This window comes from Zonotrichia leucophrys, chromosome Z (assembly GCF_028769735.1).
Source record: "Zonotrichia leucophrys gambelii isolate GWCS_2022_RI chromosome Z, RI_Zleu_2.0, whole genome shotgun sequence".
Taxonomy (NCBI): domain Eukaryota; kingdom Metazoa; phylum Chordata; class Aves; order Passeriformes; family Passerellidae; genus Zonotrichia; species Zonotrichia leucophrys.
In genome coordinates this window covers 69001868-69146046 of record NC_088200.1, presented here as the reverse complement: position 1 = coordinate 69146046, position 144179 = coordinate 69001868, and the positions used below count along the sequence as shown (strand labels likewise).

Sequence of the window (144179 nt, the reverse complement as noted above, 5' to 3'; positions counted from 1 at the left end):
TTGTACTGAGAGATAAGATAAAAATTTCCACTGATTTTTTGTTTGCATCTTATCTTCTCAGTTTATTTCCAGGTGCAAATGATAAATACGGCCCCAGTCTGTGACCTGGCTTCAATTAAATGGATGGTGTCATTAGCAGAAGTTTGTGCTGGATTTGCTAAATCTGAAGAGATATCTTTTCTCCCTTCTCATTTTGATGAGAAATGGCTCAATGAGCTGTTTCTCATTTTGTTTCTGTTTGCAAAGAGTGTGCGTGTTTGCCAGTAAGTTTCTATTTAAGTGCCTCGTGTCTAAATACGAAGTCTGAAAGGCATTCCTACAAATGACTTTTTACTTCTCATCACATTCATATAGTGCTAACAAGTTCTTAATTTTTTTTAAAGAATATTTCCCTACTTGAAAAAAGAAGAGTCACGTATTTGAGGCATTTAAAATAAAAGAAACTTGTACTTCAGGATGAATCCAAGTACAAATCATTTTCATGACCAGAGTTTACAGGACAAAGATTACAGAATGTACAAGATAATTTCAAATGTATTTTGTTCAGAAGCTTCTGTCCTGCTGTGTCAAACCTTTTCCCAGTGATGATAAGTTTGCAGCCTTCTGTTTTTTGTTATTTAAGGATTGTCCACCTGCCCCACTTCTCCTGTCTGACATGACCTGGAATTGTTTCCTGTGGAGCACTAGCTGAGTTGAATGCCTGACATTGCTAAAGAAAGACCTGTGATAAAGGATTGGTGGTGAGTAATCAGAGAGAGTCTTAAATGAACGAAAAAGGAATCAACCACAGGGAAGTAAAGTATGTGGAAAGCTGTCTACTCGAGGATAACAATGAGGTTTCTGATGTCAGTTTGTTCCTTGACTTTGGACAGGACAGTGTTGGGCCTGGGAATACCCCAGGGAAATGATTCTCCCATCTCCAGAGTAGAACATTATTAATTCTGCAATAAGAGTGAAGGAGCATTATTCTTTCACTTATCTGTACATTTCAAATAAGAAAATAGTGTAGCCTTTCCCTTTTGTCAAACATTTCTCAGCCCTTTGAATAGAGTGGGAAATTCTGAATTTCAAACAGCTACATCTATCAATGTAAACCCTCACTATCAGCAGATTAGCACATTTCTGGCTGCTTGCACAGCAGTGGTGTTTGCCACATTAAATTGAAGAGCTTTTATGTAAAAATTAGTATCTTATTATATTAAGATAAATAACCATGTAATCTTCTGTATATATGCTAAAATACCATGATTTTGGTGGCCAATCTTCCATAAAAACTAGAGATGCTTCTAACATAAGCATCTATTGTTGTACTGACAGGCATTGAAAAGAGCTACGTAAGAAACAGTGGGACCTATAGGCTTGCTTAGACTGTCTTGTCCTTCCTTTCCAGGCCTCAAAGGAGTCTTTGATGAGAAGGAACTGTGCTGATTCTCACCTGCTGAGGCAGTGATAATAAAGGATCCAGGTGGGAACAAATCTTTTTCCTTCATGATATTCACAGTGCATCCATCTAACCCACAGTGCATGTCTCTCAGACAAGCTTAGGAGAAAATAAGAGTTAAGAAGACTTACTGGAACATATAGTCCATTTTGCAGACAGTTATTTCTGTAATCCCTTTAAAAACATGATCAAGCTCCACATTTGAACTGGCTAGAAATTGTGATAAGAGCAACTTCCGGGATGCTTTCAGTTTCTCTTTTTGAGTTACATATCTTTTTCATATTTACAGTCTAAATATATTCACAGTCAATTTATTCTGCTCTTCTTCCCTCTCCCCTTGCCTGGTGGTTTAGATAAAACAGTGCTCTTGAGCTTTTCACTGATAATTCCCTGTAATCATTCCTTCTTTCACTGTTATTGATAATTGTGTAACTGTGAGGAGAACTATTCCTTCTGTAAGGAAGCTGTTAATGAATTGTGTTTTAAAAGTTCTGAGTACTTCCCAGAGGAATAGAAAAACTGCTTAAGATTCCGAGTGCTGTATTTATGCCATCAGAGCTGCAGTTGTTTGTGGTCGTGTTGCACCTCAGCTCCTAAGCAGAGTGTCTCAGAAGCTAACAAGGTTGTTGCCATGGTACTGGTGTTGGCACGCTGACATTTTCTGGAGGTGGTGGTGAAGTTGTCTCAAAGCAGCACTAGTCTCATCCTCTGACCTGAATGTCTACTGGAAGGCACCAGGTCATTCTGTGGGAAGCATCAACTTCCCAGCATCATCCAGAAGGAATATAGCTGTTCTGATATGAGCCTGCTCCTTGGCATGAACCAATGTATGTGAAAGCAATTGGTAAATTCTTTTCAGAAACACAATGTCCATCTGGCCTACAATGCTAAAACATCTGCTCTCATTCCTCCTCACTGTGGAAGACTGATAGGGATTTTCCTAAGACTGGAACTTCTGTGCTGCAGGTTTGAGGTGATGGTATTGTGTTTTAAAAGTTCTGTATGAAGTATTTCTGAAAGTGAAAAACCAAAGGGTGCAAAGTTTAAATATAATAAATCTAGGGACATATTAGTATTTCTTTCAGTATAAAATGGAAACTGTGAAGCTGTCCCTGCTGGTTTCTCTCTCAGCCTTGAGATTGTATTTGATTTTTTAATGGGACTATTGATAAAATTAGTTCTCTGCAGATTTTTCCTTATTCATTTTGATTTTGGTTGGTTTTTTGTTTGGGTTTTTTTTAGGGGGGGAGGGGCATTCCCCTCAGGCTGTGTTGTGACCTACTGAGTTTATAATTAGAGGCAAACTGAAATAGCACCACCAGAGAGTGCAGCAGTGATCTCACTAAAAAGTCAACATTTGCTAATAGAGAAAAACTGACGTTGAAAATGCCTTTAGGTGGAAATTCTTAACAAGCTGGCTTCACTATAATGATCACTTACACACCTATTAAGGTTGCATTTCTTTTTGAGAATTCATCAGTTTATTGTAAAAATGCTGAATAAAGGAGCCATTTATTTTCTAATGTGTCACTTAGAAGTGGGCTAAGATGCCATTGTCTGCTACGGAAGCAGCAAAATAAAAGGCTTATAAGTTCTGAACTCTTTTTGATACCACAATTAGTACTGCTGCAGTTTAACCACCAGTTAAGATGCCATAATTTACTACTGAAACAGAAAAGTGAAGGGTTTTTAAGCCATGAGCTTTTCTTCACACCACAACCACTATTGCTGCAGATTAACTATCTAATACCTATTTTAGGTTGGTTATTTGGCACACTGTTTTAAATAAATGAAAAAAAAAATCACTTAGGGCAGTGAGAAGGTTTAATGTAGACTTACTGCATTTAGAGTCTTTACAAAAAAGGAGAAGAGTTTTTCTTGGCTTCATGTTGGGCTGCAGATTTGAAGGCACCTGAAAGCCTTTCTGTGAGAATGACAAGCTATAATATCCAGCCTCCTTAGGTCGCTGGTTCAAGACATTGCTCTTAGGTATAAGTCTGCAATGCGCAGAATGGTTGGTTAAAACCAACTCAGAGTTTCAGACTAGGTTTACTAAAAGCGAAGAAACTCCTCTGAGCTGTTTGTAGTTCCATGAAAAATGGATGTAAGTCTTTATGGGACTGACTGTGGCTGCCAAACCCAGAAATGTATGCTCACTTAGAGCATATAAGCAGTGTATATATTCATAGAGGCTGAATTACACAGTATTTATCATGCTCCAAGCTGGATATCTGAATTGAGCACTTTGTGGGACAGAAACTTAATGGACTGGGGGAGAAGTTGTGCCACTTAATGGCACGTGGTCAAGATTACCAGGAAAACGCAGTGAACTAAGGGCTGGAATGAAAGATCAGTAAAAGAACAGGATTGCAGAGAAGAAATAACATCTGAGACAGCCTTGGAATTAAAGATTATTGGAGCAGACACAAGAAGACTGGAAGCACCAGGGGAGAGAAGGTATGCATTACAGAGAAAAACAGTGTGAAGGGAGCTACACAAACCTGGCTCTTACCTCCCTGATTCCTCATGCAGAGTGTTCTGTAGGAAAATATTCTGTTGTATGATTCAAGTCTATCAGGAAGTTATAGAATCACAGGACAGATTGGCTTGGAAGGGACCATTAAAGGTCATCTCATCCAAACATTCTGCCATGGGCAGGAACACCTACCACTAGACCAGGTTGCTCCATGGCCTGTCCAACTTGGTCTTGAACACTTCCAGGGATGGACATCCACACATTGCTCTCTGTGCAACCTGTTTCAGTGCCTAAGCATTCTCGTAATAAAAAATATATCTAATCTCAATCTACCCCCTTTCACCTGAACATCATAACTTATTGTCCTGTCTCTACAGGCATCAGTATAAGGTTTATATTCACTGTAATGTAAATCATCTTTATATACTGAAAGGCAGACCCAGAAGGTTTCCCCAGAGCCTTTTCTTGTCTAGGGTGAACAACTCCAACACTCTCAGCTTTGTAAGGGGGTTTCACCCTCTGATCATTTTAATGGACCTCCTCCGGACCTGAACACACAGGTCTACCTATTTTTTGTGTTTCCTAAATGGATGTCGTCTAGGTATCAAGAGTGAGGCAAGATTTGCCTTGTGGGAAGGAGATCACCAAAACCTCCAGTAACAATAATATTGTGCCTGAGTGAGTGGAACAAAGCGAGGTGAACTTCCAGAAAATAAAGCCAAATTTCTGTAACAGAAATTCTGTGAAAGTATCTGTCATATCACAGTAGAAGAAAGCAAGGAAAAAATCAGGTAAAATTTGTTTATCTGAAATGGGTTTATTTATTCTTTGTGTTGCAGAATAACCTCTATAATTCATTACATAGGAATAATAGAAATTCTAGGCTTTTCTTTCTAATTAACAAAATCTTTGTGGTGTAGTGCATAAATGACTCAAATATATGGGAAGACAGTTTTAAGAATATGAAAAGAGAGGTTTAGGTGATTAAAGTGACATACTGACATGCAGATACGAAAAATACTTCCTTTTTTTAATGAGTTTACACTAAACTCTCCATCTTAAAACTTTCATGGACTCAGAAGCTCAGCGTGGATGCAATCATCACTCTTTTTTAAAAATATAGAATTGACATTTAGTCAGAGTGTGTCTTAGAAATGTTTGTTTAATATGTAATACTTTGCCCAGTCTTTTCAAATTATTTGAAGTGTCAGGTACGTGTCGTACCTATTCAAAAAGTCTCAATTTTGGAAGAATTTTTTTTTTAAAAAATTTGTGTTAATTTTTGTTGCTTTTTTCTTCATTTTTTGCTTACTGTGGGTGATGTGTGGAAGACTGGGGAGTTTCTGCACTACTTTCATCTTGTTTTCTGTAGCCACTGACTAGCAGTAGTACCTTCCTCTAAGCAGGAGGCAGAAGAGGACTCTCTTACAGGTTAAGCACTTGGTTCCGTTTTCCATAGATCAAAGGAACCTTGAGGTAAATGCACGAAGTGTACCAGAATTTCCTCACTTCAGGATGGAAATGAATCTGTTTAATCTGCTTCCTGCAGATTCAAACTAGAGAGTTCAGCACTGGAATACACAATACAGTAGTTTGCGTAAGAAAATAAGGATTTTTAGGAAGGTACTGCTGTACATGTTCACCATGTCCCTTGTATCTGTTGTGCTTCTAGACCACAGCAGATTTCATTGAGAAATTTCCAAGGGGTAGATTTTTGCGATAATAGGGTTTTAGAGGGGTTGTTTTAGCAGATCAATAGAAATTGCTGAAGAAGTTATTTCTGTCACTGAGAATCCCATGTCTGTTGTGGACCAAATCAGCTCTACTATCGTGGGAAAAGGTAGTTTCTTCTCTGTCCACTTTCTTTTCCTTCTCTGTCCTCATATCACCCTAACTAGTCCCCTTCCCATACTGTAGGATCTCCCTGTGAGGCAGGGATCCAGCTCTGAGAGAGCTTCACTCTGAGACCAGGGTGTCTAGTCCAGACCATGGTCTGGGAGCCTGCTGTGCAGCTGATTCTGCTGTGACCTCCTCTCCCACTTTGTCACTCTTACAGCCTGCCCAAAACAAGCTATATCTCTGTCTGCTATTACTGTCGCCAGACCTGACAAATGAACTAGCTGGTGTCTGTTTATCATATGTAGGCTCTTCCCTCTCTTTCCAAAGGTGTTAAATATGAAAACAGTGTCAGTTTGAGTGCCTCTGAAAAGCCCAGGCATGCTGACCCTCAGTATTGCAAGCTTGCTGCCCACTCTGAAAGCACCTAAAGGGTGCAATCCCAGAAGCTTGTTTGGAGGACAACTCAGTTAACGCTTGCTCCTTAGGTAATTGAAAGGTTTCTCTCTTCCTGCTTGTATATATTTCTGACATAAAACTCCTCCAAAGCAGACTGCAAGGGCTGAAGTAGATGAGAGAAAGGACATTGTTTTGTGGAGACAAGAAGAGACCTCACAACTTTGTAAAAGTTGTAAAGCTGGTATGTTTATTACAGTGCTGGACCCATGCGGAGATTGCTCTCCTCAAAAGGCATGGGTACCTCTGAGAACTTCAGGTCTGCTGATATCTCTCTCTCAAATATATATGCATACAGTTTCACAATAGGTTCATACATATTTCTTTTTATGGTTTTCATGTGACTTTTACCACTAGTTCCTTTTTATCAGAAAGAATTCTGAGGTCAGGTTGACTTGCCCTTACAGCAGTCCCTGTCTCTCTCTATTGTCTTCTGTCCGCCTCCTTTATCTCTGTCCTTCACTGAAGTAACTTCACTGAGCTTAGGCCTTGCAATCTGGCTAAATAACTATGGTTTCTAACCACAGACTCAACTCAAAAATGTATATTTCACCTAAATTAAAATGGATTTCTATCCCGGAAAATTTTCACTTTGCCTCAGACATCACCTGAGTCTTGACTTCACCATGAATGAGTCTGGGCTCTGCATCAGCGTTATTGTGAGGCCTAGATGGGGTTTTTGTCAAGTAGCTGGCTGCACAGAAGGCTTGTCCTGCATAGCAGGACACCTGAGCACCATGGCTGGGACAGCAGAATGGTCCTGGGTGGTCCATGGGACCTCCACTGCTCCCACCAACCCTCCAGCCTACACCAAGTTGTGATGTTACTGCTCAGTCTCACCCAGATCTGATTTTGTTGTAACACAATTGGAGAATTGCTCTGGGATCGTTGGAAGAACATATAAAAATTGTCTTGGCAAACACCAAAAATGCACACAATCCCAAAGACAGAAGTAACACTGTGCGACTAAACAATGCATATAAATCAAATGACAAACATCTAAATTTTCAATAACCTGGAAATCAATACTGACTTTTTGCTATTAGAATTTCATCTCTTGCTATCATCATAAGACATTTTAATAACAAAAACAGGTCATACTGCTAACATTTGATATGAACAGTGGTGTTATTGTGAAGACTGACATTCATCTGAAAAGAAAACAGTTTCTTGCAAGACATTTCTTCCTTCATTTCCCACTCAAACAACTTTAATTTATATCTGAAACCCTGCAGTGTTAGCATAATCTGAAATCTCAAAAAATTTAGAGGAACTTTAGAAAGCTTGTCTTACTGCTTAGAATGCTTCCAAGTCAAAGTCTAGAGAACAATGTTAGGTTTTTTACTCTTTACTGTAGAAACCATTCCTTTCTATCACTTACATATTCTTTCAAAGTAATTAATTTTTCATACTGAATAAATTGCCAATTTTTGCGTGCACTGAAATACTTGAAAAGTGAAGGGAAGACAAAATCTGTTGGACAGGCTATAGAAATAAAAACCTATTTTAGAGACTTGTGTGCATCAGCATTTCAAAAACCATGTCTATGACGCACCATTGCACACTACAAATCAACAGTTATCACTGATAATCTTTTATTAGGCAATTTACATTTCAAAGGGTTGGTGATAATTTTTCATCTTCCCCTCATCCCACCCTTATATCCTTCACAGAAAAAAATTAAAGGACATTTATTTTGAAACAAAAGATAATGTGGCCCAGTTCTACTTTGAATAAGGCACTTCCATACAAGTGGTCAGATGGATAAAAATTTACTCTACAAACTAACAAAAAATATCTCTTAATCTTTTTTAAAAGTAGCTCTATTTTCATACTGTTTAGAGTCCTGGAAGCAACTGAATCTTTTGCTCCGGTGTGTTACATAATGTGTCAGAGAATATTAAATCTACACAAGTATTTCTGGTTGTGGGGCAGATTTTGATCTCATTTATTTTTACACTAGTGCATTCTACTCTTTGTGGAGTTTTCTCCAGCTTAAATTCTGTACCACATACCAGAAGTAAACTCTAAAACCTTCACAAAATCTGATTATATGTTACAGTGATGTCTTTTCTTCACACAGAGGGCTATGTTTAAAAAAGAATTTATGTTCTTAGCTTTCTTTAGAAGTCTCTAGGCCCAAAATTAGATATTCATAAGTTTTCTGCTCAGTTTCATCTTAGTCTGCAAGCTCCAAAGCCTTTACCATTCTTCAGCAGCTGAACTTTTCTGCAGACAGCATTCAGCAGCGTGTATCCCTCCTTTGGTTAAACACCTTTGGATGCTTCTTACATCAGTCTCTTCAAAAGCAATCATAAAGGAAGCTAGTAGCCTTCACCCACCAAGCAGCTCAGAGTGAATAATCTTTGGTTTACCTACAAAGTGGTTTGACCCCACACCTCCTACCATGCTGCTTTGTCTCCTAAATTACAATGTACTCTCTGGTAGGGCTGTTCTGGTTCATTCCTATGAAGCTGTTCCCCTCAATCCCCAGCCTACAGCAGATGCTCCATCTGCCTTAGAGTACCTTGGAGTGACTGTTGTGACAGCAGTTTTGTGTATGTGCATGCACGGGCACAGACTCCTTGGGCTTGGACAGGCGTCTGAGGTCCTTCCAAAGGATGTGCTCAAATTTCAACTAGCTGCTGGTATTCCTGCTTGTACTCTAGTTGATATTCCTTCTGTTTAGATCACAGTTAATTCAAAATTCCTTTTCTGAGGCTTCACTAGTAACTTCTTCTATTATAGTCTTTGCTAGTTTTCACTTAGCAGAATTACTTAGCAGTAAGAAGGCCCTTTGGCACTCTTCTTGTTGCTGTCAGACATGCCTTTGAGAAACTGAAGATGAGGTTTTGTTATGCTAGCTCTGAACATTAAAGGGTCAAAATAAAATGCCCCAAAAGACATGGAAAGAGAGACAGGTCACAAGAAGAGTTTTTGTGCTGGCTGCTGACAGCTTGGGCAGCTTTTGCTATGGTTTCTCTTGGTTGGATTTACCATCTGGCCTGTCCCTCCATTTTTCATCCTCTGAAGCGCTGTGGGTTCTTGTGCACTTGTGTCAGGTGGCACCATCTAACCTTGGCTCTGACTGAGTGGGAGACCTGTGGTGACCTTCTCTGGCTTACAGCTGTGACTCGTTACTTTGCTCCTCACGGGGCAGCTGTTGCTGCTTTAGCTGCTTCTCTCATTTCTCACCCACCAGACTGCTGGGCTGCTACTGTGAAACATGATAGACATTTCTCCTTGAACTTGTTCCTTACAAAGGAGCAAAGTAGCAACACACTGCCAGGTCGGATATGTGGATGTGACAATCTCCAGGCTGCAGGGCCAGGGTACTGAAGTATTTTATAGTCCATTCATGGCGTAGTAATGTCACAGCAAGTACCTCGCAGACACAGGACAATTCCATCTGCAGATTCAGCTCGTTTCATTCAGCGATTTCAAAATAATTTACATTTTAAATAGCAACTTAAAAGTGTTCATTTTCTTTAGAATGTAAAAATAGAACGGCTGATCCCTATGACAGTAATTATCATGATGGTGTGATGTTGTTGATACACAGATCATACAGCAGAAAATGAGGACCTACAGATTAAGGTGTCCAGTGGGAGAGTACAGGGCAGATGCGGTTCGAACCTTTTTATTTGGGCGGGTTCATTTGTTTGTTTGTTTGTTTTGCTTATAAGTAAATTATTTGCATTAGGACTAATCAAAAGGAAGCAGCTGTTCTGTGTCTGTGAACCAATTCTTAAATAGTATTGGAAAGTAACAGGAAAAGATAGCTGAATGATAAAACAGAGACATTTTAAGAAGTCATTATTTGATTTCTCAGGAAAAATTTGCTTAGGAAAAACTATTTAAACCAGAAATTATGTACTTGTTTCCACAGTTTGGAAGCTGAACTGTGTTGTTATTATTTAATACTCTCCCCTTATTTTCTGTGAGTGAGCCAATTCAAATTGCAACAGTCTCTAGTCAAAGGCTTGAATTGCACCAGGATAGGTAGCTGGGATGAGTTTCTCTGCTCATTTGAATCTATTTCAGAGCAAGCCACAGCATTTTCACTAGAACAATAGAGAGGCTAGAGAACAATGAGGACTTCTGATATCTATTGGCTTACAGAGAATCAGATGCTGAAGCAGATGTATGTGGCCCCTCAGTACCACTTCTTACTTCTTCTACAATTGAGAGGACGGTCAACAGTTTTCATTGCTTTGCCCATGTCCTTTCACTTTTTCTTTCCCTGGGGAAAGCTATGTGGGCCATCTTTCAGTCTATTCCTGCTGCTCCTTAGGCACCTTCTCCTGGAATCCATCAAATGAAATTAAGTCTGTCTACTGGGTGTCTTAATTGGGAAAAATTACAGTTGTTAACAAACTTGAAGCTACACTTCAAGTGACTGAAAACATGGCAACAAAAGATAGCTTAGTGTCCAACTTCTGCCTGGCTTAGGGGTGCAGCCACCCAGTGTTTGGCACCAGCCACACATAACACAGGTATTTTCCCTGTGCTGAAAAATTGCTATAGAATAACCTCAGGAAATGAGCAGATGCAACAAGCAGGAGAAAGGATATAAATCAATAGTGAAATAAAATTGGCTGGTAAAATAAGCAATGGTCAAAGCACACCATCTGCTTTTTTTTCAGAGCCTACAAATCACTAAGCAATGGCTGGAGTGTGTTTAAAAGCATTTGAGGGGGAAAAATTATGTTGCTGTGGTTCCTGAGCATATGTAAGAGAATGGATTTCAATTGTATCTGCATCTTTTCCAATAATTCACAGGATATTACAATTCAAGACTATTTTATTCAAAAGTATTTCTGTTTCTGAACCAAATTTTTGATGGCCAAAGCAGCAGCTATGTTTACAATTCAGAGGCACAGCTCTGCTGTCAAAGCTCCAGGAAAAGCATCTGTATTGGAAAAATTTCTATGAGGCAATGGCAATTTTTTTCTTGTCTGAAGGAGCATAACTCAAAACTGCTGCGAGTTGTGATTTTGCTGTTTTCTCAAAACACTTGGAAAATTTGCTACCTTTAAAAGGTGGTCGTATGTTAAATCAAAATGTTTGCTGAGAGCCACATCTTTCAAAATTCCTCCCCACAGGTGTAGTGTGCCTCTGCTTCTTCTGGCAGCTTCCCTGAAAGTAGAATTTGGAGTGCATAAAGAAACAGTACTCCCTTTTGCTAAAGAAATATTATCTTTTCTTCCTATGGCAAGATATTAGATATTATAAGAGGTACAATGAAGCACATCCCAAATATACTAATGGCCTATGACTTGAATGCAAAATACAACTCTCTAGTTCCATGTCACATACTTCAGGGAAATAAATTGTCATTCTTTTTATTGAGACCTGCCACATTATCAAAAGGGTACCAAAATCTACTGCATACAGTCTCTGTCTTATGTAATCCACTCTCTCTGAACTGTGTGCCTAGTGACAGATACAATTCCTCCTCCCAAACCCCACCTTGCCTTGAAGTTTTACATCAAGAACATCAGAAAATAGTAGTCTTGCCAAGTTGCTATTGTCACTAAGGACAAAACAATAGTATTGACCTTCTATTTTAAAATAGCATTGGTTTTGATTACTAGTAAACTTCTTTCTTTCATCTATTCCACTAAGTTACAAACAATAGAAACTAGAACCCAAATTAAATATGATTTCCTGCTGTTTCCCTCCTGACACTACAGGTACCTCTGAGATTAAGTGATTCTGCTCTTCATCTCCACCACTTGTCTCATACCCTCTTTTAGGTGTATTTCACCAGTTATGTGGGAAAAAGCTCACCTTGTTTTCTAATTTTCTAGGTTTTTCAAAATGTAAGAGTGTAATAGTCAAAATACTTGAAAGCTAGTACATATCCCATGGTCAGCATTGTAACACAGGGGAGCAGAAATATGCAGAAATACTAAAGAGTTAGGGATTTCAGCCCTGAAGGCCAAGGCATGTTATTAAAGCTTTGTCAAGCCCTAAATCTTCAGGCCAGATTATACTACATATTGCAGCTGACAACCATCAAGGGAGCAGTTCACAATTTGCCCCACCTGCTTTAGCAGTGTATGAACAAATATTTGGGCATCCAGTAATCTCTTGCAGGTTTTTTTCTTGTTTGGTAGGTTTTACTGATGAATTAGGTCTTGAGGGATCATCTGCTTATCAGTTTCCAAGTAGCTATCAGGTGTAATCTCTGGACAACCTGCTATTATGGCCCAAAGAACCCTGTATTCTATTGTTTCTGATGTGGTCAAGTGAGACACAAGAGCCTTACACTTCTGTTACCACTGATCATCATTCATTATAGAGTGTGCAGTTAAAACAAATACATATTTTCTTTCTTACACTTCCATATCTCACAAGGGCTACAGTCACATGCTTTACTATCATGTTTTATTGCAGCATACCTCTGATGGTGATTTGAGACTTTCAGGGGGAGTAAAAAAAAGGTCATTTATGTGGAGGCTATTCCAGATATTATAAAAATTTTGAGGCCATAAAAAGTGAAAAAAAATTCCAGTGATTTTTTTCCTCTATGATTCCTAAAATCTAGGACGTCTGTGAAGGGTAAACTTTTTCTTGGCTGTCTTGCAGGGAGTCTGAAACACTGAATTATATATACATACATATATATATATAACATTATATTTTACTACTATGTTAAATATATATAAATATATATATATTTAACATATATTTATTTTTGTTAATTTTATGAGTGAGGAGAAAATGTTTGTGGAGGGGAATGGCTTCTTTGCAATCTCTTTCCTAATGAATTGGAAAATCAAGGAAAAAAAGTGTTTGAGTCCTGGCTTTCTTTTTTCCTCCTGAAAATATGTGGGACAATTTGCCCTCTGAGCTCTTTGGAGAAAAAAATATTTGTACATAGAAGTGCGCTTGGACTGGGAAGAAATCAAAGCCTTTTGATCACACTCCCCTGCTTCCACCACAGTTGTCTAGCATAGCTTAACAGGGTAGGTAATGTGAGACAAAGAAACTCACAATAACTAAACACAGCCCTGATTCAAGCACAATCTCTACCAACTACCATTGAGTTCTGGACAGTTTCCAACATTACAGACAAATGCAAGAACTTCTTCAGATGAATGTATATGCGATTTAAAAATAATCCTGGATCTACAGGAGTTTTCACTGTTGTTTGGTGCAGTATGTGAGGGATTTTAATTTAACTTACTTTGAAAGGAAACTGAGAATTCTTGGGCAGTAAGAAGAGAGAAACTTTGTTCTTTCTATAGGAAATAATTGCCATTGTAAATTTTCCATGTGTTGGCTTGTAAGGCACAACCTAAGCACTACAGTTCCTGCAACCTTGCAGGGGCTGTCACAATTTGCCAATTTAATTGCTCTGCTACTGTTTAAGGCTGCTGGACTTACAAATGCATCCAGCCTTCTTCAGAAAATACTAAAACCTGATTAAATGTATCAATATAGAAAAAAGGAAAGGAAAGGAATATGAGGATTTATTTAAATGGGATATTTTCCCTCTCTGTCAAGTCATAACTCCCTGTGCTCTCTTAGAATGTCTTTCAGCTCCTACTGTATCGCTGCAAGGGATTTACTTGTAAATTTAATCTCTTTTCCTCATCTGTTTGACTACTTAAACTTGGTGACTTCTAAAACATAAACAAAAATCCAGACATTTGTCTTGCAATTGTCTTGGGAAAAGGCTTATTTCTACAGGGTACCTTCAGGTATCTTTGTGCTCATCTTTGGTTTCTGACATGCTGTCTGGCAAACTGTGGCAGGCTTTGGGCTGCACCACAGCCCTACCATCCTGGAAATAAAACTCAAGGTAACAGAAACAAACCTGTACAAAATGAATATACAGGAAACCTACCAGGCCTTTGTGCACAGACTAGACTAATGTATTATTTGTTGCCAGGTGTGACATGGTCCTGGATTTTTACCTGCTTACAGGAAAAAAAAATCAAGGAAAACTCAGCAGACTTTTGCTAGCTGCTGAATAAATATACTGCCATTATTTTAGTTGTCTAGTGATCACAAGATATTTTTTCATGATCTGCATTTTTTCATGACCTTTATGCAATGAAACACTAGCATTTCTCTATTTCCAAGGATGCAGTAAAGCCAGGCATTCAGTGGCCTCCACTTACATTAAATTAGCAATGGTTCAAGTTGTGATGTGACAATGTGGCAGGAGTCAAGTTCCTCCACTTCTAGCTAGACATTTAGGTGTAAGATATGTCCAAAAGTGTTCCAACAAGTGGTCACAGCTCTAAAAGGACATTGGGAAACACCTTATTTGAAGGGTCCATGTACAGTCAGGCACTAATACTGTGGTATGTATACATAGTAATACATCTCCCTTTCCCCCATTTTTTGTCCTGTCTTGTTAGGATTTTTATTCATGCCGAGTTCAATTAAGTCAGATACTTAGCAGTAACTATAAATAAATACATCTTAGCATTGGTGTCAAATTAAGATTTATGATTTGGCTTCCTTGTATAAAGTTTAGTCTCCGTAAACCTTTGTCACTCTACAGGGTGCTCCTTGGTGCACTAAAGGAACAGGATGTTTTTACACTGTTCTGCCATATCACAAAAGAACTATGAGTAAAGGAGAAATAATCTCCTTGTTCCCACTCTCTGTTACACTGACAGAGAGCAGCATCTGAGAGGTGGGTTTGGCTCCCTGGTTCTCCCTTTTTGTAATGTAAAGAACCACAGGGCTTCTGGTACTAGCTTAGGCTAAAATAAATAATGGGATACAAGCTGTGCAGCTTATAGCCATATGCCCCTGGAAAATTTGAAACATCCTCTTTCTCTTCAGAAGCAGGAGAACAACAACTCCTGTATGGTTTATTAGGTTCAGGCTGGCATGGACTGCTGCTACTTGTTCAATTGACGTTCAAGTCTAGACCTCTGGCTATCTCAAACCACTTTTTCATGTCCACTGAAGAAAGGAGTCTGTATGCTGCAAAGTTTGGACCAGTAATTCTCATTTGTTGTTAGTGCAACGTCTTTCAGCATTTGTGCCAAGTTAAGCTCTGGTTGAGTTACCAAAGACAAAAGGAACCCATAATCCTGCATGGACCTGCATTGTTTTGCAGCAGTCTGTGAGAAAAAAGGAAAAGCAAAAGGATTAGTCTGCAATATTTCACTAGTATGGTGTTAAACTCCCCCTAAATTGTTGTGTTTTCACAATTAATGTGGTAGGATTAAAACAGTAAAAAGTTTATCAAGTCTCACTTAGATGTTCATTTCAGAAATGTGGTGGATTAAAAAGCTATTTTCCTTGGATTGTTTGCTACAGCGCTTTGCCAGAACTTAAAACAAAGGGATGAAGAGGATCTTTCCAGTGTTCATTATTGCCCTCAGGACAGTGAGAACCATATTGACATTACCATGTTGTAGAGGTCCCTCTGAAAAGGAGGCTGAGCATGATTCCCAGTGCTTCTGGATTAGGAACTGAACCCTCTTTGGGCAATAGGATTTTTACCATTGTACCGATTGACTCAGTAAGCATCTGCCTCTGTTTATCATCTTGCCTTGATATAAACATGAGAAAAAGCTGAAAGGTATTTTCAAGTTGTTATTCAGATATCCTTTTTCATAAATGGATAATTTATGGTAAATGGTTTGAAGCTTCATTTTTTTTCTCTGAATGCAATAAGAGAAAACATACAAACAAAAAGTAAATTCATTTTGCTTGGATTTGGTCTGTGCTAGCAATCTTTAAAAATTTACATATTTCCCGTATTTCACCTCTGAAATTTTAGAGGGAACTTCCTCTTTGAAGGAAATATGAGCATTTTGTGATCTGATTTGGAACAGACATTGATTTGAAAACTTCAGTAAGATAGGGTGATTTCTTCCTATTTCTGCTTATTGCAGGCTCAATATAAAATCATGGAATGGTTTGGGTTGGAGAGGACCTTAAAGAGCACCTAGCTCCAATCCACCTGCCAAGGGCAGGGATACCTTTCACTAGACCAGGTTGCTCAAAGCTCCATCCAGCCTGGCCTTGAGTACATTCTGGGATGTGGCATTCATGGCCTCTCTGAGAAACCTGTTCCAGTGCTTCAATACCTTCACATAAAAGGATTTCTTCCTAATAACTAAAATTTCCCCTGATGTTTTCTTCTCCATTCTTTTAACATTTTTGAAATTGATGCAGTTGCAGATGCAGGCCAGATTTGAAACAAAAATATGTGTGATATATAAGTACATTCTTGCTCATAAGATTCAGCATTGGGTTTGATGAAAAATTTTCCTCTTTTAAAAGCTATCAAAAGGAAAAAAAAAATAGAGAGTGCCTAAATAAATCCTTTTTGTATATGTCCTAGAAATAAATAACTGTCCCTTGACTTTATTCCTAATCTCATTTATTTTTTTACAAGGATCTTTTTTCTAATTGCTGTTATTGTCTTCAATTTGCACTGGCTCTCTTTTGAGCGCCTGCAATTCACCATGCTCAGATTACATGTGACCATGACATTGTTCAAGGTTCGTGTTTTATATTAAATTGCAAGATGATGGGGAAGTATCATATGACTGCTGCCAATACTGAAGAGATATTGCCTTATAGACAGTTGGATAGAAGGCTAAGCTGGTGCAAACTCTGACATGGATCTGCTCAAATATTCTCCTTACAGTGAACTCCTGTTCAAAGACCAAAAGATTTTTAAAATCCAGAAATCCTTGTTTCCATTCAAAACACCAGAAGGGTCATTCTTTTGAAATAAAGAAAGCACCAACCAACAAATTAGGGCAGAACAGAAGTAGAAAATGTCTCTATGAGATTTACAGGCCCCCTCTGTTTATCAGCCAAATGCTTCTGTTGCTGGCGCAGCTTACCCCTGAGATGACACAGGAGGTTGAGAAGGTTGAGGTAGAAGAACAAGCCCTCTCTTTTCCCACCTCCAGTGACCTCTGTCTGCCTTAGTCTTCTTAAAAGAATGTATACATCTAAGTCAAGAGAAAAACAGAAACTCATTGTGATGTGCATAATGATCACAGGGTTTTCTTGGGCATTGCTTCTATTTTTTGTTATCAGGAGGGCCTTTGGATGGAGGTGCTTTTTCCACAACAGCAGGAAAATACAGAAAATTTCTGTACATAGCTCTCATACAGAAAAATCTGCAAATACTACTGGTTTCTATATGGAATTAATTTCATAAGATATGAAGATATATTGGCATTTTACTTTCTACTTTTGTTGCAGGCTGATGCAGGCAACTAATTAATCAAAATATTCTATTTAAAGGAAAAGATCAAGCACTTAGCTCTTATACAGAAAAGCTGCAAATGCTATTTGTTGGAATATAAGGTATGAAGATATATTGGCATTTTAATTTCTACTTTCATTGCAGTCTAATGCAGGCAAATAATGAATCAAAATATTCTATTTACTGGAATGATAGAATTATAGAATGGTTTGGGTTGGAAGAGATCACAAAGAATATCTAGTTCCAATGATTCTGTTGTGGACAGAGAAACCTTTCACTAGGCACTTTCTCAAAGCTCCAACCAGCCTAGTTTTGAGCACTTCCAGAGATGGGCCATCTGCACCTTCTCTGGGCTACCTGTTCCAGTCCCTCACAGTAAAGAATTTCTTCCTAGTATCTAACCTAAACTACTCTCAATTTGGAAACTATTCCCCATTTTTTCTGTCACTACATGCTCGTATAAAAGTCTCTATTCATATTTCTTGTCAGCTTTCTTCAGGTACTGTGAGGAATTATATTCCAAAAGAAGCAGTGTCTACTGCTATTTACAAAGACAAATTATTTCCAAGGCAGCTAAATTGTGACTCAAGGCTGTAGAAAATTAATGAAAAAAAGTTTTGGCAGAAAGATTTCAATTCTTGCTTCAGACTTTTCAAATGAGACGTCTCATTTGAGCAGTCTGAAGCAAGAATTGAAACCCCAACTGTGAACAAAATTAATGCTTTGCAGCTATGCAAATTTTTAACATGCATAGGAGGAAAATAATATGATAGAATAGTTACTCTGCATTGTAATACTGCCAGTGACTGTTGGATCAAAGACAATGAAAAAATTTGATGATGTGTATCACATTGCGATAAGCATCTATTAATTAGGGCACACTTTTGCATGCCAATGTATTCATAGATTATGCAGCTTGCAAGAGAGTAACAATGGGTCCGGAACAATGGTATGTGTTCAAGATTTGGTTTTGAATTGCTGAATAAACGGTGGCCCAGAATGTTAATCTGCACTAGAAACTTTCAAAACAATTCTCTCCTAGGCAATATCCAAGCAAACTGGATTTACAGGTCAAGAATGTCTGGTGGATTGCAAGAAATGTAAATGTTTTCTTCTATGCTTGTACAGAACACTCTATGTGAGGGAAAGAGTGCATAGCAAACAAGTATTTCTTTCCCCCTTATGTTGTTATGGACAGGAGACTTTCTACAGGGAAAATTCTGCGGGATGGCAAGAATGAAATGACATCTCTTAGAAATGCAACCCATGAGGGCCTCAAAGAGATGTACTTTTCCCTCTGCTTCTCACTTGCTTCACTTTTGGGCTTTGCCTCACTCCAGAAGAATGCAGGGGTCTTGGTACCAAAAATTGGTGAAGTAAAACTCATTAACATCAATGGAACATTAAGAAGAAGACATTCTTTACTCAGCCAGATTCACAAGGAGATAAAGGCCCTGAAATTCTGTACACACTGAGTACAGAAAAGGCTCCTGTTTAAATACTATATTTCACATATATTTTCAATTGTTTTCCTGGAATGAACATGGATATGATAATAATTTCTTCAAAATCCCTGTCTTCACTCCACTTTGTGCACATGTTCTTCTCTCCTGGGCATCTCTTTGGTAGTCCCTGTGGTTGGTGACCCCAAAGCCATACCTGACATCCTGATTAACTACTTCTTTCAAAGTTAAGAGAAAAGTTGGCACAAGTGGGCTGGTTACTCTCCCATTCTTCTTCTTGGTTAGTGTTTAACCTGATCCTACAGAATAAGCATTGTGTGGTTCCATGGGCTGGTGGTTTTAGAAGAATAAGCATTGTGTTAACCCACCAACTGTGCAAACTATTCTTCATCTGGAAACAGTCTTAGAGGACTCCTGGAGACAGATGTGCCACTGGAGCATGAAAACCTGCAGTGAAAACAAACTAGAGCCTCCCAAAGACAAACTGAAACAGGTTTTGACATGTCACATGGTAACTAAACTATTTGTAGATTTTCATTCATTCATAGATGTGTATGCTTTTCACAAAGAAGATTTACCACCGTCCTGGATGAAGAAGATATGTAGCAAGATTGCTGCAGACAAGTTGCTCTTTGGGTAGTTGCAGTGTCTAAGGGAGCTGGAGATAGAAAGGAGCAGTTGTCTTGAATTAGTGGTCTCTTCATTCATTTTTGGTAATTAAGACAATTTGAGGTGCATATAAGATCATGGTTCACTAAGTTTTTATGTAACCATCCTCTGATATCTATTATTTCAGACTTGCCTGGCCTGTCCATGCTGAAAGCTCAGATATCTCAACTCCTTTTCCTTTAATTTTTTAATTCTTTTTTGAACATATAAGATTTTAGATTCAGCAGTAACTAGACAAACTTCTGTTAGTGACTACTGCTAAAAAAGTCAGAGAGAATCACAACCCAGAAATTTGAAAGAAGTTTGCCAGAAGTAATAGGTGTCATTTCCTCAGCCAAACTATGGATCATTTCTGTAAATGTAATTGTTTCTAACAGTGTTATGCCATACAATGGAAGAGTGGGGGAAAAATATAAACTAAGATAATTTTGTGATTATAGCAGGAAAGGAGGACAATTTTAGTGGATTTTAATTAGAGAGATTACCTATACCATATTTGAAGTATTTTCAGCTTAAAGCTTTTCAGAAGGAATAGGGAAAAAAGGGTGAACACACAGCTTGTTTACTGAGGGTATCAGTCCAAGTCTATTACCAGAACTGACTATAGTTGAAATAAATAAAACAATTTGTTACTCCAAATTAGAAACATCAAAGAGAAAGAATTCTATTGTTCTGAGACACTGATGAATTTGGCTCAAGGGGTCACTGCCATAAGCAGACAAAAGCTGACACATGCTGCATTGTGCTGCACTGCACGTTGTGCTCCAATAGGCATGCAAACACAATGTTGTTCACTTTACATCATATGCCATTGGTAAGGCACCATAGTCCTGAAACACTGACTATGGAGAACTATCTGTCCTTGTGCGCCTGTAAGTGGAATTTGTGTCACATGTGCCATTAAATGGAACTTTCAATTATGTCACCCCCACAGAATAGCTGATTAAAAAAGACTAAAGCAGAACAGTACTAGATTATTTTTTTTTTAATAATTCTTAATTAAAAGTGAAACATCTATGAGTATGGAAAAGGAGTCTTCCCTCCAGTAATATGTTAGGGAGAAAAACACAAGGTAGGTCAGGAAACATTGGTTTTTCTAAAAAATCTGTGCTGTGCTGGAGAGGCAAGTGAGAGACAGCAGTACTGATGGTGGTAAGAATGACATGCATTGTGTAGATTAGGCCCACAACAGAAAATTAATGACCTAAACTTGTGAGCCACTATACACATTGGGCCAAGAATATGTCATGAACTTTTCTAAAACTAGTTCAGTACAGGAGATGAATACTCGGCTCTCCTAGACCCAGCAACAAAGAATACAGCTAGAAGGGACCTCTTTAGATTATCTAGTTCATTCCCAACCACAGGAACTCTTCCAGAAATTTTCCTGGCAAAAGGGTTTTTTTCTAGAAAATTCTATATTCTTTCTTGCATAACACATTCTCTCTCTTAACTGTCCATACCATCATAGACATCTTATCTACATGCAGTTGAGGATTATTGCTCTTGTTCTACATCCAGGAGACATATGGAAATACTTATTAATTCTTTCACTGAAATGTAGTGTCTTGACTAAATAAATATCCAGTCATGCCTAATGACCCCAACACCCTGAAATTTTGTTACCACTTGTTGTTGCTCTTCTCTGAAAGCTTTCCCTTAATATAACATTTGTTAAACTGCAGTGCTTAGAGCAGAGTATTCCCATTAGTAAGGCTTTCACTCGTGTTGGTTGTCAGTCAATTTCACTGCTGGTAGTCCTGCTAATAACTCAGATGATGCCATATTGGAAAAGTATGAGTGGTTAAAGCCTCTTTGATCTATGAGTCATTCTATTCCCCATCTCCTTTCCTGCAAAGCTGCTTCACAGATATTTTTCCAGTTGAACTTGTGCAGTTCATTATTCTCACAGAAACACAGCATTGTGCACAGATTATCTCCTTGACTTGCAGAGATAATTTTGCATTACTTCTTTCCGCCAAAGTGTGTGCAATCTTTTCCACTTCACACACACACCAATATATTTAATGCACAGTCTACTCAAATGTTCAAAATTATGAATGTAAAAGCCTATTTGATAAATTTTTACAGTTTGATGGTGAAGCAACAAGGACTACTCTGACTATTATTTTTAATTGATTCTATATTTGGTTCATGGTAGTTCCCACCTGAACAGTATTGCTGCAGTAAAATTCTGGAAAGGTCATCAGAGACAGAGAAAACCTTCCCTAAAGTAAGAGATATTGCATCTACTCTCTTTTGCCTATCTACAAAGCTTTCAAAGACTGTTTTTGACCTTGAGGAGATTATCTTAGAGGGCAATGCATTTTCCCTCTACTTGTAGCTTTTAGGTTAGAAAAACTGGTGTCAGGAATGCCATAAGGGAATTGCCTAAGAGAATTGAGTATATGATATCTTGAGGTCTATTTCATCCCAATTTTCGGTGATAGAAAGACATTGCTGGCTAGATTGTTCTTTGGCACTCTGCTAGCTTTATATAAGCCTGATGAATGCAGCCTCCAGAGACTTATCACATAAAACTCAATTATATGTTCTCCAAGAAAGAGCTGGAACAAAGATATACTGGGTTGTTAGGGAAAAATATATTTTGGGAAGTGGAGACGTTATTCAGCTATACATCTCATCTTAATTAAGAGCTGAGCCCACAGTAAAATCTTAGTGGAGTCTCTGCTTACATGTCTTCTTGGTAGTTGTATATTTTGTGCTGTACCAATAAAAATAACTTGCCAGTTTGCACTGGACTTCTCTTTGCTCTGCTGTCATTTACTATTTGCAAAGCCACCTAGAAGTTTCAAGCACTTTGAACTTTTGAAACCAGTGCAGTTTAAAGCAGAGTCCATGGAGTTGCAGGAACCATTGGCACATCCATGACTCAGACCCAAGCTTGTGTCCACTTGTGTCTTTGCAGAGCAGTGTTGTAATATAACTCTACACCACCAATTCAGAAGGAACTATGGGAGAAAGAGGAGAATTGTGAACCATACTTTAAAGATAAATACTTCAAGACACATTGAAAAGAGACATAATAACTGCTTTTCTCTGTGACTTTCAGGCTAATGAGTATAGAGAGGAAAAATTGTTTTGTTTTCCATTTTAACTGCATAGGATTACTTTTTGTTTATGTCAGAGTTGTTTCCAGCTCCAATAATGGTATGTAGCCACCTTGCCTTCTTGTCATAACTACTCTGGCAGTGCAAGAGCTTCATACTATTTAATGCACACAGTTTAGAACCTAGACTTTTGTCTTTACCAAAATTCATTTTTTGATCAAGTAGTAGTTATACAACAATGCATTTTTTGTTTTAGTCCAGCTCTTGCATTGTACAGGTAATGAAGTTTGACACCTTGTTTCCATGTTTTCCACTGCACAAACACTTTAAACAAGTGCACATAGAAACTACATGACTGTTATCTTAATACTCCTAGGAGGCTTAGACAGAAAGACTGGATCGCACAAAAGATAGGCAGGAAGAAATTAGTGCAGGGTATACCACTTCTGAAAGCTGAGTATTTTCTAAATCATGTACTTGTCAGCCCTGGTTTCTTCTCTTGGTAAGAAATATAATTTGTCTGTTTCTTCTGGGGGCAAAATGACAATTTTTATGCCTCAGTAAATGTGACTTGTAGAATATGTTATTTCCTGTTGTAACTAACAAATAACACAGTGAGCCATTTTGTTTTGACTTAGAGGTTATTCTGGACTATCTTAAGAACCTAGGTTTTTTCTGTAGTTTCCAATTTTTTTTTAATGATCAAAATGGTCTGTTAAGTTTTCTAACTACCTCAATGACTGGTCTTAAGAAAAAGGCTGTGTGTTATACTAAAATAGGTGGAGATTTTATTTGTAAAACAATTTGTAAGTTCTCATTCTTTCTTCAGAACATACAAACACATGTACAGAAAATATTTGGGCTAGAGATGTGAGCATTTGAATACTGGAAAATAAGTGAACTCATTGTGGATAACCTTATACTGGTTTTTTATAAAAAGTTGCATATTTCTCCTTTTTTTTTCTTCTCAAACAAAAGAGTAAGCAAACACCTTCTTCCCAAACATAGAAATGCATTAAATTCTTTTTTAACTTAATTAAAATATTTGTTAATAAGGTAAGGGATAACATGATCTTATTATTAATTTTTTAATAAATTTATTAGGCTTTTCACCAGTCTTGTGCAGACAGTAATTTAATCAGGAGCCACATAAGTTTGTTTCACTGCTGGGAATATATAAGGCAGTTTACTCCAAAAGTCAGAGATGCCTTTCTTGCTACTATTGAGAGATGTAGCCAGTTATGCTTCTAGTTTGACCTGTTACCACAAGGAATAACATAACATAGCATGTTAAAAATTCAAAGGGGTATACCCAAATGTGCAAAAATATCCAGGGTTATACCCAGGCCTGAATCTATTCTAACTTATGGCCTTAATCAAATCATATTATAATATGAAATGCCTATATCCAGCTGACTGAAAACCTTGCTCACTGAAATGTTTTGACTGTGTTCCGGACTTGAGCTACAGACACAGACTTTTTTCCAGTATTTTGCTCAGGGTATTAGAGAATGCCACACACCTTTTGTTCACTGTGTCGAGTCATTGTGAAAGCTAGGATCTGCTGTGAGTTATCACCTCTGAAAAGACTGCATTATCTGCATAAAACTACATCTGTAACTATGGACAAAACATCCCAGGGCTTCACTTGGTTTCTAAAACTTTTGTCAGATACTGCAAAATTCTTGAAACCAAATAACCATCTCCAGGAATCCTGTGTGAAATTCAAACATTTTTCTGTCATTTAACTTATATAAAATAGGCAGCTTCATAGAAGATGATGAAACATTTGAGACTAAATACATCATAGCGGACTCTTTAGCTTACAGTTTTCTGAATTTGAAATCAATCCAGGACTACATCAGATCCATTCTAGAAAATAATGCAAGCTTAAGGATACCAGAACAAGCTTCATGTATTAATCTCTCTCAAGCGTAGCGCCAACTAGAATTATCTTGTTAAAAAGGAGTGTGTAAGAGGTGTGTGTGTAGACATAAATATTCAGTCTGGATCAATATTAAATGAAAAATCCAATCCACTTCTGTAGTCATAAGGTGGGAGATGTGACAAGATTCCTCCAGAATCTTACAGTAACAAATGTGTAGTGGTTTTTCCTGTCTGGATAAGGGTTTCCAGTATGATGCAGTAAGACAAATTTAGCATCTAATAGCTGTGTTTTGAGGGACTTCTTTGGTTTTCTGTATTTGCTTGCTTTGTTTAGGTTTCTTTCTTTCTTTCTTTCTTTCTTTCTTTCTTTCTTTCTTTCTTTCTTTCTTTCTTTCTTTCTTTCTTTCTTTCTTTCTTTCTTTCTTTCTTTCTTTCTTTCTTTTCTTTCTTTCTTTCTTTCTTTCTTTCTTTCTTTCTTTTTCTTTCTTTCTTTCTTTCCTTTCCTTTCCTTTCCTTTCCTTTCCTTTCCTTTCCTTTCCTTTCCTTTCCTTTCCTTTCCTTTCCTTTCCTTTCCTTTCCTTTCCTTTCCTTTCCTTTCCTTTCCTTTCCTTTCCTTTCCTTTCCTTTCCTTTCCTTTCCTTTCCTTTCCTTTCCTTCTTCTTTTCCTTTTTTCCTTTCCTTTCCTTTTTTCCTTTCCTTTCCTTTCCTTTCCTTTCTTTCCTTTCCTTTCCTCTTTCCTTTCCTTTCCTTTCCTTTCCTTTCCTTTCCTTTCCTTTCCTTTCCTTTCCTTTCCTTTCCTTTCCTTTCCTTTCCTTTCCTTTCCTTTCCTTTCCTTTCCTTTCCTTTCCTTTCCTTTCCTTTCCTTTCCTTTCCTTTCCTTATATATTACCTACTATACTTTAAAAAGTGTGCCTACTTGAAAAAAATTCTAAAAATATCATTGAAGGGCAGTACATGTAAAATTATTTGAATCCTCCTCCTAGGATGGCTACACACAGTCATATAATAAGGCTGTTGATTTTGTTCATACTTCCATTCCAGGGTAAATACTTATCTAATTTATTTCTCAACAGACAATACAAGGACTTTCTTAGCTTCCTTCATATGAACTTGCATGTAATGCTTTATATGCCTGAATCGCAGGCTAATGACTGTAGAGTAATAAATAATGAAATCCAAGACCTGTGTGATATAAATGCAGAAGCAAAAGACATCTGAGAAAAAAGAATGCTACGGCTAAAAAAATGAAGTGTTTAATTGTAAAAAATGCACCAAATAACTCAGGGATGATATGCAAGCTTTGTATGTGTACGTCTGCTTGCAGAAGAGAGCTCCTATATAAGGAAGTTCTGACACTTTGCTTCTGAGCAGAAACAGTCTGATTGTGTTGGAATGATGGTTGTTGAGCCCTGTGTCTATTTGTTTATACAAATATTTATTCTTTACAGTATGTTATCAAATTAAATTCCAAACTGTTTTAGTTTATTTTCAGTTTAGAAGAATTAACTGAGGGGCAAAAATGTTTCATTTTCATCAAATTGTAATGGCTCAGGGAAATGGTTGAACACAATTGCAGTCTTTAAATATTTATCTATCTTGGGTTCTACAGCTTGGATGATACTTAGTTTAATCTGTTTACATTTGACTTTATTTTTAGGAGCAAATATCTCGTGTCAAATTCAGCTTTATTCATGAAAGGTACTGAATTCTATCATTTACATCAATGAATATTAAACACACTGGTTTTAACAAGATGTAATGAATCATACTTTCAAGTGTTCAGCCCACCTCAAAGTTTATCTCATAATGTGATTAATCACATAGGCAGGACAGACAGGATTTGAACAACAGCATCCTTGCTGACGTAGCAAAATATGCACTCATGGCAATGAAAAAAAAAAAGCCCAGGATCTTTTCAGGCTGAAAAATGTCTTTCTGACCTCAAACCAGTTTGTTGTTCTTGTGATCTTAGTGTAGAGGAAGAAGAGGGAGTGGACTGTTCACATAGTGGCGTAGCCAAGATCTGTTTTCTCCTGTGGGAAGACTGAATGCTGCACTCGGGACAGGACGCCCAGATCTTGAGACAACAACAATGTAGCTGCACTGCTTTTGTAGTTTACAGACTGTAAACAATAAAGTTACAGGAAGGTGAGGTGGGACTGGCTCACAGGCAGAAAAATGTCTGGCTGCACTAATGCAGCTGAAGGAAAAATGGAAATTACAACATCCTTGCAGATTATGTATAAACACTTTATTTTCATGAATTGAGGGGCAACATGGCTGAGAAGAAAATTCTATGTGAAATACCAGGTGAGGGTTACTGGTTAGGGCACACAACCCACACACCAACCTGTGCTCTGGCTGTGTGATGAGGCGAAGGCTTCTCTAAGAGACATGTCACAGAGAAGTGCTGAAATATCACTGAATGAAGATGCATAAATTCACCTCATCAGTGTCTGTCCCAGAGTCTACCAAACTTCTCTAGCTGAATCACTTCAGTGTTGTGCAAGCCTCTGTTGTAGCAACCATTTCCATGCATTGAAAGTGTCCTCATTTCTAGCCTTTGTTATGCAGCTCTATTAACAGGTACTTCAATTTGTTTCTTCCAAAGCACCACACAAACAAATTATTCAGATGAATGATGCTGTAACTTTTTAAGTACTTTTCTCCGTTCATAAAGTTTCATTAAGTAAACATTTTCTTTGGCCTTCACGTATTTATAGTTATTCATATCTGCCTGTAGCAGTGGCATATTTGTGGCTAAACATCAGAAGACACCAAAGCTTTATAGAAAAGAAAACAGAAAACATAGTTTATCAATTTGGTTATGATAATAAGGTTCAATTATTTTACTAAAATGAAAAAGTAATTTCTAGAATTAATAATATAATTTATATCTATATATATCTATATATATATAGTCAATTTCAATAATTGCTAATATATGTATTCAAGCTGGTATAATTTATTTGCTGAAAATTTAAAATTTAGTTTTTGGAATTGTCTATTAAAAAAAAGAAAAAACAATACCAACACCCCTCCCCCTGCCCTTTCCTCCTCAGATTCTCAATTTATTTTGGGTCCAGTGAATTTTGTTTTCTTTCCAAATTGTGGCCTAATTATCATGACTGGAAAACAATGCTTGACTGAGACAGAAGCCTTGGAGAGAAGACACACTCTGGGCATTTTAGCATTAATGGGGTAAGACAGCCTTGGGTTTGGTTTTTTCTGCCACTCACCTTATACCACAAGTAAAAGAAACAAGACCATGGGACATTCCTGAACTGACTGGAGAAAAAATTTGTTTTCCCTAGGTCAAAGTAATATGCTCTCAACTATTTCACTTATTCAATTTATGTCTATCACATTAACAGATACAAAACTCTAGTGAGAAAAAAAAGGCTGACTATTCTCAAATACATATAAATAATTAAAATTCAACCCAGGGACTATTACATAAACAAAGACAGAACCATTTTTGCTGTTAGCCATCTCACTTGAGTCCAATAAACACATTTTACAAAACCCTAAAGCTTTTGTTAATGAATTACAGATAAGAGACCTCAAATGAACCATGGATATTTTGTGTTTCCTTTCTTATTAGGGACCAATCACAAGGGAAATGTAGGCAGACTCTGAATCACTAGAACAACGTGGGCATGCCAAAGAGTGGTAACACAAGGGAGCTCAAGATTGCAGCTGTGCTTTGCTGCTGTGTACATACACAGGATACATAGGCACACAAGATGAGGGAATTTTTTATATCCCCTCTTCTTGTCCACCTTAAAGCAATAATGAAAGTATGATAAATATTCATAAACATTCACTTTCATCTGGGAGTCCTTCTGGGTGGAGTCTATTCAATTATAATCTATATGACCTAATCCATGACTACTTTAACTTCTTCCTCTAAAACTAATTTCCTGTACCAGAAAACGCTGTTGGTACCTTTGTTGTACAGTTAACACATAATCTCCCTTTGACACCAAAATTAGATGTTAACACATCAGCCTCTTTGAGGCAGTGATCTGGTAGGGTTTTGTACAGCACACATTGTACAAAATCTATAGGACTGCAGTTTTCATGAAATGTAATAACCATAGGCATTGCTGTCTTCCAAGCATGGCTTGGGAAGAGGTAATGGAGGTGATGCTCTGGACTGGACAATTATCAGAGTCTTGGACAGCAGGAATCCCTGTCCCACTGAATACTGAATAGGCTGTATAGTCATGCTCCTTACCCTTTGCTTTTTCAGAGATTTTATTTAATGCTTTGGCAGGAGAGACATGCAGACAGTAAAATATTATTCTGGGAGGGTTTCCAAAAGGTAGGAGATGAATTTCTAATTCCAAGACTATGATGCAGGAGGGAAGATGCTGTTTCTGTTTCTGGCTGTCTTCTATACTGACATGTTCAGGAGAGATTTTGGGTTCTTAGGTGGACAGAGCTATTTGCCTCTGCTCAGAGACCTGGGGAACAGGACATATATATTGTATCATTTTTACACTAGTGTTTACCTATTAGCTAGTTCTTATAGTTCCTCTTTGGGAAACAGTATCTATGCAGGAAGCCCAAGTGCTTAAAATTAATTCCCCTACCTCAAAGCAAAGTTTTTGCGGCGCTCAGGACGTGTCACTGGAGTGGCTTTATTGACGTCGCATGCTAAATGTGACAGAGTGGTACACTCTGATGTGGCAGATCTATGTGGCATCTGATACTACTCTACACAGAGGTTTGTTTCATCATCTGTTGAAATTAATATCCTTTTACTTACTCATTATAATATCCTTTTACTTACTCAGCATTTGATCCAACTGAATATTTGATTTTCATGTGAGGAATTTGTCTTTTATACTTCAGAAAACAGAGAACTCAGAAAAAGAAGTCTCCAACACAGTTCTGATAGGAATTCTATACAGGGATTTATACAGGTATTTCTCCTTGCATCAGCAGCAGTTGCATAGAACATGTAAAAGTCCAAGACTTTCACAGGCCTGCAATGACCTTGGAAACACTGCTTTTGGTGATTTCAAATATTTTCAAGGTGTGATAGTTGAGACTGGATTTTCAGCAACTTCTGAAGACCAAGACACTATTTGAAGTGTCAAGTATATATGTCAAGAATGAATAGAGCCAGCTTTTATACTCACATCTGAAAGAAATAAATTAATTATTTCGGAAGATATAGAAAAATTGGGTTCTTTAGCAAAGCACTTATGAGGAAGCACACTGATGAATTAAGCAAATGAATATAAGGTATGCATGTAGATAAAATGGGATAAACCCCATCCCCAATATGTGTTGTCCAGATCCCAATTTAATTTATGAAGAAGAGAGCTAGAAGACTTATTCAGCTCTTTGGTGCCTCAGTATTTTTCAACCACTTTCCCCTAAGTTAAAGTCAAGTCCTTCGTAACTTATCTGCAAAGTACAAATACTGTGCAAAGCAATTTTGAAGTAGAAAGACAACTTTTTCACAATACTGTACACTGCAAAAGCTGTAACTAAGTCTAAAATAGATATTTTTTTCTCTTTGGCTTAACCATGTGAGGAAGTACCAAAAAAAAAGCAAGTAAAAAACAATGTCCTGTATATTTATAGAATGGCTATAAATAGTCCAGCTGCAAATGCTGAAGATCAGTTTCTACAGTCCTTCTTTAGTTTTATTACATTTTGAAGGCTATTAGAAAAGTAACATTATTTTTATGTAGATTGCTAATGCTACTCCTGTTAGATGGAAGACAGAGAATTCAAAGGAGAAATTAATATACAAAGAAGATTTGACTTCTTCCATTAACTTAATATCGTCTCTACAGAGGAGCTTCTCTTTATGTAAGATCAGCATTTCTCAATGCTGTTCTTTGTCTTTCAATAATCCTTCTGTATCTTTCCCTTTCATATAATTGAAATCAATATTGTCAGCTAAAATTGCTTCCTAAATTCTATTCAATGAAGATGAGTGATAGAGTGCAATGGAATAGTAATTAAATTCTAAAATTTGAATTTTTTTTCCTCCTCATGACAAAAAACTGTTAGGCATTATTTTCCTTTTGGAAAGGTGAAGAAAAATGCTGCATAAAACTTATTGACCAGCTGTCAGTAAAAAGGTGATTCAAGGACCCTAGTCCCTCTGATCTCCATTGCCTTGGGTTTTTTCTTAATTAAATCAGTCTGTAATTGCATATAGTTAGGTACAAAACTCTAGTCACAATAAAGCTTGAATAAAGCTATAAAAAGAGGAGAAACCTTTATGGGTCTCACCCTTGATGAAAATATCACTTTTGACAAAAAGCTATATAAATTTACTTTAAAATAGATTTGTTCCATTATCCAGCTAATTAAGTGATGTGAAAAGTCTTCCTCCAAATCCAAGCAATAAAAGCTTTTTCAGTATTAATTTATCTGGATGGTTTGCTGGAGGAATCTGTCAGTTTGCCCACTGACTAGTGAACTAGTCACCTTAGCAGGGGTTTTCCTGCCACATGACTCACACCTTCAAAACAGGAAAAAGAAAAAATATGCTGTATTTTACTACAATTTTTTTCATATTCAGCTGCCATTTTGTTTTATTTATTTACAGTAGGGCCTTGATGGAACAGCAATAAAATTTTCTGGAGCGCTATGCATCTTGGAGCGCTACACTTACAAATAAAATCTGAAAGTGTTTATACAGAGAAAAAAAAACCCCAACTGTTGAAATCAATGGGTTTGAAATTCTTTGAAGAAATTACTTGGTATTCTGCTTCACTAAATTATTAAGTAAGTTTTACTCTTGTGCTCTTGCCACATGGAATTCTACTTTAACATTAAAGAAATGTTGTATGATTGGGTAAAAATTGGCAATCATCCCAAGACATTACTGAAAAAACAACTTTGCTTCAGAGTCCTCTATAGATTTTGAAAATCCAAATGTATTAAACGATTGTCCCTTGTTAACACCATTGTGGTGACTTCATTAAGGAAACCCCTTGAATTTTTAGGCAGGACATCTGCTGTGGGGAAGAAAAAAGGATTTGAATCTTTCCCAAACTCATATCAGTCCACGTATGTATTACTATTATATTTTAATATAGTTCTTACTAATTTTTGCAGTTCTAACATCAGGTTTACTGGTCTACAGCGTCACTTATCATCCCAGGAACCTTTGCACTGTATTAGCCATTTGCCAGCTGTGTGGTGTTGACACAGTCTTTAGCAAGATGTTATATGTTCTGCAGTTAGCAATCAGCTACTTCATCTTCAAATCCATTTATAAACACTCATTGATATTTTTCCCCTTTATTTCTTTTTACTATATCCTCTTACTTCAAAAACAATATAGGATAGGTATTCAAACTATCCATCTTTTTCTTCTTTGTGGAGTACTAAGCGAAAGATGTAAGATCAGGACTCAAGGCTTTGAGGTCTTTGTTATGAACAAAAATTCGGTTAATATTTTTTTTGTGAGAAAGAGCTACAGGGAGGCAGCCAGATCTCTGTCCCTGCCAGGGTTCTGTGTGCTTTGTTATTGTAATCACGGGTCGTTGTAGCTTATCGCCCCTTTTGTATTAGTAAAGGCCTGGCTGGGGTGGGATGATGGCCCTTCCCCGAGGCTAAGGTGTTCTCTTCCCAGCATAGGGAAGACACCTGAGAGGGTGGGGTGGGGGGGTTATGCAAAGTGACTCCAAGACCAGCATGCTTTTTGGGACCCCGACTCCAGAGGCACAGAGAAAACCCCAAAAACAACGACCCAAATAAGAGCTGAGAGACTAAAGTGATGTCTGGACATGAGGAGCCGAGTGCTGAGCCTGCAGAGATGCTGAACACCTTCGGAGCCCCTCTCGCCCTGAGCAGAGAGTCGTCCCGATGCCGGGACCAGGCGGGACAGAGCCAGACAAAGTAAGAACTGACGGGGACATCAGACCCTAAACGCTCCCACGAGGACCGGATCCCCCGGCTCTGCTCCTAGTGGTCGGAGCTGCGCACATCCTCCTCCTCTGAGTCGCCCTGGGAGACGCGACGGGGACTGCAGCCCTGCTGAGCCGCCCAATCCTGCGCTGATCACTTTTAATAAAGGCATTAAAAAGGAGAAGAAGTCTCCTGGCCCTGTTTATTTCAGTCTTTATCATATCTACTTCCTGACTCTTTAGATATTTTCCCTTCTAGTAGCTAAATTCTCATGTCATTTGTTTTTGGCAATGCCCAGGATTAAAATCTCACATGTAATGATCAGCTAAGTACCCAGCTCATGTCTGCATCTGCCTAAAACTGGTTTAAAGTATTTTTTCTACCTCTGTCTCACCATCATGGCCAACTCCATTGGACATTTTTGCAACTTGTCACATAATTTCTCTTTTTCCCTTAATGCTCTCTTCAAAACAGAGGTGTTGCTACCTGTTTCCACAAACTCTCTTACTTAATAATCTTATGAAATAGAAGTGTCCCCTAGCATGTGAGAGACAATGCCGTAGATCCCTCCTGTGTGATAAAATTTTAAATCCCGCTGAGCAGGATCACTAATTGCCAGAATATAAGGTAAGGTTTTTTCAATTACTCTTACTGTAGAACAGAATAATTAAATAGCCACTGCAATGCTCTTCAGACTAATGGCTGAGGAAGTAATTTGGGACATGGAAACCTGGATTCCAATCCCTGTACTAATGAGTGTTTAAAGTTCATTCTATTAGGTGTTTTATTTCAGAAAACTCCTTAGGTTAGTGGCAAAAGCATAGAGCTAGGAGACTCACATTAAAACTCATCAAACAGAAGGAGATATTGACCCTATTTGTTCTGCAGCTTGGGCATGTGCTGAGCAGGTGAAACACTGCATGGGCACTCCTGCATCCTGTTTGTTCTTTCTTCATGTTCTCTCCATTTTTGCAAGGAGCAGTGATGAATTCTGTGCCCCAGGAAACAGTTTGGGGGATGGGGATCTATCCTGGCATGGTAGTATCTCATTTCTCTGAAACGCCATCATCCTTCACAAAGCAGTTGCCTGCTGGCTAGCTTAGGCTCAGGTGTTGCATTTCTATTTTGCAGTTAGGTGATTAACTCTTGAAGTATATTAGGTAAAGTTTAAGTTGTAATCAGCAAGCAAAGGGTTCCTATTATATTAGTAGCTAGATACCCAAGAACAGTTATAGTGCTGAGAAATACAGCATTTACAACCACTGCTGATGTGGTGCACAGCTTTTGAACCTTTAATTCAGGTCACAGAGATCAAGTGATGCACTGTGGAGCAAGGTCTGTAATTCAAAAAAAGAGGAGTTTCACTGGTTAACAATTTTAAGTATCACTTATGTCCTAGAATAATAGATTTCATAATTTTATGAAATTATTGTCAAGATATACTCAGGTGAGAGACAGTATAAACCATGATTAAGAAATCCATCTACTAGGAAATTTTCTGGAAGCAGAAACTTAAAGTATGCAAGCTACTGAGCAGTTATTCAAAACAGGCAAAGACTGAAATGAGAGAGGTGTTCTAGGATACATAAAAATTGCCTACCTTAAATGAGCACTTTTCAAATTAAATTCTAAAACTGAGAAAATACAAAGCTAAAATTGCAAACTAACTCTAATTTGGATTCTCTTCTAACAGTTCCTTCTTTTGCCAGTGGTCTTGTGGGCTTCATTGATCTTTTATAATTTCTCAAGTATCTGGATTATTATTACATCCTTATCCCAGTTTGGTCATACATTAGTGCTCCACTGGCTCACTGAAAAAAAACTAAGAGGAGAAAGGCAATGTAGTGACTAAAAATCACCCCTTAAACACTTCACTCTCATGGTATTCCAGGCATGCAGGGATTCAGAGCAAACTAAGACAATGTAAAAGGATTTTTAATCAAGTTATAAAACTGCTGATATTCTCCTAGCCAAATAAGGAAGTTTTATTTATATTACTGTAAAATATGTATCTTTAACTCCATGACCACCTGGAAAAGCTACTGCAATAAATATCATTCCTCCATGCAGGAGCTGGGGGAAAAATACAAATAGATAATTCATGTTTATTTATTAACTGCTCATTTAGATTTAAATGCCTATTGTTGTTTTTCATCTTGTGGTCTCATTCCTTCATATTCTGAGGTTCATTGGTGATCTCCTTCCTTCATATTCTTTAGTTTGTCAAAATGAACAGGACTCTCTTCAGTAAAATAGATTTAAAGTGATGACTTTAGCAAAAGAAATTTCTAGAATTACACAAAATTGTTATCAGGTAATTCTGTTCCTGGACATTACTAGAAAGCTATATTGTGTCAGGCAACTATGCAAGCCGAAGGAAGGATTTGTTTCCTGTAAGAAGTAGACATAATCTTATGCTTTGAATCTCCTTGCCTGTTTCATTCATGAACATGTTCACACAATAAATACATTTATGCAATCTCTCTACACAGAAATACAAGAGTACTGCAGCAGCTGGAAAAACTCAGTAATATTGTGCAGAGCTCTTCATATTTCTCCTTGAAAGTTGTTCTCATCTACATGGCATATTTTTGTCCACTGTGATATTGTACTGAGAAAGTACTCTCCAGTTTTCCAGGGCATCTTATTTAATTGTTAAATGTCTGTTTCCATATATTTTCTTTCTTCCGAAGTAGCCTAATTCCAATAGTTTACTTTTAATGTATCTTATTGATATTATTTTAGAAAAAAGTCTTTACACTCAGGGGAACACCTAAACTCAGGCTGAAATACTCTTCTTCTGCTCTTCTGCTTGTACTGAAAAATAAAGTCTTGTACTAGAAATATGAAAGAATACCAAATCTGGTAGCACAATAGTAATTGGCTTCATTTTCAGAATTCCTAAGCACTTGATATAATTGTCAGTTTTGCAAAATATATCAGTCAAGAAGTTCCAAAAGATCTGTCACACCACCTCCAAGAGTTTAACATAATTTGCAGAGTACCTGAGTCATATCCTTCACAGGTATAATAGAACCAAATGTGTCCCCTTGACTGCAGTAGTCTGTGACAAGTATATTTAAAAAAACGTGAATATTCACAAGCCTCCTGAAAAGTAAACTGGGTTAATCTTAGCTCATGCCTTAACAGGATAGAGGATGTTAAGAATGAGCTCATCATTACTAATCCTGCGTTCTTTGCTTGGACTTTGGAGATAAGCTTGGTTTCAACAAATGACATAAAATTAGGAACCTTAGGAAACTACTGCTTTAATGTAGCAATAAAGGAAGAATTTTTAATGTTCTTTTACAAAACGACCTGAGGTAGGAATATTAGACATTGCTGCGGGTAACACAGTGAACAGCTTCAGTATGCTCTCACAGATAAAGATGCATTTTAAAATAATAGGATGAAGAATAACAAGAATAGCTTAATAACTTTGAAGACACATCAGTAAGCGTTCTGCTCTGAAATGCTGCCCTGGACATTTCTTCTCAAGGAGGTGTTTCAGTCCTAAGTGTGACTAAGAAATGGATAATATACATAGGCCAGGTACAGAAAACACTTTTGAAAGAAAAAACTGCATGGACTTCTCACTTAACTTTTTTGAATGGCCTTCTGTTGTACAACACAATGTTATTAAAATAGGGGTTTTTTAAAATAAAAAGCCTAAAAATAAAATGCAATAAGAACAAAAGGAATAAGACCTGTATCTCCTTTCTCCTATCAGAAAAGTTAGCAGCAAGTGAATGAAATATTAGAAACAGAATTATTCAAAATTTATAATGGAATTGGGTTTTTTTTTCTAAAATTTTTCCTGAACTTTTACAAATTATTTTCTTGGGGAGTCTGATCACTAATGTCAGAAAGATTAGAATGTGGACAGGGCATCAATATAGATTTATAACTAGTGTTTCAAATAAGAGACCTTGGAAGAGGGATCCAACCTATTATCTCACAGCAATCACTGCCAGAGCTGTTACAGGGCACATCTGAAACCAGACAGGTCTGCAGATCCTGTCAGCCTGCTGCGTTCTGGAGATGCTCTTCCTGCCAGAAGCAGAGCTGCTTCCTTGCTCCACATCCACTGATCCAGCCTCATCAATCACCAGGCTTCTGTCACCCACAGCATTTAAAGTCATGCTGAACACATGCCCTAGCAAGGGGAATGGATTGTCCCCTTATTTACTGTCAAGTCCTGAGCACCATTCATATACCAAATGTCTGATCAACTTCCATCAGAGATAGGATACTCTCCCAAACTTGGGGTCTAGACACTGCCTTCTTCTCACAAAGAGGGGCAGCCCTGGTGCTCGCAGGCCTTATCTGCTTTCTGTAGCTGAGAGGAAGGACATGTCAGCCATCTTTATCATCTGCTGAGGACCTAGATTCAGCTCGTAAAAATGACAAGAAATTTTCACTAGTATGATTATTCTTAAAAGAGCAAGTACTTTACACCAATAAGCCAGTTTTCACTGCTCAGGAGTCCAGTAAAATGGTATTTGTATTCTACAGAGATAAAATGTGTTCCCAGAATTTAAAACTAGTATTTAATTACAGGCATTCTTGCATTTAAGAAATTCAGACATGGTGACATTCAAACTGAGACAATTTTTTTGTATACGTATTGTATTTCTGGCCGAAACATCACCTCTCCTTTTAAGCACCCTTTTCAAACACTATGTCTCAGATATTTTTTTTAAACATCTGCTGTCACATCTATTTAGGAATTGCAGCTTTTTTTATCCCTCATTGCCATTCTTTCCACCTCACATAATTCATCTCTATAGTTCCACGATTCCTTCACAGTGACTGCTGTCTTGTTTTCATTTCTAGCTCTGCTGCCATGAGTCAGTTTCATACTCCAGACTAGAGACCAGCAAGCAATACTGTTCTACTTAAACGGTTTTTACCTGCTTACAAGGAAATTGTTTATGAGCATACTAGGGGGCATTTTCATGCAAGTTCACACTTTGCATCACAATAAACAGAAATTACCCTCTTCCTTCCAGTGTGTGACTCTGCAATCACTTTCAATGCTTTAGCGCCGACCTTCCCAGCCTGCCCACAGCCCTGTTATTACATAAGTATATATGTAGAAATAAACGTGTATTGGCAGACTTTGTGCCTGCCAAAATATTGGCAGAGTTTGCACCTGCCTAAAGCAGCCACCCTTCTCCAAATGTAAATCACTACATTCCATTAGAAAATGACCCCTATAATTGTATGTCTCTTTATTAATGCCTCATAGTGCCTCCTGTATTTCGCTTGCTGTAGATCTATCATCCTCACCTAGAATCTGCAATTACATTTGCCACTGTCTTCTAGGACAGATTTCAAAATTAAGCCTTTGGATTTTGTCTACAAAATACTTGTTTACTTGTGCAAAGAGACACTTCTGTAGAAAGACATGAGCAAATATTATCTGTCATATACATTTGATCTGTGTTAATACTTGCCTGTAGAAATGAAAGCATTACACTCAAAGCAGTTGAGCTAGAGTAGAAGGAGTAAAACTGAGTAGTTTATTACTAGTAATTAGTTTGTTACAGAGTAATTAGGTAATTCAGGTTTACATCAAAATAGATTTAGGAATTCTTTTTAATCTTTAATGAAACTGGAAACTGAAAGAGGTTTTGTGGTTGCAAATAAAAGAAAATAGATAAACACATATTTTCATAGATGCCATTATTCTCTTTCTTATTCCATAATCCTACTGCTAGACTAAGCCAACAAGGACCTTGCAAACTTCTGCATTTGTTTGGGAGATCCAGCCCCACAGGGCAGCACAAAGTGGTCTGAGTAGAGACATTTTTGTGCCATCCTTTTGGTATTTTTGTGCACTGGATAGATGGCTATTCATGAGTGTAGAAGCAGAAACAACAGTGTTCACCTGCAAGTCTTAACTGCCAGACCTCAAAGGCCCTCATGCACAAAAGGGAATAGGAAAAGGGAACATAGAAGGACTGCTTACAGCTGATTATTTGAGAATGCAGAGATGGGCTTTATTGATTTACTTTTGTGAATAAGCATAGACACACTTTTTATAATACGTGTTTTTTTTCATTAATGCCACATTTCACTTCCTAAATAAAATTTGTGGATATTTGAGTCAAAGAGAAAGTATTTTTTCCTTTTTCTGTTATGCAAAATGTGCTCATAAAGCACAATTCATAAAAATCCTGGTGAAGTTGAAAAAAAATTGCCAAAACAATTTTTTTGAAGTGGCTCTTCAAAGTAAGTAAAGAGTGCATACAGAGACTTAAAATTAATTATTTTAAACTAGCAGAAATATAGCAGCTCCACCTCTTGGAAAAACTGTCCCGTCAGTTATGTAGCATGTGCATGAGAAGGGCAGCAGGGCAAAAAACTCATCCAAACTAACATGTGTATTAGCTCGATGACAAATGAATTTGATGGCATTTAGCTTGTAGTGAATCCTCCTTTTCCCACATACCTAACATACATAGGAGACATGACACGCTGTATTTAACATGAAAGAATAACAGTGACTATAGGTCACTACAGGTGACTACAGATTGGCATGTTTTAAAGTATAAGCAATCCTTGAATGTCAGATTAAACTCCCAGAGATTGTCAGAAATTTCTAGCAAATACTATACCAGCCTCAAAATTTCAGGGCAATTCTGAAAGCAGCTTTAGGATCTGGGGTTCAAAGTGTTGTGTGTTTCCTTGAGCATTCAAATGCTGATACTGCACTGAAGCAGACATAGAAGCCTGGTCATGAGAAAGGCTGGAAATGTTCCTTTGGCTCCTCCAAAAGGGACAGCACTGGATGTTGCTGCTGTTTGGTGAGGATATGCACCCAGCTTTTGGAAAGGTGCCTTTTAAAGGGCCTCTCTGCACCTCTCTGTGGGGGTGGAGGTGGGATCCTGTTCCTGTTCTTATGAGAGTGTCTGATTTTTGTTTAGACATGTGACTTGGGTACTTTCTTGCTCAGTGACCGATAAATCATCTCAAATTTCATAAGCAGACAGTTGTAAAGGGACGAGATTGGTTGTTTCTTCCCTCAGTTACAGTACAGCTTGATTTTTAGGACCTGCTTTCTGAGATGGAATTCATCCAGGCTGGCAGAAAAGAAAATAACTTTTTCTTCCCTACTGTGTTTAAGCGAAGCATACCCAGATACATATGCCTTAGATTTAAGAGGTGAACACAATAGCTGATGGTATTTAAAGGAAAATATTATGCTCCCACCCCATTTGGAGAGAGTTTTCAATAGAACCATTTGTTAAGTGGTGGATTTGTGATCGTGTCCTGTCCTCTGTTGACACTTCTGATGAGCTGAAGCTCTGCACACTGGGGTTGCTACATGCTGGAATCCACATCCCCAGACTCCAGAGTGGGGATCAAGGGCCTAGAAACAAGGTACATGGAGGCACATGTAGATGTTGCCGCTCCACCCTTCAGAGAACATGACCTGCTGAATACTGGAATTCTGTTCTTGAAAAGACTTTTCATGGTCAAGTAGTGTGTAAGACTTCGATGACTTGTTGTTTCAACACTGTCACTTGCACTGCTGTTTCCTGAGACAGTACAGGAAGATGTTTTATTTAATGATCACAAATGGGAAAATGGATTCCTTCTACAAAAAACTTTCTACTCCAGAAGACAGGCTTTTTGAGACAGAAAAGGCTAGTTTGATTTAGACCAGCTTCAACACTGATAAATTTTCAATATTGGTAATATTTTATGAGAAAGAACATTCAGGTCATACTTTGTAACAGTAACAGCAGAGATTTCATAATTTAAATAGGAAGATCTTTTCCACATTGATCTTCTGAAAAGATAAATAATCTAAAATACTAGTCAGGGTGAAGAAACCATACTATTTATATATTTTGCATGTTTACATCGGACTACTCTAATGTAGAATATATTTTGAATGTGTGAAGAATAATATTTTTTTAATTTAAGAACAATAATTTTTAAAAAGTAGTTCTTCTGTTGAGAAATTGTCTGGTTATCCAAACTCTTTAAAGCAGTCTACTATGTTATATGTATTTTAAATATCACTTTGCTAATACAATAGCTACTAATCTCATACACTGGGTTGCAAAGATATTTTTTACCCATCTGGAAGGAATTAATCGTAATTCTGTAGAAATTCTATTTTCTGAATAGGGTAGAATTTAATGTAAAAGTTGTTGTGTTTTAACCCCAGCCAGCCAACAAGCCCCAGGCAGCTCCTTGCTCAGTCCCCCACCAGAGAGACTACGAAGAGAATGGGAAGGGTAAAAGCCAGAATACTCATGAGCTGAGATAAAGACAGTTTATTAGGGAAAACAAAAGCCATGCACTCAAGTGAAGCAAGATAATTATTTCACTGCTTCCCATGGGGAGGCAGGTGTTCAGCCATCGCCAGGAGAGCAGGGCCTCATCATGCGTAGTGCTTGCTTGGAAAGACAAATGAAATCGCTGCAAACATTCCCCCTTCCTCTTTCTTCCCCCCAGCTTTATGTCCTGAGCGTGATGTCACATGGTCTGGAAATCCCTTTGGTCAGTTTGGGTCACCTGTCCCAGCTGTGTCTCCTCCCAGCCTCTCATGCACTCCCAACTTCTCACCCGTGTGGCAGCACAAAGAGCAGAAAAGGCCTTGGCTCTGTGTAAGCTCTTTTGAGTAACAACAAAAACATCTCTGTGTTATCAGCCCTGTGTTCAGCACAAATCCAAACACAGCCACTGTGAAGAAAATTAACTCTTCCCTAGCTGAAAAATATTGAAATAAGGGATAAAGTAGAGAAGTGAGAAGAATTATACTTTAGGGAATGCCAATTTTATAAAATTTCCCATCAAGTTCTGGAATATCGCTTCAAATAGTTGTTTAGCTGTACAGTTTACCCAGCCAGGCCCAGCTTGAAGCAGAGGGTGTTTGAGTGACTCCATACTTTAATAAATGCTTCCCTGTCTTCTACCACCTCAGAAGTGCTTTCAAGTAACGTAAGTGTACTGTTTCCTCGGCAGCAGGGAAGGGTGAGAAGGAGGGGTAATGTGAAAGGTAGAGGAGGGGAGAAAATAAAGTACTGCAGACATAGCTAGCTAGGAAGGAAGGAGATGCTCTTCCCAAAGTCATTTCTCAAACCAGCCATTTCATAAATTAGAAAAACAAGCACATAAATACAATCAACAGTATATTGAGTAGGAAGTGTAACTGCAGGTAACATAAAATTGAACATTTGCTTTCATCTTTTCTCTGCTTCCATTTGTTCTGCAAGTGCATAAACTTTCCAGACTTGTTAAAGAGAGAATTTCTGTAAGCAGGACCACAATGTACATTGAAATTTGTGTGTACTATGAGCACATCCATAAAACTTTAGGTGTGATGATGACAGCACTAAACAAACAGACTTCTGCAACAGGAGATTTGAATATGCTCCAGAAATTGCAGACTTTCAGGGTATCAGGAATGCAGAAACAAATAAAAAATCCTCCAATAAACACAAGGAAGGAAGCTTACATTTTATATGTTTTGAATTGTGAGGGTTACTGGCTGGAAGAACCTACCATTACAGATTTGAAAGCATTCACACACACCTGATAAAAGCAATGTCCATCTTTCACATTTTACAGCCTAATAAGGGAACCTGTTATTAAGTAACCTTGAAGGAACTTTCCAAATAGAACAAAGAAAATACAAATCTATAGCAATTCTGTTCTTAAAGCTAAACAGAGCACTAAAGATTAAGTACCTACAAGGGAAAAAAAACCCCAACAACCTTATTTTTAAACATGGGCAAATTTAATTATTTAGAAGCAGTTGCTACACGAATCACAGATGACATATTTTACAGAGAGAAAAAGCATTGCTAACGTCCACCTCTGCAAGGTATAATCTTATATTTAGATGTAAGTGCTGTCTTACTGGATTTAACAGGTCAAAATTCTGCAAAAACATTCTACACAGTTAAAAGTAAATTCTTACACTTGATAATTCCATACATGCTAAAAGTCACTCTGCGCTCTTGCACAGGCTGAAATAGGAAAAACTATTTAAATGCATTAAATTAGCATTTCAGTAATTGTACTGAGTTATCTGTTACAAAACTGCAACAATTTGTGAGAATAATAAAAGGTAGTCTGATTAAACATAATTTAAGAGTCACCTGCTGAGCACCTGAATCAGCTGGCTAAAAAACGATTAATGCTGATGCATTTAGCTAGCTATGAAATTCTTTAAAGGTGGCAGTATCCCTTGATAATGAAAAAAAAAGCAAAGGAAAGAAAATAAGTCATTAGGTGTGAGTGACTTTCAAGTACCATAAAAATATCCAGAAAAAATGGAAAGTGAATTAAGTGAAGAAACACTTTTACCAGGTATTTTTTGGACCATATTCAATATTTTCAATATGTATAATAAAAATAAAAATTGCTTTTAGTAACAAAAAAAATAAACCCCCATCCCTCAATGCCCCTTAACTGGACAAAAGGCATGCAGCAATTCTAGATATCTCTTAAGCTACATCCCTATGAATGAAGATATCCCCAGCCTTGAAAACTTTCGCTACTGTTTTAGAACTGTTGTCAATCCAGTGTCCTTATGTGCCACATCCTACACATCCCAGATTACAAAAGGTTTTAAACTGGAGCAGATTTGCATTTCCATTGGTGGTGTTGCTGGAGAAGCAGAAGAAAGTGCAGAAATAGTCAAATTGTATAAAATCAAAAGTAGAAACAGCAAAGCACGCATCCTCCTAATACACAATTGTATTATCTGTATGGAGTCATAGTATTTTACTTGTCCCTTTAATGTGGAGTGTTCCCAAAAGGTCTAGGAAATAAGCACAGGTACAGCAGAGGCGGTATTCCAGTTAGGGTATAGAATTACATGACACCAGTCATTGCTGGGGTGAAAGTTAGGGTCTGGTGGGTAAAAACCCTGCCAGATGGTATGGAAAAGGTAATTTACACACGTGGTTCCTGCAGTTAGTTTCCATGCCCATCGTCTCAGCAGCTATACTGCAGTCATTTGGTATGGTCTCAAGAGCATTTTTATTGCTGTATAGATACCCTTGAATGATCTTGTATAACCCTATATTACCCTGGTGTTATTTCTGTTTTTATCGTGACTCTGCCTTCACTGAATGACACCTTTCAGTCTAATATTGAGCTCTGCAATGCCAGGTTGGTTGTTTTTTTTTTTTTTTTTGCCATTGGACAAGGCTTTTCCTTTGCTGACTTCTTAAAAACTCTAGGTGTTGTGCAGAATATGCTTTGAGAATGGAGTTTCCCTGGCTTTTCTTTTTTCTTTGTTTCACTTTCTTTTATTTACTGTATTTCTATATTTTTGACCTTATTATGAGTTCAGAATTTTCATTTATTTTTACAGGAGCTTGGCATTAGTAGGGGCAATAGGGTAACAGCCAAAGTAGCTTTCTAATATCTTTTATTGTTGTCTGTAGCTGTTGTATCTCCATTGTATGTTGCCATGTGAGCTTTTCAAATGACCAGCTGATCCACGCCACTTCAAATATTTCATAGTGGTTTTTATCCTCCCAAAAATCCAATTTTTCTTGTGTCTGTTGTGTTTCCAGTCCTGTTGTTAATACAGTTTAGCTCAATACTGCTTGGCAGTATTTATCTTGTTCTTGCAATTAGAGAGGTTAGGGAAAAAAAAAATCTCTTTTCCAAATATCCCCATTAATCATAATTATCAAGGGAGATCTGCAGTAACTGCTTCTCTCTTTATATTAAGGTGTGCATGCACATGCATGTAGACATACCCATGTAAAATCAACCTTTTTGGCACAGCAGATACAGGCCTTAAGACAATCAGTAAGAGCAGTTCCACTCAGTATATGATGAAAAGGCAGGAAAACCCCGAAGTTTTATCCCAAACAGATAATGTTTCTGTCATAGGTGTTCACCATTGCCATGTTAGCATGATTGAGCAGTTCTGAGCTGCCACACTAATTAATGTGTGGTATATGAAATAATGTAACAATTAAGTTTGCATGAAGAATAGATTTTTTTTTCATAAAACAAACACATCCATTCTTTAAAATTAACTTCAAAATTATTTAGCAATGGAAGATAGAACAAATAGCTAATTTCTGTTCTTTCTCATTAATCATGCCACAACAGGGAAGGTTTATTTAGCTCTGAAAATGAAAACTCTCCACAAGTCTTAGTTTATACCTTGAAACTGTGATAAAATATCCCAGACTGCTCAATGAGACTAAAGTGAAAACTGGCTTATCAGTTTTCCAGCAAGCTGTGTGATGAGTATGACCTCTTGTGTTAGACATGGGAATATTCATTTTTCTTTATTCACACAATGAACAAGACAGTAGACTAAAAGTCTAAAAGCTTGTAACAGCACTGTCCTTGCATTTCAACAAATAAACAGGATAGCAGAAGCAGAGGTATAACATTTGGGACTTGTGACTTGTATATATGAATTAGAAAACAAATGTGATCATTTCCTCACACAGATATCATATATTTCCCCACATAAAGATATCAGATATTTTAGTATAACAAGACCTTAAAAAGATTTTTTTTCTTCTTTTTCACAATTCTAATATAAGCTTCCATGATCAGAGTAGATTAAGTTACAGGACAGAGCCTTGGTGACTTCTAAATAAAACATGGATATTTACAAATTTCTTAAAAGGCTTTTCAAGGTAAACTAGGTCATGAGCATTTATATCCTGGTAAAATGAAAGCTTAAAAGAAAGTACCTTTAAGAAAAATTAAGGACACAGAATAAACAGAAAAGGAAAGATGGAACCTCGCCTATCTAATTTTTACCTAGTTCACAAAACATGTATTTTGAAACCATGGTTCAGCAAGACAGTAGAAGCCCAGGTTCCCTGGGATTTTAATTTCCAAAGATTCCTGAGATTCATGTGTATTTCAAAAAACAGGCAAAAATGGGACAAGCAAGAAAGAAGTACAGTCCATGTTTTTCCAAAGAAAATGGAATATCTGAAGCTGCACTAAATAGCCTGTTCATTCTTAAGAATAAAAGCACCATTTATCTTGGCTGTTGGTGTTCAGGGAAATTAGTGCAATCTTGAGCATCCAGATATACTTCCGTGTAACTTAAAAATGAAAGTATTTTATCATTTGTGGAATGAAGTGTGTGTAGATTTCCATTCAAAACTTGGTTGTAAGACATTTTTTTTTTATCACAAGACATTATGATTTTTTGTATCATATATATTCCCACTTTTGAGTGCTTTTCAAAATAACATGCTATGTAAAGATAACTGAATTTTGGTCTGTCTGTAAATAATTTATCTATACTGTAACACATGATATTTACCACATTAGTGAGGGTTGTTTCAATGTGTGGGTGATACATGTGCTTGCTTTAAAAGCTACATATTGATTAGGAATTAACTTTAAAATTTTATAACAGAGCATATTTTAAAACGTTGCTAATGACACTGCCTCACTCATCTTTCTAACCTACAACTCATGTAAGGATTTCAAAGGAAATTGAATGTCACAGGAGACACAGAAATTATAAGGATGCGGGCTTTTATCCTAGAAAGGCTTGGTGGATTTTGTCTTTAACATTGCCGAGAAATTAAAGATGTAAGGAAGTCTTCCATGGTATCAAATATTGTCTGGGGAAAAAAAAAAAAAAACAACAAAAAACCCCTCTCTTATAGTCTTGCCTAGTTGACAGCTGACAGGAATGACACAGCTGTAACAAGGTAAACCACTTCTCATTTTCATAATTCTTTCCTTAAATAATCTTTCCTTAAATAAATGCAGAAAGCAGACTTTACCTGATGCAGACATGTCTCTGCCTAACGGAGCTGCCAGAGCAGATTACTCAGTGGGGGCTTGAGAGGCAGAGAAAGGGGAAAAGGCAAAATGGCAGCGGAGAACCAACTTCAGGCAGTGCATGGCAGGGAGCCGGAGACGGAGGGGACCTACTCAGTGACACCGGCCCCGTTTCACGGTACAGCTCCTGCCGACCCGGCGGAGCAGGTCTGCAGCCCTCGAACCTCCCCCGGCTGCCGCTGGCCTCACGCCCCGGCTGCGCCTCTCCCTCCTTCGGCTGAGGGAAGAAGGAGCAGCCGGCAGAAGCCGCGCGTCCCCCCCACCCGTCCTTCGTGACAGGCCCGGGATGTGCCGGGAAGGGCTCCCCGCCCCGCGCCGCGGCCGCGGCCCCTTCCAGCCCTCCGCGGCCCGGGGCGGCGGGCGCGGAGAGAGCCCGACGCTGTGTTTTGCAGGGCGGCGGCGGCGGCGGCGCTGCTGGACAGCTCCGGAGCGCGACGCGGCGCCCATGTTCCGGAGACGGCGCAGATGTGAGTGGGGAGCCAGGGAGAGCCGCCGGGGAGAGCCGCGGCGGAGCCCCTTCGCCGACAGGCGGGGGAGATCCCGGGAGCGAGAGCGCTCCCCGCCCCCGGGAAGCCCCGGGTTTCCGCGGCGCGGGCGGGGCGGGCGGGGGGCGAGGGCAGCCCTCACCTGCGGGGGGCGGGAGGCGGGATCCCCGCGGGCGGGGGCCCCGCGCCCCCCACTGACGGCGCGGCCGCTCCGCCCCCGCCAGGTGACGTGATGCCCGTTGTTTTGGTGCGCCCGACCAATCGGACGCGGCGGCTGGATTCTACGGGAGCCGGGATGGGCCCGTCGTGGCGGCAGCAGGACGCTCCCCTGCCGACCGTCACGCATTGCGCAGGGTGCACCACCGCCCGGTCCTCCTGCGGCTTTAACGGCCCCGGCATGGACCCGCCGCGCCACTTCCCGGCGGGCTTCGGCCCCGAGCAGCAGCAGCAGCACCAGCAACAGCAACAGCAGCAGCAGCGCCCGCCGGCGCCGCCGCACTGCCAGCAGCACGGCCAGGACAAGCAGAGCCTCCAGCAGCAGCAGCAGCAGCAGCAAAGCCCGTGCCTCCAGTGCAACAACTGCGCCTACTACGGGGCTGCTGCGGCAGCCGCGGGGGATAACCTGCCCCTGCTGCTCCGCGCCTCCTCGCCGCTTTCGGGCGCCTTTCGGACGCACTCCTCGCCGCTGTCTTCCGCCGCCTCCTCCCGGCACGGCAGCCAGCTGAACGTCAGCGAGTTCACCCCGTCCAGCCATGCTGGCGCGTCCAGACAGCCTCACCAATATTCCCAGTACCACCAGTGCCATAGCCTGCAGCAGCAGCAGGCAGCCAGCCCCAGCAGCAGTGTCAGCAGCAGCAGCACTCACCATCATCATCACCATCACCATCACCACCACCATCACCAGCAGCAGCAACGCCGGGAGAGCAACCCCTTCACCGAAATAGCCATGAGCAGCTGCAGGTACAACGGCGGCGTCATGCGGCCGCTCAGCAACCTGAGCTCGTCCCGCAGGAACCTGCACGATCTGGACTCCGAGTCGCAGCCTCTCCAGGCGCCACTCGCCAGCCCCGCCGCCGCTGCCGCCGGCTCTGCCCCCGCCGCCGGCAGCCCCGCCGCCCCTGAGATCGTGGTCTCCAAGCCCGAACACAACAACTCCAACAACCTGGCGCTGTACAGCTCCGCCGGCCCCGGCCCCGGCCCCGGCCCCGGCACGGGAAGCTCCAACAACGGCGGGGGCAAGTCCAGCAAGAAGAAGAACCAGAACATCGGCTACAAGCTGGGACACCGCCGGGCTCTCTTCGAGAAGCGTAAGCGCCTGAGCGACTACGCGCTCATCTTCGGCATGTTCGGCATCGTCGTCATGGTCATCGAGACCGAACTCTCCTGGGGCGCCTACACCAAGGTATCAGCTCAGGCGGCAGCCGGTCCCGCCGCCCGCGGCCCCCTCCCCGTCCCCGTGCCGTGGTGTCCCCGCTGTCCGGTGCCGCCGGCCGCCTCCTCGGGCCGGGGTGGCGGTGCGGCGGAGCGGCCCGCGCGTGGGTTCTCTGAGGAACGGCGGTGTCTTTCTCTTGCAGGAGTCTCTGTATTCCCTCGCTCTGAAATGCCTTATTAGCCTCTCCACGATTATCCTGCTCGGGCTCATCATCGTGTACCACGCAAGAGAAATCCAGGTAACGTTTCCTTCTGTGGGTCAGGGAGCGTGGCTGGCTTAGGTGGGGGTGCGAGGCGGTTTGTCCAGGGGAGCTGTGCTGGTAAGTACTGGGCGCGTCCTGCCGCTTTAGAAAGCAAGCGTGGTCTCTGCAAGGCTGCCGAAGTTGGTGAATGGACCTCAGCCCCGGAGACGGGCACCAAACGACGGGCAGAGAGCAGCCAGGAAGCTTTGCCTGCTAGGGAATTCTGCCTGCTAGAGACTGTTGTGCTATAGGACTGCCTAGCCTTAAGGTTATAACCTGCTTTCTAGGTGATGTGCCTGTCGTCTCCTGCAGCAGATGTGCAGCAATAGTCTTTTATTTTTCAGTGACTAAATTTCATGTTGTGCGTTTTCTCTTGACAGTAAGGTTAATGGTCTTCTCTGTGCAAGGTATGTAATCCTCAGTGAGCTGTCTGAAATAGGAGTGTACTCTAGGAGAGTGTTTAAAAGGAGGGGGATGATTGATATTTGACTTGTTTTATTTAATGCTGTAGTGTCTAGGAATGTGACCAGAGAAAAGTGTTAGGAAGGATAGGGCTAAAGGTAATAGGAACATAATGGTCAAAACTATAGAATAAACCTCACAGGTACTGTCGCAGGTTCTGTCCAGGTGACTTAGTCCTAATTTCAGTTGCATTTTTTTCGACCAAGAAATTAAAATGCAGCATTTCAGCTCAACCAAAGGGTACAACAGACAGAATTCAAAGTTTTGAAGGGAAAAATAATCTTACTCATAGATATAGTGCGTTTGCTTTTTCAGAGACTCCTTGAGCTGAAGACTGAAATGTCAGGTTTCAAGGGCAATGAAGACTTTTCCAGTGGTACCATTCAGTTAAATAAAAAGTAAAAACTCAAGCATTATACAGTACAATTCTTCTTCTGTGCAAATGAAAGCATGTAGCTTCAATATGAAATGGTACATGGTCTACTAAGGGTAGTGTTTGAAAAGTATTGTGCCATGGAAGACTTTTTGCCAAATTGAATCATGTTGTACGGTCTTTGCACATGCAAAACTTCTTTTCCTGGCTCAGAACCCGAGTTTTCTGCATTAATGTCAAAGATATTAAAAGCTTTTTAATGATATTGTATTGAATAAACAAGTGTTCTGGAGAGAGAGCAAATTTATAAACTACAGGACTACTGAAGAACAGGTTTCTTCATCAGTATAAAAATAAATAAGTAGCACTCCTGCAGTGTGGGAGCCTTATCTGGTGTATCTTTCCATAATATTTCTTCAGGCATGAACAGCAAAGCATAAAACAAGCCCTCTCCAAATGTTTAAAATATTCTATGCATTTTTCAGAAACTTTAAATGAAGAATTTTATGAAAGATAAATGGTTGAATGAAATAGTTGAATGAAAATGAAATAGTTGTAGGTCCATGCAGGTACCTCAGCTTATACTGAATAGTTACTCCAAGATTCAATAGTTTGTTGGGTTTTTTCAGGTAAGGATTTAAAAATTTTCACTGTCTTAGGAATCAGATCCCTTATGGATCAGAAAAGAAATATTTTTTTTTAATTGTCATTCCATTTTGGTTGGTTTTTTAAACTGATCATTTTAAAGAACTTCGTCATGTATGCAACTTCATGGCAGGAGTTGTGCAATCATATGGCTTAATCACGCTTAATGTAGTTTTCAGTGCTGCTGGACAGAGGACAAGTATACCTGCCTGTAAAACTGAAATACCCATATTTCAGAATGAGAGACACCAGAAACTGCAGTAGTCATGACAGTGCCTGGAGGAGCTGCAGCTTCAAGAGGTTCTGTCATTCACATCAAAAATAAAGAGAACTTCTCTGTCACAAGGAGTTTGGAAGGAAAGGATGTAGTACCTTCTCTAGCTGTTAGATATCTGCTCTCTTTTGAATTTAAGCATAGTGTGTTTTTCTTGCACTTGACTTTTAAAAAATATGATGATGAGTGCAGGACAAAGGCTATGTCAATTCTATGGTAATAAAATCTATGTTGCACTAGACACCTGGGGAGAAAATATATCTTTACAATCCCTTGGCTAAGAACATAATGTTCTCCAGGCAAAAGAAGATATTGTGTAACCGTGATAATGTAATGTTTTTTAAAAAACCTTTAAAGCAGACTGTTTTCTGAAGGCAGATGTGTCATTAATTCAAGCAAACGTTCTGCTCTGTGCAGAAGAATGAATAACGTCTGCAGAACAGAGCCCACAGCTGGTTGGTTGTGTCCTGGAGGATTTTTGCACCAACTGTTTGTCAGTCCTGTTGCCGTTGAAACATTCTTTTCTGATTATTGTCTGAAACATACTTAAATATTTGTTATAGTGTAAATAAGCAGGAATTCATTGAGAGAGGAAAATTTGTTCCATTGAAGAGAAGAAGGTGGCTGTATTCAGCTTGCAGCTGTGGTGTATTCAGCTTGCAGCTCCCTTTCGTACGGGAGCAAACTAACCTTTGCATAAGTGGATTTTTCTACAAAGCATGAGGCAAAGAAAAATGTTGGGAAATACAGAGCTGACAGTTTAGTGATTATTACTGAGTGCAGGATAAATTCTGACTGAAAAACTACTGTTGACCTAGAATGCTGGCAAATGGAAGTCAGCTTTTTCATTCTTTTCAGTAGTCTTTGACCTTGATTTATTGGTAGGAAGATCAAACAGCCATGCTGCAAGGATGTCCATGGGACAGTGCCTAGAAGCACAGCAGGTGGCTTTAGTCTTCTCTTGAAGTGACATTGCTTTGTTTTGAAAAGTCAGCCAGTTAAACCAGTCTCCGGAGTTTATCTGCCCCAGACTTGCTCCTCTCTTTTTAAGGGAGTTGGGAGAGAAGTTTATAAAGGTTTGCCAGGATTCTTCCCAAGGCGGGAAGTGATACAGCAGCGTAAGACGAGTGGGTTCCCGTCCGTTCCCGCGGCCAGGCCGCGGTGTGTGTGCGGTGGGGCGCCGGAGCCCCCCGGGTGCGGCCGGGGCGCCGTGGCCGCCTCCGGTTCAGCACCGCAGACAGCTCCGCGCGTCCCGCCCGCCGTCGGAACCGGGACCCGCGCGGCTGCCCCAGAGCGCACAGCAAACTCTCCAGAAGGGTGCGAACTGCACTGCTTAGGCAAGGCTAACTGCGGGGATGCTGAGCAGTCTTTGTGAAATGCTGGAACTGTTTAAGCATTTCCCACAAATATGTTTTCAGGTATGGCGCTGTACTAGCCAGACTCCAGGAGTAAAAATGTGAGCTGTTATGAATTTTAAAGAATGCGAATTAGTATTAAAAATACAATCAAAGTCAGTTGAAAACAGTTGGGTTCAATTGTTAATTCATAGCTTAATTTGGCATTTCCCAAAAAGAGGATAAAAATTGTGGGCAAGTTTGCGTCACATCCTTCCCCCTTCTAGAAAAAGTCCTAATGAGTAACAGAGTTGGAGTTGAGGCTAGTGATAACCCCAAAATGTGTGTTCAGTTTTTGCTCCATTTTTTTGTTGTGCCTATAATGCTGTTAAAAACATTACACTTGGGAGATAATGAAATATGCATTGCTCCCTCTCCAGGCCTGTGTGGTTGTTGATTCAGTTCTTCAGAACAAGTGCTTTGTGTTTGAAAGATCAACAGGAAAAATGTAATTCATCATTACCCCAGCCTGGAACAGGTATTTCTCTGACTGTTACTCCAGTTGAGAGTTTGATGAGGTGAAAGAGGGAAGAGCTAAAAAGACAACATTACCCAGTTATCATAATATTTTTTGATGTATTAATTATCCACTTCATGCATAAACAGTTTGTTACTTAATACTATTTTACATAATTAAAGCAGAGGCAGTATGTAACATAATTAAAATTGCATTCTTTAGAACTTACTGTTCCATTCCACATTTCTCTAGTGGAATTCAATTCATAAATAAAATGGAATTTAAGAAAGTTTTGAGTGGTAGTTTACAAGGTAAATCTGTGGTTTTTAAAATTTTATTTTAAAATGGACCTTTCTGCCTATCTCTAGTATGGCTAGAGATAGAAATGCTTTTTAACTATGCACCTCTGAACTAGTACTGACAATTTCTTGTATTAAGAAGAGCAAAAGGATTAAATCACAAGTCTGTGAGACTGCCATTCGGAGGTCTTTAATGCCTTTTGTTGAGCATTCCACCACAGCTGAGTATCTCTTGAGAGATGGTGGTCAGTGGAAAATTATATCCACTGGAACACTTCTTTAATGCTGGACTGCTTAGTGTACCCTTTCTGTAAATAAACATTCTGCCTGTCCTGAATAATAGTAACCTGAGTATTGCTAACCTGTGCTGTCTCAGACAGCATCTGGGCTTCTTTTTCTTTTCCCTGATACAGATGCTGTCACTCATGCAAAAACATGAAAGTTGTTGGTATTTGTTAAAGCTAATAGAAGTCTTGTGTATATGTGCGTGTGTGTATCTGCTGAAGTTTCTAACCACATTTGAAATGTATTGCTAGTTCATACTTTGATAGAACACCCGTGGAAAGGCTTGCAGACTCCAAGGTTAAGGTTAAGTTATTATTGCTTGCATAGCCGAGCGTCACAGAGCTGCAGGGAGAAAGCAACGTCCATCCCAATGGTTCTGAAGTGATGGGATAATAATGTGCTACTGATAGATTTGGAGTGAAACATTTTCAGTTGTCATTACCTTTCTATGAAATTACCACAGCTGAGAGCCCAAATGTCTTCCTGAAGAATCAAGAATCTTTTCCCTGTGCCTGAAAACTTGAAAAAATGGAACAAGCAGTATCAGGTAACAGAAAAGAATGGTAATAACAACATAATACCTATTCATTATGCAAATACATCCCATAAGGCATGATGATAATAAGCACAGTTTATGGGAGTTTCATTATTTTACTGGCATCAGTGGAAAGTTTTACGGTAAAAATTATGCATTTGTGAACTGTTAAATCCCTTACAGTTTCTTCTCATAAGAAGTAATGTTCTTCTACAGACAAACTTATTTATTTTTATTTAACTGTTATTTATTTGTTTCTATCCATGTCATTGTTTCGCCTTCACTGGAGTGGTACATGTGTATTTCATTGTCTTGCTGGCAATCTTTTGACTTTGTGTGGAGTTCACCGTGTTTTTGCTTTGGTGTATTGAAGCATCAGGGATTGCTCACACAGACTAAATCTTCAGCTTAAGAAATGAATGAGTTAGACCAAGAGCACAGAGCAAGTCTAATGAAAAACTGCTGCAAATCAAAAAATGAACTTAGAGTGTTACTTAGCCCGATCTGAGGTCTCTTAACAATTAGTGATTTTTTTTTCTAATTATTCCAGTAAATTTTGAGTCAAGCAACAACAAAGTCATTGTGACGAAGTTGATCAAGGATACAATAACTTCATGTGCAGATTCAAAAATTCCCCTTTACCAATTAAATTTAATACACATTTCACTTCTGTAATGAACAGCAGAAAATCACACAGGAATCCAAGGAATCACACAGGAATCCAATGTCACTGTATTTGACAAATTAACAGCATATCTGTCAAGTTAACACTGTAGAGTATTTTTGTGAAAACGCTAAGTTTCAGTTCTGTTCAGTACATTTTTGATAGCTTTATGTGCAGATCCTGTTGATGTAGGAAACACTGCACGTTCCTGTTGTCTCGGAGAAGCAGCAGTGGAATGCGTATGGCATGGAAGCCAGGCTTGAAAATCCTTTAATGGTGATCAGCCTTGGAAGGGGCAATAAGGTTAAACATATATTATGTCTCTATTTCCAACAGGCTTCATTAAATCGAAGGAGGTGGTACGTGGTGGTCAGTACACTGAGTGGTTGGTCCGGCTATACCTAGAGTTATTTATTTATATCTGGTGTTGTTCCAGCCATTTTTTAGTGAGGCTGTTAGAAGTTTTTCAAGACATAACAATGCATTATGAGGTGTGAGAAGGTATGTGATTGTCACTGTTAGAGGAGAGAGAGCATTGAGAACATTTGTAACCAGAATAGGGTTGTGGATTTGTATAAATTGTGTAGCTTAGCTGAAATGAACAGATGCTCTTGTCTCCAGTGTTAGAGGCATTCTGCGTGCCCTTCTTAATGTGAAACTGTGGTACATGTCAGATCTTTCAGCTGTGAGACCTTCAGATTAGGAAATTCCATCAGGTACTTGACTACAGCCCTTTTTTGCATGACTTTAAGGGAAAGTGTGCCAGAACTAACGAGTATACATAAATGCCTTTTTGGTTTTGGTTCTGGTTTGTGTGTGATCTACTAAATGTAGTATCTTGGGCTTTGAGTTTAATTTGAGATGTATTTGACATCTGTTTTGAGTGAAGATCAAAACAGGAATGGCTGCTGTTTAGGACTCTGGAGAATTAAAAGGTTCTTTTTCAATCAGATGTTTTCACCATTGATGATGAAAATTGTCACCTTGCCTTAGTAGAGGGCAGAATATTGCTCTGAGCCTATGAAGCTCCTTTTAAGATGTAAATTACCACTAAAAGAAGAGGCTGTAACTGATCTTGTAACTAGCATTCAGGTAAGCTGGAAATATTGATCACTGTAAAAATTTAATTAAAAATTTTATAAAGTGTTCAGGAATTTTGTGAGGAAGTTTTCACAGCTTTTCCCTATGGAAAAGAGAAAACTTGCATATCATAATAACACACACAAATAGAATTGAATTTTTCTCATGCCTTTTTTTTTAAATTTAATAGCATTTATTGTAATTTAAATGACATTACATTGAAAAATATGAATGGGAAAACTTATGTTCAGTAAAAGTGATATGAGAAATTCAGATCAAATCCTTAACACATAATGAGTGCTTTAAATTGAAATGCTCTAAAGATCCAATTAATTTAGATATTCACAGATATAGTTCCCTTAAGTGTGATTATTCTTCTTAGAGAAATATTATGATGTATTCTTGATTCAGTTGTGTAAATTGACCTTGTCCCACTGTTTTAATGAAAGCCATATTAAGAGATTTCTTCCTGTGTCTCTCAGATGATCAGAAGAAACAGTCATGAGGACATGCTTTACAGCTTAGAAATAATTATTTTGTTAAGGCAGCAGTCAAATATTAACATCTTATATTTTAAACTGATGTGTCTGAACCCAGACTTTTGCAAACAAAATTGTTCATTTAATGTCATGTGTAAATATTTTCATAGTTGCAGAGTATCAGACCTTTGTAACTAACTGATTCATTCACTTCTTCTCACTTGAACAGTCCCTGCAATTGTGCCCTTCATCTATACGAAAACAATCGTTAATAAGCATAGTTTTATATTGACATTTTATAGAAGGGCACGAGTATTACATATTCCATGAAGGAGTGAGAGCACTGGGTTCTGAAGAGCAATGGCTGTATTCTAAGGTGCTTTCTTATCTTTTTCATTTTGTTGCAGACAGACCGATCTTTTGGAATTAAATTTCTTTTAAGAAAATTTTAAAACTTTTCATCATGGATGAAAACACTTTTATGTGTTCCATATAAAGTAAAGCAAAAGGGCAGGCCTCAAATAACTTTATATTTTAAAGACCTGCTCTTAATCTTTTTAAGAGTAATGTGCTCTGGTTTTGTTTTTTTTTTTTTTCCTACAGAAACATATTAAAACAAAACCTTGTGTCAAAGTAGCAGCTTCTGAAATTTTATCTATACTAGTACTATAGAGTTATCTTGATGTGCAGTGGAGAGGTGGGTTCTCTGTTATATGACTGACCAACAGAACTGTTTATGGAATTCTAATTGAATACAACCACAAAGTTACTGAAGGCTGCAGGAACCATGAGGGTCAAAAACAGAGTTAAGAGGCTGTATAGTGTAATCTCTTAAATACAGGTCATCTTCAAAACCCCTGCTTGTGAAAGAGTATATTTGAAATAAAAAATAATTGAGAAGTAAATATATGTGGACTCGTATCTACAGATTTTATTTTCACCTTTATATAAAGAGCTTTGTGACCTTTATCTGTATTCTGCAAAAAATTATGCAACTGTGTGTCTTCCATAAACAGTTATACATCAGTTCTGTGGTTTGATGAGAAGGTGTAAGATAGTCTGAAAAAAAGGAAAAACTTTTCTAGCAAGTATTTATATGGTAAAAGTATTTCATTGTAAAAGGCATTTATCTGGACAATTCCTCACTTCTTTTTTTTTTTTTTTTTGGTCACATAAAAGATGTTTTATAGAAAGGGAACACAGAGATTAAGAGTTCAAGTGCTGTGGATAAAATCTAGGGATGGCTTCATAGCTAAACTTGAAGCTTAGGCTTGCCTATCTTGTAGTCTTATGCTCAGATCACTCATTTGTCATGTAAATAAGACATTGTAATTGCCATCCATCAATGCCTATAATTTTCAAGAATTATATGCCTACTTTAGCAGATGTCCCAAAACCTGTAATATAAAATGAATGCAGTGTTCCACAATATGTTCTAATGAGATACTATTATTTATGAAGCATTTTATTCCTATTTAAAGTTTTATTCCATCTTTCATAGCTCTGCAAGTTCTGTAGCATTACTGCAGATCTACAAAGTAATTTTCACGTGCCCTATAACTGACCTCTTATGGTAGTGACCTCTTATGGTAGTGTCTTTCAGTAGAGGAATGCATTATGAAGCAATGCTTCATTTTCAGCCACTTAGCAAAACAAAGATTTGTTCTAGTTGGTGAATGGTATTTCTTGTTTTGTGACAGTTGTTAATAGCTGTCAATAGCTTTTAAGAATATGGTCTCTTGCAGCCAGAGAATAAGGCACGTCTTTAATTAAAAACAAAAATGGCAGAGTAACTTTGATTCAGTCTGCACCATTGCATCCACAAAATAAATAAATAAATATAAAATGAAACCCATGCATAAGAAATTTGAATTCAGTCTGGGAACCTGGAAAAAGACTTAATGTCCAGGTGTGGCTTGACAGCACAAAATAAATTACCTTCTACCTCGATATATTAAAAAAATATTAGAAATAATGATCCTGAGCATTCACTGATAGCATCTAAGTTTCATGACATTTTTGCCAAAATTATTCTCACTGTGTTTCTGGTACAAGTACTAGTTATTGCTTTTACACCAGTCATGAGCAATTGACTTCAGAAGTGCATCTGTATTTTGGAGTATCTAAATTAGTGGGATCTTTAGAGCATTTCAGTTGAGTGCAGCCTTATTACATGTTAATGATTTGATCCTCAACACCTTTGTTATCATTAAAATGTTTTTTCAGGGGGGTTTGAAAACTCTTGAACAGACACTGATTTATGAATATGCTGAAGTTCTCTTAACTGACTTTGCCTTGGCCATTTCTCTGCAGCAGCAAAAAAATTCAGTTTTAACCATGCAGCTACTATAGCGAGATTGTAGTGGGTTCTTTTTTTGTAAATTTCTTCATAGTTTACTACCCATGTTTTTTTTCCTGGGCACTACATAAGAAGTGGACTGCTAGAGCAGAAATTCTTGTCCATTCAAATTCAAGTACAACTGAAAAGGTACCTTATGGCAGCTGCTATGGAATATGATCCTTATGTGAATGGTGTCATGGATAAAGGGGGTTCACACTAGGACCACTCCATTCTTTTGCCCCTATTCAGGATTAAGCTTTATGGTAAAAGCCAGTAATTTGCATTTTGTTGTAATTTTTGCAGTATGATAGTTTAGAATAATTTAAACTTCATGTGGTATGATAGACAAGTGCTAGGCCTGATGAATTGCCAGATAAGTTTCAGTGTAGTTTTAAGACAATTTACTTGCACTATGTTTTGAAAAGGTATTGATATAAGACTACCCATGGCCAGTCTGGTTTTCAGATTCAGTTGTCAGAAAAGACAGTGGTTCTATTTATGGGGAGCTGTACATGACTAGACATTTGTCTACCTCCCAGCAACAGAATAGGATGCAATGGAGTCAGATGAGAAATTTAACAGTGTGGCTGTCTGCTGGCAGGCCATTCTTCTCCCCCACCATTTGGCACTGGAAAGGAAAAGAGGGGACAGGGTTTTTTGTTTTTTTTTTTTTTTTACACAGCTTGTGTCAGGAAATCCAAAATTAATAGTCCTTGCATTTCACCAGTGGTTTTTGTATGTATGTTATGGCTGGGAACATCCTATGTCAGGTGCTGGACATCGGAATTTTTGCTGCTCTAGTATGTCCCATTGAGCATAAGGGTTGTGAAAATAAAGCTTTCTGAAACATTTTGAACAGCAGTTTTATTTTTAAATTGTGGATGATAAGGGGATTGGCTGAAACCAGTGCAAGCATGTTTGATGTATTTGGTTTCTGGAGATATTAAAGAAGCAAGTTTCTTTGAGAACAAAGCATCATTTACCTGAGAGCTGCTGTAAACCAGACAGATTTGATGAAGCTGTAACATTCAAATAATTTTTGGGCAGCAAAAATAATTTTGTGTACTAAGACATAGGCCGAGACAATTCTTTTCCCTGAGAAAGCAGGTGCACTGGTAATTAATAGTGACCAAGTAAAATGATATTTTACCTATGAAGAAATGCAGATAAATACCTGTAAAGAAACTTGAGCCTATGTTTATTGAACCTAGTGTTGAAAACTGCCCTACTTAAAGATATTTTAGGTTGATCTTTGAAGCAGTTTGAAGACTTCATCTACCATACAGTTTAGCCAGAAGCCCACTTTAGGCTTTCTAGCGGAAAAGATATTAAGTACATACCTTCTTTATTGCTGCCCTCTCAAAATTTTGTTTGCCAGGATGTATTACAGAGACATTTGAATAAGACCAAATGCCTCTAAACTTGGAGTTAGTGCATAATTATGCTAATTAGGATTTTGAAATACACAAGTACTTTTAACTCCATTCTGCTTTTCCTTCTGCACAACATACTTTCCCTTATTTTAGTAGTCACGCTTTAGGACAATACTTGGATTTTATATTTCTATATTTGTAGTTGTTTTTAACATATGCTTGAATGAAATTCTGCATTAAACTGTATTTTCAAGGTAGTAAAAACACAGAGACTTCATGATTCCTGTGGTGCTGATGTGTACTCACCCACTGTCATGTAAATAAAAATGTACTTAGTATAAAACAACCTCGACATTCAAACTTTCTCACATACCTGAAGTATTTATGTGATAAGTAAACACTAGAGGAGGAACTGAGAAGACAGATTCTTGTGTATATGTATATCATTTCCTAAAAACAATTTCCTATTTTAGAGTCACTGTTGTGCTCCTTTGGCAGAATGAATGAGTTAGCTTATCTTATTTAGCTTCAGATTCAGTGTTTCTTCCTTTAACTCCTGTCTCCCCTGCAAAAATATTGCTGGTTTCTTCAGAAAATACCTCCTTTTTTAAAATTGATTCCAGTTTTCCTAGTAGTAATGAAGTTGATCATCCCTGAAGAGAGTGAGGCTTCTCTCACAGTGGCGGATGGCAGTTGTTTTGGGAGATGGTGATTTCTTCATGCAGCGATCCATAGAACAAACTGTTTTAGTTCTGAATGAAGAAAAACAAATCCTAAATGAAGAATTGTTAAATAATTATTTAAAGTTAATAACATAAATATATTGAAATGTAGATTTCTTCCAGTGACTTTTGCATCTGCAAGAAGAATGTAGAATTACTTTATTTCTCAGGTACTTGAAATGGAGCAAAACATATCACAAACCACTATGTTTCTTGATATATATTTTTGAATTTAGTTCTGCAAAATTGCACAGTTACTTTATACGAAAATGTGCTGTGTTCTTCATGTACAAAGTTTGGTAACTGCTGCTCCAGTGAAAAGCTAAAATCATCCCTTACTTTGATATCAGTGTTTCCATCCTTGTACTACCAAGTTCACTGTAGTAGTTGAAGCAGACCTAACACACCAGAAGAAATTTTTGAAGTTTTTTTTTGTTATTGTTGTTAGAGATTATTTCATTAGCATGGTTGTTTTTTCAGTGTGATAATTTTTTATAAATTTGTGAAAGTAGACCTAAGCAATCCATTTACTTTGCAAATTTCCTTTTTAGATGTAACAAAACTGGCACAATTTTTGTGCACTCTTTTAGTAGGGAGAGTGTGCCGGAGTGGGCCAGCAAAAGCACAGGGCAGTGCAGGTTGGCAGCTGAAGGGAGCTGAACTCTTTAGAAAAAGGTGTGGTCTGGCTAGCTTAGGCTACTGGTAGGTTTCTTAAGGGCTGACTACATCCAAATAACCTTGCTCAGGCCTCAGAGTTGCTCCAGACCCTTCAGCTCTTTGGGCCTCCTCTGGACCTTCTCCAGTAGCTGCTTGTCTCTGTTGTGCTGAGGAGCCTGGGGCTGTACACAGCACTCAGGTGTGGTCTCCCTAGGACCGAGTAGAGGGGCATACTCCAGGATTTAGCCATTTATAACCTCCCTACCCTGCTGGCCTACTCCTCCCAATGCGCCCCAGGCCACCACGGGCCCTCCTGGCCTCAAGGGCAGTGCGAGCTCATGGCCAGCTTGTCATCCACGAAGACTCCCAGGTGCTTCTCCACAGAGCTGCTCCCCAGTAGGTCAGCTCCCAGCCTGTGCTGGTACTTGGGGTTATTCCTCCCCAGGTGCAACACACCCTGCACTTGCCTCATGAAGTTTCCCTGGCCAACTCTCCAGCCTATCAAGGTCTCACTGAATGGCAGCACAGCCTTCAGGTGTATCCGCCACTCTCCCAGTTTTTTCCTTTCTCTCTTATTGCTTTTGCACTTCAGTGATGTTCAGAGCTTTGATAAACCTTGCTGCTTCTGTATCTGCGTGGAGGACATTATTGATTCTCAAGGCCAGGAACAACGGTTTTTGGAAATTTCTGATGTTGGATGGAAGTCTTCTTCATGTGGTAACTTAGGAGGTTATTTTTGTTGTTTTATGCAGCACAGGGGATAGGATCTGAAACGCTGGCATAATGAAATAGCTGTTAAATTAATATTGTTGAAGTGAAGGAATACTTTTCATAGACATTGACAAGTAGAAACTCCTGTTTCAGTCAATTCAATTGAGTCACATAGTGATTATTTTGCTGAATATCTCAAATGAATATAGTCACCCTGAGTGGTGGACTTTTATTTATGGAGCTCTGATTTGTTCAAAGGTTCATAAAAATTCATGTAGCTAAATATCTCTCTGTTGATTACAGATCTGAGGAAGCTCAGCTGTGATTGTTCAAGAAAGACTCCAAACAGAATTATGCTAGGAAATTGTCTTGTGAAATATCTGTTTAATAATGAAAGTGAAAAAACTCTGCTTTTGTTTTAATTTTGTTTACAATCTATTATTAATAGTAAGCTCATTATCTAATTACTTTAATTTTTTAATATATTCATGAGGTTTTGATGACTTCTTAGCTCAATCCATAATTATGCTTTTCTTAGGGGGTTCTCTGTGTCATTGGGAAAGAATCTTGATATCTTGGAATGTTTTTTCTATTATTTTTGTAGTCCTTGGATTTAGATTCTTAATACTGCATAGGAAGTAACGACATTATCAGGAGTGTCTCACCTTCTTTGAGTGCCTAGAGCACATATATGTATATGGAGAGACCTATATAGAAAGAAATTATGTACGTCCCAGCAATTGCTTGTGCTATAATGGTCTTTTGGCATTGTAGGCTGTTGGGGGGAGGAGGGGGTGTTAAGCTATTTCATAGTTTGGGATGAAGAGTGCAGCTGAAAATCTGTACAGTACCATTTAAGAATATTGAGGAATGCTTCTGAATATCTTTAGAGAGAAAAAGCTAAAAAGAATACTGTTAGCATGTGGATTAAACCAGAAGGGAAATATGGGTAGGTGGAATTTAACTTTGTGTGCTCATGCAGAGTTTAACCCTATGTTATTCATTGGTTCTAAATTCTTTTCTTTCTAAAATCTCTCCCTTTTTAAAATAATGATCTGAGGGATGGATATTAAGAAAAGACACAGACAAACCTGGTTAAGAGCATTGTTTAACACACACATCATTTTTTTTTGAATGATTGTGGTTATTAGTGACCTGTCAGAGTAACCAAGATGTACTGTTCAGATGTATTTTAATGTGAAATTTTTGGTACTGCACTTCTGAAAATATATTTCACAAGGACTATAAATTCTCTGAGCCTCTTTTCCCCATCTCTTCTCAAGATGATAGGATTTAAGTGCAGTATTTAAGAGGGGGACATGTTTAGCCGTCAGGAATCATTAACATGAAGTTTGCTTTAGACACATGTTTTATTTATAGCAAAATATTAATCATTGTAAAAATTTTGCACAGAGATGTCAAATTTAAATGTACTACACAAATAATAATTTTTGGGCTGATACTAAGTACCAGACTTTTAAGATCTTCTGTTTAAACTGGGATGTTTATAGTTAAGAGGGGAATATGTGTGTTCATGCATGTACAAGTGTTCATTACTTGTACATGTGTACAAGTAATAGAGCAGTCTGGCTTCCTCATTTGAATGAACTAAGCATGTTTCATTTTGTAGATAACTAGACCTGGTGGATTAGTTTCTAGTGACCTATTAGAAAGTTTGTTTTTTATTCTGGATATGGAAAACATTCTGGCAAATACAAGATAGGTAGTCCCTCACGTCATTTGTGAAAAAATGTATTATTTACCTTCTGTGCTTTGTATGTGCAGAAGGAGTTTGATGCCTCATGACTTTACATATGTATTAAACCCACTAAGATATCTCATCCAGGGCATTGTACTTAAGATGAGGAGTACAGCAGCTTCCAGAAACTCCTGGAAGGTTCTCCAAGGTCAACAGGCATTTGGGTGACTTACAGACCATTTGATTACATGCCTTCTGATGATGTAAGAAAGTAATTTCCATCTCCTAGTTAGAGGCAACTGTGCTAAAGGCTTAAGATGGCAATCTCCCGTCATGACTTGAAAATGGCTTTAAATAATTTTTACTTAATGAGCTGCTGTGGGACAGTAACTTGGCTTTTTGGACTAGTGGGACAAAGAGTATCTTCTTTGTCTACCATAATGTTTTTATTTTTTTGATTGTGTGAATGATACTTTGTGTAATACACACTATAGAAAAATACTGGATCAAAAATTCTGGTAAGTCATCAATCCCAGAGGCTGTATTTTGCTACTCTTAATCATAGTCCTATCAGTTCTTTTGTAAGATTTAAGTGACTCCAGTATTTAACCATTTTTAATTTGGGTTCTTAAATTAAACAATTGCAACAATTTTCCTGTAAGTAAAGTTAATTTCCTTTCTCCATGGAATGCTTCCAGCCCTACAGCTGATGCTGCCTTATCACTGATTATTGCTTCCCTTTTGCTCCTGCATTATTGCATCCCCACAGTATTGTAGCAGGGTAGTGATATAGTTCTCAGGTTTCTTCTTTTGCCTGCAAAGGCATTTTTAAAACATGGCTCATTTCCTTTTTCTTTGCATTCACCAACATTTAGAAAGCTAACTTCACTCCTTTTGCTTCTCTCCTTTAGGGAGTCTTGGATCCAATTTGTCATTGTGTGCAATCTGTCTGTTTAGAATGCCTTTCTGTTTTTTTTAATCTGGTGTTAGATAAATGTAACTGTGTAACTCACAAGTGTTATGTAAATATACACATACCTATCTACATAAATATCTGTCATTTCTATGTTTTTAAAGTGGAACATTGATTCTATATCTTAGATTCACATAGAACATGCTAGAAATACATTACATAATTCCAAGTTGAAAATACCTTCAGAATTGTTCACATGAAGTGGACACATAGAAAAAGTATATGAGAGTTCTATATTTGGAGAACCTTGCAAGACACTGATGAAGTACTTGCATTAGATTTTAACTCTGAATAATTACAAAAAATTTGAAAACTATGAATAAGCATAGCGTATGTGACCTTGACTGAAGTTTGTCCTTATCTGTGAAGTGCAGGACTCAAATCTACAGAGAGATTTGGTCACTCTTTTATTAAATTCTCATTTTATTGCTAGCATCATTCTCCATTCAGATGAGGAGTAGTATCTTGAAATCAATGCATGATTATTACAGCCAGATTGTCTGAAATCAGCCAAGAGTGTGCATACATACCCTTTGAATTGTGCTGTTCAGATGTCCTTTTCCTTCTATTTATGTCCCTCACTTTCTGGAGTGGAAATATACATAGCCAAGCACAGAGACATTCACAAATACCTCTGTATCTTCCAAATTAGAAGTGAAGCTTGCATTAAATGGATTTCATAATTGCAAGCATATAAAATGTACATGGAATCCTGTACTAGTTTCTGTGTCATTTTATTATGTCTGACCTTAATTGTTATTCACAGCATGTGGTTGAGGCCTGTTCGTGTGCTGCAGTGTTTGATATCTGTCATAGTTTGAACCTAGGCAAAGAACTGTAACAATGTTATCCTCATAAATGCAATTTTGAAATGTCAATATTGTTATGAAATAGAAATGTTTTACTGTATCTGTGTCTTTGTGACTAGCGGTGTTTTCTGCCTTTCCTGTTTTTACCTCCTAAATCTCATTATATGACAGCTAAAGGTATCACTTTAAAATATATATGTTAGTTTTCTTGGAATAAATTGTCACAGCTAAGGTCACAGGAGGTCTATAAGGATCTTCTGTGTCCATAAGCATAACCATTCCACTGAGATCTGCAGAGAAATTTTTCTCTGTGTTTTCATTTTAGGAGTTCTTCTGCTGACAGGTGACAATGTTATCAAGTATGTGTTCCATAATGACGTCTCAATGTTTTTAAAAAATTCCGTCATAAAATAATATTATCTCCTACAAAATGGCAAAATCAGATTTTAATGCCCGTGTTTAGCTCAACATTTTTCTATTCTCACCTTTTAAATTGAATCAGTACTGAATGTATAATTTTTCATGAATTGACTTTCTGCATATAGAATTCTTTTTGAAATCTATGAAAAGCGTACATAAAAATGGAGGAGAGAAGACCATTGCTTTTTTCAGCAGATTTTGAAACTTTGACATGTATTTGATATGTATCTTACAATTGAAATATTAAAATCAATTGTAAATTTATTCTTTTTTTTTTGTAAACCCACACAGCATTTTACAGATCTGATATTATCATATTTTTTATTTCAGTCATGCTGGTTACTATTAATCTTTATTCTGAGTGTTCTAAATATCTAGATTTCTTCATGACTGATGTAACACTTCTAAGATCTGTCTGCATTTGCAGGCTAATCACAAGAATCAAATGCACTATAGCTGTGCAGTACTTTGGAAATTTGTCCCTTCATACCAAATAGTGCATTTGCTAAGTGCAAACCTCCATTGTCTTGGTAAGACAGACGTACAGACAGACATAAATTGACCTTCCAGTATCAATTCACAAATCTAGTGTCTGTAGCTTGCGGAGTGACCACAGGTAAAGGAAATGGTATGTGCTCATGGTGCATATTTTGAATTCACGGAATGTTTCTTCACCTTAATTCAACAGTGTATGACTGTCTTCAATAATATTGCAGAAGAGATAAGAACTGTCTGTAAATGCGGTGAATTTACCTTGGCCAGCTGTGAGACCCGCACCCAGCTATGCTTTTGCTCTCCCTCTTCAACAGCACAAGAAGAGATAATAAGATGAAAAAGTTTGCAAGTTGAAATGAAGATGAGACCCCTTGCCAATTACTGGCACTGGCAAAAGAGGCAAAACTGAGGGGAAATTAATTAATTTTACTGATATTTAAAAGCAGAATAGGATGGCAAAAAGTATGCTGTCCCACCCCCCTTTCCTCAGGTTCAACATCTCAACTCCTGTGTTCAATTCCCAACTCCTGTGTCTTCTCCTCCATGAGTACAGAAGGCATGAGGAAGGACAGTGTGTCCACGACAGTTCCTCTCTGCCACACATTTTTAGTCACACTTTTTTTGTGCAGATGTGTGGATCTCCATGGTCTGCAGCCCTTCAGGATAAATCTGTTCCAGCATGGGACTTATGTGAGCATTAGTTCTTCTAAGAAGAATCTGCTGCAGTGTGAGCTCTCTGCAAGTGAGCGTTTCTTCAACAAATATCCAGCTTGGCCTGGAGTGGTCTTCTCCAAGGGCTTCAGGGAATTGCCTCCTTTATCATGGTATTTTTTAACATGGGTTCCTCTCTGTTCCTGGTGCCTGAAGCACCTACTCCCTCTTCTTCTTTTCTGACCTTAGAATTTCTAGTGTTCTTTCTCACATTTTTACTTTTACTCCTCACTGCCTGAACCATGTTTTGCCCTTTCTTAACTGTGCTTTCACAGAAGCACCACCTGCTTTACTGGTGAATTCAGCTGTGCTCTGCGGTGAGTACATTGAAGAGCAACCCTGACCACTTCTTGCTGACGTCAGCCCTGCAGCCATCCCCAGAGCCAAAACCTTATCATCAACACCCAGTGTAACAAGATGGAGAGAAAGTAAATAAGGGATAAAAACCACATCCATAGAGATAGAAATTTATTTTGGTTTATTGTGTTCCTTACTGTGGTTAACTTCTTTATTTCTTTTTGTATCAGATCAACTACACTGAAACTAATTTGTGACTATCACTTTTCTAAGCAATTTCAATAGAGCACTTTTATGAAAGATAAACTGAAGGTATTATGAGGAGGATGTAGAGTGGTTTTTTGATCACTAAAAACACATGCAGTTAAATCAAGCTTGTATTTTTAAACTTTTAGAAGAAGGAAGGGGGCAAACAGCAGTGCAGATGAATGGGTTTTCAGTGTGTGTATATAGAGTTTAGGATGGCAAAAATACCTTTCTTACATTAGGGAGCACATAATGTACTTTGTCTTCTCACCCATTATTTTTGAATAATCTAATTTTAAAAATGCTACAAAAGTATTTTTTCCCTCTTACCTGTTTACTGAACAGCCTTGTTAGGATTCAAAGTATAGTTGAAGTGATGGGAAGGTCTTCTCTCTAAAATTGTATCTTCTTGGTACATATGGGTTATGTTCCTCTCTAAAAGAAGTCTATTTGCAAGGTCTTGCAAATCTCTACTCTCACCTAGTGACAAGTACTGCTTGATTGGCTATTTATTTCTTAAATCATCAGGCACATAATTTGCTAAACAGTGTGAAATGTTTTAGTACCTTTGTTCCTGAGTGCCAAGTTGAAAGCCTTGATTGTGCAACAGCCATCATGTGCATTTAATTTTTAGCTACTGGACATCCTTGGCCAACTCTGATATTTGCTGGTTATTATTTTTCATATTTTCATCATGAGATATCTTCTTGAGTCTTTGTGCACTTTCTCATGTAGTTTGTATCTCATATTTATTATTATTGATATTGATTATTATTGGTGTCTTGAAGAAAGCTTGGGTACTGCTACAGAAGCTATAATATCACCTTGGCTGAAGCTTAACAGGAATCTTAAGAAATATTTTTACTTTGTAATTTAGTTATCTATTCAAAAACACGTAAATGCTTCTCAATTTTGTGAATTTATAGTAAACAACTGATTTTGAATGGAGAAGGGGTCCAGACTTTAAAAAAAAATGAAAATTTAAAATATATGAGGAATTATGAGTTAATAATGAATGAATGAAAATTCAGTTTCATGTGCACTTTTAAAAATAGTGTATTAGAAATTCTTTTGCTCTTAACCAGAGTTGTATTTCCTTTCATAGTGATTTAATAATGTCATTTTCTAAGATGGCATTTTTAAAATCTTTTTTTAGTGGTCTTTGGCAGCATAGAAAACTGTGATAATTTAAAATGGAATTATAACAGTTTTTTGAACAATGTACTAAAGTTAACCTTATATTTTATAATTTCAGTTGTTCATGGTGGACAATGGAGCAGATGACTGGAGAATAGCCATGACTTATGAGCGTATTTTCTTTATCTGCTTGGAAATACTGGTGTGTGCTATACATCCCATACCTGGGAATTACACATTCACATGGACAGCCCGGCTCGCCTTTTCTTACGCTCCATCCACAACAACAGCTGATGTGGATATTATTTTATCTATACCAATGTTCTTAAGACTTTATCTTATTGCCAGAGTTATGCTTTTGCATAGCAAACTTTTCACTGATGCCTCATCTAGAAGCATTGGAGCATTAAATAAGATAAACTTCAATACCCGTTTTGTTATGAAGACTCTAATGACAATATGTCCAGGAACTGTACTGTTGGTTTTTAGTATCTCATTATGGATAATTGCTGCATGGACTGTCCGAGCTTGTGAAAGGTAAGGTTGATTTTTTTTCAGTTCTTTCTATTTGTCTTTCTGTTTTTTTACTCCTGCTTTGTCTCTTAAATTTTGAATTCAGGAGACTTAAACATTGTTAGAATGCAGTTCCCTAGTCCTTGATAATTTGAGTGTTGGTTGCATTGAATTCTGTGACAGACATTGTCAGGAGTGATTTGCCTCTTAATCTGATGGACTTCTGCAAAGAGATCTGTACCCCACTGTTTACTTGTAGCACTACAATTTCATTTCAGTGTGTTGACATATTTAACACACTGGACAGACACCACAAAATGCCTTTAAGAGTAGTTGTTAATATTCTGCATTCATAACATATTTCATTTATTTTCTTTGTGAGATAAATGTACTGAGGAAAATATAGAAAAAATAGCCAGGGAAAATGCTTGGGGGGATGAGTAATTTGAGTGTTGTGCTGAAAAAAGAAAGAGAGTGCAAAATGCAGTTGAGTTCTTGGCAAGATCAGTAAAGGGGAACAGGCAGAACACTTATAGTAATATAACTCCTTCTTCCAATGAAAATCAGAAGTGCATTTGAGACTTTCAATTTCAGCTAGTTTTCCAACCTCCCTTTACCACAGACTTCAGTGTAGGTGCAGAATAAATGGCTATCAGTTGTGACAACTTGAAATTGAATTTCTCAAATATTTAAGAAAAAAAAAAGGGGGGCTTCTGATTGGATAGGATTACTTAGGAATATGAGATAGGTTAACTCTAAGATGACAATTAGAATGATTCTCTATAAAAGATTTAATGCCTTGGACAGCTCTTAGATCCTGGAATTGATTTCTCCTCCTTAAGCTGAAAAATCATCAACATATTTAAGGCAAAAGCATTTCTGCTTCTTCTGTTTGTTGACCATTTTGTTTTTTCTATTCCTTTCCATGTCTGTCCATTTTAGAATCAGTTTGGGGAAGTTACTTGTGACAGCTGAATTATTCAAGTCAGCAGTAAAATCAAACACTGTTGTGCATTTTTAAGTTACTGCTTTCATTCCTTTTCAACTTGTTAAAAGGAAAAATACCCAATCTTAAAAATGACTGTAGGAATCATGGTTTTGTAGTTTTATTGCTAAAACTTCTTATCAATATGATTTCCTCATATTACAGCTAGACTAATAGTTTAAGAATATTCTGAAAATATGATATTAAGACACAATGACATATTACAGTTTCAGAATATTCCCCATAGTGGCGGCGAAGGAGTACTCTAGATTTTTACTCAGTCTGTAGTAGCTGTGTTTGCATAAGCGTGTTCTTGTTTCAGATGTAACTGACTTCTGCAAAGTCTGTCCTCTTTATCTCATATTCTCCACTTTTCTTCCTACCAATTTTCTTTCCATGCAATTGCTGCTCAGGAATTCTTGAGTGTCTACTCAGGCATTTCCCAAACTGTTGGTTTGAAGCGACTCTGAATAACTTCAGCATCCATTGCTACCATTACATATAACTGCTTGATGATGATGGTGATGATGATGAAATAATAATTTTTTATTAACTTTTTTATACATGTGCTTTCAAAATAAACTAGTACAACTCAGTGAAAATTACTGAAAAATATTTGCTACTGTCTGACACATGTCTGTAAAACATATTTATTTGTTAGTATACAGACTGCAGGACAAGAATGTATAGTATATAAGTAACACTAAAAATAAAAGAAACAAAGACCACCTCACTGTTTTTTCAATCAGAGGGAATGATGACAGCACTCTCATAAAGTTTTGAGTTTTTTAGTTTGCTTATTTATATTTAGAAAGTGACACACTTCTGCATCACTGTTATTCTGGGAAGAAGATTATTTATTTGGTTAGGTACACTGAAGTCAGGGCTGCAAAAAGCTGAATTTTCTTCAACTCTCTGCTAAGTTAGTAATGGATTTTCCACATTTCACTTTGCAGTTGCTGTCCTTGAATTGACTGTAATAGTTTGGACAGTAGGCTGAGTAGCTACAGACTCCTCTAAAACTGAAACACAACACAACTAAAAGCAAGTTAAATATAAAAGTTAGTACTAGGTTATTATATCTCTAGCATAATTGCCTTCTGTCACTGGATCCCAGTCCAAGATTCATATGTAAAAAAGAAAAAAGTTAATTTTATGTTTCAGAAACATTAAAAAGAATTTATTTTGGCTTTTGGAATTAGATACTTATGTCATTCATGCTATTTGCACAGCCAGTTTTTTTATGTTTTGCTTCCAGTTTTCACTTGAGGGAATATGTAAGTATTTTGCCAAACAAATGATACTGACCCTGGATTCAGTTACTAGTCAGCCCATCAAAACCATTTAAATCCTTAGCCCCTATAGAGGTATGTGGTAAGATAAAAGTTCTCAGAAAAAAACCTCCAAACCCCATACAATAGCCATGTATCATGAGAAAGGACAAATATCGCCGCTGAATAATTTCTGTTCTGTGTAGAAATCACAGTCCTCAGAAGATGTGTCCCAAGGTCCTTATGGCTTTGAATTGCTTAGATGTTAAAAGTGTAGTTTACACAAATGAGGCACATTTTTTCCCAGCTACTCTTGACTTTTTTCTTAGTTTTAACTCGAGGGAACCTTTTTTTTTATTTTAAGTAGACTATTTTTTGTACACAAAAAATAAATTTCTGTACACAGATCCTGAAAATAAATTCTATCATTAAGAGTCTTTTCCATTTGCTACTATATATGAAAACATAACAAATTTTAATACATCTAACAGAAATTAGGAATTAGGCAGCAATCTGGTAGCTTTGGTTTGAAAAGGAGTGATTTATATTAATAAAATTTGATGGTGTTAACTATTTCTTGGCATCACTCTAGCACCATGCTCTAATTTCTCTTATATAGTAGCATTACATGAGTTTGAATTAGCAGTATTTCTTTGGTGTATTAAATCATTTAACTGACCATCCAAATTGGAACTAGATGATGGTAATAAATCATAATAGATTAAAATATTAAGATTTGGGAATGGAGAGGAAAGATTCTCATTCTGTTCCATGTTCTCAGTGAGGAGGGAAGTCACAGTAGGCGATGTTCTTTATTGTGGAGTTGTGTGTGCTCAGCAAAAGCTGTTGCTGCTGAATGACAGCCTGGTGTTCAGATTGTTCTACTCAAAGTTAAGTTTTTATATTGCAGACAATCCTGGGAATAGGAAGGGAGACTGGAAGCCCCACATTATATAGGAAGGTAACATGAAAGAGCATCATTATCCATCTCTCAAAAGATAACCTGTGGAGACAGGTCACGGGTTGAGCCAGGCAAGTTGGCTGTCTGAATAAAGACTTCACTGCATTAATGGTCATCTGACTGATCACTTGATACACACTGAACTAAGACAGGACATGTGTCTTTCTCAGTGCCTTAATGACTGTATAGTTAGCTCCCAGAATGCTAATTATAGCAAGTGACACTTTGGGTGGGTGAGCAAGGTATTTTCCATGATTGGAGTGTAAGGTCATGTATGAGGGCAGAAAGCGTTACAGATAATGGTGGTGGACAGCCAGCTGAGTATAAATGGGTTGCTAGGGCTGCAGAGTAATCTAGATGAGGGAATTTGGAAGGTAAAGGTGGGGAAAGCATCAAGTGTTGCGGTATATATAATGTCCGTTTTGAGAGAAAGATTGCATTGCACAGGTCTCATCTGCCTTCTCATTGCCAGTAGTAGTATATTCCTGTTTTTCATGTCTAGGCTTCATAATGAAAATCTAAATTTTTATTGGGTCTGACTCAAAAGATGTGTATATTTATAACATCTCTGAGGCACATGATCTACAACACTTATGAGTATATTACTTTCACATTTGAATTATGAGCCCTACAAGCAGATTAGTTTGTGCAGTTCCCCATACATATGTTGTTACTCAAAATGGATTTGTGCATGAGCATCAGTTGTTTATTTCAGTTAGAAAAGTTTGGTTTATCAAGAAAAAGAAAGTTAGTATGTTTAGCATTAAGTCATGGAAGAATCTGACTAGAAGAAGAATCTGAGTAGAAGAATTCTATTCTTCTTAGAATGGGTGTTTTGTCTCTTCTGTGAGCAGTGGGCTGCTTTTCTAGGTTGTGTGAAAGGTAGCCACTCTTTATGATCTGGGTTTTTTATGGAAAGGAAGAAAAAATATTGTCTTCCGAATACACACAAGGGTCTAACGTGCCTGTTTCTTGTGTACCAAGCAGTATGAACCAGAAATGCCCACATTACACTGTTGTATGTCCAGAGCAGATCATATCACATGCCTGGCATTTCTGTGGATTTGCAGAGGAGAACTGAGAACAGAACTGGATTTTCTTCTGCAGAGAGCACACTTTTGGCACCATTTGTTGTTCTATTTGCTCATCTCTTTGACTTTTGGCAGTGAAGTCAGTTCAGTTTGAGCAGTATTTTTTAGTCAGCATTTCTCCCTTTTGTCAGTTTCTGCTCTGTATTCTCTCCTTGTTTTAACAAAAACAAACTCAAAAAACACACACATATGCAAAATCCCATCTGTGTGTGATGGTGAAATATTTTTCTGCTTTCTGCTCATTCTTGTTTTCTACAAATAAATGTCTGTCTTATTTCTTGGAAATATGATACCATTACAAAGTTTCCAGTAAGCAGCTCACACATGACAACTGGGAGGCAAATGTTAAGGATTCATTTGATACAAGTTAGTGGATACACTGACACTTCAGTTGTAATTCATGAAGGAAAAAATGTTTCTTAGCTATCTAATTTCCTCTCAGTATGTATTTCAGTTCTTTACTTGTATTGAGGACCTTATCTGACGTTGTATGTTGCATGCATTTTCACAAGGCCACCTTCTAAAGGAAATTGCTTTTTGCATTCTCTGCAGTGCCAGTGTGAAGATTCTTTTTCTTAGTTTAAAAAAAGCAACCAAAAAAACTCAGAAAAACCCCAACAAGCAAATAAAACCCATCAACAACAAACCAAGCTTGGACATTTAATTTTGAGGCTATTATTAGGCTCAGAAGGTCAGAAGCAATGACATATGTTTTCATTTTTTTCAGTCTCGTGACTGTCAACAGATCAAATAGTGTTTGTGTGTGGACAGTGCTGGCTGTTTATCATGATTCTTTACCTTCCCTTGGCTCACAGCTCACTGAAACTAGAATGTGCAACTGGCAGCCAGGTTTCTTCAGTGGTGGAAAACATTAAGAGTTAAATATTGAAAACAACAATAAGCAATGATGTCCTGTCATCATCCTGACTTGCAGCTGTGCTGTGAATGAATGGTTCTCTGCCTACTAGTCTTAATTCCTGGTTTTCCACTCTGAGTGTAGCTTAACTTTAAATGTTAGGTTACTGTTTTATAATATTTACATCTCAAAGCAATTAATAATTAAAACTACATGTAACCAATTGCATTTTTGCTGCAAAAGTTACAAATAGACCATCAGATCCATTATTTTATCATACAATGAAGGCAACAAGGGAATCTATTCATAGAAGTACATTGGTAAATGTCTGACGTGCTAACCTAAATCCAAAAAAGAGCAATCGATCTAAATAAAATATTCCTTTTCTAGGTGTATCCAGAGGGATTAATACCTAAATAATGTGTTCTTTTGCTTGAAAACAAAACAGTTATGTATATTTAAGGGGGAAAGCAGATGCACCTTCTGATGCATGTAGAGTTTGCTGGTTTTTTTTAAATTCATATTTTCCTTCCCTTTGAAAATGCTGTTTGTGTATTCTCAGCAAAATAAGTTTGGGAAATAAGTAAGAATACTCTTCAGTTGGTTTAGGTTATTAGAATTTTCCTTATAAATATGGAAAGTAGCAATAACTGATGAAGTGTCACTGGATATAGTCATGCCTTCACAAAAATATATCAAGCCAAAGAAGATCAGTGTTTCTGTAGTCCAAAAATAGCAGATCCAACTTTGAGGAAGGGAGTGCAAAAGACAAAAACTTAAAAAACAAGCAAAAAAAAATCTACTTGCTTAATTAAAGAAAAAAAATATCTTTCTTTCAGATTAACTAGAGCAAGAAAGGTTTTCTTAGGTTAAGTTCCCTATTATTTACAAAGGACTTATATGTATATCAGTTGTAGAATAGAATGAAGTGGAAGAGCTCATGTACAGTTCAAAAGTAGTAAGCAAAGTGAAAACTATTTTTCTAAGCAGAAAAATCTGAAAAGAATGAAAATACTTACAGGGAAGTACTTACCTGCTTTAAGGGATGAAAAGATTTTTTTTAAATTAATCTTGAATGTATAAAACATCATTATGAAAACAGTCTTTGTTCTGGTCAGTACGAATGGTTGTACACGCTCCAAATTCTTTCAGATAAGAAAGCAATTTATGGAATTTTTTTTACCATTATTTCATTACTGGATCCAAAGTTATATATTCTGATCCTCATATTTTCAGATGTGATAATTGAATTTTTCCTCGCTCTTTTGGCCAGCCTTTTAAACTATTCAGAATATTTTCCTTCAAAATGAGTGAAAGCTATTTGACATAGTACCCCAAAAGCAATCCTTATAAAAAAGGGTCATACTGAAGCAAAAAGCATGTCTTGTTACTTCAAAATAGAATTCGTTGCTCCAACAGTTCAACATCTTTGAAAAGTGCACCCTGAAGTGTGAATTTAAGGTTTTCTACTGGTTCTCTTTTGCTTCTTGAGCAAAGTGAGGAGTATAGGCCATGGTTATCCCTTCACTGCGAATAAGCTTCCAATATGCTGACTCTAGCCTTAGATATTGAAGAGTGGATTCTATTGGGAATTTACGACTCAGCCCTAAAAATTCAGACTTATGAAGTCCATACAAGGATATAGATAGTGTTATGAAATTGTTCAATTCAAGGAAATTAGTTGTTTAATGGTGAGAAACATGAGGAGGTGCTTTTTCAGTATTTCACATGTTCTTTATTTTACTTTTCTGTGATTTTACCCTCTTAATTTATTGTCTCAACAGCAGATTTTTCTTGCTTGGCTAGTATTTTTTTTCTTTAAAAGTTCAAAATCAGCTATAATTTTTACTACAGCTGATCTTGAGATAGTAAGTGATTTGCACCATCACTTAGAAGTAGTAAGTATTGGTGTGTGTCCTCATTTACACTTGTGCTCCCCAAAACTAGTGATATTATACTTGTTCAGAGCTCAGGCTGATCAATCTAGAACATTTCTTACTGAGACAATAGAACATGACTCTACTTGCAGTTGTTTTTTTCTCTAACCCAGATTGATATCCAATATTTCTTTTTAAGCCTTTTTCTGTGATAAATGAAATCCACGGACAAAATTCCTGTGGCTTTCCACAAGAACGGTTAACTGAATTGAAGTATATTAATTGGGTATTGAAGGCATCGTTGCAATGTGAATTGGACAAGTGTCTTGGATTATTTAGGTTGCAAGTTCCTGGGTCAGGGGTTGTCTTTGAACTGTGTTTGCGCGCTGCTCAGCACAGTGGTGTCCAAGAATAACACTTACATATATTATGCTGCAGTACTAATAAATGCCGTAATTTCTAGTGAGGAAAAAGGGAAGCTAAACCCTTTGAAGGCTGGTGGTGTTCTGATGAAAATGATGCCTTCATGTGTTGATAGAGCAGTTTAAGCTGAACTGTTCAGTTTTGATGGATGCTGACTGTGCTGACAACTTGTGCTGAGAACACTGCCCAGGCAGGAATTACACCCTGCTAGCTGGCTTCTTTTCCCTGTTGTACTCCCTGCCTCAAGTGAGAAGCCTAGGGCAAGAGCCTCTGTGTTCTCACTTGCAGAGGGGAGTATGTTCGTGCTGGTTTGGTGGTGGGACCTCCAAGTGCCCTGTGTGGTCAGTGAAGCTGTGCTCCCGCCAGGAGTGTGCAGGCTCCGTGCTCAGCGCTGCGGTCTCGCCTCAGGCTGCCTTGGGACTGAGGAGAAGTCTCTGCACTGTACTTTGTATATGGTGCTTGTGACTCAGGGCTTAAGGGTGTCTGCTGTTGCCAAGACTGGCAGCAAAAGAGATCAGTCCCTAATCACTGGGAAGGTGCAGTGAAGGTAAAAAGTGCTCCAAATGTTTCAGAGCAGCAGGTACCTGAATAGGTTAAGAACACACAGAAATAGAGGGTGTCAGTGCCATGGGGCTACAGCCTGGGTTGAAACCTGATTGCAGACTCTGTGGAAGCCAGTGAGCTTGCATTAGCTTCAAGTGCTTTGATGGTGGGGCTAAAATGATTGCACCTGCCTGGCTAATCGTGCAAATCATGTCAAATTGTTGGCATGAGCCTTGGGTATACAAGATACAAACCTAAGTATCAGTATCAGGAATTGTATCTAGGCCTGCAAATTGGTTTTGCAATGTTTTGGGGTTTTTTGCTTGTGAGGGCAGTTGTTTTTAAAAATTTTATTTATTCCATGAATTAAGTAAATATTTACAAATAACTTTGACTTGCAAAAGACTACTTAAAATGTGAATATAGCAATAAAAACCAGTGTATGCAGTCTTTAAACAATAAAACCTATTCTAATACATAAACAAGAATTATAAAATGTGTAATTGCAGAACAGAAGATTTTTATTAATATTAGTGTTACTGTAGTCTTCTATGACAAACACGGTTCAGCCAAAAGTGTAAAAAAGTACTCACTTAATATGAAGTGAATGAGATTTATATTTCAGGTATGCCAGACTTCAAGATTGTGTTTCCCAGGCATAGGAGTACAATTATACATTGTTCAGCAGTGCTTATTTTGTTTGATGACATTATAAAGTAGGCCATTGGTCATGTTAAAGAACATCTTAATACTTTTAAACTTGAGTAGATATAAGTGCAGTTCCATAGCATTTGTTTTGTCTATTATACTGGCTGCATTAAAAATATCTTGAGCTGTAGACAGTTTTGGAGTACAAGGCAGAAGAACTTTAAAAACCTGGGACTTGAAAGTTATGTGTAGGACTGGATAAATGAACTTAATTTTTCAAAGATCAGGATTTTCTATAAGGCTGGAATACTAAAACTCAGCTTTTCCACAAGCAGTTCTGCAATCCAAGGGCTATCACTTACTATACCATACCTGTGCTTCAGTTTCCTTCCCTGTTGTGCTGTCATTCCTCTTTTGCAGCAGGTTATTTGGGAATCTTCAACAGGTGCAAAGTGACCTTACAAACTAGGTGTATGCAGCTTGAAACTGCAAAGCAGTTTTTACTTACTAGAAGTAAAATATCCAAAAGCTTAAGATGGAATTTAGTGGACTACTAGACTAAACATTAGGACACTCACTAGCCCAGTAAGATGCCCAAAGAGGTTTTGCTGGCCATGCAGGAGTGAGATAGGCAGTAAAGGTCTGTTCTCAACAGCTCCCTTTGTGCTGCTGCATACCCATGCCATGCTGCTGTGGTGTTTTTGTCCAGATATGTTTTCTCCAGATATGGATGGAGGATCTTCCAGCTTCCAGTGAGACCAACCAGCTTGGGTGGCCCTCTTTTTTTTGGTTTTTTTTTTTTTTTCCTTTTCTTTAGGACTTTACCTTTCCACATTGGGAATGACCTTGAAACCTTAAGTTATAGACCATACCTTTCAAGAAGAGCTGATACAGTTCCTTTTAGTTAAAGCAAAAATGAGTGACTATTACCCAAGGCATTACTAAAACATGCATATCCATTTTATAATATGATGAAATACTTGTATCTTGCTGCTTGAGCACAGCAGCTGAACTTGGATTTTATTTTCGTTATCTTTAAATCCTTTTATATTTGGTTGGGTTTTTCTTTCATAGAAAACATCCAACAGCAGACTAGGAAGCATACAAAGGACATGGTTTTAATGTAGTGAGCTTCTGGTCATTGCACAGTAGAGCAAACAGTTAAACAGAAATGTGACTAAAAAACTTTAATAGTTTGGGACTCAGCTGCCAAAACTGTATGGTTCAACCTGTAACCTGGTAATCTCATAAGTTAGCTTCTACTGTGAAAAATCCATGTTCAGGAAGGGGTGCTGATTGAATAACTTGATAATTTAGGAGTTAACAGTTTTGTGATATGGAAGTGTCATTTTTTTAAAATAAGACTTTAACCAGTGCCTAATTATTATTTGTAAAATCTCTTTTTAATAAACACAAGAGACACCTAGAAGGAGTACCTTGTCTTAGTTTACAGAAAGAACTATGAGCCAGTCTGTGTTTTGGCTGTCCAATAAGGTCTGGATATTTTTTTAATGAATCAAAGCATCAAAGAGTCAAAATACATTGTTCCCTAGGTGCTGCATAAAAGTTAAATTGAATAATTTTATGTAGAGGCAAGAAACAATATTTTAGTTTTATTGCAACTTAATGCTGCTTGAGGAGAGAAGATGAATTTGCCTGAGTGTGTTTTCCTTATTTTTGGCTGTCACCTTTCTAGTACATACAGAGGGGATGTAGGACATGAGTTCTAGAGAAGAGAAGCTGCTGTCTTGGCCAGCTCTGGCAAAAAGTACAGCACAGCATGGAAGGTATTTTGGTTATAATCAGTTGTGCCAGCAGGTCGGTTGCTTTGTGTTGAATTCAGTGTTTGAATTTGCGTTGAATGCAGCACGCCTGAGGGAGGAGCCTGGCCGAGGGTTTGTGGCACCACATGCCTCCCCAGCTGCTGGGGGGTGGGAGGCTGTGCTCTGCTGCAGGTGCTCTTTGCAAGTGCAGCCATCGAGCTTCAGGCTTCTTTTGGTAGCTACAGAAGGATGACATTAACCTTTGTTCCATGTTCTTCAGTCACCGCATTCTTTGTTTTTATTGAACAACCTGAATTTACCAGTTTGAAGACACTCTAGTTTAATTGGCCTGACTTGTCCAGAATTGTCTGAAATATATACACGGACCTTAGTGTCAGTTCAGGAGCTGGATTATACATTTTTTGGGCAGGCAGTAGTACATGTGGAAAACGACCTTGCAAAATATTTACAGTAAATAATAGCCTTCTAATAAAAAAAATTTATCTTTTCACTGCATTTCAGAAAGAGGATACTTGATGTTCTAATTCCTTGAGTTAAAGGTGACCTCTTATTATTTTGTATTAAAAAGAATTGCAGTGGATGTAATAGGCAAAGCTTCTTACAGTCTGAAATCAGAGATACAACATTCTCTGAAATCGAACAGAGATTTCAGATCAAGTATTCATGCCCAAATGACTTTTCTTTTTAACTCTGTTTTTAATCATTCATCTTTTCAGAAAATCACGATACACCTTCAGACTAATGAGCTTCTAAAATTGTAACCCTGACTGTTTAAACTTCGATGTTAAATTGCAGTCTTTCACAGTAGATTCTTTCCAAGGCATTTAAAGGCAAATTATATGTTACATTTAGTTAATTGAACGCCTTGATACTTGTCAGCTCTCAGTAATACCTTCTGCATTAATTTTCATCCTTTCCCAAGCCTTCCCACAAGGCTTTAACAAAAAAATGTGCATGGTAGTTCTTAATAATACTGCTTTTAGAGTGGTATTTTCTCCTTGCAAGCAGATCACATCAGTTGCTTTCCTTGTTCCTTGTGTGCTGGGAGGCAGAAGACCTGCTGATGCAGTCAGTGTACCTCAGCAGGACACTGTTGTCCTTCAGTGATTGTATTTCTGATGTGGATTACGATTTCTCTTGATTTTTAGAAAATCACGTATATCACAGATAATAGGCAAAGAAGCAGATGCCATGTCCTGAGCTAGTATCTGCAGGAAGCACAACCATCTGTACTGGGAATTACATATTCTATTGGTTTATTTTCTTTTTTTTTTTTCAAAGGAAAACAAAAATGTAGACTGCAATAATGTTAGCTTGGATTTAGTAGGATCAACCCTAGCACTCTTCCGTTATTGAGGTAACAGTGGTAGTAGCATTTTTGGTAGTATAGAACACTGGAGTGAAGGTTTTGTTATACCAACAAAAGTATGGTAAATATACAAATAATGTGTAAAGTCAAAAAGAAAAAAGCAGTGCATATTTTTTGGTGACAAACTGCATTATTTACTGACAAAAAAAAGGTGTTCTGTTTGTTGAAATAGTATGAGCTGGAGAATCCAACCTACAGTTCTGTTGTGACCTTGACCAAAGTCATTTAAGCTCTTTGTGATTACATCATGCATAGAATCATGTTTACTGCTGTTGCTTGGTCTGATGTCCCTGTTCCGAATAACAAAATTTATTTGAACTTTGTGGGCAAAGGATTCTACTAAAGTGTGATTGCAGTGCTGATGTTTTATATTGTTTTAAATTATTGTGCAGGTAGTGATGCAATCTAGATATACTCATTCTGAGAAACCAGGTGAGAGGTATGAAAATAGAGGAAATGTTGTAAATTCTGCATGCTTACATTTTTCTTTCTCATGCTTTTGGATAGGATATTCAGAATAGGTAAGCCATTCCCTGCTGAAGTCCTTGTGGCTGTACCACTGCTCCACATGTACTTCTCTAGTCAGGACTCCAGAATCTGGGAGACGAATTGGCTGAAGCTGTACATCATGGAAAAGAAAGACTGTAGATTTCATGTATTTTCCAGGGATCTTTAATCCATGTAGTTGGAATTCTTTTTCTTCTCCCCCTTTAAGAGAGTCACAACTGAATTTTTGGAACTCAAAGGATGCATCTAGAGAAAACCAAGGGGTTTTTCTTTTAAACATGAAAGATAATTTTTCTTTTAGTTACGTCATGGTTTTAAGTTCTTTAAAAGGTAACACTCAAATGTAGTTGAATTCTTACAGGAAAAGTTTTCTGTGTATACCTCTATCTATCTATCTATCTATCTATCTATCTATCTATCTATCTATCTATCTGTCTGTCTATCTGTCTATCTATTGATCTACCTATCTTCAACATATCCTTGTTTTACATTTTTAAAGTGAAAGTTTTGTAGCTTCAGAGATACAGTTTAGTTATAACATGGCCTGTACTCTACTCAAATGAGACAGACATCTACAGCTCAGTGTCTAGTTTTTCTTTTCCAAAACAAATATGCTGAGATCTCAGACTTGTTTTTTTCTTTAATGTCATCGACTTTTGGTAATGGAATAAAGCGTCTTTGACCTGCAAGAAATTTTTCATTTCTCATTTAAAATGAAGAGGGAAGAAAGCCCCAAATAAATATCTCTTTTTGTTGCTTTTTGCATTGCTTTCAAGTTATAATTTCAGATACTTTTTATGAAGCAGGGCATACTTTTTATGAAACAGTTAAAATACCATAAAAGTTGCAGCTCTCCAGTCACATTTGGAGTTCTTAAAAATGCTTGGGCTTCTTTTTTTCAACTGGATTGAGTTTTTCTCATATTTTTAAATCTTGCAAGTCAAACAAGTGAATAAGGGAGGCTTAATAGCTCCCAAAGAGCACCATTCTTGCTAGAAAAAGACCTGCTTGTGCATATTACACTTTCTCGGTATTTGTCCCATCAGTGAACTCATCTCATCTCTAGGGCTAAGAGAGCATTGTAAATTAGATTTCTAGTTTGTTTAACATCTCATCTTCCAGCGTGTTGTTGTAACTTAATGCTAATTATGTTGGCAGCCTTTGTGAAGCATTAAACACTCTGAAAAACAAATAATTAGTAAGAGTTAAAATTAAATCGAGTTTTCCTAACAAGCAGTCCCAAAGCTGAATGTTCCCACTGTGTACATTCTTAGTTAAGCATAGCCCCTGATTATGTGCTTGCCTGTTTAAATCTTGACCAAGGAACTGGGTTGAAGCATGAAAGTCACATAGATAACTCACATATCTGCTGTATGATTTCCAGAGAATTTGCCACTGGTGTAAACAATAGGCATTAAATAATTTCTGGTTTATTAATGGACTCTTCCAACACGTTTTACATGTAGACTCTAAGACATATGCTTCAAGTGTAGATAGCACAAAAGGTAAGTTCTACTGCCACACCAACCAGAGTACTCCCCTCCATTAAAAAAAGAGTGAAAATATGTGGATTTTTTTTTTTTTTGGAAAATGTCATCTGCTTAAGTTCCTTTGGAGCACAGAATTTCATTCTTTCTTCAGCGCTTCATTGAAAGCAGTTAAAATGCAGTCAGAAAGTCTTGAATGAAGGCCAAGATATCTGGCAACAAAATGGTTTTGGTAAAAAAAAGTTCATTAGAAAGTGTTCTGTCATGTTCATAGTCTTCAGAGCAAATAGTAAAAGGTCCTTTGTTTTTTGTAAATGTTTGTCATTAAAATGAAGACGATCACTACAAAAGTTATTCTGTACTGAAAGCAAATGGAAAACAAATTGAAAGTGCAAGGTTTTTTTCTGTCTGACAAGCAAAACATCAAATTTTACTATTTTTTAATGTCTAAAGGGGGGGAAAAAGTGCAAGGTTCAGACTACATAAAATCTTACACTGACAGTATGACAGAATTTGTTGACAACATGTCAAGGCCTAAAATAGAGCAAAGAAAACCATAATTGCATCTAGCATATTTAACATATTATGGTGAACATCTCTTAAGCCTTTTCTTTTTGGTTACATTTAGGTGGGCAACACATCTGTCTTCAAATGTGACACTGCAGAGGTCTGTATAAGCAAATGAGGATGATGTTCCTTTATTACCACGCCAGAGTAAAGTACTACATGTTGCCCTATTGCACTATTTCTAGCCTATCTGAAATTGTGGTATTCTCTCAACTTGCATTTCCCTTGAGGCCCGTGTGGCAGAAGTCCATCCTGCAGCTGGTCTGTGTGAGCTGAGTCTGCTGTAAGACATGGTGAAAGAGTCACAGGAATGTCTTCTGTGTAGATAACCTTTCTCAATCCCTCTAAATGAACATCTCTCCGTTAATCACAAAAATTGACTCCAAAGTATTTTCCTAGCCTTCTGATTGGTTTGACAAAGAGAACAAATTTTCAAAATCTCATGCTGAGATTTCATATGTAAAAAGTAAGTGGGAAATATTTGTTACAAGTGCTTTCTTTGAAAGAACATTGAAGGTGTAGTCCCCAATACTTTACTAATGAACTGTTAGTGAGATCTGGTACAACTTTCAGCTGACTCTCAAAAGTATATAGACATTGGGTTTGGAATTGTCTTTAGAAATATTCAGTAAAATCTGTTTAGTTTCCAGCAGTGACTTACAGAAGCTAAAGTGTAAATACAGTCATTCGTTTTTATAAAATAAATTAATATTTAATCAACAGTAAGTTCAATTTGGCTGGTTTAAGTTAAGCATATAGCTGCAGCAGTGTTCCTGATACAGAGTGGTAAACTGGTCCCCAGTTCTAACTCAATGAAACTTGCACTGACTGCAAGCTTCTGCTCTGATCTAAACAAAATAAATTGTGTCTAGATTTTTTAAAATGTTTATTTGTAAATTGCTGTCTTATTTAAACCAGTTTTATTCTCCAGTTTATCCAGAACATACATTTTGATTAATCCAGTATTCTGTTTTCAGTTCTAAAGGAAGGGGAATTGGCATGTTATTTATTTTATTTTATTTTAGTCGTCTGTTCCTAATGTCCATTACATTAGAGAACTTGCATATGTTGGTAAAATTGTTGACATCCCAATGAACTTTGGACAAAAAACCCCAAACTAGCAGGCTTTATGACCATAAGCTTGTGCTTCAATTCTTTTTATAGATGGTAATACATCAGCTACAGAACTAATAAATTTTGTGATGGTAAATTAGTTCCATTACAGAAAAATGCATTGAGAATGCTCTGTTTGTTGGAAAATCTTTTTGAAGAACTCAGCATAATCTTTGCTATATAATTTCACCTCCTCCTGTTTTCTCCATCCATAAAAGGCTAACTTTTACCTTGCTCTGCTGTTTTATGTCAGAAAAAAAAAAGGTATGTTTCATGTAAAGTCCGTTGTGATGAATTCTATTTTTACTCTCTAAAATTTTATTTCTAAAATTTTTCTTCAGAAAACTAATTCAGAATCTTTAGATATCAGTTGATTCTGATGATCTCAATTTAAAAAAATCTTTCCTTCTTCTGAGAGAGGTTCAGGTATAAAATAGTAACAGGGGAAATGCAAAATGCAAGATAAGGGAAAATTTTAGAAGGGTTAGAATTAGTTGCCAGTGAATATAATGATTCACAGTAGAGCTCATTAAGAAACTCTTTGATTTTGAATTATTCATATTTTTATCATAACACAGCTTTAGCCAGTGCTTTTGCAGACCTCAAAAAATTAAAGGAAAGCAAACTTTAGAAATAAAATTCCTTCTCATTTATTGACAAATTTTAGTGATTAGACTTTGTGAAAAATAGGGATGTAAATAAATATGCAGGCATGTCTTTTAAAATTAAGATTAAAAAGTACTGAAAAACAAGAATTTTTCCTCAAGATTGCTTATCTCACTTCAGTTTCCTTCTTCCATTTTCATATATTTTTATATCACATTAACTGCATATTTGTAGTAGCTTACTTTACAGAACAATTTATGATAAAGATCATATACAGAACTACAGGAGGAGCAGCTCTTGGATATTTCAGATTTTATTTGTAATAGTTAGTGTGTTTGCAGTCACTGTCCTTTCTGGATTACTTGTTGAATTTTGCTTTCAAAGCAGACTTAATGTTTACTCAAAGTGTGACTTGTCAAGGATTTTAACATACACATTCCTTTTATCAGCTTTTTTCTCAAGCTTTTCAGACAGTATGTCTCTCCACTGGATTAAAGAGTCATTTTAAATTTGATTTTAAATTCAAATAGCTTCAAAAACATATTCTTAGGTACTTTGACAGCCTGTATACTAACAGGTAGAACAGTGAGATGGAGATGCTGATGTAAAGCAGCTTTGGGCTTAAGAAGAGCTTGACAATGAGTTCACTCCCCATGGTCAGTGCTCTCTTCACTAAGCTGCTAAAGTAATAAAAGAATGTCAACTACTCATTTTTCCTGTGCTTTGTGGAAAGCCTGATGCATTTAAGAGGCTATTTTGCCTCTTTTGGATATGCCACTATTTTTGGCAAAATGAAGAATTTCGGTGTTATGCAATTTTTTAATGTCTAATTTAAGAGAATTATTTTCAAACATGCGAGTCATTATAGAGGACTTTGAGTTCATTGGGTTTTAGCCAGAGCTTTGGGCATACAGGCTAATCAAACTGGGAAGTTGGGAGCTGGGAGCTCACAAGGTGAAGGCCACCAAAATAATCATCAGCTGTAAAAAAAAATCTTAACTTCATCCAAAGAGTCTGTCAGAGAGCTATGAAAAATTAAAATGTCATATTTCATTTCCAAAAAAATTAGGTTAAAAATGCTATGCCAGTGAGGTATTTTATGCTGTGACCAGTTGTGCTTTCCATTGGAAAAGATACTAATGTGTTTTCTGTGAAGACCAAAAAGTCACATGTGATTATGGAATTGTGGAGCACATTGTAATACATATGCCAAAGTCCATGAGTAAGGATATTTTTTCATACCATACTGTTGTGGTGCTGTTTGCTATTCCTGATCCAGCAACTAATATCAACCATTAGAGCCTGATTTTGCCTCTTAAAGCTTATGTAAAGGATACTTAGTTATTCTGCAGAGTCTGGGTGTGTATATAGAAACTGGGAAAGGCTAGAGAATTGAGTTTTTAAAATCTAAAGGCCCTCCTTTGGAACAAGCAAACTCTTTTTATTGGTGACAGAATATTATCAAATGTAAAGAAACAGAGCTGGGAAACACTGAAATCCTGACCCTGCTCTGCAACATGAAGATAGATCTTTCTGAAGGAAGAAGGTGTGAATATAACAAAATGTGTTAGTCCAAATACTTAAGCTTAAGCAGGATTTTGTACACAGAATAATAATTGTAAGTTTTTTGAAATGAGAAGAGTCAGTCATGGAACCTTTGTGACAGCTGCTGCTGTTAGTCCCAGCTTTCACCTCTGGGAGATACAGAGGTATTCTTATATGCCTTACATTCTGTTCCGTTGCGCACATTTAACTTCATTAAAATGAGCCATGTTTAGGCACAGTGAACCTAATTGTTTTTCAGAACAGTCAGATTATGTGTTTAAAAAACACTTCTGTGGGCAAAGCTCAGGACTTTTTGTAGAGCTTTCCAAGAGCTTTAGGTGTATTCTTTATTCTGCTGAGTCACAACAAATCACAACTTCAGTTATTCCACTGCAGGAACAAAATAGCTTGAAACTGCCGAAAAGAACACAGTGGGAGTAAGAATATGCCTGTATTGGGGGATTAGTACCAAAACTGGGGCTTGAGGAGAGGTGGGTGCATTTCTTAATTGAGGCAAGAAAATATTCTCCTTAAACTCTCTAGAAACTTTGATAAGACACATTATTTTTTCACATAGTCAAGACCTTCTGAAGCAGTCATCACCACTTTATTTGCAGGATTACTTTTTGATACCTTGATACTGAGCTTTCCTATCTTTATTTCTATTCTTTCTAGTGGTTTGCTGTCTATCGCAAATTTAAACCTTTCCCAATTTCCCAATACTTACAGAATTGATTCAACAGATTCTCCTTAACATTCTTAACACTATTATTTGAAAGCATATTAAAAAAAAAAAAAAGATCAGGTACTTTTAAGGAGCTTCAGCTGCTTTTTTGCTTGTAACTGAATGGCTTCTATTGGAAAGATGGAAAATATTCACAGGTATAGGGATTTAGCACAGCATTAGCTCTCTACAGCACCACTGAAGACAAGGCTGCCACCACTGGAAGACAAATAAAGGCTTGGCATCCTTAGTAAAAATGGCATTTAATTCTTATTTCTTATTCTTTACTGGTGGGTTATCTGTTGCTCACTCAAGCATTGATGGGTGGCTATCTGATAGAGGCTAGGGGTAATTTTATGTCTTTACTCTTATATTTAAATTATAGTTTATATTAAAAATAATGGGAAAATTTCTTAAAACATACTAGCTCACCCATCTGATTTTGTGTTGGTTTTTCTCCCCATGTCCTTTTGTTTTCTTTTAGATTATATTTTTCATTCATCTTAGCAAATAACATAGATAACATACTAATTACATAGAATACTTCACATTTCTTGGTTTTATTAGCTTTTTGTAAATAGCCTGAAAATGCTCATTTTTCCAGGCTGCCCTTCTGATCCTAAGCCCATCAAGGCAGGCAAAATTTCCTCCATTGACTTTGGATATTTGGAGTCATCCCCACTGTTCCTTCCATGTGCCATTATGGATTTCTTCTTTTAAACAGGAGGAAGGGAGAAGGAATACAAAGACATCTCTGCTATCATCACAGATAAAATGCTGCTGGTACTAACCATCTAACTGAGAGTAAAAAGACACAGTAACAGAATGGTCTGATACTGTGGGGAGCTCTAATAGGTGGTTAGATCGATCAGTTCCTCAACAGAGCCTTGACAAGTTCTGATTTACTGGGATAAGCCTGTTTCCAGCTGTTAATAGTCTAAAAGATTTTAACATTTGACAAAAAAACCCCTCAGCCTGAATTGCCATTGCCAGGACTTCTTCTTGATTATGGTAAAAGCGGCAGAAATGGTCATCTTTTCAATAATTTTTAGTTCTTTCCTTGACTTGTTCAAGGAGGCAAAACCAAAAATAGCAAAGTTATCAGAGGCTGTTTATGGAGGCAAGAGTAACTGAATTGGAACTGTTCAGTGTGAATTAATGCACTGGTGGTCAAACTTAATGTTATACTTGATTACTTCTTATTAAGCTCTTTTTAAGATGAATGTGTCTTAAATGTCCAGATGTGAATTTGTGATAGTTATGTGCAGCTAAAAGCAGATGTTCTACCAATTAAATGAAACTTCATCATATACAAACAGGGAAGGGAAACAGTACTGAAAATCATGACACTAACAGTGAAAGCAGGAGACTGCTGTTTGATAAAGAATTTGAAATATTTCTTTGACAAACAAAGCCACTGCAGCATTGTCGCCTGAGGAATATATTTCTATTTTTCTGAGATGAGTTGTAAAACTCCCACTCAGTTTGGCTTGAGAAAGAATTGAGCCATGCTATTTTTTCACAAATATAATCATTCAGCTATTTTTGGTTTAAATTAGAGTGGTGTCAAGACTTATATATGCTGATTGGTGAGAACTGGATGGTGGTGTTTCACAGGATGATGATTGCCTGGTGAATAGTGTGTTCCAGCTGTAGCACTGCCTGCCTGCTGACATATCCCTTATTAAAAAAGAAGTGTGATAAATAATTCTTATGCCTGTGTGACTTCAGCCAATGATTTTTGTACACTGCAGGAACACACAGCTTTTGTAAATGACCCTTTATTCTGTGGCTGTGTGAGTCTGGGTGTAATCAAGAAAATCAAACTGTATATAGATGCAGTTTTAATACAGTTTAATACTAGTTCTTATCTTCAAGTGATTCACGATCTTTCTTAGGAAGCTTTTTATTGATTAAGAATAATGGACTTCAAATATTTATATGAATATGTTTGCCGTGACTAATTTAAAAAATAAAAAAATATAAAAATAAAAACCTGTATATAAATAAGAATTAATGACAAAATCTTCCATTTTGGAATTTGAATGGTCATGACAAGATTCTGCTTTGTGTGAAACTCTTCACTAAAAGGAAATCTTTGTTTCTACTTCTTTAATTCTGAGCTTTCAGGTTTCCTAGCTTTTCATAGTAAAGTGTTTTCCTATTGGGTTTCAGAAGTTTCAGATGTAGAATGAAAGGATACTTTGGGAAAACTACAGTTGAATATTGGAATGTGTTACACCCAAGCTGTCTTTCAGTCCAGCTGGCATGAGGAGATGTTTGTAGTGGCGTGTGGTTACTGACAGAGAGCAGGACAGCTCTGCTCCAGTGCTGGTGTGGTTGGCTTTTCTGCCCTCTATAACGTCCACTGGAATTGGCTCTACTGGGGATAATCTCAGTGGTGAAGTGAAAGATACACTTGTAGGAATGGCTTTTATGTGGTCTTCTGGTGACTTCTGGAGCCACACATTGGAGATGCTCTTATAGAAAATCGTGACAAAGTTTAACTTCTGTTGTGACCATTTTGCTACTCCCCTGCATAAATGGACCAGTTCACTCTTTGATGCTGGGATAACTTTGAAAACACGTCTAAGGTCAGTGGGTTGATTTTTTTCCCCTTCTTCAAAAGAAAGTAATTTAAATGCCTGTGGTGTTAGTTTTTAGCCATTTCCATGACTGTACAAATAAAGATTCTGCAATACTACTTTCTTAAGCTATTGCTTTTTCTGCTTTGATGCAGATAAAATAATATTTTTTTTACCTGATTGTGGACACAGGGTAGCAGAAGACTGTCCTGACTTTCCTGGTTCAGGCTTGAGTCCCAGGTGATAGTGGTGCCTGGTGACTTTATAAAGTACTTGGAAATCTCTGCTGACACAACAGTAATCTTATGAAAATCCAAAGCGTGTAGACATATACCAGAACTGCTAACCAAAGAGATTAAAAAATCTTAAGTGAGGTTACAAAATAGATGAGACAAGATTAAACTACCTGCTTAAAAATATGTCAAAGAAATTACAGGATTATCATGAGAGTGATACCCTTTTATACTGTCTCAATTTTACCTACAGATTTTTAACTTGAGAAGTCAGCCCTTCAACTTTCCATGTACAGTTGCAAGAGAAAAAGTTTTGAGTTTTTTTTTGAAATATTAAATTAGGCAAATTATGTAATTTGCATGCTTTACTGTGCTTGAGCAGTTGCAGCAATAACTGCAACTATTTCATGTCCTCCCATAGTCTTTGTTTCTTAATCACAGTAAATTCATTAATAAGTACTGCTGATGATTTTTAAATTCAGCATGCAACATGTGATTGCTGAACTATAGCCTTAAAATCATAACTAGGTGAAAATACTCTGAGTAGAGAATCCAATACACCTGACCTAACAACTAGGATGGAAACATTTAAACAGGTCCTTGAATTGTGTATGTCAAGATAAATATTGATGTAGATAGCTTTAATGAATAGTTAATCTAGGGAAGCTTAATTGTCTCCATGTCTCCAAAGAAGCTTGTAAAACTTCTGATGTGCCTTTTAAAATTTATGTCACCTTTTTTAAAGAACCTATGTGTAGGTTGGCGTGTGTGTTTTCTGACATGGGTAAAAGGATACGCGGATAAAGACTCCCATTTTCTCTTTCCTTTCTCTTCAAGACTTAAGAAAGTAGTTTTAATATTCTTATGGGTTATCTGTTTCTGGAACTTAGTGAGTTGTCTTTGATTCTTCTGTTTTCAGTCATATGAAGCATGGAAGTGATCAGGTTCAAAATCCAAAGAGAGGCATTAAAGAAATGTTTTATAAATATTTATGTGGGCATTTCTTAATATTTGCCTGAATTGCTAACCTTAGAATGTAGTGTAGCTTTAGTATCCTTCTGTGAAGTTCATCCAGATCCTATGAATCGTATCTCTTGATACTCTGTATGGGTTACCATGATAGGTACACAGGCTTTCTTCTTGCCTCCTGGATAGGACAAATGCGTTTCTCTCTCTGTATCCATATATTTATTTCACAGCTGTTACTTGCTATGATTCTTGAGTGGAGACTAAAATCCCTAACATTTAGTGCAGTCTAGAAAAGAAACAATGTCCAGTTGTGCTTTGCTACATGCAAAGCTCTGTGGTCATGAGCTAAATCTGCCATTCTTTTTTTTAACTCTTTTTGCTGTTGTGGTTATCATTGCTGATGTCCTTAGGACCTCCAAATGTGGACTTTTACTACATTTTTCTAAGTTTTGTTCTAGGCAAAACAGAAAAATCTGCATAAAGTATGTGAGAGACAACACTGACACCAGGAGAGAGGAAAATCCAGGTGAAGAGTGGAACAGACTTGACTGGAGCGATTGCTGTGGTCTCTGGCAGTCAAAGAGCTTTTATGTTGTTGTAATCATCAGAGCATAGGTGGGACTTTGAAGATAGTATTTTGCAGACATTTATGGTGAATATCTTACATGTGTGAGAACAGGGAATTTCCTGAGAGTGCCTCTGTGCTTGCTCTGCATTCTTGGTCCATCACGGAGACTGCAGTCCGGACAGGAAGGAAACAGAAGCAGTTATTTCAGTTGTGGGAAGCAGGTTGTTTACGGATTTGTGAACTAATTAAATAAATGGCCCTCTGTGACCCCCTGTGAGACACGAATTTAGGGACTGGCTAAAATAATACCCTTGGGGAATCTAACAGCATTTAGTTAACCTGAGGCTTCACAGCAGCTGCAGGGGTGATTGCAACCTTGAGTCTGCAGTGGCTGCTGCAGATAATCTCTATGGCAGGGCTGCCCTGTCCAGGAAGCAAAATTCCACCCTACTTTAGGCTATTAGGCTTTTTTTTCCCATCACAGAGTGAATGGTGACAACAGTCTTTTAAACATAAAATGTATCTTCACCTTCTATTCGGTATATATGTCATGTGAAGACAAGATTATTTGTCTAAACTTAGCAGTTTTCGGAAAGGAAAAATGAACATATTCTACTATAATATTGAAACTAAGTCAAGAAACAGCACATTGTGAAATTTCACATAATAGCTGACTAAAACACTAAAGGGAGTTTTTGCTATATTTAAGGTAAACATCTTTTGGTGGTGAGAAATACAATGGCATACTTTTTTATTTACCTTGAACTTGTAGAAGGAGGGAGAAGACCGTGGGTTGTCTAAGTCAGCATTTATGTGTTCTTTTAGTATTGGATTTCTGATCATAGAGTTGCGTTCAGGCCAAGGAGATGAAGATGTACTCTGCTGTCTGGTTGTGCACATAACCCGTTCTGACTCTCATATTTGCCTCAGACCGCAGCACCTGTGGTGTTCTGGGGTCTTTTGCTGATGCAGAGCATTACCAGGACTTGTACCCCTGGTGAAGATATTATGTTAAAAACAAAGAGGTTTCTGATGCTTTACAGTAATAACCAAATACTGAATTATAAACTATTTCTACTACTGGTGTTGTTTTTATATCTTCTGATCCATTACTGCTCCTGTATTTGAGTTATATTTAATTCCTTACAGCTGCTTTTAAAATGATATTGTAAACAAAAATGGTTGTATGGACCAGTCAATGCATTTTTTTTTCAGAGAGCACAATAGTTTAGCAAATGTTTTCATGATAAAGAAATTGTTTTCTTCTTCTTTTCAGATACCATGACCAACAGGATGTTACTAGCAATTTCCTTGGAGCAATGTGGTTGATTTCAATAACTTTTCTATCCATTGGATATGGGGATATGGTACCAAATACATACTGTGGAAAAGGGGTCTGTTTACTTACTGGAATCATGGTGAGTGAATTTGTTAATTGGATATGAGATTGTGATTGCTGTTAATTAATTTGAAATTAAGCCAAAAACTATTGGTAGTCATAAAGAAATATTCATCAGCTGTCTTGTAGAGGGTGTACTTAATCAGGCCATACCCAAAGTCTTTCATTCCTAGTAATAAGAGTTTTCTTTTTCTTTAAGCAAAAATTTAGCAGCTGTGTAATGAAATACAGAGAAACAAATTGCACCCTGACATAATTCAGAAATCTCAGTAAAGTCTTCCATTAAATGTTAAGGTATCATATCATTTTGATGATCTTTGGGCATGTATGATTGGACCAGTACTAATAACGGATCTTCAGTTATGAATTTCTTAATTTCTTATGAGTTTCTTAGAATTAATCACAAAGAGACAAAATGGTGGCTAAATTCTTAAAATTCTTTTGTTTGAGTACAGTTTTCTACTCTTTCTTACAAGTCTAATAACATATTATTCATAGCAGTCCATTCCTTTAAGTGGAATGATGTTATGCTATTTGAACAGTAAGACCTTTTGCTACCATTGATACCATGCAGCAATTGTTAGGTTGTGCATGCTCAATATATATTTATTAAGTGCATTTTGTGTCTGTTTTTAATTTTTTGTACTGCACCATTTGGTCAAAGTTGGGCAGGGAGTAAGGCAATGTATTGTGATGGTTGGAAAATTTACAGTTATCTACAGTAAATTAGATGTAAACAAGTTCTGGACTCTGCCACCCTCATTTGTACCAACTTCTGTGTAAATGTCCCTGTGAATGAGAAAGCCTGAATGATTGTCATGTATGTACAGTATGCAACAATAACATACATACTTCCTTATGATTTTTTGCCCCTGATTATAAGCAATGCATGTATAAGTAATCTGCCTCTGTTAAAACAACTATATTGGGATTATGGCTGAAAGCAAATACCATCAAAGCATCGTCCCTTTTGAGCAGACAGGTTGACAGAAGATTCATTTATAATAAGTGTACATTTTATGTCCAGAGAGAAAAAAAAACTGCTTTTTTTTTTTTTGTAAGGTTTAAGGATTTTTTTTAACAAATGCTTCAAAATAATCTTTTAAAAAAACCTGATAGGTTTCAGCTTATTGACGTTTATTGATAAAGATTGATAAAGATTTCCAATATATTTTCAAAAGGTGGTAAATGCATATCTCCTTAAATACAGAGTTTGCAGTAGAGTTGAAAGGTACAGCCTAAAAGCAGAGGAAGGACGCACAGGGCTTTTTTAAAGGCTCTTGGCTGAGCTCAAATTTGCCATCTTCTGGGGTGTTTACCTTTGCTCCTTTCTGCGTTGGATATTGATGCCAGAGAGAATTAAATGTGGTAATAAATTCTAGGAAAAGGGATGGAGAAGCAGTGTTTATTGCCACCTTGCAGGGCAGGGATTGCAGAATTGACAGAATACTCATGCAAAGTCACTTCCACTGCTTCCGTGGAAAAGTCAAGTATGGATTTATAAGTTCTGCAGCAGCTTTGGAGGAGCAAAGGCTCCAATCAGAATGTCGTGGTAATGAATTTGGGAAAACGAGCCAAGTAGCTCCTCCTGTGTTATGATAGGTAAAACAACAGAAAGACTAACCACTAACTGCATTAAAGTAATCTTTGAGATAAAAAAACATGGAACAATGAGAAAAAGTCAGATGCTGGAATTATTCTGGGTTTTTTGGTACTTGCCTTTTGTTTTGTTTTGTTTTGTTTTTATAAAGGAACTGAGTAGTATGAAGTATGGCACAGTAAATATAATAATGAACTCTCTTCTAGACAAACCTGTAATACCGTAAAGCTTACAGGTCTTGAATATCATTCTTTAAAACCAATTACTCTCTGAAACTTGTACAGTAACTAATTATTGTTTGTTGTGGAAAATATAAAATCCTAAAAGAACAGACCTAGATTTTTATTTTAATAGGAGCAATTGATGATCTAATTAAAAGACACACAAAGGTAACTGTTGAATGGATCTAGTAAAATAAAAAACATATATTTGCTTTTAAGAGGTAAAGTGTAATTCCCTAGCATGTGAAGCAGCAAATGCATTGGATTAGTGTGATCAATGCTGCTGAGTGTATGCTTTTGGGTAAGGTCCCTATTAAAATGGATGGAAGGGGGAATAAATAGAAATACATGTGAATACAAGAGTAGTTACACAGACAACTGAAGAATTATTACTGGCTTTGTGGAACTGGTGGCCCACGGAAGCCTACTTTGGTGTCTTGATCCCTAGGGATCAAGGAGGAAGGTAGACCCTGGTGCCATGTCTACCTTCCTACCTCTACCTCAGGAATTGCTTTCTGTGCAATGGAAATGGGAGTGCTCAGGCTGAGCTCTGCCTTGTATGCCAGCCTGAGAAGTGGACTTTGTGCAGCCTGCTGGTGGCACCAAGCTGTGTTGGTGATTGACATTGTAACTACTGCTGTCTTCGGTCACTGATGTAAAATGACACCTTTTAAACACTACAAATGCACACTGCTGGAAAATAGGAAAATATTTACACATATTCAGATTATACCAAATGCCTTGAGAATTGTTGAGAGTAAGATAGCAAAGACATGTGATTAATGTATTAGAGAAATTGGAAAAAAAAAAACCAAAATAAAACAAAAACAAACAAACACCCCCCCAAAAAAACAACCCTGTGAACAAAAAAAGCAAACAATGAAAACTTTTACATTTTGATCTTTCAAAGCACTTAAATGTATGAAACTTTTATAAAAATACTGACACAGCATGTTACAAAGAGGAGTCAATGCAGAAATGTTTTACAGTCAAGCAAGTGAAACTGAACTGGGTGCCTCAACTCAATTACCAACCTGTGTTTTTCCAATGAAACTTTACTAGGCAGCAGTCGTGGCCTGTGGGCCAGGTGGGCTATAAATTGAGAGCAAATGTATTCTCTGCCCGTTGTGTTCTTTAGGTAGCTCTGGAAGAGTGTGCTGGATGGATACACATACAGATGCTATCACTGTTCTCAGAGCAGGATAGAGAGGAAGGAGGGAGGCATCCTCGCCATGCCACGCAGCTTGGTGGTGTACTGAATGTGCATGTGTTTTGTGCCTGCTGGAGCTGCCATGCCTGGTGCTCAATGCACACCCAGGCAGAGCTCTCAGTTGCCCATCAGCAAGGTGATCTCAGCTACAGGTGGAACACATTCCTTGTATGGTTTCTAAGTGGAACTGCTGGTGTAGGCGGCACTTCCACTTTTTAAATGGCTCTTTGCATTTCAGGCCTTGGAGTGGTTTGCAAAATTTTCCCTGCTTTATAAGGAGATTAATGAAGTTAGCAAAAATTTAAAGAAGTTCTGTAGAAATTGGTAAGGGGGAGTGTGAGAAGATACGGAAAGCTTCGTAATTATGGACTGTGAGATGGATAACTTTTGCAGACCTTTGTAAGCTTTTGCAGTTACACAAAATAAAACAAGGGCAATCAATTCTTCTGACTGCAAATACAAGGACCTGCTATGAGTTTTAAGAAGGACATTTTTCCTTTTAGACCCAGCATTATGTGGTGAGGTGGTGCTTTTATTGTATGATGCAAAGTTTATGATGCAGAATCTTCCTGCAAAGCCACCCACCAACAGTTAGAAGCAGACACGTAAGCCAAACCTATGTAGCTGCAAATAAAATGGATAAATTGCAATTGTCCTGTCACAGGATGCAGTTGGTTTGGTATAATTCAATGAAGTTTGCTTTAAATGAAATAGATATTATTTCAAGTGTCTGCTTTGCTAATGTAGAAATTATACTTCTCTTGTTGAAATGAACTTCAAAGGGATAATTAGGCTTAGGAAAAAACCAAATAAATACAGAAAGTTTCTTAAATGTATACAATAGCTGTGGACAACATTTGAGTTTTTCCTTGCAAAAACTTTAAGTGGCATTTTTTAACTACAGTATTTGAAGACCACTCATGTAGATGAAATATTCTTATTAAAGTAGTTGCAATGAAGTCAGTGTGTACAATCTGGCTTTAGGAGCAATAGTTTTTATTAGTTCCAAATGGTGAAATCAAAAATTAATATCTCATTTTAAATCCTCTCATGCTGAAGGTTTTATGTCCTTTGGAAATCTGCATTTAGTTCTAAACAATCATGGTTTCTTTGCTATGAATCATGGAAAAAGTGATGAGGATGAGGTGTTTCTGGTTTAAGACCAGAGGACTCTTCATCTAAGGCTTAATTGTGATATTTGTGCAAATGATAATTGTAGACAGCGTGGTCTTACCAACAAATACTGAGAACTATCTAACATAGGAACGTGGCACTTAGAGTAGCAGTTTCTAACTGTCCTATTTTTTGTAAGTAGCAAATCTGAACTGTATTACTTTTGAAATTTATTATTTGTTAGATTGTAAGAAAAAAGAGGTGATAAACAAGTAGATTCTAACTGCATAGTTAACATTGTTTGCATGTTTTCTGGGCTGAGTCCTGAAAAAGAGAAGAAATAAGGTAAACATCAGATTCGAGCAAATACGGAAATTATTTTATAGAACTTTATGGGTAGTATACGAAAAGGTCCTAAATTATTGTGCATAATAATGTCTAAAATGTGTGATTTTATGCAAATTTTTGTTCACGTTGTTTAATTGTGTAGTGTGTCAGAGAAACAATGGTTTATAAGATATAGGAATGTATTTTGAATTACACTTTAAAAACTGAAAAGGTATGATCAAATCAAGTTAAAGCACTGTGGTGCATCATTCTGTTGATAAGAAGATATCTCAAATATCTAGATCACTGTTCAGTTTTTACTTCTCTGAGAGTACAGAAAATATGAAAAGCTTTTCATTTAATTGATAGCATCTTGGGTCCATGTCTCAGATACGCGCTAGAATATGATTCAGTAGACTCTGATAATTCAGTAGTAAATATAAGTGACATTAGAACAGATTGTGTTTGTTCCTTCTATCATAGTAGAACTTAAGTATACAACATATTGAGCAGAAATTTTATATGGAGAAGACAGTTAATGATGCCTGCATTCTTAGGAGTAAAGCTATTAAAAGCTGGGCTGCTGAGGAATTTGTCCGCTCTTCTACTATTGTTGTTCCAGCACAACAAATTGCAAAAATGGTAACTTTGGTAGGGAAAAAGGTAGTTTGGGATTATTCTATGTCTGTGGCTTGTTGGAGTGAAATTTCTAGCTGAAGTAAAAAATCATAAATTATCAAAATCAAGTTGAGAAGCTTTAAAACATGATCCCTGAAGCCGTGGTTGAGAGGACGTTAATCTGAAAAGTGAGGCAATGGCAGAGGTTTTACTCCATTTGAGTAAACAACACCTCTTGGAAGGTTTCACCATCTTTCAAAACTAAAAAAATTAAGGAAAAAGACTTCTTCAGAAGGTCTTTAGTTTGTTCCAGTAGAGCAGGGAAGTTATTGAAGTGTCAGAGGACACAGGAACTTTTTCCCACTGTGGTCTAGTTATGGATGCATTTCAGTAAATTCAAAGGCAATAATTTCCTGGCTGGAATGAGAAGCAGTTGTCTCATGCTTTCATTGTCTACATAGGTATGACTAGAGCTGATGACTGTTGCAGCAAAACTTCTTTGATCTGAGAAAATGTAATTTCATTTGCAATAACCTTAGATTTAATACAGCAGTTTTTGTCTACTTTTACGCATATTCTCATGAAACTTTTGCATTTGCAACAGAGGTGAAGAACAAGAGCATCACTGGTAGCTTTCATCCTGAATTATTGAAGTGATGTTTCCCATCAGCCTTATAGGCTGTTAAGCCTGCTCATTTAAGGAAATTAGACTTCAACCCTTGCTCAGCAAAAAAGTTTTTTATGCGTTTTGGGTTAAACTGTCCAGGGATGTTTAGCTGTTATAATCACTGAAGGTTTACCAGAAGCCCAGTCATCAGGGCATATTCAATTGTCAGGGATTCTGATAATTCTGAGAATTGTCCTAATTTTTGTGACAATCTACATTTACACTACAGTCATTAACACTACAGTCCTTTATAGGTTCCCCTGTAGAAGAGACACTGTCTTCATGTTTTGAATCATTATGTCCTGTGTTGTCTCAGATGTCTCTCCTAGTACCCAGATTTCATTTTTCAAGAAGTTTACTTCACCCTCACTTATGAATACCCACTCTTATGTGTAACACTAGTTAATCAATTTCACATTTATTCATAACATTTGAATGGTCTTCATAATTTTTATTTTTGCAACATTGCCAAAAACCTTATGGACTAATTAGAAGTAAACAAACCTGCTCAACTATTCCTATATAGATCAGAAATTTAAATGTTGCAGTAAAATTCTAGACATGATGCAGACAAACGCCACTGAAGACAATAGTAGCCAGGCAAATATTGAATACATGAAAGTGTAAATAATGCAAAGGTTTTTTAGATCACTCTTTGGTGAGATAACATAATTGTTGTCCTATTACTCATTTTATTTCAGTCTTGCAAGGTTATACATCTCTCCCAGTAAACAGTGACAAATACAAACCCACATTTATACAGCACCACTTCCCTAGCTTCTGCCTGTGTTGTTTCGGAGAGGTTTTTTTTACTTCAAGCAACATTTTTTAAAAAATTTTTTCCCCTTCCCTGGTGGTCATATATATCCACCTTTGAGAGAGCCAAATGAACAAAATGCCTGTTTAAATTCTTACAGGATTTTCATTTTATGCAGAGCAGCAGGAGGAATGTTGTGCCTTTTCTGGTGCAGAGCTAAATTTCCCACCAGAACCATATGTCTGCAAAGCGCACCTTCTCTCTCCCTCAGTGGATCCCAAGAGAAATGAGCAAGAAATGTGGCAACTGCCTTCTTTCAGCTACAGGCAAGTATAGCAGGACATTTTTGTGACACCTACAGCACTTAAGATTGCTCTTCATTCCAGTCCAGTAAACCAGAGATGCCAGGTGATTTGCAACAGAGGCACTGGTACACAGTGTTGCTTCCCTTCTCACCAGCAGTACCCTCCAGGTGGTTGTAGGAGTGACTCAATTCACTGTAGTCTTGTGAAGGTATTTCAGAACCTTATCAAAAAAAGAACCAACTGACAACACCCGAGGCGATTACTTAGAGGACAACAGGGTTTCTCTACTGACCAAATGCTGTTTTCAGTTCTAACTGAAAAAGCAGCCAGTGCTAAGCTTTATTTGCCTTAGATAAACCCTTGGGTGAAGAGCTGAAAGCTTCTCTGGCTGTCAGTAAAGCTGGACGTTGACAATAATGTTAGATGTACATGCCAGACTGCCCTTGAAGTCTGAACCCTGCAGTTTTGCCAGCACTGTCTTGCAGCAGTGTGGACCTTCAGTCTTAGCACTTGTGAGTGGTAGTAAAGGCATGGTCTTGATCCAGATTCCTTAGCCACATTGTGTGCTGTGGGAAACACCAGCTTTTTCCTTCCATCTGCTATGGCTGTGTCAGGTGTGGTTTACTGTGATGTAAAATCCTCTGTAGTAACTTTTAGTTAGTCAGCTTTGATATGGTAATTCTGCTGATATCAGCAGAAAGCTCAGTGTGGATTACAAAAGTGAAGAGGACAGAGGGTTGTGGTTGGACAGCAAAAGGCATCTCAGCTGGCATGTAATAATGTATTGATGAGTGACTTTGGTAAGGAAGGGAAAAGGAAGGTCAGGTCTAGTATGATGTATATACTATAACTGGGTCATACAGCCCTACCACCTTTATTAATTCTTATTTATAGTCTTCTAGCCCTTCAGGACTCTTGATCCTATTGATGCCAGTGCTGTATAAAGAGAATAGAAATACATAGTCCAAGTTACTGATGAGTTTACCATTCCCGTAGAGCAAATAGAATGGGAAACAAGAAGGAATTATGTAGGGTAGTAGAAGTCATCTGGGCATACCAGAATCTGACATACCTTCTGCAGCGGGGTGTGGCCTTAAAGTCAGGTGTCCGGCAAGTAGGAGGGCGGCCAACACGCAGCTGCAAATGTGTGAGCACCCCTCAGCGTCAGAAGGCTTCGGGCTGTGCTCACTGCAGACGGAATCGCTGCTGGCCAACGAGAGTAAAGAGTCCGGACACTCACTGGGGACTTGTCAGATTTATTGTCAACCAGGGAGTGACAGACACCCATGCATTGAATCTAACGTGTCTGCCAGCGAGTGACCAAGAACAAAAGGCGCAACAGGGTTATAAAGGGGAGGAGGGATCTCAGGGAGGGGTTTACAAGGAACCAATAGGGGAAGGTAGGGGAGTGGACGTAGGATAACGGGCATGAGAGAAAACCCAATAGAAACAATGTAAAGGAGGGGCCCTGGAGCCACAGCCAATCAAGTCTCCCTAAGCACAGAAGATTCTGGAGGCTTGGGAGGAATGGGGAGTGATTGGCTGGGCCCAGGGAGGAGAACAAATTCACATATAAGGAAACACAGGGGAGGGGAAATCATATAACAGAGAGGATTGACATAAACTGTGGTGGGAGTAACCAAGGTAACCAAATGACAGACAATACCATGGCGGGAGTTGCCATGGGAACATAATAACTGACAAGGCTAAGGTGGGAAAAACTGGGAGGGCAGAACCATTACAGAAAATGGGGGAGCAATACAGAAAATGGGGGAGCAATTAAACAAACTAACAGAACACACTACAACAACCTTCACTGGTTTTGCTAGGCTTTGTAGTAAGTAAAATCCTAAACAAAGAAGGGGGAGGTTTTAAAAGAAAATTATATATTAGATTTATATGCTTCTTGGGAGCTTTTACTAAGTAAATAGGTGATGCAAAGAATCTTGTCTGAAATATCTTTTTAGAACTGAAATCCCTGAGGAGTCATAAAATACTGCAACTGAGGGCAAATGTTCTGTATACAATGCCATAGTGAAGGGACTACATTAACACAGAGCAGAGTAACATTTTAAGAATGACAGGTAAAGAAAATAACCATTGCAGCAATTTCTGATGTGTCTAAGACATAGTTTGCTTTGTTAAAGCAGTTGAAAGAAGGCTTGCAATAATTCAGAACTAAGTGCCAAGAGACTGTGCAGAAAATAGGGAAAGTTGCAATTTATGGCAAGTAAGTAAAATGAAAGACAGCACCACGTAATAGTCATGCTTTTTTCTGAGAGTCATGTTTAAGTTAAATTCATGTCATGTTCAGTTGCTAAATTTAAAGTGTAATTTAAAATACAACTAATTTCATCTTTCTTCTTTTTCACTTTTCAAATAACATGGGTTTGACATTAATGCCTGATGACATTATTTTTCCCCCTCAATTTAATCCATCCTTCCATTCATTTTTTAGATGTATCAGTCATCATTATATTTACATAACAAAGAAAATTGTTATTCTACTAGTGTTTAAAAACTGCCTAAGCATATATGAGTAAAATGCCAACATACACTTCCACTTACATTTCTATCAGGGAAACTCACTTTGGATTCTAGGCATCGAAGAGGGCTAGAGAGGAGAATGGCTTTCACAGACTTGTGTACCTGCATGAGCATTTGAGCTTTAGGTGTCATTCTTTGTCCTTAAAAGGAGCAGCATATTTAGAATTAAAGATACGAAGAATGTCCTTAAGTTGCTTGCAGTCACATCAAATTTCTTTCATAAGGGACAATAGCTAAATAGATTGACAGTCAAGACAAGTTCTGTCCTGTGTAAACGGTTGTGAACCCAATGCTAAAGGTTGTACTGCTGAGGAGTGCAAATTCTACAATCACCATCAGAGATCTGATGCCACTGTGAAGACCAGAGTTTGTTGATTTGCTCTGGTGGAAGACTGTGGATATGTTTATTTTCTGACTTCTTGCTTTTACTGTAGACAAATATGCTACACTTCATATCAAGCAAGAAATACTGCATATTCAGGATTAATTCATGTGCTTCATCTTCTGATCCTTGCAAACAGGAAATAAGCATTGCTCCGCTCATCAGCGGATTCCTAATCTTGCCTATTCTTCAATCTGTGATCTTTAAGTGCTTCTCATGCTTTAGTAGATAATTTCATTCAGCTTGTACATGCTCTCTGGAAAACAGAATAATTCAGGTATCAGAATCAGCTTTTAAAACTGGCAGTTGCTGGCAAATACTTGATCATAGAGTACTTGAACACCATCAAATTAATGAATGGCTCATTCTGTTATTACCTGTTTCCACTAAGTGGAGCAGATGAACAGTGTAGTCAGACCTTAGCCCTGGCTTGATCAATTTGCTTACACTGCGTGTGTTGTAATAATTTCTGTCCTAAGTGCCCTTAAAACCAGGCTGCTTACCAAGCCAAAACACACTGTGATAACTCCATAATGCAGGAGGTGGTCATGCTGCTGATTAAGGAGGGTGAATTCCAGATAGAATTTATTAATGCTTTGAAACCTGAAAATATATGGGCCTGCCATTTTAATTTTCTTCATCTTATATAGTTCTCCTGAACAAGAGCTGGAAGCAAAGATTTATTTTATTATTTACTTCAAAACTGGATAAAAATAAGGATGTTGAAAGTTAATACAGTAATCAAATATAAGACTTTGTAGAATTTTATTCTCTAAAAAACCCCTCTTGCAGATGAAATAATTATTAGTGCCTTCACTTAGTTTGAGCAATTTTAATAAATAAATAGTTGATGCATTGCATAGTACTGGACGAATTAGCTGACCTACTGATTTTCTTGTGAATCAACATAGTAAAAAAATATATCAAGTATTATGCACACAATGCTACAATTTTTAAAGTAACTATAGTTCCTCCATTTAATTTCTGCAAATTTGAATAATTCTCACTTTATGATATTTTTAAGGATGCTGAGCTCTTTAGGGGAGCCATGTAATACTGCAGGTTATTGTAACATAAAATACTAATTAGCATCATGTACGTTAAGTGGAATTTTAGTCATTGTTGGAAGCTGCTATGAGTGATTATTTTTCCTTCACAGTACTATGAAATGTTAACATGCAGGTAGTGTAATACTTCCTGCTTCTGAAGAAACACTAGAAGAACTCATGTTCATGTCTTGAGATCCCATCATATACCACAAAACGAAGAGGTTTAAACTGAATTTAAGGTACCTTGCTATCACAATAATCTGTTCTGGACATGAGGAAGATAGCAGTGCATATACACCGTAGAGGTGGTTGTCACAGCTCACCAGTGACAGTATTGTGACACTGCAGGCAGTATATTTTATGTGAGACATAAAACTCCTACTTTTGACAGCATTTGACCCTTACAGCTGCTGTGCCACATTGAAAATGCCTTAATCACAAAGGCAGGTATGATTTTGCTTCAAAGCAAGCTCTTTTGCCTGCCACCATTCCTCTAGCCTTTTTGAGGTGGATTGGGAGAGTCATCTAGCATTTCCCTCCCCCAGTAAATTGGCTTAAATAGGTGGGTTTTTTTTGCCAGTGGGGTCTGTATTGATAAGCTCATTTCCATTCTAGCTTTGAGCAGGCAGAACTCTGGTTATGTCATTAAATCAACATCTGGCCCTGGTTTTCCTGACATACTGAACCAAAAGATGCCTGCTTTTATCTTCATTCCCTTGTTATTATATGGGGTAATTTGTTAATTTATTTGCCTAAAGAGAAGTCTTCTGCATAATAGCATTTACCTCTACTGGAAGAAGATCTAAAGAGCACTGTCTGTTTTCTAGGGAGGTAGGATGTCTTAGAGCATCTTCTGCCTTGTCCTCTTCCCAGTGGAGGCTCAGTGGACTTCTGAAGTGCTTAGCCTTTAGCTGTGGCTGTGCTCTTTCTCTTTAACTGTTGATGGGGTCTTGAGAAGAAGAACTTATAGCCCCATTTTGACTCATGGAGAGAGCAAAACTTCAAGTAAATTCCCATTAATTACATCATCACAAGACTGGACAACAGGGAGGTGGAGAAAAAAAAAGGCTTAGTATTGAGGACAGGAAAGAAGCAAGAAATGCAGCAAACTTATGAGAGACTCATTTGAAGGAATGCTGAGAGCTGTTGAGGATGGAAGATGAGAACTAACTGGAGAAAATGAGAGGAGGATTAGATGGATTTTTTGGTACAATCTACCAGAGAAATGGAAAAACTATTAAATCAAGGCTTTCACAGAACCCATTGTATGCCTCAGTAAGTACACAGAGAGACAATATCCAGTTTTTTAAGGACTCTGTGTGAAAAAAGGTTTCCAGTTAGTTAATTTATTTTGCAGTCCCTATGTTTTTAATAATGGATTTTTGATTTTGAAAGCTAAATTCTGAGATTTCTTCTGGATTTTCCGGAGAGGGTAAGGCAGTTATAGATTTGAGGGATAGAGAATAAATTTATGGGAGAAATATAGAATGTGTAGAAGAAAGCTCTGTGAATCAAAATGTGCTAAGCTTCAATGAGAAGCAATGAGAGATTGCTTTATATTGAAGAGGAACTGACACAAGTGATTAAGAGCTAGATTGGAATGAACCTGCAAGTTAAATGTAGCTTTGTATATTTAATGAGATATTTATACTTTTTTTTAAAGAAACGGTAAGATTTTTTTTTGTTAAAACAAATTATTAAAGCAGCACAATTTATAAATAGTGTAAAGGTAAGGATACCTCTAGATGTGTAAAACTGACACTGCTTATTACCTGGCTCATTTTAGCTTCCTTTCTGTTTCACCTGCCCCATAAAGAAGCATTTGTATTTGTGATGCTGATAAAGCCACTGTCATTCCAAAGAGACAGTCATCTTCAGGAATTTGCCTGTTGTGCACATGCATGTCAATGTGTATACATGCATGTGCATACATATACACAGCATGAATTAGAAAATTGGTGTTTTCTCTGTCCAAGTTTTGAACATGTGGTCCAGTGTATGTGTTCTATTTTATATGGTAATAAGATAAGCAGAAATAATATAGGAAAAGATCACTGAAGGACTCAGAACAACAGGAAGATATACTAAAGTGAGTAAATAATAATTTTACTATTATTTTTAGGCCCTGCAGAAAATCCTAAGAAACTTTTCTTTTGTGTGTGTGCGTGCTAAATACTAATATAATCTTATTTCCTCTTTAGCAGTTGTTATAACCTTGGGAAAATTTTTAAGAACAGGGTACTCTGTTACTGGGTTTAAAAAGTTGTTTTTAATCACCCCCTTTGTTTATGCATTAGAAATGGAAAATGTTCAACCCCTGCAGGAAAAAAAAAACAAAAAACAACTGAACTTTTAAGTGATGCTGCTCACTTATTATTTTGGTGCCTTAATAGTTTACCCGCTTGTAAATACTGACTTGTCATTACTCTGAAATGAAACAGCTGTAGTATGTTCACTGTATTTACCTGGGATGAATCACCTGATGCTTGCCATACTTCTACAGGAAAGGAGAAACTTCCTATAAAAACTCTGCAAAATGCAGTAGTAACATCTTGGGGGTTTGTTTTATTGTTTTCAGGGTGCTGGGTGCACTGCACTGGTGGTAGCTGTGGTGGCAAGGAAGTTAGAACTTACCAAAGCTGAAAAACATGTGCATAATTTCATGATGGACACCCAGCTAACTAAAAGAGTAAGTCACACTTTATATTCACAACTGAAAAGGAATGCTGTGTATTAATTTATTTCTGCATTTGTTTTTAAGTAGTCTCCTGCTTGGTATCCTTGCTGAACTTTATCATGGGTATTGTTTTGAAAGATTAGAATTTGGATGCCTTGAGTTTTCCTTTAAATTGAGGACAACTGCAAGTTGTCAGCAAATTTTAAGGATTTGTACAGAATATTGTATAGAGGGCCCTTGTAACTGGAAGGTATTTGGTGTTAATTAGTTAATTAGCAGTTAAGTGCTGTGAAACTATTGTATTAAACCAAAAGCTTTTGCACAGCATATGAAAATATATTTTTTGTAGCTAAACTAGATGAAATGACTGATAAAAACAAAAATTTCAAGATATGAGAGATGTTCTTAAGAAAATAACATACGTTTTCATATGTTGCAACATATGAACAATAACAGGGAGGTAGTCTTTTCAACTGCGTTTTGTACATAATGCATGGTTTATTTAGTGGGACACAGTTCTGAAGGACCCTGAAACATATTTGTATATATTATTTTTAGAAGAAACTACCTTTCACAAAATAGGAGCCATTGGTATTGAAATATTTTAAATGAAAGAAAATGCAGCAAACAAGGCAATACAAATCCTTTGCTGAAATAAAACAGGTCAGTGTTGAGGGAACAAGAAAAAGAATATTAACTGTACAGTGCACTCAACTTGTTCAGTCAGTCTTCATTATTGAGAAGAGCCCATGTGAAGACAACGGTGCTTATAATGACAGCTCAGCAGAACTCAGCAGTTTCTCCTTAGTGGTGGGTGCCTGAGATGGAGGCAGTCATTCTGCTCCAGGCGAAGAGGAGGAGGAGGAGGAGGATGGCTGCCCAGCACAGTTCCGTGCAGCACTGCAGCGCTGCACTGCTGCTGGTGCTGTGTTGCAGAGAGCCCTGTGCTGTCTCAGAGCACTGCTCTGGCTGGGCTGGCTGTGCTGCTCACCACTAACAGCCTGTATCTCCAACAAGGAGTCACAGCAGGGAGAGACTAGGGGTGAGTGAGGAGAGAATCCCTATATAGGTATAAGGGATGTTTGACAAGGTGTCTCTCTGTGCTTGTTGATTTACATTCCTATTGCAGTTAGTTAAGGTGTTGTTGATACTAGACCACAAGAAATAATTTGTCCTTTCATAATACAGTTACTTTTTTAGTGTTATCTGATAGCTGAGCCCAAAATGTGTCTCAGAGATTGGCCAGATTTTGAGTCTAGTCTTTATTTATGCCTTTTGAAGTTTATTTTGTTCATCTGTTCTTCATATAAATCTCAATGTTAGTCTAATACTTTATTAAATAAAGCTTTAAGCTCGTGAAACTCAAAGCACATGAAAAGTGAGCCAAGCAAACAAATCTAAGATGCACATCAGATCACAAATCATGCAGATGCTGGGGATCTTTCCTCACAGCCTTATGATAGCCACGCCTTTCAGGAGTGCAAGGGCTTCTTAGGGGTTTTGAGGCCGTCTCTAAACCAAGTTGTGCTTTCAGTGAAACAGGACAAGGTTCTCCAACACTTAGAGGTGCAAGGTGGGGAGGCTGTTGCTGGGCCAAGCTATTGCATGACATTCCTGCAATGTCTTAGCCATTGACTTAGCTCTGACACTGCAGTCACTGGCATGATGTAAAGCTGGAGGAGAGAAAATAAAGAGGAATAATTAGGACAATTTCTCTTTCCAAGTGTCCTAGTCATTCAGCCATTAATCAACTTTGCATTCAAATTATTTGTATGTTTTTAAGCATTCTTGAAAATTTTGGAGGGCCTTAAAAGGGAACTGTAGGTACTCTTTAACATTTTATGGAACGCTGAATTTAAAAAATAAGTCAAAGCACTTTTTAAATAGAACTCTGCCTACGTTAATTGACAACACATTTTTTCATCTTCTTGGAGATGTTAAAAAAGAAACAAGTATAAAAACTAAATGCCACCCAAAACCAAAAAAAAAATAAAAGAAAGGGACAGAGTGCTCAAACAGCTCTGAAAGTTTAAAAGACTGTTACGTGGCCAAAAGAATTAAGAAGCGCTAACCATAGAATAAGAAAGAGAAAAATCTTATGGTCCTGTTGAATACACTTAATTAACATACAGATAATGCATTAGTATTTTCTCACTGTAATTTATATTGCCATAAACACCAAACAGTTCCCACTTTTTGAAGAGGGATAATTATTCCTGGATGCAAAAATATTTCATCTGAGCATCACATCTATAGAAAAAGGAAACTGCTCAGCAGTCCCCTTTATCCAGTTGTTGCTTTCTTCCCTCAGTGCTTCAGCTGCTTGAGGTGGCCACTTCCCACAGTTAAGACAGCATTTCAAAAGCTTTAGGAAGAGTTAATAACAGAAAAGTAAAAATAACATAAAATAAAAAAGTAAAAACATAACATAAAAACTTTTGTCAGCCTGGTGTTTTTCTTTTATTAAACAGGTGAAAAATGCAGCGGCCAATGTACTCAGGGAAACATGGTTAATTTATAAAAACACAAAGCTGGTTAAAAAAATAGACCATGCAAAAGTAAGGAAACATCAACGCAAATTCTTGCAAGCTATTCATCAGTAAGTATTATTTTGCTTTCTTTTTCCTCCCAAGGTGTTTTCTCTGTTAGTTTCCTTCTCTCTCAGTCACTCTTAGTCCCATCCTGCCCCCTCCCTCCTCTCCCCCCACCATTCCCTTCCCTTCAAGATTGTTCTGGAGGTTGATTTTCTTTCAGAGTAAGACAAAGATAACCATTTACTGTATTATCTATTTACAATAAAATAAGAAGGTACACTGGCAGTTTATGTCCATAAGTCCATATAAACCGGTGAATGTTTTTTAGAAGTTTCCCATAATTCTTGAATTATCTAAGACTTTTTTTGTTCTATGCCACTGAGACTGTCCTTTATTTTTGTGCATTTTCTTCCGGGTAGAAAAATGTGAGCTACAATAGACAGAAGAAAATTAAAAAAAAAAAAAAATTTCTTTGTAGTAAATGTTTTAATATTGTAAAGTCAGAACGATGTGATAGAAGAGTATGTATGTAGTGTTTAATGAACAGAATATTCATCAAGTATAATTTCATGGCCAATCAGCATTTAGCCTCTCTCCACTGTATATTCTCAGTGCATAAGATCAAATGTTGGTCAGCTATGACCCTGGCCATCTATTCTAGAAAATGGGAGTGTATGCCAATAGTTGAGGCCATTGAGCACCTCTGGCATTATTCAAATGAGTTCTTCCCCTCTGCATGAGAGTCTGAGAACAAGCCTGAGGCCTACAACTGGTAGAAGGTTTAAGCTGTGCCATGGTTTTGCCAAACTACAAGTATTTATCTAAAATTTGCAGTATATATTTGTCATAAAGCACATCCAAATGAGCAGAATTGCACAATGGTTACTATTCTTGGAACTACATGAGGGGGAAAAAATCCTCAGAGTTTTGTCCTCAGGAACCAGGGAATTTTGATCCTCAGGACCATTTTGAGGAATGGTCAGGGTCTGTTTGTTCCATTTGTTATCCCCATTCAGCTGAGGCAGCCATTTGTACAGCCTATGAAGATAGTTCCAATGAGTTACAGGGAAGAGTAGACAAATTAAGTTTAGTTTCAAACTGATGGTTTCATAACTTTTGAGTGTAGGTCTGTGCCTGACACAACCAGCAAAGTGATGTGAGGGGAGCATCCATGATGAAAAGGACATCTAAGTAGCATCTTACAGGAAAGACAGAAAAGGAAGGCCAGGTTTACTCATTTCCTATTAGTAAATTTAGACTAACAATCATTCTCTCTTTCATAGCAATGTTTTAAAGCAGTAGGTAACAAAGCTTAAACTATTAAGTACTCTGTAAACCTTGATTACTGTATTACATTTAGCAAACTTGCAGGTTGAAATGTTACCGAGTCATTGTGGAAATACTTTGGGAAATAAAAAGACAACAGAAGTTGAGGCATTTTTATGTGAATATAAAAAGCATATTTTTATATAGCAGTTTGGCCACCCTGCTTAGCTTAAAGGATTGGGAGGTGGAGGGGTTCTGGGGAGAGGATAGCATGTCATGTGCATCCTTGCTGGACTTGAATCCTTGATTGAAATGGTTGTTTCTTAACATTTTAACTTTACTATTTATTCTGTGTGTGTGTGTGTTGTGTGTCTGTGTGTGTGTGAGCACATATGTTCAGAAAAGAATCTAAAAAGCACAGCAGGCTCGATCTCCAGCTTTTTTTATCAGTCAAGCTCAGAAGAACTTTTCAGGATATAAAGTGTGTTCTGCATCTCCCTTAAAAATTAATTAATCCAGTGGAGGGAAGAAGTAATTTTTTCCTAGGTGTGACAGCTAGATTGCACAGCTATCTTAATAATTTCTCTCTGTCTTTTACGACTTTGCACTACAGCCTCAAAACTTTTGTATTCAGGAAAAAAACTCCAAAACATAATTTTTTCAGTATGCTAAAGAATGCACCATAAATGAAAAGATTGCACTAGCAGTTTGCTTTCTTCCTGTAGCTGATTAGATGGATGCAAATTAATTTTCCATCTCTTTGCATCTTTATACTTTTTCTCAAGTGACTTACAATTTTCCATCTTTCTAGAGTCTTAAGTTTTGTTTAGTCCCCTCCTTCACCTTCAAACATTTCACTGGAGACAAAAATAAATGTGTTCAGCTGGTCTGAGTTTTCTGCTTCTCATGCCCATTAGATAAGATGAAGGTGAAATCATGAAAAAGCATATTATGTATTGTATGAATAAGGAAATCTACAGATGATAGTTAATGGGAAGACTTGAAGATATTGCAGATTCCTACATCATGAATGTGAGTTAGATGTTAGTTAGTTAGACTCCTCAGGCAGCTACTGATCAAAAGTAGCAACTCCTTAGGACTTCCCACCTGCTGAATCGAGCCCACTGTGCTCATTTGGTCATTTTAGTATATTTTACACTTTGTTTTCTTTTGTTTTGTCTTTTTTTCAACAAATGAAAATAGAGCTCGGAAGTAAGTTGTATAAGCTGTTCCTTTCTAAACTTGCAGAATTTACCACTGTCTGCATGCAAAAAATAGAGTTTTTATTTGTGAATTTCAGTGGTCTGATTGCTGCCATGGAAATGCGATCCAGAATCATGATCTTTTTCTGTGATAAGTGAAGTTCATAAAATCAAAATTTTATCTTGATGAATTACAATAAGTCTGTTGGTTTTCTTTAAATCCAGCTGCTGCAGCTAAAGACTTGCCACATCTATATGTTCTTACAGCCTGTGGTAGGTGTTGGGTTGGTTGCTATGAAGAATTATCGTGTTGGTGTCAACTGGTACTACAATAATAATGAACTTCCTGGAATTTTAAATTTAAAATACTGCTTGTCAAACAGATGAGTCAATGAATCTTAAGAAAAGCAGAAAACACATATTCTGCACATTATTTGAAAGAATGTTCACCAAAATGCTGGGGGTTTCATTCTCCAGTGAAATAATTTCCTTTGAATAATTGTTCTGACATTTTGATAATACAATTCTTTACCTTGGAGACTCCTTTTTTGCTTTACAAAATCTCCACCTTGTAGCCTCTGAAAACACAACTCCTTACCGTCTGCATTTTTGTTGTGCTCTGAAAGAAGCTTCCAGGGGAAGAAGAGCATATGGCATTCCAGTAACAGTCTCCCAGAACGCCAGTTTTATGTGATCAGTTCATTTCTACCTTAACAGAGTTATTTCCGTTTATATTTTAAAGATATTTTTAAATTATATTTCACTCTCCACAACTTACTTTCTCATACCAATTAGCCTAGATATGAAAGGAAATACTTGTCAACTAAAGAAACTTTTTTTGGTTTTGGAATATCTTCAAGAAGGTTTTCTTTAGACTACCTTTCTAAGTAATACCATCACTGAGAAATGGACAGAGAATGCATTAGCAACCCACCTGTCACGAAAGGTTGCCAAACTCACTTCCATTTGACAGCTAACCAGATTCTTGTTTTGGTTGACACTTGGCACACTGGTAGACTGAAGTGGTATCTTATCACAAATCTGCAAACAACCTTTCTGGTAGTCAATCTGGAAAACATGGGGTTTGTATCAGAGAATGTATAAGAAGGGTCATGTATCTTGCAAAAAATGTGCATAACCAACAATAATGGAGATAAGTACGCATCAAAGAAAAAATGTACCCTTGCTGCTTCTTTCATAGTTTTTCAATGCTATAGTTTAAATAGTAAATTTAAAATGTAATCATATTTAGATTCACAAATTATCCAAAAAACGAAATGTATTGGCAAGCATGTTGGTTATTTAGCTGCTGGTCTGATGGAAGTTCTGTTTAAAGTAAGGAGAAACTCACTTATCACTGTATGTTCATCAGGTTCCGACACCTGCTAACCCAATCCATTTCCGACAGAACAGGGCTAATACCTGTATCTAGTCATGTAGGCATGGGAAGATTCTTGATTGCTACAACAATAATGACAAAAAACTGTTGTTCTATGTTTCTTCCTATATCTACTTGTCACGATACTGAGGCTTTGAGGAATGTTTTGGCTTTCTTTCATGTAGTCTGGATAAATTTTTATCTTCTTTATTGAATTCAACTTTGACCATGGCAAATGGTATTCTCAAGGACATCACATTTCCTTGCTGTTTCCTTTTTTGCGGTGTTGAAGAAGCATGCTTCTCATTGTAGCAGGCACATGAAAGATTCTGACTCTACACAAAGTAGTCAAGGCATTGTCCATGCAGTTAATTGCTCTTGTAAATTTTGTGCATGCTCTCTAGAAATCCTAGTATGACCTCATACAAAAAAAAAAAATCTGACTTAAAATTCCACTTTTTAGATTAAGAAGTGTAAAAATGGAACAAAGGAAACTGAATGATCAAGCCAACACTTTGGTGGACCTGGCAAAGGTTAGTAGGCAGTTACTGTTGTTTCAGCATTCATCCTTTCAAAATGAACAGTTTTTTAGTGAAAATGTTATGCATTATATGTGCAAATATTGTTGACAAGGTGTTATATGTAGCAAATGAAAATATGTGTGTGTTTTGTGGTAGCACCTACATCTTGGAGAAGTATCCTGAAGAAAGTTTGAACATGCCATATTTATTTATTTTTTTGTACATTTGAAAAAGACTTCACAGTTGAGAGGCTGATCCTGAGAGCTCCTGAGCTGACTGCAGAGGTCATGGTAAATGCTGAACTGTGAGTGGGCCGTAGTGGTGTAGTGCTGTGAAGTAAGAAGACTTTGCCATGTGGTGATAGTGACTGTACCATGACAGACCATAGTAAATAGCCTCTAGATTGGAGTTAGACGTTCTGTATTCCTGTTCCTGTTGTCTTATGCAGCAGTAACTTTGGACAAGTAAATTTAGACCTGCATCTATTTAAATTTTTGTAATGAATAATAGCTGCCTACTTTGCCAATATATCATAAGGCTTTTTAAATATTTTTTAAACCATTTGAGTTGAGGTAAAAGAGGCTATTCAGGTGTAAGCTGCTTGTTTATTGTTGCTAGAATTTTTCATAAGCATGTAATAACTAGAAAACTAGAGGTCTGAGCTGATAGCATTTTGGACTTCCATTGGAACTTAATATTTAACAGTTACTGTGAGTTAATTTGAGGCTACTTTAGAAGCATTGATGGGCTCTTCTTAAGGGTTTCTTGTACACCTCTTCATTTACCTCAAAATCCTCCTTGATTTCAAGTGTATCAAAGCAAAGATTAAACTCTTCAGTGTTCATTCCCCTCTTGCTTTACAGAGCCACGTGACAACTTCAGGTGAAAATACAGTTCAGTCTGATGCTTTTGGCAACTAATAAGGACTTTTAATATACTATTTTGTGTAGACTACTTCACTTTCAAGGGTTATGCTAGCATCCTGAAACAGGAGGCAGAGCAATAGGTTATAACACACCTGATACTGAAGTGGTTTGGTTACACTTCAGGCAGTCATTCAATTAATTTTCCTTTCCTTTGGATGGTTCATAAATTTCAACTGATTTTTTCTACTGAATTATATCCAGTTTTGGCTCTAGTTTAAATAATCTGGACCCTCAATCTAAAAGAGGCAGATATTCAGCCATTATGTTTTAAGCAAGTCTCTTTGAAACAGCACATTTCAGATTACATTTTTACTGACCATTGTGCATTTTAAAGTACATTCTATATATGTTCTGTATTCAGCAGTGTTTTGTGGAGGCCAGATAGATTGGAGAGTGGAAAAGTAAAAAAAGTATAGAATTGAGTTTTTACTTCTTGAAGTACTTTTCAAAAACAACCTACTCAACTCCTCTTACTGCCAATTCAAGAAAATCTGCCAAGTTGAAGGAGCAAGCCAGTGAACAACATTTTTGCTCTGTAGAGCTCATTAGAAGAATGAAGGTATTTAAAACCAGAATCAAGAACAATTAAAGGTGGAATACATCAGTGGAGCCTTCAATCCCCTGGTAGCTTACACTGACTGTTCAAAAAGCTTAGCCTGGTACACTCCCAAACATCTGAATTTCCAAAAGGGGCCTGGTCTTTAATTGATTTCAACTTCGACGTCTAAAGTGCTACTAAAAGCCATTGTGTTTCTACTCAAGAAATCAGGTAGAAAGTTTAGTCTACTGTAATTTAATCTACAGGGAAAATTATTTCACAAAACTAGATGTTTTTTTAATACTCATCTCCTGTTTTACAAACCCTTGTACAGTTGTGCTACTTGTTACAATACTTGTAAGGTCTCTCTAAACCTTTACTTACATCCTTCTACTTTCAGACTCAAAACATCATGTATGACATGATTTCTGACTTAAATGAAAGAAGTGAAGATTTTGAGAAGAGAATTGTTACTCTGGAAACTAAACTGGAAACTTTAATTGGTAGCATTCAAGCTCTTCCTGGACTGATTAGCCAGACAATCAGCCAGCAACAGAGGGAATTCCTCGAGGCTCACATACAAAATTACGATAAGCATGTTGCCTACAGTGCTGAACGATCACGATCTTTGTCAAGAAGAAGGAGATCATCCTCCACAGCACCACCAACTTCATCAGAGAGTAGCTAGAAGAGAATAAGTTAACCGCAAAATAAAGACTTTTTGCCATCATATGGTCAATATTTTAGCTTTTATTGTAAAGCCCTATGGTTCTAGCCAGCGTTATCTGGGTTCTGATGTCAGAATCCTGGAAACCTGAACACATTTTAGGCCAAAATGAGTGAAAACTCCTCTTTTTTTCCCCCCTCCTCCTCTCAGATGCACAGTGAATGCACCTAGTATTGCTATATTAGATTGTTCTTCCTGTAATTTCACTTTTTATTCATGCACTTCAAACAAGCTTTACTACTACAATACATAATCTAATATAATAAAAATGTTAATTTCTGCACATAGTTACTTGATTACTTTGACCTAACTACCAAAAATAAGATCACAATCAAAAGACCTAATTATGAAATTTAAGAAACTAAATCGAAGCTTAATAATTATCTCTAAGTATGAAAGCTAACTGTCTAAACTTTGCTTGCAGTGGAGGGGGAAAAAAACTAATATTAATCTAACAGTGTGCTGTGTATGTATAGTCATTTTAAAAGGTGATGAACGGCTTTGATTTCTGAAGTGATTAATTAAAAATATAGTTTATCCTAGAAAATAAGTCTCAGAATAAGCTATGGGTTTTAAAAATATTCTTAGGGCTTTTATTTAACATGCATTGGTACACACACACACATAGATAATATATATATACATATGTATTTATGTATATAAAATTATTTATGCAATGCCCATAGCAATGATCTTTTAAACTGACTATTCGTAAAGCTACTGGCATGCAAAAAGCACAGGCAAAGTCCTGTTTTCTTATTCAGAGTCTCATAACAATGCCAGGTATGTTTGTCCAGATCAAAAGCATCACTTTCACCCAGAAGCCTCCTAATAATGCTGTTTGGGTTTTGAAAGTGTTAGGTTACTACTTTCTCCACTCCTTTCTTTGTGTTTCTGGAGTGAATGACTGACACACAGACTTAGAGTACACACGGGTGTGTGGTGGCAGCACAGTGTTCTGTATACTTTATGTTTGGGCAATCCCCATGGTTCCTGCTATGCAGTCAAGCTTAGCAAAACACTTCTAGCAATATTTCCAAAATCTCCTGTAAAAAGCCAGCTGTAGACTGGAGTTACAACAGAAGGGTATCAATAGTACTTTATTTTCATGCATAAAAATCAGGTCTCCTACTTTATTAAAGAAAAAAAAAAAAAACAAAAAACAAACAAATCACAAAGCATAGCCACCAGTAGGCACTGGTGAAAAGGTTTTGACTGACATTTCTCCTGGTTTATGCTCCAGAGTAGCAAAACTAGATAAGTTTAAATGCTCAGTACATGCAACTTGCATTAACAATTCCTAGTTAAAAGCAGGAAATTTGACTTTATGAGACATTTTTAGTACTTGCTATTTACAAAATGTGCCAGTCCAGTCTGCCTCTCCCCCAGTTTACAGCCAAGGGTGACATCTGTAGCTAAACTGGCAGACATGGCTGACTGTTTCTATGTCTGCCTGGAAGTAACCAGCTTGCTCATTGAAGAAAGTGAGGAAATGCACATTGCTCCATGAAACACTGTGACTTCTGGTCAGCAAGGACAGGCAGGAAAGAGTAATGCAGGAGGTCAGAGCAGAGCCCTTCTGGGCAAGACAGAAGAGCTTTCCAGCAATCAGAATTCCCCAAACCAAATACATAATCTGAAAAACAGCAGACACTTTAGGCCTATTCAAATTAAAGGATCTTCCTTTTCTGGTGTTACGAATGTATAAATGATGAATGTATAAGTGACATCCAGAGGTATTGCATGCTTATTAAAAGGTCAATTATTTCTCTAACTTTTTATGTCCTTGAGAAAGATGAAGAGTTCAGTATTTTTCCCCCTAGAGCAGGACAGTTGCATGCCTTTGGCGTGCCTTATTTACAGACTGTGGTATTTTGTGACTGGAAATAACAAGCAGTATGCATAGTATTTGCAGTTCTGCTTTTGTTTTTATGGAGATCATTTTCAAAGGAAAAGACGGATGTTATATAGTCCTAATACTTTTCTAGTGCAGTCCTTAATTAGATGATATTGTGAGTGGTCATAAGGCCAGTAGTGATACATAATATTGGAATTTAATAGTCCTTTTTTCTCCTTTTTTGCATTTAGTTTAGAATACTCTTCTTGACATTGAATGTGAAATACACTTTCTGTAGCTTGAATACATTCCTTTTTCTCCTGTCAGCTTGAACTAGCTCTTTCATTGTTTACATCTTTTTAATATATGTATAACACCCATTTTTTGCACAAGTGGTTTTTTAAAGAACTGTAGGTCCACTTTGAAAATTTTTGTCAATCTTCAATTTTAATTAAGATCCAGCTACAGGTATTGGGCTGGCTATTTCTGTTGTGAAAGAGCAGCTGTCAATCTTTGACCTCTCAATTTCTTTTACTCACTAGGACTCGGAAGCCTGAACCTAATATTATTGCCACAGCTTTATGCAATGGTGAGATTCATCAGGATTATTTCCATCAGTAGCATTCTGTAACAACCTGCCAAATTGTTCTGGATTCCTTTATTTTCTTTTTAAAGCAAAAAACAAATGATGTCACCATGTTATACTCCAGTTCTACATCTTAATTTACCTTCAAGACCACTACAGATATTTTATCTGCATTTTCAGCTCGTATGATTTTTTTCTTATAATATCTGATTTCAGCACTAAGGTGCTGCATGGGGATACACTACATGAAAGGACTGATATAAACTTTTATTCAGGAGAGCACAAAGCACTCTTGGTTGGATTTTCTTACTCTTGACACTAGACTCCTTTTAGTCTTCCCTTGTCTGACTTTTGTAGTATCACAAATTCCATTACTGAATGTTTAGTTCCAAAGCTTTAGCTCTACCATTGTCAACATATATAATCACCAAAAGGAAAACATATCATCATGACAGATCGTGGAAACTGTATATTTAAATGTAGACTTTTCTTGTAAAGATTGTTTACAAATGACAGGGAGTCTTTCTCAAAGCATATGGCGTATTTACCATATTACAATTGTAAAGCTTCATGCACCTCTTGCCTTAGTTTCACCAGTAGGAAAATTCTGCTTTTGGTTGCTAATAAACTCCTTTTCACTACATTCCAGACACTGATTCCATTTATAAGTTTCTTGGGAGTCTTGTTGCTAGTCTGCTTTTTTAAAGACAGCGAGCAGAGATACCTTGCTCGGAAGGACTGAAATGTAAGAGTACAAATAGACCTGTTCACCATGCTTAAAATTAAGTGCATTGATTTAAATAGTAATTTTTACTTACATTTACATTTTTTGCAGAATCAGAATAATATGTTCATATGTTTTATGCTTGCAAATGCTCTGCAATTTTTGATTCTGTAAATCATTATGTATTTTAAGCTTGCATATCTTTCCAGACAGACTTGTGCAACTCAGCTCTTCTTTACCTCCTGGTGCTCCATAAGGATGTATCTTTTATGGGAAGAGATTTGTCATCTAAAAGTTTGGCATCCAGCTTAGGAGCTCTAAATGCCTTCTGGAGGTTCATACCTTGTGAGCTATTTCAAAACTATGGCTCCCCAGACTGAGTTTGGAATCACTGTCATCATTAGAGCAAACATAAGTGATAAGTATACTGTTTTACAAATTGTAAGACTCTTTCCATGTCAGATCATATGTAAACATTCAAGCTGATATGCCGCACATTAAGAGCATATCTAAGCATAAAAGAATAAAAGGTGTTCAATGTGTCTAAAATTCAGAATAAAATCTGTAACCCTTATCAATACTAAAAATTAAAATTGTTTGTAAACTCTTTTCCCCTAACAGTTATGAAAAATTATTACTAAGCTTTATTCACAGAAGGTTTTCTCCATCTGTCAAACTTTGTGTTCATATCCATTCTTTTTTTAAATCAAAGTCCTTAAAGTCTTTTTTTTCCTTTTATTAATAATTATTAAGGGGTGACAAAATAATTATAAAGGGGTTACAAGCAATGAAATAGAGGGGAAGGTGGGAAGGAGCTAACATATATGTTATTTTCAGAATTCCACCTCTGCGTTAGCATATCTAAATGCTCAGGTAGAAATGGACACAAATTTTAGCCAGCACTGCTGGCTACCCAGGCACCCAAGCCTGCCCTAGCCTGGGAAGAGCACTGCCATGTCTGAAAAGTTCTGGGGTGGAGCTTACACGCACTCAAAGCCAACCATTTATGTGTGTGGAAATTAATGTCCACAGAACCTTATATGTGCATAATAAAATTAACCTACAGCTGTCAGTTAGGGCTTACAAATGTGGTCCAATATCTGTTGGCACAAACTCAGAGAAAACTAAGCTATAATGTATATTAGCCTTTTTATTCTGAACCTTTTAAGGGGTATCTGTAAGATCTTATCTCTCTCCATGACTGAGAGAATAAAAAAAAAAGAGATGCTTAGAAGATGCTTTACAGTCAGGTGCGCGTAGGGTTAGCTCTGACTTTCCTGAGTACATCACTGCACATCAGCTTTGGTCCAGAAACCACAGGGTTTTATTCACTCCAGAAGAAACAGGTTTCTCTCACTATAGAGGGGGTTAGCACAGCACTGAGCGCATAAGTCCCGTCTCTCAAGAGCAGCCCGGTATGCAAGATGATAACAAAAAATAGGAGAGGAGGATTGTGATAATTTATGCAACTCTGCTCAAGACTTAGGGCTTAGCACAGCATCAAGCCCAATGCAGACAGTAGATTCCCTGCCAAGAATTGCTTGCAGCTGGGCAGTACAGCACGTGGTTGGAGCAGGTGGCCCTGTGGTCTGGCCTAGGGTGTGCAGACATCCTGAAATGGAGGCAGTCACCAGAATTAGCATCACCCTACTGCCATATACTAGACTTTGTTACAGAGATATAGCTGAAGATCTATTTGATAAATAAATTTCAGGCCTTTTTGTGAAGAAGATTCCCCCGCAGAGGATTGCAAAGCTTTTCTGCACATTGAAGGATATGCAACACAGTGTCAGTGAAAAGAAAAACATAAACAAGTCTTGAATCTGTTGAAAACTAGCATGGCAGGTAACAAAATCAGATGGAGAACTGAAGCTTTGTGCTGGCTTCCCTTTCATTCAGATTCACTTAAATCCATTAGTATCTTCAAATATTTAGGAGAACCTATACTGTTTTCAATTATACATGAAGCGAGCTAAAAGCTTTTAGTTAGATTAAAAGGTTCTACTTTAAGACTATGCCTATTCTGACCTACTGTTCCCTTTCTAACCTGAATTTCAAAGTACCTTGAGTCTAAAGAGGACATGCATATTCTCCTATGTGGATTACAGCAAAGTAGGTCTCTGAACAAAAAAGCATTTTCAGTTCAGATAAATGACCAACCATTATATACACCAGCAATAATAATGGAGTCAAAATGTTCAATTCAGAGCTTAGAAAATGTTTAAGTGAAGCCTCACTCCAGGTATGAAATTCATGGGGAACAATGAAATATAAGAGACTCTGTAATTATATTTCCTGAAAGTGAATTGTAGGGACACACTGTATGTGTTTAATACCAGCTTATCACCTTATATGGAGAATTTTTCCAAATGTGAGTAATGGGAAGACTGATCATCCCAGAAATACAGAAATAAATACACAGAAATAAAGCAGGATATTTTAAACAAAGAACTCCAAAGTCTAATAGAAATGTGGAGATCTGAAAGAGATTGTGCTAGACTATTCTCTTAAAAGGTTCCTAGCCTCCATAGGTTAATACAAATTGCAAGAGATGATGTTTCAAGTGGTTTCAAGCAAAAATTAAGCAAAAAAATATATCTCAGGAATAGTTCGGGTCTTGCAAAATATCACTATGTTTGTGCTCAGTACCACAAATCTGCACAAAATGAAATGTGGCAGATTAGTTTTCCTGATGAAGTTAGAATAATAATCTCATTCACAGGACATGCATGTAGGAGAACAAGAAATCTATCTTGGAACCACTCTTTAATTTAACCTGCAGTTTCAAATAGTATGGCACCCTAGGTAGTAATATAGTAACAATTAGAGCTCCAATTTTTTTTTTTTCCTAACACTTAGCACAAATGAATGCACTTTGGGTAAGAGGCCTCTGAGGGGTGCATGCCACCCCCTCTGTTGTGGTAGCACACCCTCACCCTTTTGCTCTGTGCTTATTTCTCCTGCAGCTGCTGAGCACTGAGAACTGTGGCTGCCTCTCAGCATCCCTGGTACAGACTGACCTGAAGGGAGGTGGCCCTGGGGCCCTGAGAGGCCTCTGGCCCGGTGCCTGTCACCGGAGAGAGCAGAGAGCAGCACCCAGCCTGGAGCTGGCCTTGGCCCCTCAGTGGGGCAGCAGCCTGTGACCTCCGCTCTTCCTCCCACACCACTGTATCACTGCATTCTTCTGCTTCTTAAATGGTCTACTACACTGAAAAATTATTTTCTTGTCACATCTGAAACATGATAAGACATCACTCATTGTGACAGGCTGTGCTACCACTGTGAAGAAAGCACAGGGTCTGCTTCTCCAGTGTGGGCAAGGACAACACTGTGCCACTCGGCAGGACTGTGTATGACAATGACCTGCTGTCATGGTTTGACGTCTCAAACCACGACACCTGCTTTCAAGATAGAAACCAAAAGCACTCCAACAGCTTCAGTTATCAGGATTCAAGGGGAATAAATATTAGAAAGGTGTTCTGGCTTGGCAATGAGATTTGGAATCTTGGCTTCTCAGTAGTTAAAATTAAATTTACTTAAAAAAAAAAAAAAAAAAAAAAAAAAAAAACACCAAAAAACCAGAGGGATAAAATGGCAGAAGAAGAGACATCGATTAGCCCTGTCTGTGTTGGCCAAAAGACTTGTAGATTGACTCCTAATCACGCAAGGTCAGAAAACAGTCCCAAGGCTGAAATGTGCTAGCAAACCACCTAGTTTCACTGGCTTTCTTTGAAACAGAGCTTTCAGACAGTATGGCTAGTAATGGTGGATCAAGCACATCACAATTCTGGTGATTTCAACATGCTTGAAAGCACTTCTTGCTGCAGAGCTCAGTATCCTTGCACTGATTTGAGGCTGCTCAGCTGGCACTTCTGCCCAACCAGTTCCACAGACCTGGCAGAAAACATCTCTGCCCTTTGAATTCAACTGGTCAGCTGTACTGTAACACCTTCCTCTCAGCTCAGGACGTCACCCCCAGTCAGGTCTGCAGAGAAGAAGCCCTGTCATGATTTCCCAAGCTACTTTGGAAAATAATGGAAGAAGAGCCAAAGAAGTTTCCTTCCTTTCAGACTTTTTAGTTGCAATCTATACACAGAGGAAGCTGTTCAGTTATCGAAAGCACAGTGGGAAGAATTTAGGTCATATTTCTTGCCGCTATCAGGTGCATAAAAATGAACACAAAAATTGAACATAAGAAATAGATTGCTTTTCCAGACCTTATATATTCAGGGTTATATTTCCTGCCTTTCCACCCTGTTTTATCCAGCCTTTAAAATGCATTTAGTAATTCAGCTGTACTTATGTTCAATTTGAATCAATTACTGTAATACAGCAGTATGAATATATATGCCTTTCCAGAATTGCAGACACTCTTTTCAGCTGCAGGAAAACAGAAGAGAGATGGGAAAAAAAGCAGGTAGGCTTTTCAAATAATTTTTGCAATGAATTTCAGAGAGGCAGAAATAAGACAGAGAGGGTTTGATCCTCAGCCTCTCTATTAGTGGGCTATGGATACATCTGGGTTTTCCCTTGAAGGCTTTGCCCACATCTGTCATGGAGAGGAAACAGGGCATATCTGCAGAAAATGCAAGAGTCTGGTGTCTGGTAGCAGCACGAGGGCATCTCCTTGTTGTCCACTTTTCACCCATGTGAACCTCTCCTACCCCAGCTTTCTGCTCAAAGATCTGCAGCTGTAGTATACAATATTCATAATGGACTACACAAAAAAAAAAAAAAAATTGGAGAAAATATTTCTTATGTGTGTATGAGATGGCCAGAGACACACTGGTGGTATTTGAAGGCACAATTCAGGGTGTGAAGTTCTACCCCCTGTGATTGCTCGATATGATTTTCTCTGCAAGGAGCTACGGAGTAGCACACCACACACCACTCAGGTCCCACTGTTTTTGAACAGCTCTGGCTCAGTTCACCTGAGTCCATAAAAAATGCAAAAGGCTGAGCAACACAGCTAGGTACAAAGCAGCTGCACAAATGAGCCCAGCAAAGAGTGCGATGATTTGATTTTGTGAATGAAGAAGCATTTGCCCACAACTCTTTAAGTTTAATTCACTTAAAGAGAGCCAGAAGCTTCCCTCCATGTGTATTATTGTTCCGAATAACTTCCAAGATGACTGTCAGAAAATCTTGATAGAAATAAATTGTTTATGTTGTAAGCCCTGGCATTTCTGCTAGATAACTCTCATATGGAAAGGAAGTCTTAGAGAACAATGAAGTTATTTATCCAAAGTAATTTATAGCAAATACCACTCTTTTCCCTGAGACTTGATTTCTAACCTGCCAGGGATGGATGTACATCATGCACACCTGTAAATAGACATTTCCTTTTATTTTCAGGCAGATGAGGGGGGAGGAAAATTTGAATTAGCGCCAAAGCAGGGTAGCAATGACATTTGTAGGAAAAAGATACTTTTCATTTTTGGAAGGTTTAGCTACCTAATTTTCTCTGTGTCCTCAGAGGATTGAAATATAAAGACACTTAGAGCAACCACCAGCAAGCAGATTTCTTCTCCTGCTCCTTTCCAGGTACATGCTATAATAGCTTCCCATTCATCAACTTCTTTCAGTGACAGGATGCTCTCCTTGAGAAAGCAGGAAAACTGGGCTCAGATCCCTCTGGAAAGCAGTGTGTACTTTCCTACAGCCTCTTCCTTGTCTTGTTGTCTGGGAAGAACCCTGGGCAGCTTGGTCCTTAGCTTCTTTGTGAGTCACAGTCTCAGCTTCTGCAATCAGGAAACACTGTGCAAGTGTAACATTACCAAGAAAACATGAAGCTGTTTCTTGTGGGGTTTGAAAGCAAACCAGACAGAGAGCAGGTCAATGATGCAAGTACCAGACACTGTTTGAGAACTAATGCCATTGTTAAATATCTACCATGTGAAGTTAGTCCTGGGCTCATCCTGTCCCCCGTCTGGTTTTGTGGGAAAGGAAGAGGTGTTAAAAAATAGCCTACAGCATTCCTAAAAGAGGAAAGAAAAAGATAATTACTTTGAAAGGTCTTCTATAACAAAAAGAATGAACAAAAAATATTTTTCCAGAAATAATGGAATTATTCGGCATTTGGGAGACTAATCCCATAAGGAGCCAGAATTAAAGGTTGTCAGTTTCGCCAGTTGCCCCATGAAGTTCCCTTTGCTTTCTAATATTTAAGTGCAACTTACTTTTTTCCCTTAACATATTTTTTCTTTACTTAATGTAAGGTGTTTATTCAGTATTAGGTCTTTGCCTTCACTTCAGTAACAGAAGAGTACTTCTCCAGACTTTGTTTGAGGTGTACAAAATCACATTTTTTTACACAAATGTAAAACAATGAACAAATATGTTCATCTTTGCAGTTACCTTGGTCACTCTGCTTCAAACTCTGTGACATCCATCAGAGAATTAAACAGAAGGCAGCATACTAAAGCATATTAAGGCTCTTGAAATCCATGGGTGCAGTACACTCTTCTCTGTTTTCTTCATTATTTTATTTCTTTATTATTAGTATTGAATATCTGTAATGACAATAAGGCATTATTGTCTTAGAAAAGACTGGGACTGTCTTGTGTGTAGGGTGTCACTGAACGCAGTGAGACAATTCTCACTCTCTCTCGAATGCACTTCAGTCTATACAAGTTTAAAAGCATGGGGGAAACTCATCCACCAAGTGATGGATTCTATCATAAATCTATCATGGAATTTCAAGGTTTCAATTTAGACTGGTCCCCTGAGTTCATAGCCACTTGCTGCCCTACCAGTACTTCTACCAGAAATCTTTTGGCAGCTCTCTGCTAAGCATATGGAATCTGCATATCACATTTCAAGAAAACATAACCTTTCAGATACATTGCCTGCAGGTCCTTGACACACCCTTGGCAGTCAGGGTCACACAGGATAAACAAGGAAGTGCACAACTCTCATATAACCAAAGCTTTTGTCATGACAGTTCCTGCCTTTCTTTCTTGGTGTTTTTTCAGACGTTGTTTTTGTTTGCTTTTCTTTAGGGATTTTTTTGGGGGGGGGTTTGGTTTTTTTTGATGGGGAGGAGTTGTGTTGAATGGGATATGTTAATTCAAAAAGGTTGATATGTCAGTTTATTAGTTTTATTAGTAAAAATTTTACACTATATTGAGAATGTGCCTTTGGCCCATGATATCTTTTGACCAAAGTAACCTCTGCAGCTTTATCAAGTTATAGTGCAAAAAATCTGAAAACTTTTATTAAGATTTTGGATTTCTATGCTCCTTTTTATGTAGTTTTCCTTTCCCTTTCCTTATTATATTGGTTTCAAGGTACCTGGATGGGTACCAAAGACCATAAAAATTTGAAGGCTTTTCTCTATCTAGCATTACGGAAGTTAAATAAAAAGCTAATGCTGTAGACAACTTGTTTGCAAGAATTAAGATGAAAATAATGTATTTCTAAAATGAATTTACCTGAATATTTAATCTTTACTCTTTTTCTTCTGTTCCTAAATTCCTGAGAGTTTCTGCAATTTCTCTATTTGGTTTGTAAGTCTCACTGAAGAACTTCAGTCCTTACAGTCCTGCACAGTTATCTCCCCATGAAAGAAGGCAGCCAGAGACCAAACAAGTGGCAGATTTCCATGGAGAATTCCACAGAGGCAAATACACAAATGCTTGTAGCAAGAGATTAAGTTGGAAAAGGAAAGAGAGGAGTCCATGTTGGTTAAAAGTATGTTGCTGTTTGGACCAGAATAATATTGGGAAATCCTTTTGTGATGTCTGGATCTTCCTTACAAATACTTGCAAGTTTTAGTATAGCTGTGAAGCAAAAAAAAGGTGCTGAATGTCAGCTTTATCAAATGGGAGCTCTCACAGATGCTTCTAAAGCCCAGAACTCTTTCAGCTCAAGCATAGCTGGATCTGCACAGCTGGTAAGCTTTACCAAGCTTTACCAAACTTCAGAGAGTTGTTTTTAGCTTGGTTGTTGCAAACTGGTCTAAAAGACTAAAATATGTCCTCCGTTGCAAGAAAGTTGGTGCAATATTCCAAAACAGTCAGGAGTCAGGATGATCCTACTGTCTTCTTAAAGGGAAGGAAAAAAAATGAAAGGGAAAAAAAATGAAAGGAAAAAAAAAGAAAAAGAGCGAGAGAGAGAGAGAGAGAGAGGAAAGATCCCAAACCCTCTACAAAACCAATTAGAAAAAACAACAATAAACACCAAACTCAAACCCATCTACCTTTCTCCAAACATATCACTCAACACCCTCCACAAAATCCACAAATACTGACAGATTTCCTTGAGTGGAGGAACCATAAAATTTGTATGCCCATCTCTGAGGATGCAGCTCTTGCAAGGGTGTTGCCACTGAAATGGCTCTTCCATGAGCAGTGTAGTAACAGATCCTGTCTTTCTCCAGCTGCTAAGATCCTAGAAGTTTTTAAAAAATATTTAGTTTTAATTTTCTACTACAATGTTAGGGATTTTTTCTGAAATTAGGCAACACTTTTAAGAAGAAAGGAGGGACTGATCAATTTTATACCCCTGCATGCCTCCCTGCTTTCAGAACCCAGGTCTAAGCACTTTATATACTGTACACAGTGTATCAGTGCTTTGGTAGAGATTGGTAGCAATCTCTACCAAAACTAGCTAGCTAGTTTCCTGTTGCAGTTATTGGTAGTTGCCTGAGTAACAAAATCTGGTTCCCCTACAACTGCAAAGAATCTTCAGATGGAGGTCTCCCCAAGGCTCCTTCCACACACAGGCATTTGCTAATTAAATCTCCTGGCTGGCCTGTGGTGAAGATGTGCATGCTCATCTTTCAGAGGCAGCTGGTGGGTGCAGGTGGACGAGTCAAAAAAAGGAAATTTTTTACCTATAAATTTCTAATATATGCTTTATGCATTAACTACATAACTACTTAGAAAGTACTGTCAGTTCCTTAGGAGCTGGAGTCCACAGTATCTGGAATACATCAGACCCTGACTACCTTATAACAGTTTTTCAGGCCAGAGTTACCTGGCCACATAAATACAGAAGAAAACCAACATTTGTTTATGTACATATAAAGAAGCATACTTTTTCCTCTCAGCCCACATTTGCCCCAGATGCTTTGATTTCTTCTCCATATAATGTAATATTACTGATATTTCAGTGTGTGTATGCTCACTTGTATGGCATGACACCTCAACCCACCCTGCCTAGAGATCACAGAATCACAAAAGATATGAAGGCTAGGGAATAGAAGGGATATAAATTGTGCAGTTGTCTTTAGCCTCACAACAACAATGGCAAAGATTTTAATTTCTTCCCCCCTCATCTCCACTCTACCAGGTACCCTAAATTTGTGCTTTCATAGGAGGAGAAAGTCCACACCACAGTAGTTCCCTCCAAGACACTTATATTAAATAAACATGTCTTTAATAACTATGTATTCAGATATTTTGTTGTACACTCACTGAAAAAATGAGCAGGTATTACTACTAATTTCAACCTTTTTTGCAGATATTGGCAGTCATGCCCATGACTTACTATTATGCAGAGTGAGTCCACAGTTCTTAGCCACTAATCATGCATTACTTCAATCCACAGGATGTACATTACATTCATACATGCAACATGCTCCCAAAAAACAGTTAGCATTATTTCTTCACTGGAAGTAAAAGCCTTGTAAATATTACTTTGGCAAATTAGTTATCAAGTTTCCTCTTTAGTACTTCCTGTACGACTATTCTTTCCACAATACCTTTTACTAAAGAGCCCAGTTCATTAAATCTGAACACCTGTCCAGCTTTTATTTGCCATGGATTAAAAAAAGAAAAAATGACTGGATGATGATATGCGAAAAATTATTTTAGAGATTACAATACATAAACCAAATTCTTGGTGAATATATAGTACACCTTGATTTTCCTAAACACAGTGAATAAATTTCAACATTTTAATGCTGTTAGCAGGCCTTAGCATTAGTCTTTGTACACAGTTATGTGGTTACACATTACTTGGTGTAAGTTTGAGGAGAAATATAGACTTTATGCTGGTAAGTCTTTACACCTTAAAAGACTCCAAATATCGTTCCTAAATCCATATCCCAGTACAGAAACAGCCAGCTTAGTTTTAGAGCTTTGAGAATCATTAACTTTGATCAAATTTCCTGATACTTCACATATAGTAATATTTGTAAAGTACTTTGCCTCCCTAAACAACAGCACACCTCCCTGAATTCTGAACATACTGTCTGTTTAAACTAATTATTATACTTGTTTTGGGAACAAGTGAAACAGCTGCCTATTGTGTAAACAAAAATATCGTTGTCCAATTTGATCAGCTTCAACATAATTGACTGCACCCTCCAAAAAACTGAAACGGAACTGTAGTTGCATCATCTGCTGTTGAATTTGCAGATAGTGAGTCTTCATTCTCTTAAACATGTTACATTTTACTTGAGGCACTGTAGGCATCTCATTTCACAGAGATGTAGTAAAGAAAATAGGAAGGGATAGGGTGAATGGTGGTTTGTTGTAATTTTTTTCTCCTAAACATATCCAGGACATCCAGCACTGCAAGAGGCAGGGTTGCTTAGTACTACAATTCATAAGGAAGACAAATATTGTCTTGCATGATCTCTTGAAATGGGAGCTTTCTTCTCTCTGCTATCAAGATTAGTTGCAGGAAGAGGAAAGATCAGCTATCCTTCAGTAACTTCAATGAATCTTGGAGGTAAACACCTGAGAGAGGAGTAACAGAAAACAAACAGACCTTAGTGATAAGGTGAAATTAGACATGAAAATAAATAGTTTGGCCATAATTATTGTATTCTCTGACAGTGAAATGGAATTTCTCTCAAATGTGATGAAAGCCAAAATGGTATAATCAAATCCACATGTGTTGCAGAATCATTGGGGTTTTTTAAAAATACATAAATGCTAAAAGGAAAATATGTAGTTTATTAAGTACATACTAAGCAAGAATTTTAAGTATTCTATTGCAAAGAAAATTCAAGTATCATACTGCAGAAAGAATATCAAGTGCAGTCTCCCTTGCAGAGAGCAGCTCCCTACTTCTCATATGAAGCATTACTTTGGCAACTGAAGAGCAAGATGCAAGGCTGACTACAACCAAGAATTAATGTGAAAATCCAGAGATAACAAACAAAACAGGGAACAAATGTGCTTGTTTCTCTTGTGGCCTCCTGTCCCCTGGTATATTGGTGTCACAGGCAGCTTCAGCCAGTATCACATATCTCTGGGGACTCTCAGCTTGTCCTCTTTAGCGCCTGACACCAGTATAGAATATGGTATCCCATATTCATAAAATTCATACAATTTTATTTCTTTCAAAATTTTATGAATTCAACCAAAAACTTCTTTTAAATTTAAGTGAATTCCATTTAAAATGAAAAGCAGTGTGGTTTTAGTTCCTAAACTCTTTGCGTCAGAAGAGATATGGACCAAAATCTTTAAGGAAGTCTTCCTTTTTCTCTGTGCTTCCTATATAAGATAATGACAAAATTATATAAATATAAAATGCCTATATGAAGAAAAAGGTAACTGAGTGCTTTCAGATGAGAGACCTTGGAGAAGGAGGAGGCAGGGAAAAGGAGGAGAGCAAAACCAAAGGAGATTCATCTTAGCACTACAATTCTGAAATTGTACCTCAAAAAGTATGGGTCAGAAATATTATATTTCTTACACCAGTGCAAAGGTCATGTATTTTAAAAAAGATATTTTTTTACTGAATGCTATTCTAACTTCCTAAACAAACAACTAACTTAGTCTAAACTATTTTGGGCAATGATATTTCTCGCCATGATGACACTGGAATAAAAATTCATTTCTGGCTGCACTGGCACTGAGTTCCTTTGGGAGCTGTCTTCTGGCTCGAACTAGACCTTTTTTTTTTCTCTCTTTTTCCCTCAGTACCACTAAATAGTGGAGGATCCTTGTGAAGTGTTAAGCCTTCCACAGCTTCACAGCAGGCAGCTAGAGCAGGAAACACATAATGAGTCCATTTTTTCTTACCACAAAGCAGAAATATAGTCTTAGCCCTATGCAATTCTATCTTGCTGCTTGGAGATCTGATCAGAGGCTGATGCAAGTAAGGGCTTTGGTTTAGACTTCTTGCTGTCAGAAAGGCAATGTTCAGCAGTCTGCAGCAATACTGTGTGCATTACAGGCATGTGCCCAACAGCAGCTGGGCGTGTGGGAGGGACAAATGAAGTATGTAACTGGATTTTGTTGTCTTGCATGATAGCAGTGTTTCTGGCATGATCAGCATCTTCACAGGAAGCTGCAGGAGTTCTCCACAGATGTTGGATACTCCAGCTGAGCAACACAGATTCTGGTGCTTGGGTTGTCTAATTAAGATGGCTTTCACATGGGTGAAATGTCTTTGTACTAGTTTAAGCTGCAGCCTTCACATCAACAACAAAGAAATCAACTAAATAACAGACCTCAGGAGTGAGACCTCAATCCATCTTGATCCTTTGCCTCTGGACCTCTCATGAAGCTTAGACAAAATATTCAAGTTATGTTTTGGCTCCAGCTCTCATCATCCTTTTCCTGAAAAGCCACAGAAGTAGAATTAAGTACCATCTGGCAGGACAGTTAGTGGAAATTTTTTGGGGTATCAGGATTTTGCTGGCTGCCATTAAACTATTGATAGCAGCCATTTCGCTGTCCTTTTTGAATGTGGACACACCCAAGAAAATTGAATAAAACAGCATGACTGCTGCTTTCAGTCAGAAAACTGAGGAGCTGTAAAGATTTAAATTTTTAAATAAAATTCTGTCTTTTGCCCACAAAATACTGAACAATCTAGAATTATTTTTTTTATGACTATATAAAAATATCTTTCATAGGTTTGGGAAGAGTCCATGAAAATCTCATGTTTTATGATTGAGGTCATCAAATGTCAGCATGACTTATTTGTCTGAAACTATGGTCACAGCTGGAAGGTAAAGTACTGTTGAAAAGATAAGATGAAGAGGCTCTTTAAAATAATGCAGATGATGGTACTGTGACCATCTTCTGAACTGTCTTCAACCTGTGACAGGAAATCCTGTTGTCCAACTATTGCTCTATCTTTTCTCCTATCAATAGGCAGGTTTTTTGTTGTGTACAATGAAAGACTTGATAACACAAACACGGAATCTGAAAACACCTATACCTACAGAGGAAGCCTAACTCTCTTTTAATGAAGTTTGGGGAGGCAGAGGTAGATATAAATAGTGAGGGAATGTTCATAATCATAAGGTACAAGAACTTTCCCTGTTACTCAGAACACAGCCATGAGAAGCACCTAAAAATAACTTTTAGCATCACAAATCCACAGTCCTGCAGGAGACATTAATTTCTGCCAATAGACTGAAATTCCATGAGCAGTTGAACATCAGCAAACTTATTATTGAGAGCACAAAGTTGTCTTCCAGTAGCTTCCTGAAAACCACTTACAACAGTCTTCTAGACTAGAAAACTGAGCCTGGTGGGAGTTCCAAGTACTTCTTTAACCTTAGCATTAACAGCATATCCGTTTGGGGAAGGGGAAACTTAAATTAGGTTGCTATAAATACTGTCAATCCTAGTGTCACAAGAGGAAGTTCAATTATCTTAGGCTGGCCCCAAATTCATATTCTGAAAATGAAATGATGAAGCACTATGTTGTGGGGGTTTTGTTGGGTTTTTTTTTTTGTTGTTGTTGTTTTTGGTTTTGGTTTTTTGTATTTTTTTTTTAATTAGCCATTTTGTCAGTTACTCTGAGGGAAAGCTCAGCAGCATAAGAAAGCAGGAGTCTTCTGTAAAAATGCAGCAGCTGTTTGTAAGGGCTTGTTGAAATCACCATGAAACTTGAACTGTATTGGAGGCAAGACTGTGAAACAAAATAGCCTGTAATGAGCAGCTGTGCCTGAGGAGTTCAGCTTCAGTGTTTTTAAACTGCCAGCTCCTTGCAGAGAGCTTTTTCCAGGCTCAAGAACAGATTCTCTTGATACAAGGGTCAGAGAAATTTTTAAAACCTTCTGGGTCAGACAGCTCATTTATCTCTTGATTTCCTGCTAACCCACCTGACTTTCAAGCGCTGATAACATCCCTCTCACTGGGAAGGGACTGAAGCAACCAACCCAGTAACTATCAGGGAGACAACACTTGATCTATTTTTAAAAATTTAGGATTGCTTACAATGCAAGTTAAACCACCCTGTATTCTATTCCCTTGGCTACAGAGGACAGAGTCAAGAAATTCCCCAAATGTTGCTTTTCCCCAAGGAGTAGAAAACAGGCAACTATAAACATCGCAGAAGTCTTGCCAGATTCTGAGCAATTTTTTTCTGGTTGCTGCCACAAAAGATTCACACAGAATCTCAGCACACATTGCTTTTCAGGAGTGTTCAGATATGTGATTAATAAAAATAGGGAATTTTTTACTCATAAACCATATTAGCTTTGTAATACTGGCAAGTAATTCACTTTTATAAAAGAGCGTTTAAAATCTAAACTGGAGGAATGAGGAAAGGAGGTCAGAACTCCTTAATAAGACATCTGCAGAAACACAATGCACCCAGATCTCAGGAAGACCCAGCCAAGAGCAGCTGTTTGACTCTGAACATTAGCTAGCTCATCTGACATGGCTTCTCTCTTCTGTAACTCCTGGCACATATAGAGCTGCATAACTTATTTAAAAAAAAAAAAAAACACCCAGAGAATATAAAGCCATCTATAGCTCAAGCAACAAATTTTTGCTCAGAAAAAAAAAATCATGTGAGCATAAAAGGGCTGCACAAATTTTGCCATATTTGTAAAAGTGGGTTTAGCTGTATTTGGGTAGGGCAAATTGGCAGTTCTGGGCCTTACCCCAGTTTGGTGCGTTCAAGAGGATAGCACTTAAAAAGGAATATGAACAAACTGCTGTAGGTCTGCATGGCCCTAGCATGACTCTCGCTTTAATCCCTCCTCTACCCTTTTCCAGCTTGTAACTCAAAACCGCAGCTCGCCATTGGAGTGGATGGCACAGAAACACTTTGAGGGTGCTTAGCTCTCTCCCTGCAACTCTCATAAACTCCCCAGCCTTTTTGTCCCTGCAGCCCGAAGGAGGGCACCCAACCAGACCTGCAGAGCTCCTCAGGGAAGTGGCTGGCCTGCTGTCTGTACCCATGCTGGCAGTCTCCCACCTGACCTTTGTCACAAGACATGACAGGACGGGCTGGCTCGCCAACATGAGAGTTGCATCTGCTCCTGGGTGAATTTACAGGAAGATGTCACTTAGACAGGTCTAAGGAATCCAACTTGTTTCACCACAGAACCCAAAGCTAAAAAAATTAGCAGCCAAATAATAGGTAGCACATTAGTAAAGGAAAAGAGGGATATTTTTTCTTGACCAGTTCAGGTCAAATCTGAGTTCACCCCTACAAACGCAGAGCAGGCAGTTTAACATGCTTCTAAACACTGACTTTTCTACTTTCTTGGTCATTTTGGTACTCCATGAGGTGGAAAAGGGAGGGGAGGAGAGAGGAAACTAAAAGATGGTCTCAAGTTCACCCCTGGGAACTGTCAAGATCCTTTGAGTATAACTTGAGAGGTGTTTTCTCCGTTTACAAGATGTCTCATCTGAACAATTCACAGCATTTCACACTCAGTTCTCACAATATTGCACTTTTCAGCCGATGTGGGTGTCTCAAACTCACATGGTACCAAACTGAGTTAATACGGTAGCACACCATTAGGGCCAAGGGAAAGTGTTGCTTCTTTCACATACACCCATAAAGCCTCCACCCCCATCACTGCAGCTGCTCTGTTTTATCCCTTTCTGTTGTTTGGTTTGCTGCAATAAGTAGTGCCAGAAGGAGGTTTGAAAGGGAAGGTTTTGGAGGAAGACTGTGCGGCTGCCACATTAATTCTTGGAACTGGAGAACACTCAACAGGAATGGGGAGAGGGAATCACACGTCTGCACTGGTGGCATGTTATACTGGGATCAAGGCAGTCAACCAAGACAAGGTTAAGAGTTTTTCATTTCTAATACTTTCTGCAGTTACAGTTGTAATTTTCTTTTGAGAATGTAATTTCATAACATTGTTTTGTTCTGCTCACTTCATAACTGAACATTTGAAAGAAATCAACTTTAATAGCCTGCCTGATACATTGCTATTTGCAGTATTTTCCTGGTTCATAATCTGAAATCCACTTGGTGGAAAGATGATTATGAAGGGGAATCCGTGAAATATCATATTAATAGTTCCACAAGCCTAGAGCCATTTCAATTCATAAATTAACTGAGACAAGTATTTTTAAAATGCTGTAGGATGCCAGGGCCCTGTGAGGAGGGGACACTGCAATCTTCCATGCTGCTTTTCAGGGTTTAGTTGCCTGTGCCTATGGTTGGCTCTGACACAGTGCAGTCTTGGGTGTAAACAATTTTGTTGTGAGAAAGAGCTGTGTGATGACTCTTGGAGCGCCCCTCACCCCTTGGCTCAGGAGACACAGTAAATCTCAGGGTGTTGCTCCTTGGTCATTGCAGATACACATTTCCCTCTGCCTGCCTTTGTCAGCAGCTGCTCCCTGACAAAGACTGTCTTAAAAACGAAACAACTCTTGAACCAGAGGTATATCCAGTATAAGTATCACACACTTATCTGGAGGATGCACTGTGCTACCCCTTCCGCAGTTGATTTTCTGCTTTCTTTCAGGGATGCCCACCCCCAAACGTCCTGAGCAGCTGCTCTCCTGCCCTCCCTGCCTGTTTTCTTTCACAAGGCTAAGCCAGTGTGCCAGGGGCAGAAAGCAGAAAAGCCGGATGAATTCCCTCGGAATTTGCTCATGTTTGAGTGGGGGTGGCAGGTGGGGAAATCCATGAAGAGGATATATATCTTCTCACTCACACTGTAAAACTGCATGCCAATCATCCTGTGCAGTCTCCGTGGGATCCCAGGGGTGCTAAAACCCAGAAATCAGGGCATATTGCAAGATGTATAATTCACAAATTATATCTGCTTCGGGAAAGGGTACTCCTTCTTACATATTTGTTCAGCTCTGCTGCACTGCAGCCCCTAGGCATCAATTTATTGTAATTTCAGTTCTGTTTTCAGAACATGTCAGAAATCTCTGAAAACACTTGCTGAGAAATGCTTGTAATCATTCCAGTGAATTAAGTGCCCATTTGGGGACTTTCATTTCTTCAGCTTCTGAGATTTGTCTAGGAAGGAGGGTTAGGTTAATCTGGAGCACTTTCCAAGTGCTGTTGATTTGGATCAGGCATTTGCTGCTTTGCTGTTCACTTTCATATAGCACAAGAGAAAAATCAAATGCTATCTGGGACGTGGGCTCTTTACCCTTTTGTTGTGATATGAAGAAATGGTTCTTTTGCTAAACAGAAGGAATAGAAGACCGTCATTCCTCTTTTTCACCCAATGGCTGTATTAAGATAGTGGGAATTATTTCTTTAAAAAACTAAAAACATTTTTTAGAAATACATAATATTACATTACCAATTGGTGGAATTTTCTTAAGCAAGTTGCCATGTATCATTTCAGCATGTGAACTATGTAGCAAAAGATTTTTGCATAGCATACATTTTGTTTTTCGTTTATTAAAAATGCGCACTGTATTTTACAAAACACAAATTTCTGCAATTTGCTGCCATATAAATGCAGCTACTCTGAGCTATCTCATATTTCAAATTAAACCTTCTGTTTTACTCTAATTTCCATCTGGAATAGAAACTTTTACTGTGAAATGCTAAATTTTCAAACAATGCATCTCCTCATGTATAAACAGTGAGTTGTCCACACACACTCATGCTTGCATTCCAGAAGAAAACAGTTGTTAGGATTTAATAGCACACATATTACCATCCAGTTCTGTCATATATTTAAATTTTTCACATGTTTTGGGCAAGATTTTGTTTTTAAAATCTGATCTATATAGACAGGAATTCAGTGCTGCTGCACTGGATTCTGTGGTCTGTCACTACTGCACCTTATCCAGCGTTATTAAAAGCTGTCCTTAGTTTGATCATTTCTGTATTGCTTCTCACACCATCATATCCATTTTCCTTTAACAAAATCATCTCATCTACTCTCATAGCATACTCTGACCTGCCTTTTCTGTGAATTGCTCTAAAAGGTACCCACCACACTGCTGCAAAAGTGAATCAAAAGCGCCTTTCCTCACCACTGCCATCAACTCTTCCACACCCTATATCGACCACGACTGGCCACTAGTTATTAATTATTCTTTGATAAGCAAGAGTTACTCTGCAGGTGATTTTAAAGCATCACAGTGATTACAGAGCCAGTGACTTTGGCATTGCTTCTGGCTCAAACCCTTACAGCTAAAAAATTAGCTTCTTGAATGTGTTTCCAAGTAGTCATGAGGATTTTTCAGGACTGCATATTTCAGCCTCATAGAAATTCAGAAATTCAAGATCAGATTCATCAAAAAAATCCAAGACAGCAACCATAGAATTAGTATGATTTTTAATATTGCTGAGCACAATTGTTACATAGTCTTCGCAAACTCATTCTGAGAATCTTTGTTGCAATCTGCGGTTAATTGAGTAGCTGCAGAATTAACTAAAACACTATCAGTCTACTATATTAAAGCATTGCCTTTCCTCACTTTAGTTAGTCCCAAAGCTTTCATAAAAAGGCAAGATAAATAAAAACTAGAATTAAAACTACTGATAAAGTTTATTCAACATGCAAATAAAGTGTAGTTGAATATAGCACGAAAAACCTGAAGGAAACAATCATCTAAGAATTACTTTTCCCTCCCTCAACTTATGCTTTTGCAAAAAGGAGAGGAATAAAAGCCAGAGATTTTTTAAATTGTAGTTTTTATGTTGTTACTGTTTGTGTATTTTTGTTTGGTCTTGGTTTTGTTTTTTTCTTCAATGTGGAATGTGGTTTCAGAGAGCAAACTACTGGGGCAATACTGAGGCATTTTTTCCCTAACTTTTTACAGATTCCATGGATAATGCATGAAATAACTCAGATCCACTGAGAGTCTATATATCTGGTCAGAATAGAACACATGTGGAAAGAAATGCCAAAAGGAGTCAAACACCTATAAGCTTGTAGGGGAAGGATTTCAATGTGCAAATAAAGTAGATATATATATTTTTCCTTGAAGATGTACCCTTTAACCATGAAATCTGACACAATCAATCTTCTTCCCCAGCAGGAAAAAAAAAGTTTAAAAAAGACCAAAAACAAAGCAGAAAAAGCAACAAATGAAAAAGAAAAACAAAATGAAAAACCAACTCAGACCCACTTTTTTCCATCCCTATATATATAGTTTCTGCTTGTTTTTTGGCATACTCACTAGTCTTCTCCTTTGCTATTGTTTACTACTGTTATTTCTATGGGAAACTACTATTGCCTTTTAAGAACAAAATCCCCTAGGAGACAGGTAAAGGCAGGCCCCATGCTAAGTTTCATCAAATTAACAGGAAACAAGCCCAAGGCTTAGGTCTTTACCATATACCTCTATATAAACAGCTTGCTGATCTGCACTCTCTGGTCCAGATTCACCCCTTCCAGAGATTAGTGCTGATCTTTCCCCAGTTCAGCTTCCAGTCTGTGCTGAAAAATTGTTTAGAATTGCTTATGGACATGAGCACAGGCAGAAATAGATAGTGCAGGCAAGGTAATCTCTGAAAAATTCCCCTCAGACGTCAATGAAATTCTCACTTTGGATGCTTTTGCATCTCCCAACAGAAGGATCAGGCCTTGAGGAGGGAGTATAGACCCAGGACATGTCATGTTTCAGCAACCCTCCAAGTACAGAGAACCTGAGGGTTTGCTGTCTCTGAGAGTCCCACATTACTGGTGACAGGCTCCCTGTGGTCCAGGAGAGCTCAAAGGGCTCCACCTTGGACGGCTGTTTATAGGGTCTCAAGAGACTGGACTTCAGTCAGGACAATATTTACATCGCAGCCACAGTTTGGGTTTGCACTTCCTTTGAAAGTGTGAAAACAGGAACATTATGCCATTCAGGCCAGAGGAATATTTTCCAAGGGTTGTCATAAGGAAAACAGGAGCTTGTTAGCAATTCCTGGGGACAGACAATGTTTCTGATAAACTTGGAAAGAGCTGAGCCCAGGTGCTGTTTTCAAGGCCTAACAAGAATTTCTCAGATCACGCTGCAGCCTGGAAAGGAGCGGGAAGGCAAGAACCACCACAGGGATATAAATGCCAGCACAGATGAATTTAGCATTGCAGGATATTTCCTGCTCACTACTTTCAGGCATATGAAAATTAACAAGTATTTTCTGGGCCTGGGCTTCTGCTGTGCTTGAAGACTTAGATTATGAGCTCAGCCTTCCACTCCACTCTGAGAGGTGTCTTTAGTATTGCATGCTACATTGCTTGCAGCTTACATAAAATGTGTAAGAGTAACTCAAATACAAGGTATTTTCACATTAAGATTCAGTCATCACTGTAAAGACAAACAGGTTATGTTAGGTTCACGGATCACAGCAGGAAATCATCCTGACTCATCCTTTTAGATTAAGGGCTCCAAAGAGTTTTGCAGTCTTACATAATTCAGAGAGCATTTTAAAAAAATAATATAAGCAATGCATTCTTTAAAAACAAATTCACACTAGTGAACTAGAGGCAGTTCATTTTATAACTTTATGAAAACAAAATTCCATCTGTTTTCTAAATACACTTCCCATTTGCACAAGAGTCAATACATTTTCTCTTTCGAGATGGGATAGAATTAATGTGTGAACATTAGGTTTGAGTGAGATGATCTAGATGAGATTCTGGTGGCATTGAATCCATGGATAACAAAGGTATTTACACTGCAATGCTAGGAATGCAGTGCCTTTAGCTCTTGAGCTCCCAGGGCTGGACCAGAAGAAGTTGCAGCCATGAAGGGCACAGTCCTGCTGTGGTATAAACCATTGTGGGTTGGTTGCATTCTCACAAAATGTCAATTTTGCATAAGCAGGCTTTGGGCTAGTTTTATCCTGGCTAATAAATGAAAGACAGGGTTTTGCCTGTTCTGTTTCTTTACCACATTATTTGACAAGTTCTACAGAATTGTGGTCCCATGCCTTGCCCAATTCAGATTTTCATCCATGAGTGACTTGAGTTTGTAGTATTCCCATCCTGTTTAACGATTGTGGAAGCAGCAGTCAAAAATGGAAGAGATGTTTATAAGGCAATGAACCTTACACTCATGAGTAAGTTCTGTTCCATGTGTAGCACATGCAAAATTATTGGGAGATAAACAAGTCTAACATCTTCAATATCTCTCCACTGCTTTTTGCTTTTGTAACTGTACCCGTTCTTTTTTCTTGAGCCTTCTGCATTAACGTTAGTTAACACAAAATTGTTATTCATACTGAGGAAAACCTAACCATAACTTTATGGCCTGGCACTGTTAAGGTCAATGTCTCAAATGCTGTCCCCCTCTGCCACAAGTGTTTGCATGCCTGCATTCAAGGTCATCCCTACCATGGTGCAACCTTGAATGGAACTGCTGGGAAAACACTGTGTTTTCCAAGAGAGAAAGAAGAGTGAGCTGTGCAATGACTTGCTGACCATCTCTACCTTCCTAGCTTGGGAGCTGCATGACAGCTTAGGCAGACCCTGGCCATCAGAGCATCCTCCTCTGGTGCAGCTGTGGTGGCCACAGATCCCTTGGCCATCCCTGATCACACTGAGCAGCGCTACATCACTCTCTTTGTTGGGATGTGAGGGGTCTGTATGTGGGCTGGTGCAGGCATAGTCCTGCCAACCTTCTTAACACCCTCAACACTTGCTCCTGGCTCTTAGGAGTGCGAAAATCCTAGATTTTCAATCTCTTCTACCCCAGAGTTAAGCAGTGGTGTTCATTTTATTTCAGCTATTTTAAGCTTTGAGAGTGTGTCCTTCTGTTGCTCTTTTTAATCTATCTTCCAGAAGTCTCAGGGGAGATTATCTCTTTTTATTAGAAGTTCTCAGTAAATTAGCATTTCACACCACTTGCAGTAGTAGTAGTAGACTATGTAAAGTTAATTTTTTCTAGTTAGGCAGATAACAAAATATTTTTGCATGAAAACTTTTTCCTCTCTAATTGGAAACTGACAGTCACTTAGAGGCAAGAATAATTACATGGTTCCCATTTAATTTTTTTCATAGAGAACAATGAAATTCTGGATTTTTCCTACAGCATACTGATTATTTTTGACAGTTTTTTACCTCTCTGATGACAATTTGCCTTTGGATGTTATGACACTCACCATATTGTAAATTCAGGTATCATGAAGGCAAATACTAATTTGGGTACCTGAAATGTCTATTTTTCCAGTGCTGTAGCCTGAAAATGAGCACCATTCAAATCCCGTAGCACAATTCAGCTCTAAGTAGGTCTCTTCACCTATAAGTGTTCATTTAGTGCTTCTAGAAATTTTCTCACAATGCTCAAACATTTTTTTGCTGTTTTCCAATGTTTCATTTTCATCTGTTACTGGGTTACTCTTCTTTCCATGCCAACCAACTCACCAGTACCACTGATCTTGTCTCATAGAATAATAAGTAGTCTCAGGACTGGTATTACTTGAAAACCAAGCTAAGCACTGCAGAAAGTGATACTAGCCAGCTGTTCCAAAGTATTCAGCCCAGAATTGATTGCCCATCTATGACTTCTATTCTGTTTTATATCACAGTAAACAACTCAATTATGGAACAGTTCTGTGAGCCAACATTTTTTGGTTTTATTTATTCAGTAAGTTATTAAAATTATTGTGCATTATTTTGGGAGAAATGGCTATGATACAGTTTCATTTTGATATTTCAATGAACATGAAATAAAGAAAATTATTTTTCCTATCTCTTCATTCAGGAAGGCAGGAGGCTAGGTGGGTGATGCAGGACTCTCCAGAGCAAAAGACAGTTTTCCTTTTATTTATCTTGTACCACATTATTATTTCTATCCACATAGTTGAATTGCCTTTAAAGCTCACCATAAGGCACAGGTTAGGAAACAGCAGCACTGAAACTTAGGACCCACCGTATAAGTGCTGAAATTGTAGTGTTCATCCTCTCTGTTCAACAGTCATACAGGGATTGCAGGAAGATCTGAGAAATGCCATCTTGACCTTTGTGCATAGCAATAAAATAAACATATCAGAAATATGCCAGCACCCAAAATGAAAAGATATTCCTTTTTCCATTCACATCTTCAAAGATGCAAGGGAAGCACAGAAGGAGCTAGATGGTCCCACAGATGATGATGCTTATTTGAAAGGTATACTAATGCTTCTCAACACCTACTCTTGTAAGCTTACAGATTTTCAACACATTCAGATCTTCACTTGTGCAAGCTGGCTCTGCAGCCATGAATTAAGATCTTGAAAACTGTTCCTGTGTGTTCCTGAAGGGCTTTGGCCATCCCTTTGCATTGGACACTTGCCCGAGAGACTCGTATTAGCCATAGGGCGCAGCCAACAGGAGATGACGGTTCCTCAAGCTACAGCTGATTCCAAGTCACTTTCCTCTTTGCTCAGCTTCCCTTCTGCCACATACACTTCCTATCCCTGACAATGTCTAGCTGAGTAACAGGCTAAATCAAATTTTACTTCGCTTCAAATTTGCTGTTTCATAAGGCATATGTGATGATTTTTTTTTTTCCATGCCCTGGCTGTGTCATCTGGTTACTTAAGGCCATACACCTGTGCACGTATAATTCTTTCCAACCCATCCATGTCACTGCTCTTTGTTGTGGATTTCACAGATCTCAGAAAGAAGTTGTCTTGCTATTTAAAGTTCTCACATAGAGCCTAGCAGAGTTTTTCCCCAGTTCTTACAGCCCTGTTTTCTCATGTGTAGACTTAAACCCTTTCTTAGAGAGATGCTTAGAAGCATCCCCTTGATGACCTAGTGAGCCAATATTTCCTTTGTTTATGACACCAGACCAAAAACTATCACAAGGTCCTATTATAAAACTCTGTAACTCTTACCTTGTCTACTGACACAGCAGCTCACATACTGACCCTAATGAATATCACATCTCAAAGCTTTGTTATAAAAACCTTGTGTTGTTTTGTTCCTACATGGAATTCATAAAGACTCCATATCTTGACTGATGTGTAGGACAACACTGCAGAGAAACAGATTCCTGATGAAACAAAACTATTCAAATTGTTGGTATTCCCACAGAATAAGATTTCTTTAAGGTTTTGTTTAAATCCATAAGCAATGGCAAATGCTCATGAATATCCATTAAGAACTTCAAGATCCTTACCTTTGGCTACTTAAAAAGAAGATTAAACTCTGAGGCCATGTAAATATCTAAGAAAGGTAAATTCTGAGCAAAATTAGTGAGCTAAGTCTTCACCACAAAGAAACAAGGAGTACCAAGGAGGATGGGACATAAAGGTATTTTATTTACTTTTTAAAAACAATACAGCCTTCATTCTCACATAAGACTGCTGGAAGTTCTAGAGACAGATCAGTGAAGAAATTGTTCTGATGTTTGTCTCAAATTTTTGACGTCTTTAGTCAAACTCCATCTGTAAAAACTGGGAAGGCAGAAATACTAATTTCAAAATAGTAATGCTATTTCTGGATAGTTCTGGAAGACTTAACAAGCTGGAGCCCAAGAAATAGTGAAAGAAGAATAAGAAATTCCATAAATTAAAAAGACTACAGGCATGAAATTGTTTTCCTTGCTACTCATAATAAGAACACTTTTCTTGATAAGGTGCAGGGAAAAAATGTTGAAAAGTCAGGAGAACCCGAGCGGTTAAGTAGCTAAAAGATTTATTGTATCAGCAGTAGTAAATTGCAAGTGCATGCAAGCACAAAACCATGGGTTATTATAAAAGGAGCAGCACAGTTTCCATTTCTATACAGAGGAAAAGGAAGTCACAAATTCCATCTAAGCAGATTTATGATGGCTATATGTAAAACAGAGCATTCATTTCTAGGATATTCCCTTATAGGGAAATAGAGGCAAACTGGAGCAAATAAGAAGGAAAAGCAAAAGGACAAGTTTAAAGGACAAGTATAACAAGAACTTTAGACAAAGTTGATCTAACAGAAAAATAAGAAAGAACTGTTGATCCTTAAATATTTCTCTGATAAAGCAGATATTGAGATAGGGTGCAGGCTTCAGAGCTAGCCACGCTGCTAAAAAATATTTCTCTACCATTTTCCTTCCACCCTTTTTAAGAGAGTACTACTGTAACAAAACTCAGAAGCACCCAGGTTTCTGTTTTGCACTGTCATTTCCTTGGCAGCTGCTGCAGGGAAGAGTTCAGGACTCAGTGCTCAGACACGGAGACAGAAAGGAGGAAACACTATCTAAACCCTCATCTGTCTTGTGCCACAGGTTAAGTCACATGCTTTGGCCAGAGTCACCTCTACCCTGCTCTCTCCTCCTCCATATCCCCTCTCATTCATACAGACTCCTCCTCCTCATAAATTCAGCTGCTGTCAGCATATTTTTCAGCATCTCAGTTTTTAACCTACTTCTTAGCTTGCAGGCAGTCCTATGTGTGAAACACTCATACATGGCTAACACCTTGCACCTCCTTCTTCTGCTCCCGTTGTTTACTAGAAAGGCTCAAGCTGCCCACAGAGCAGTTTCCTTTTCTCTGTACCTTCATGCAAGTTGTGAGCAATGTGAGAACAGCCAACAACTGGGACCCTCCAGTGGCTGCAGCCAGGCAGAGCTCAGGTCAGAAATGAGGAGAAACAAAAGCATCCAGCTGCTTTGAGTAGGGAGTGACAGGAAAGGCAGATACGGAAAACTCAAGGAAGGTCTAAGAGCTGCAGAGGTTGCAAGATTCAGGACAGAGAGGAGTCCTGTGCTGCTCCAAGGCGCCAGCATGTCTGAAAGCATGGCCCAAACCACAGCCTACACCACTCAGTATTGTGTCTCCTCTTCAGGACATTAGTAGTAGTACTATTACTAATTTTGAGAAACTGAGAAGACTGTAGCTGAGTTCTAGCACAAGATGACCTATGGAAAAGTTAGCATGTTTCTGCA

General features: G+C 37.8%; 1 protein-coding gene across 2 annotated transcripts; it reads left to right on the top strand.

Moving 5' to 3' along the window:
* Positions 1 to 46930: 46930 nt before the first annotated feature.
* Positions 46931 to 118854, top strand: KCNN2 (potassium calcium-activated channel subfamily N member 2). 2 transcript variants are annotated; one of them, XM_064736152.1, is made up of 8 exons: positions 46931 to 48100; positions 48273 to 48368; positions 68028 to 68446; positions 92411 to 92552; positions 105908 to 106018; positions 108478 to 108605; positions 112850 to 112919; positions 114772 to 118854. In XM_064736152.1, the coding sequence occupies exons 1-8, from the start codon at positions 46931 to 46933 to the stop codon at positions 115057 to 115059; spliced, it is 2424 nt and encodes an 807-aa protein (XP_064592222.1). In that variant the 3' UTR covers positions 115060 to 118854. The 2 variants fall into 2 exon arrangements, with proteins under 2 accessions (XP_064592222.1, XP_064592223.1); XM_064736153.1 differs by lacking the exon at positions 114772 to 118854 and adding an exon at positions 113771 to 113899.
* Positions 118855 to 144179: the final 25325 nt, after the last annotated feature.

Coding starts and splice junctions, on each gene's coding strand:
- KCNN2 (XM_064736152.1), top strand. CDS start 46,931: ATGCCCGTTGTTTTGGTGCGCCCGACCAATCGGACGCGGCGGCTGGAT. Junction 48,101..48,272: donor CCTGGGGCGCCTACACCAAG/GTATCAGCTCAG, acceptor TTTCTCTTGCAG/GAGTCTCTGTATTCCCTCGC. Junction 48,369..68,027: donor ACCACGCAAGAGAAATCCAG/GTAACGTTTCCT, acceptor TTATAATTTCAG/TTGTTCATGGTGGACAATGG.